Below are 123418 nucleotides of genomic sequence, written 5' to 3'. Positions count from 1 at the left end.
CAGGCACACACCAATCCTACCTGCCTGTATCCTCTGCGGCTCTTCTGCCCAATCCCGTCCCTTCCTATAGGGTGACATTGCTCTCGCTCAGGCACCTGGGGACAGCCAAGAAGTCAGGGGCTCTCCACTGTGGCCCCAGGAATCCTGAGAAGCTCCGGGCTCCACCCAGTCTCCCAGCCCCAGAACTTCCTGCTGGCAGCAGCAGGGCGGCACGGTGGCCCCCAGGGCTCCCATAGATTGAGCAAGAGGGCATAGGAATGGGCTGTTCCCAGAGTGCACCCAGAGGAAGGGCACTCAGGAGGCCAGAGAATGGTGACACCCTTGTTGCTGTGAGGTTGGTGAGGAGCGGGGGGCTTCAAGGGATGCAGGCTCCTCATTCAGCCTCAGTCAAGCTCTAGAAGGATCCACGATGGCCAGTATCTCCCCTCTACAGCTCCCCTTCACTTTCTAGACCTGTATCCTTGAGTCTTCACCTGTGCTACAGAGACAGGACATGGAGAAATAACTACCAACATTCCAATGCCTATTAGATGCCAGGCCCTGTGCTAAAACACTTTATACTCTTTCACTAGCTCATTTAATGTTCCTTCAACCCAACGAGGTAGGGATAATACCTTCCATTTTACAGATAAGAATATGGGTGCTGACCTGTCCAAGGTAGTAAGTGGTGAAGGGAAATTTGTCTTACTTCAAGTCTAGGCTCTTTTTAGGATATTATACCATCTTTTCAGCTAGTTCCAAGCTCCAGGATTTCTCCCCTCACAGGGATTGCAGGTTTGCTCCAGCCAGTCCCCTTGACCCATGGAGGCTTGACCAAGAGGCCACTCAGTATCTGGGAGGCCAGACAGGGACATTTCTCCCTGAATGGGATGCCCCTGACCAGATCTTCCAGGAAACCCAAGTGGCTGACAGAAGAAGTGTCAGCTCCGGGCCAAAGGAACCCCTAAGATGTCCTTGGCTTGGACAATTGCTGGGAACCACACAGCCAGCTGGACTCCGCAGCTCAGCCTTTGGGACCATAGGATCCTGTCACTGGGACCCCCAGCACCACCCCTCCCCAATACCTGAGCATTTGCTCAGGGCCCCAATTCAGCCTGAGCACTGGCTCTGGCTGAGCTCAGTGTGGCTGAGAACTGTCTCAGCAGGATCCTTCAGTCAGAGACCAAGACCAGATGCTGCTCTGAGCACCGCCACCTGGAGTGGTGCTGGGGAGGGAGACCCAGCCTGGAATAGCTGGAGGAGCCTGTCCCCCAAGCGTAGCTGACTGCAGCCCACCATGCGTGTGTGTGGGGCAGGGATGCAGGGTTTGGAGACGTGCTGAGAGCTCCCTGGAAGGCAAGGCTCAGCTCTCCTGCAACTCTGAGCGGCAGATGCAGGGAGAGGTCAGTGATTATTCTAACATCTGAGGGGACAGAGTTGCTGCCTTAACTTGTAGAGACCTCCCTCCACACACCATCCCTCATCCCCTCACTGGGAGGGGCCTTGCTCCCAATGGAAGGGCTGGCCTAGGCCCCACTGGTTTCACATTTAGTTCTGACTCCAAGCCCCTTTGACTGTCCATGTCCCCAAGAGCTGCAGCAGCAGGACTGAGATGGGAACACCAGAGATTGCCCTAGATTAGCAGTTCCCAAATGCTGGTTCACAGCTGACTGCATGAAATCTGTTGGCACTGTGTTAAAGTACAGATTCCTGGGGCACCAGCCTGGACATTCTTTTTTTTTTTTTTTTTTTTTTTTGGCTTTTAGTCCACACTTTTATCAGTTTAGAGAAAAAGGATGACAATAAATGAAGACATCTAACATCTTAAGAGTTAAACAGGGACTAAGCATTATGCTAGGTACTTTATATACATCATCTTGTATAATCTGACACCACTCCATCTACAGCCTGGATGTTCTGATCTATTAGATCTGGGGGCAAGCCCCAGGAATTTATTATTTTTAAAAAATATCCATACTTGATTCTGGTGTGCCTCCAGGTCTCTCTCTCTCTCTTTCTCTACCCCTCCCCCCCGCCCCACCAAGCCCCTGCCAGGCTTCCTGATAAACTCTAAGATCTGCAACCATCTTTCCTGAGCCATGCCTTCAAAATTAGTGATCTAGTTAACCATGGAATCATGGAATCCAGCCTGGTGAGGTGGATCCTTTCCCAGGATAAATGAAAGTGTTCCACTCATACCAAATGTCCTTGGGCTGTTCGTCTGACACTAGTAGGCAAGAGCCTCTTAACCATGAGAGGCAAGTGAAGAACTAATTCGGAGCATAAACAGCTCTACACTATGAGGACCACTCTGAACGCCAGATTGATAATTCAATAGAAATTGCATGTCTGCTGCACGCCCTCTGCTGGTAAAATTAGTGAAGGCTGGAAAGTGTTTACTGGTAGTTTTTCTAATGGGTGCTGACCATGTCCTGGCAAGGAAGCCCATACGAAGGAGCTAATTCTGGTCCCAGTTTGGGCACGTAGACACCTGGAACTAGAGAGGTTACTAATTAAAAAATATTGAGGTGTAATTGATATATAAAAGCCGAACATATTGACTTCATACAATTTGATGAGTTTGGACATATGCACACACTCCGTGAAACCATCATCACAGTCAAGGTAATAAATACATCTGGGGACTTCCCTGGTGGTCCAGCGGTAAAGAATTTGCCTTGCAGTGCAGGGGACACAGGTTCAGTCCCTGGTTGGGGAACTATGATCCCACATGCTGCAGGGCAATTAAGCCTGAGGGCCGCAACTACTGAACTCAGCTCCCGTGTGCCTCAACTAGAGAGCCTGCATGCTGCAAACTACACAGTCCACATTCCCTGAAGCCTGCGTGCCACAACTAGAGAAGAGAAACCCACGTGCCACAACTGGAGGGAGAAAACCCGCATGCCACAGCTAGAGAGACGCCTACGTGCCACAATGAAAGATCCCGCATGCCGCAACCAAGACCCGACACAGCAAAATAAATAAAATAAAATAAAATAAAATAAAAAATAAACATAACCATCCCCTCCAAACGTTTCTTTGTTCCCCCTGCTTTTTGTGTCAAGAACACTTAAAATTTGACCCACCATCAGTCCCTCCCATCAGGAAGCACGCATGAGCCTCCTAGATAGCTTCCTCCACAAGAGGGCAGACAGCAGTGTCAAGCAGTATCAGCAGTATTTAGTCTTGCGGAACTGAAAACCACAGCCACAGAAAGAGAGAGAAAATGAAAAAGCAGAGGACTTTGTACCACATGAAGGGACAGGATAAAACCCCAGAAAAACAGCTAAATGAGGAGGAGATAGGCACCTTTCCAGAAAAAGAATTCAGAATAACGATGGTGAAGATGATCCAGGACTTTGAAAAAAGACTGGATGCAAAGATCAAAAAGTTTACCAAAGACCTAGAAAAATTAAAGAGCAAACAAACAGAGATATGCAGCACAATAACTGAAATGAAAAATACACTAGAAGGAACCAAGAGCAGATTAACTGAGGCAGAAGGACGAATAAGTGACCTGGAAGACAGAATGGTGATCATCACTGATGCCAAAAAGAATAAGGAAAAAAGAATGAAAAGAACTGAAGACAGCCTAAGAGACCTCTGGGACAATTTTAAACGCACCAACATTCGCATTATAGGGGTCCCAGAAGGAGACGAGAGAGAGAAAGGACCTGAGAAAATATTGGAAGAGATTATAGTTGAAAACTTCCCTAACATGGGAAAGGAAATAGCTTCCTAAGTGCAGGAAGTGCAGAGAGTCCCAGGCACGATAAACCCAAGGAGAAACAAGCCAAGACATATAGCAGTCAAATTGACAAAAATTCAAGACAGAGAAATGTTATTAAAAGCAACAAGGGAAAAACGACAAATAACATACAAGGGAACTCCCATAAGGTTAACAGCTGATTTCTCAGCAGAAACTCTACAAGCCTGAAGGGAGTGGCACGATATATTTCAAGTGATGAAAGGGAAGAACCTACAACCAAGAATACTCTACCCAGCAAGGATCTCATTCAGATTGGATGGAGAAATCAAGAGCTTTACAGACAAGCAACAGCTAAGAGAATTCAGCACCACCAAACCAGCCCTACAACAAATGCTAAAGGAACTTCTCTAAGCGCGAAACATAAGAGGAGAAAAGCACCTACAGAAAGAAAAACAAAACAATTAAGAAAATGGTAATAGGAACATACATATCGACAATTACCTTGAATGTAAATGGACTAAATGCACCAACCAAAAGACACAGACTGGCTGAATGGATACAAAAACAAGACCCATATATATGCTGTCTACAAGAGACCCACTTCAGACCTAGGGACACATACAGACGGAAAGTGAGGGGATGGAAAAAGATATTCCATGCAAATGAAAATCAAAAGAAAGCGGGAGTAGCAATACTCATGTCAGATAAAATAGACTTTAAAATAAAAAATGTTACAAGAGACAAGAAGGGACCTTACATAAAGATCAAGGGATCCATCCAAGAAGAGGAGATAACAATTATAAATATATATGCACCCAATATAGGAGCACCTCAATACATAAGGCAAATGCTAACAACTATGAAAGAGGAAATGCAAGGCAGAAATAGAGACACAGATGTGGAGAACAAACACATGGACATCATGTGGGGAAAGCGGGGAGGGTTGGGGGGAATGAATTGGGATATTGGGATACCAAATTGTACACTCTAAATATATGCACCTCAATACATAAGGCAAATGCTAACAACTATGAAAGAGGAAATGCAAGGCAGAAATAGAGACACAGATGTAGAGAACAAACACATGGACATCAAGTGGGGAAAGCGGGGAGGGTTGGGGGGGGGTGAATTGGGAGATTGGGATACCAAATTGTACACTCTAAATTGCCTGTTAACTGTATCTCAATAAAAGTTCTTAAAAAAAAAAAGAACACTTAAAATTTGTTAAGACGGTGGATCTCATGTTAAGGGTTACTCTTTAGTGAAGCTACCTTCACTAAATCACTGGGGTTTAACTCTTCTAAGGGAAATCTGTGACCCCTGGTGAGAACGATGACCCTGACAGCAGGAAGGGAAGGGAGACACTGAGAAGCACTTCATCTGTCCAGGGAGACAGAGTTTGAAGCTGGGTAGGTTAGTAACCCTGGGAGCCTTAAAAGAGACCCCTGGGGTCACCGGGAGAGTCCCTTAATCCATGACACATTTGAAATAGTCAGAAATGGACTTCATTACCTGAGCTGACTCTGTGGTTGGTACTTAATCTCTTCTCCAGCAATAAAGGAAGTTTTGTGACCCACTGCATTTAATCTTTTTAAAAAAATTTTTAAAAATTTATTTGGCTGCATCAGGTCTTAGTTGTGGCACAAGGGCTCTAGAGTTTGTGGGCTTAGCTGCCCGGAGGCATGTGGGATCTTAGTTCCCTGATCAGGGATCAAACCCGCGTCCCCTGCATTGAAAGGTGGATTCTTAACCACTGGACCACCAGGGAAGTCCCAGTCACTGCATTCAATCTTATATTGGAGGACGCGTCAGGGAAAAGCACGGATAAGAAACCCGGCTTATCTGATTCTTACCCACCAATCCCAGGTGGAAACTATGATGCTTCAGATAAAGGGGGAGAAGCCAGGTATTGTGGTCCTGCCTATACTTCCAGGGAGATCATTACATGTGAAGGATGATATTAGATCTAGCCTAATTTTCAACTTCAACTCCAACTCAAATAATGACAATTATTAATGACAGCTAACTTTTATTGTCTACTCTGCACTGCTAAGTACTAGGTTAGGTTATGTGCTTAACATGGACTACCATGCTTGATCGTCACAGTAACCTCTGAGGCACAGAATGATCAAAGCAAAAAGCCCGGACTCACACCGCTGCCCAGTGTCAGAGCAGGGGCTAACCCAGGTCTGTCTAACTGCAGAACCAGACCACAACGTTAACTTCTTTATCTCTATTTCTTTCAAGCCTGGAAGGAAGCTGTGTTCTTGGGCCTGAGACTAATGGCTCCACTCTTGCTGCATTCAGGATGAAATAGTAGATTAGTTGGGAGTTGATCCCAGATACCAGGGCTTGATCTGGTGAGATCACTCTTAGCCCAGGGATAGGTCCAGAACCTGGGGGTAGGGACTGAGTAGGTACCTAAGGATTGAACTGTCCTCCTAGGAGGAGAGGGCAGTGCAGGGGCATAGAAAGTCTAGAATGGGTTGGCTCTAACAGTAGAGACTTTAAAAAAGAGATATTTTGGAAAAGCTTCTTGCACCATTTGAGAGACAGGACGAAATGACCTTTAAGAACCTTTCCAGGGACTTCCTTGGTGGCACAGTGGTTAAGAATCTGCCTGCCAATGCAGAGGACATGGGTTCGATCCCTGGTCCGGGAAGATTCCACATGCCACAGAGCTACTAAGCCCGTGTGCCACAACAACTGAGCCTGCACTCTAGAGCTAGTGAGCCACAATTACTGAAGCCCATGCCCCTAGAGCCCATGCTCCACAACAAGAGAAGCTACCGCAATGAGAAGCCTGCGCACTGCAATGATGAGTAGCCCCTGCTTGCCACAACTAGAGAAAGCCCACATATAGCAACACCCAATAAATAAATAAATAATTTTTTTTTAAAGGAATTGCCTGGTGGCATAGTGGTTAAGAATCCACCTGCCAATGCAGGGGACATGGGTTCAATCCCTGGTCTGGGAAGATCCCACATGCCGTGGAGCAACTAGGCCCATGCACCACAGCTACTGAGCCTGTGCTCTAGAGTCCGCAAGCCACAACTATTGAGCCACATGCTGCATCTACTGAGACCTGCGCACCTAAAGCCCACTTGCCGCAACTAGGGAAAACCCATGCACAGGCAACAAAGATCCAATGCAGCCAATACATAAATAAATTTAAAAAATCATGTCCATTCATATGAATAATACCGAGAATGGTGTGATTGTGCGCTTGCTTTTTTCTATGGCTGTATGCATTTTAAGTCAGTTATGAAGATAATGAAGTTTAGGCCTTTGGATAAGGGTTACTTCCCTGTCTGCAGATCAGAAGTCAGCTTTGAAATTGTGCAGATCTTCCATTAAAGAAAATGCTCAGATTTGACCAAAGCCAGGGCAGGGAGGATGGTGCTTCCATAATGTAAACAAGTCAGTACTTCCTGATACCATTTTATTTTCAGAATAAGAGACCTCAGTTTGTTCCTCTGTAAAATAGGACTGAAAATCATCTTTACAGGACTTTTTGAAGTTTTAAATAATATACGAAGTGTACTTTATGGGTAAACATTTGTATATTATACTTTATTCAGTTCCCCTAATATAAAGGGCATTAGGAAGAAACAAAAATGGAAGACTATTCAGGTTTTTCCAGATCATTCAGTTTTTAAAAAGTTTATTTATTTTTGGCTGCATCAGGTCTTAGTTGCGGCACGTGGGATCTTTTGTTGCAGTGTGTGGGCTTCTCTCTAGTTGTGGTGTGAAGGTTTTCTCTTCTCTAGTTGTGGCGCATAGGCTCCAGGGCACATGGGCTCTGTAGTTTGTGGCACGCAGACTCTCTAGTTCAGGCGTGCGAGCTCACTAGTTGTGGCATGCAGGCTTTGTTGCCCTGTGACATGCAGGATCTTAGTTCCCTGACGGAATCAAAGCCACATTCTTTACCACTGGACCACCAGGGAAGTGCCCAGATCAATTTTAAAAATAAAGCAGTGTTGAATATATTCTTCTTTTATTCAGAACTTTGAGGTAATTTGACCACACAGCCACTTGAAAGTTACTGAGATAACTAAATCAACTTTTAAAATCACTTCAAAGTGTGGTCTGTAGGACATTCGAGTCAATCAATAAATAGACAACTGGTTAAATAGCCTAATTTTCTAAGCTTGAGATATTTACTGATTTACCCAAGGATTCTTATGCTTTGAGGCTCTGAAGATTTGCTAGATAGAAATACCCCATTCTAAACATTTTATCAAGAAAGATAAACTTGCACAACTTCAAACATTCCTTCTGTTCTATGTTATAATCAACCTATTCAGGTGGATATACTGGAGAAAATGGAGGACAGAAAAGGAGATAAGGGGCACACAGAGCAATTTCCAGATTGAATGAAAATATCCCTAACTTCTGAGAAAGGCAGTTACTTTGTAAGGCCACTTTACTGCTGGTATTTAGAATTACACTTTTTCATAAAATTACTAGTATTAGATAAGATGCTGAGATTCCTGGAAATGAATTCCTGGTAATAATCATTAAAAAGTTTCCTGTAAAGATGGGATTCTTTCAGCACAAAAGGAATGTTTTCATCCAAAGCAGATTGGACTCTGTACTCATTTTTAACAAGGCAGTGTCTTTTCATTGTCTTGACAGGAAAAGCCAGAACTACCCTCATTTCCGACATTAGACAATTATACCACGTGTAACTGAAGCACTGTGATAAGCTGTCATCCACCCTGCAGTTTGGAGGAATGTATTGCAAGACCTGGGAACCATAAGCCAAAGTTACGGATAACCACAGTGCTGATGGATTGCCTCTAAAGCTGTCAATGAGAAGATTCCACTGATGTGTAGTTCCCAGGGTCTCCTTCCAGCGGTAGTAATAAGTAGTAACAGCAATGAGAGCAATCACGGCAGGAGCAGCAGCAGGAATAGTACTAACATTAGCAGTACTAGGGTAAGCAGCAGCATGTATCAAGCGCTTATTTTTGTCAGGCCAGTGCCAAATTTTATACACACACACACACTTTTCACTGATGAGGAAGCTGAGATGTGACAAGTTTAGGTAACTCACTCAAGGCTAGGTTCAAACCCAGAATTTAAACCTAGGACTCTCTAGAGAGGTGGGATGGGGGGGGGGGGGTGGCAGGGAGGCTCAAGAGGGAGGGGATATGGGGATATATGTATACATATAGCTGATTCACTTTGTTGTACAGCAGAAACTAACACAACACTGTAAAGCAATTATACTCCAATAAAAAGAAAAATAAACCTAGGACTATCTTATTTCAAGGCTGAACTCCATACCACCATACATCCCAGTGGTATGGATAGATATTTTTCTGTATGGAGGATTAAAAACAGTAGAAGAGGGGCACTGTAGCCTCTCCAAGTTGACTGATGACAGCAAAATTTTCCAGGTGGTTGAATACCAAAGAGAGGAGTGAGGCTGTAGAAGGATCCCAAAATCAGAGAATTGAGGTGTGTGAGTATGAGTATGAGGCAAACCATGATGTGATCAAGTACAAGGCAGTGTAATTTAGGGGAAATACCCTAATACTATTTATAAGAGACAGTTATGACTCAAATGAACCTAGGAGCATTCATACATGTTCCCTAAAAATAGAAGTCTGGTGGACTTGAAACACCAAAAGCTAATGGTATACCTACCTTTAGTACTCTGTGCTTCAACAATGATTCTCAAGAAAGACGTACTGGGTTAGGAAAAGAAAGTTAACAGAAAGTGGTGTGGAAGATGGGAATGAAAAATAGGGGGAAGATTAGGGCCATTCTATCTGAATAAAATGAAGGTAGAAATAAAATCAGGAAGGGTAGTAGTAGACTAACAATAATAGTAACAATGATGACTTACTTATACTCCTGGCTGCCAATCATCATTCTAAGTGCTATATACACGAATTAATTCGTTTAATTCACTCAACCCTATGTATAGGTGCTGTAATTTGCATTTGACAGATGAGGACATTGAAGCACAGAGCCCAAAGTAAAATATCTAGCTGTTGGCCGGGCAGGAACTCCAAACTAGATAGTCTGCTGCAGGCCCTGGGCTCTTAGCCACCCCGCCAAACCGCCTCTTTAAGGTACAAGGGATGCTTTACTGTGGACTTTGGGATCGAAGCTCATCATCTTACTATCAAGGAAAATCTCTTGAAGCTGTTTAAGCAGGAAGTAAACTTTACAGAGTAAGAAACTCCTTAATAGATAAAAATCGGCTGAAAATAGTAATAGTTTCAAGGAAAGTAGGCAAGTGGGTAGATTTGATAAGCTAAGGGTGAGTTACAGAGAGAAGTTAGATAATAATTACGTGTATAAGAGTGTGAAGCTTCTTGAGTTTGAAACAATGTAAAGTGACCATATCTTTCAACACAAATTATCGGTCTGTTCCAGTTAGGTATTTCTTATACTTTACGACCACAATCATGAGCACACAATTTTTTTTTTCCTGATATAATTTCCAAAACTATGAAAATGGATATTGCTAGTCTCCAGTTTCATACTCCATCTTTTTTTTTTCCTTTTTTTTTTTTGATTTTTTATTTATTTATTATTTTTTTGGGGGTACACCAAGTTCAATCATCTGTTTTTATACACATATCCCCGTATTCCCTCCCTTCCTTGACTCCCCCCGCCCCCGAGTCCCCCCCACCCTCCCCGACATACTCCATCTTACAAGTGATTCATGAACATGAATGAAATGTCTAGGAGTTCACCTTAGTCAACACTCTCACCCAACTATTTTTTATTTCCCAGTTCAGAAAATCTGACTAATGATTATTCTAGGTCAGCATTCTCCACACTATATCTTATGGAGATGAATGTTTAGAAGTTATTAATTATTGGAGGTGAAATTCCAGGGTCAAATTTTTTTTTAGAGAACCATAGACCACATGTAGCATGAAAAATCCCACAATAAAGAATCTATTTAACTGTAACCCAGCATCTCCTAAATTTGACCATGGCACTTTTATTCTGCAGGTCATTTACAAATTATGGGCAACAGCTCTAAACCTAGATTCCTTTTTTTACAGAAACAGAAGAGTATTAACCTTTTACAAGAGTACATGTAGAGAGTTAACTATGACTAAGGGTAAATGGGGGATTTCATTTTCTCAGTGTAGAAAAACTACCTGTTTCTGCTATTGGGGAGAGTGGATGTAGCATTCTGAATTCACTTTCTTCTAAGAACAAATTTTAAGGAGGTTTAAGTATAACAAAAATACAATAATAAAATCTAAGAACTCCAGAATAAGTTAGTACTCACATTTTACAGATAGGGCATCTGAGGTCAAGGATACTGCCACTTCTCTGGTGTTCTTCTCACATCACTAGCCATGCCTCAGTCTCCTCTGCTGAATCTTTCTCATCTCTCTAACTGCTTATTGTTGGAATGCCCCGGGGCTTTATCTGTGGACCTTGTCCATTCTCTACCTCTACTTTATCCCTTGGAAATCTCATACAGTCTTGTGACTTAAAAAAAAATTTCAATGTTATTGACAGCCTGGACATCTCCCTTAAATTCCGTGCTCACACATGAGAATGTTCATGACACCCCCACTTGGATATCTAATAGGCATCTCAAATTCAAACATGTCACAAATCAAAGTCCTCATCTTCCCTTCCACATCTGCTCCTCTTTTAGTTTTCTCCATCTCAGTTAGTATCAACATCATCTTCCCAGTTGCTAAGGTTAATGACCATGCTGTCTCCCACAACACTTTTTCTTTCACACCTCACATCCAAACTATCAACAAATTCTGTTGGCTCAACTTCCACGATATAGCCCCAATTGAACCACTTATAAACCTACACTCTTCCCATCCTAATCCAAACCCCTGTTATCACCCACCTGGATTATTACAATTAGCTTCCTAGCTGATCTCCCTGATTCTGCCCTTGGTCCCCTGCGTCTTATTCTCAAGTCAGCAGCTAGAGTGATCCTGTTGACTGTACTTAAGAATTTCTGTTTTTCACTGAGGTATAAAACACTCCTGTATTTATCTGGAGAGGGTATAGAGAAAAGGGAACCCTCCTACACTGTTGATGCAAATGTAAATTGGTGCAGCCAGTATGGAGGTTCCTTAAAAAACTAAAAATAGAGTAACCATATGATCCAGCAATCCCAAGACATGGAAGCAACCTAAGTGTTTACTGACACATGAATGGATAAAGAAGATGTGGGACACACACACACACAATGGGATACTACTCAGCCATAAAAAAGAATGAAATAATGTCATTTGCAGCAACATAGATGGACCCAGAGATTATCATACTAAGTGAAGCAAGCCAAAAAGAGAAAGACAAATATCATATAACATATGTGGAATCTAAAAAATGATACAAATGAACTTATTTATAAAACAGAAGTAGACTCACAGACATAGAAAACAAATTCTGGTTACCAAAAGGGAAAGGGGGGAGGGATGAGTTTGGAATTTGAGATTAACAGATACACACTACTATAAATAATATAAACAACAAGGATTTATTGTATAGCACAGGGAACTATATTCAATATCTTGTAATAACGTATAATGGAAAAGAATATGAAAAAGAATATATATGTATAACTGAATCACTTTGCTGCACACCCAAAACATTGTAAATCAACTATAGTTCAATAAAAAATAAAAATTGGAAAACAAAACAAAAACATTCCTTTGTTCAAAATCCACTAATGGCTTCCTTTCCCAGAATAAAAGTCAAATCTTCACAATTACCTGTAAGGCCCTATATTACATGGTCCACATCACCTCTCAGGCCCCATCTCCTAGTACTGACCCCCCTTCCCCCCAACTCTACTCCAGCCCCATTAGTCTTGTTACTGTTTCTTGAGCCAGGCATGATCCTACTTCAGGGCCCTTCTTTTTCTTCCTCTCATCATTATGCTAGCTGTAGATTTTTATTAGGTTTAGGTTAGGTTAAGGAGGTTTCATTCATATTCCTAGCTTGCTAATGTTTTTTTTTTAAAGAAGATTCACATACCATAGAATTAACCATTCTAAGGTGAACAATTCAGTGGCATTTAATACATTCACAATGTTGTGCAACCACCATCTCTATCTAGTTCCTAAACACTGTCATCACCCTGAAAAGAAAACTCTGTACCCATTAAGCAGTCGCTGCCCACTTCCTCCTCCCCATAGCCCCCGGCAAACACAATCTGCTTTCTGTCTCTATGGATTCGCCTCCTCTGTATAGTCCATATAAATGTAATTATACATTATGTGACCTTCTATGATTTTTTTTCACTTAGCACCATGTATTTGAGGTCCATCCACATTGCAGCATTATCATTACTTCACTCCTTTTGATGGCTAGATAGTAGTCCATTTTATGAATATACTACAACTTATTTATCTCTCCATTTGTGACTTTTGGCCTGTTTCCTTCTTTTGGCTATTGTGAATAGTGATATGAATATCCCTGTACAAGTATCTGAGTCGTGCTTTCAAATCTTTTGGATATATACCTAGGAGTGGAATTGCTGGGTCGTATGGTAATTTTGTTTAACTTTTTGAGCAACTCACGAACTGTTTTTCACGGTGGCTGAACCATTTTGCATTACCATCAGCAACGAATGAGGATTCCACTTTCTCCTTCAGGGCTTTCGCCTTTGCTATTCTCTTTGGAATGCTCTTCTGATAGATACCCAAGGGGCTCATTTCCTCACCTCCAGGTCTTTAACTCTATTGTCATCCTGTCATGGAGGCCTATTCGGACCACCAAATTTAAAGTTGCAACCTCCCAACTACTGATCAATACTCATCATCCTCCTTCCGTACTTAATTTTTCTCAAGAGTATTGATCATCATCTAACATACCATATACTTTTCTTACTTTCTATTGTCTGTCTTCCAACACTGAAAAATAAGCTCCACAGGGGCAGAGATTTCAGTCTGTTTTACCAGCACCTAGAATAGTGTCAGGAAAGAAAGTGCTCAATAAATATTTGCTAAACAAATAAATGAGGCCCAAAGAGGTGTTTTGGCAAAGTTTGACAAAACGGAGTAAGAAACTAAGTCTTTGTAGTTCAGAGGTTATTTTTCTAATAATGGTGATGGATTGAAACTGAGCCAATCACACCTTTTATTCAGCTGTAACTAAGAAGCATGCATGCATGAGATGGCTATTTCTTTTTTTTCTTCCTGGAACAGGGATCGAACCTGTGTCCCCTGCATTGGCAGGCAGATTCTTAACCACGGAGAGGGCTATTTCTGAATCAGGTGAAAGAACTATTTAGAATAGCCTGAAAATAAAGGGATCAGACTGTCAAGCTAAACCTCATTAGCACCAATTAAAACTCAACTAACTGCCTGTAATAAGCAAGCTTAGTACTGACTGAGATGTTTTATTTAAATGAAGTAAAAAAATGACACTGCAGGACACAGAACTTTAAGAGCATTATACTTTAAGAAAATGAACCTAATATATACTGTAAGAAATAGAATCCTACAGAAGAACCCAAAGGTGAACCCCTGCCTAAAATATTGCTATAGCAAGAATGTGGTTTATCATATTTGTGAACTATGACAGAGGCAGAGAAAATATCTGTATATAAAAAGAGAACCTATGTTAAAACCACAAATGAGTTATTTCTGGGCAAAAGTTTAAAACGGTGTAATTAATGTTGATGAATTATTCACTTGAAAGTGGTTAAAATGGTAAATTTTGTTATAGATTTTTACCACAGTTTTTGACAAGTAAAAAAAAAATGGGTAGAAAGATGGTAAATGAAAAAACATCTTAGAGACAGATATGGAAATATAGATGAGAATATCACCAAGTCCACTACTAAGAAACAAACAACTTTTGGAAATTTTGGAAAATCATTTACAGCAGAAATCAGTCTGGAAAATTAAAACTAATAAATTCAACTCTTTTGATTATAAGTTACAAGGAGTAGAGTACATAACAAGTGGTCGTTGGAATTGGCTTTCAATATGTCTCTGCTATAGGCTGAATATATTGTGTCCCCCTCCTCCCAGCCAAATCCATATGTGGAAACCTAATCCCCAATGTGATGGTATTTGGAGGTGGGGCATCATTAGGTGAGTAGGTCATGAGTGTGGAGCCCTCATGAATGAGATTAATGCCCTTGTAAAAGAGACCACAGAGAACTCTCTTGCCCTTTCCACCATGTGAGGACACAGCAAGAAGACGACGGTCTATGAACCAGGAAGTTGGCCCTCAACAGACACTGAATCTGCCAGCACCTTGATCATGGACTTCCAGCCTTCAGAACAATGAGAAATAAATTTCCATTGTTTATAAGCCACCCAGTCTATGGTATTCTGTTATAGAAGCCCAAACGGACTAAGTTTCAAAGTACAATTCAAGAAGTTCTAATGTTAAGAGGGAAACAAACCACTCATGATTGAGTCAAACAGCTTCTGAGCCTGCCCACCTTCATGGTTATTAAGATTACAAAGGGACTCTTGCCAGCCTTTAAATTTCTAAAAATTAGTAAAGTATACATAGTAAGCTTTTAACTGTGCTGAAGGAAAAACTACAAGATGGATTCAATAGATGAAGGTCTCAGTTTGTAGGCCAAGTAATCAGGCTTCCATGTAAGAAGCAAAGCAACGCTCCTACTTGTATGACAAAATCCACAGCTTTTATGCGAAGTTATTCATTAGAAAATAATTCTAGAGGCACTTTCACAATACAAATTTTATTAAAAAAATAAGTAATAACATCAAAACTGTTCAGCAAATCTATATTCAATATAACCAAAATAAACAAACACAAAATTAAAAAAAATATACATCTATATATATATGGGCAAGAAACAAGTGCATTTTTTGGTCCCAATATTTTCTGAATATATTATCTTTATCCAAAGGAATTACATTAATGGCTAAGAAGATATTATGTATTAGATGTACAGAAATGTAAGTTTAGAACTTGTTTTAAGGTCTGTAGGAAGTGTTTTTTGCCAATTCTTTATGTCTTTGAACTTACAATCACTAAGATAATGTTAATGATAGTCCCAAGATAGACAGAGGATGTAATAATGTCTAATGGTCTGAACAATTACCAAATTAAGAAGCTACCAATAGGTAGCTACATGAAATCTGTGGAGAATTCTAAAGATTTTTTTGGAGTTATTAACGAAAGAAAACAAACACAAAACAAGTTTTAAAGAGAAGAAATAAAAAGAGGACATAACAAAATGGACATTAATAAACTTGGTGAAGACAACATAAAAATAAGATAACAAAATTAAATAAGACTTAAAAAAATAAAAAATTGAATATTAGTATTGCTGAAAACTCCTAAGGTTTAATACTGGATAAAACTTTAAATGACAGTAAAAACAACTAATTTCGGAACTGTAATTTTAGAAATTTGTTTTCCAAGAACAAGAAAGTAAACTTGGTTCCCTACACAACCAGTTTTTATACTCCTTGGACTGCATGCATGCTAGAGGAAGATTAAAGGGCAGCAGCCAAAATGATTAAACTTCAACTTGGATGTTGAAGCATTGATCTGATGGGCTTTTCTTGGTCAGAATCGACCCATAAGCTTAAGATCAAGAACCAAAGCCCCCAGTGGGAAGTTGTGCTCAATTTGGTGGGCCTTGAGGTCATCTCTGGCCAAATTAGCATCAGTCTTATGGGAGGCCAGTCATGAAGGTAGGGACTCTCCCTAAGATCTGATTTGTTAAGGCCACAACCTAGAGGAGGTCTCACAGTCAAATAATTCACATTCCTTGGAAAGAGAGAACAGGCATCAGTTGTGTCCATCGAAGGGGGACACTGACCAGGAGTACCCTGGACTTTATTTGAAATTTCTGTGTTGCTTCTGCATCTGAAAAATATGAAAAATAGAACAATGACAGACAAGGAATGAGGAAGAAGACAGCTATCTGACCTAAAAATGTAAGACATAAGAAATTAACTAAGAAGTCAGACAAAACAGACAAAAAAAGATGAACAGTCACATCCTTTGGAATGCAATATTCTGAAAGCAAGTATAGCAGAGAAAAACACAAATTATTTTAAGCAAAGCAAGAAAAGACCATAGCAACAAAAGTTATTTTTGAAGAGAGCCAACTGGAGAAAAAAGCATATGTTAGGATATGTTAACCTGACACAAAGATAAGGTGGAATAAGACTCTAGTGCCATCTGAAAGCTGAAAAGAGCTGAATAATGAGAACTAGTGTCATGAACTTGGCTGTTTAACCGCCTTCGTATGAGAAAACACTTCAGAATTTTGAACTTAGGAAACTGCCTTTGTGTAAGAAAACACTTCAGAACTTTGAACTTAGGAAATTCCAACTTGTCTTGCACCAGGTTGCACGAGCTCCATAGAGCAGGAATCTATGTCAACAAGCCGCTTTAAAAACAAAAACAAAAACAAAATACTTTAATATTTTTCATTTCTATTAGTGATACATTTAAAAAATGCAACAGTGCTAAAATCCGTCAAAGAAAAATGCACAAAATGAATATTAAACTTACGCAGAAGTGGGTTCAGAAGCTGAGGTACTTTCAGGAACTGAAATTAGAAGAGTTTTACATTTAAAATAGAATATATGAGGAATGAAAAGGGGAAAGGGGGGAAAGGGATAAATTAGGAGTTTGGGATTAGCAGATACAAACTACTGTATATAAAATAGATAAACAAGGTCCTACTGTATAGCACAGGGAACTATATTCAACATGTAATAAACTATAATGGAAAAGAATCTAAAAAAGAATCTATATATATGTGTATAACTGAATCACTTTGCTGTACACCAGAGACTAACACAACATTGTAAATCAACTATAGTTTAATAAAAAAAATTTTTTAAAGACTACATGAGGAAAGAAACTATCATTTTAATACATAAGAGCTGTATTGTGGCTGATCAAAAATACTGGAATAAATATCAGAAATCCAAAGTAACACAATTATATATACATACCATTCTCTATTACAACTTGGCAAGTATGAGTTTTACGTTGACTTAAGTGTTTAGCCATACGATCTAAACCAGAAGAATCAGTTAGGAAATCACATTTAAGGCACACTAGAGTAATGCCCCTATGAAAAAAAAAGAAGACAGAAAGAAAAGGTTTTTATCTTTTATGAAAATCCATATACAAGTTCAATCCTTATTTTTTCATGTAATAACTTGATTTGTTTTTTATGTGTCATGACCAACACTTCCAAATTTTGTTATATAAGCCCGATATATATATGAAATGGTATAACCATGTCTCTAGAAAGTGGCATAGCCATGTCTAAATTATGCTAACATTTAGTGCTCTATAAGCTGCTCCCTCTCCTGCAGGTTTCTAAAAGATATGAGTGAAGATAACTAAAGCCCAGTTGTGACTCCACTAACAACCTGTATAACTTGTGCAAGGCACAATCTTTCCATGTCTTTGCCCATCTGCAAAGCAAGGCTACACTATTCATCCATTCAATATACATTTGCTGAGAACCTTCTTTACATACTCTGTACTACTAGGTCTTATGGATACAAGAGTGAACAGAAAAGGATACACTCTGTGAAGCCTACAATCCAATGTCCTATTTAAGTGAGGATAAAATCACAGAAGAAATGCGGTCTTAAAAATATATCATGTAAACATAAATAAATAATAAATAAATCATATAATGTAATTATTGTTATCAGCTTATTAACAAAGCATAAATATATCTTTGCAGTTCGTTTTAAATTTAAATACTTTAAAATTAAGTATTTCACTCTATAGGAATAAAAACCAGTAGCATATCTTACACTGACTTCTCCCCTGCAGCTTTACTCTTAACAGCCTGTTGTGTATTTACACCTACGTGTCACACTGGCACATCGAAAATGATCTTCATAAAACTAAAGTCATGTACTTTCCTCCCTATCCCTGAAAAATCACTCCTCCTGACTGGTCTCCCTTATGATGCCATGTCCCTGACACAAACGCTCAAAACTGTAGTTATTTCTGACTCTTTCTCCTTAAGACAGTGACTATTTGAAAAATTTTATAATATTAACAATTTACTGAGCACTTCCTCTGTGCAGGCTGAGGGTTTTAGACATATCATCTCATCTATATTGTATAACAACCCAAGGAGTTAGGTGCTATAATTATAACTTTTTTATACAGGACAGTTTCAGGTTTAGTAATTTACCAAGGTTAGGACCAGATCTGAAACTGAGCCTTTTGATTCCAGAGCCCATATTCTTAAACGTGACATGATACTACCTCACCACCTTAGCCCAGGTTATCTTATTAAATCAGTCTTAACTACTGCAATAGTCTTAACCAGTCTATGTGCCTCAGGTAGCTATAATTCACCTTCTATACCCCTCCAAATTTATCTTCCTTCGCTACCCTTGATTCTATACGAAACACCAATGGTTTTCCCAACATCCTTAAATTAAAATTAAGTCCAAATTCCCTAGCATTTTTCAAGGATTCCACAATCTGGATCTAAGCTCAAAACTATTCCCCTAGACTCCGAACTTAATACTATGTTATACGAAATTCATGCTCCATCCAAACCATACTACTTGTCATTCATGGTGTATGTCTTCTGCTTTTTTCCTTTCTGCATTTTTTACTCATGCTATTTTTTCCAGCTAAAATGCCCCTGTGCCTCTTATAAGTAGAAACCTCTCTTTCTTTTGAAATCAATAACTCTCACTGCATTTATTACGGACCTCCTTGTATTAATTTCTGTAGTTATTTATGTTCACACCTTCTCATAAATTGTACATGGGATATCAAGGAAAGCCTCACTCATTGTAGTAGAAACCTAAGAGAGGCCACAGAGCTAGCTACTCATGCAGCTATCTGGGGAAGAGGAAATGAGGCAGAAGGGATAATAAATACAAAGATTTTGAGACACAGCATCCCTTCTTCTACTTTTCCACTAACCCAAAGTATCAAAACAAGTATTGGCTAAACTTAAGTCTATGTCTTTGCCTGCTGCTACAAAGATATTTGAACTGGTATTTCAAATAGTAATGACAACATGAACAAAATAATTAAACAAAGGAAAATGGAGTGAAAAGGAATTAGAAGAATGTGAAAAAAATGGTGCTTGTGGATTCTGAGCTAAGTGTGTGTGGTATAACCAAAATTAATCATCAGTGCCTTTAGAAATGTTCACAATTCCTCTGAACAGTAAACAAGTTGCGTACTTCTATTTCAAAAATAAAAAATCCCAAGAATTATGAAGGCTATATATTGATCACAACCAAAGTAGTGTTAGTCACTTTACTAGGTATCTTAAGTCTTTTAAATATTCAAATATTGCTGGAGAGCCTTATTTTTTAATTTTATAATGCAAATTCATGAAAATTTCACCTTAATGCCTGACATCACTGAAACAAAGTTTAGCTATAGAGCATATAGGCAATCCCCTTTTTGATCTAAGGATATAATGAACAGAACTCTATTATGTCCAGTAGCAATCATTTCATTTTCCGAACTAGGCACTTCAGCATCAGGTTAAAAAATTACTATAATTTTTCAGCAGAGAGAATAAAAAAAGATCAATTAGTTACCTGAGAGTTCCAGAATGCTTCTTAAAAATACAAAATCGTTTAGCTGGCTGGTTGCTATGAGAGCTGGAGAGACAAGAGACAAATGAGATTTTTATTATACAATAAGTCATTAGTTACTTTTATGGCCATTTTTCAAACCTATGCTTAGTTTCTTAGTTTTGAATAAAAGACCATGATTTAAATTCTGAAATTCTATTAGCATCTCTGTTTAATTCAAAATTTTCATCTTATATTTCATTTTCCTGTGTATTTTCTAACATATTTCCCTGAGAATAATCTTAAAAGATCATACCTCACCATTATAAATAAAACTCTAGAGTTAAAAATGCAAAGAACATCATATTAATTTTTTTCAACTATTAAGAATTGAGAACAATTTAAAAGGTATTTGCTAATAATGTATTTTGCTATAATATAAATTGTTATGCATAATAATTATTTATTACTGTCTAATCTTAATATTTTCTAATCTTAATATATTTAGCATGGGGGAAGAATCTGAATGATCCTGGAAGTAAATGTTTCTTGGGCTAAATGACATTACTTAACATTAGTAAAATGAAACATTTAAAGAATCTTTTGCAATTACTAGGAGAGCTTTTAAAGAATGCAAATTAAAGAAAGCAGAGCTCATGAGTTAAAACAATACTTCCTCTATGCACAGAACAGAAAACCACTAACCAAATTCTGCAGCCAATGCTAATAGCTTTTATACCCCCCTTTAAACTGATAAGGAAAGCTTTCCTATATTAGAAAGTCAGGCAGAATTAGCCCGGATTAGCACAGCACAGTATTACTCAAAGTGTGGTCCACAGACCAGCAGCAGCTGCATCACCTGGGAGCTTATTAGGACTACAAAGTCTCAGCTCCCACTCCAGACTTACTGAATTAATCTCTAGTGGTGAAGCCCAGAAATCAGTTTCAACAAGTTTTTCAGATGATTCTTACACAAGCTAAAGTTTGAAAAGTACTAGCCCTAGCTTGCACTGACAGACCCAAACCAGACAACGCATCAAGCCAACGGTTACCCTTAGACACACGGTAACTATCAGCAGCATACCGTGTATACATGGGAAAAGAATGGCTACCTACAATCCCAAGAAAAATTCCTTAGAATAGGTGCCATGGTGAATACAAAGAACTGCTCTCTCAAATAGGTAAGACAGACACATATTTAATATGAGGCAGAATGGCCTAGCAAAGGATTCAAAGAAATGACTGATTCCTATGAGTGGCTGTGGTGATCAGATACTTCACAGAAGGTAAAATGAGAGAGCAGAAGAGAGGCATTCCAAAGATTAACAAAGAATAAGGAAAAATCACTTTAGATATTGAATATGGGACAAACTATACATTGGAGAAGATTAATTAATTTGGGGGGCTTCACTTTTGTATGGTTACAGAGTTGGTATGGGCTGAAAATAAGGGTACTCAACCTCTGAGAAAAATGAAGCTTCTGTATGTAGAGAGCTTAATCCTATGATAAAAGTCCACACTGGGTCAGAGTCAGGGTATCCAATTAAGGGGGAGGTACTTGAGGCAACCAGGGAAGCAAGGCATCAATGAACTAGGGGAAATACAAAGAGACTTACAAAGCCCTTAAAAGAGTAGAAGTGGGGCTTCCTAGGTGGCGCAGTGGTTAAGAATCTGCCTGCCTAATGCAGGGGACACAGGTTCGATCCCTGCTCCAGGAAGATCCCACATGCCACGGAGCAACTAAGCCCGTGTGCCAACAAAACAAAAAAACAGAATGCCAGCATAACTTATGAGGAATGAAATTGAGCCAGATAAATTAAAAAAAAAGAGTAGAAGTGGAAGATTTCAGTTCTAACAATTTCAGTTGCTAACAATGAGGAAGCAATCAGTGTGTGTGATGACTATGCAGTGCAGGGTTGGAGCTAACTGGAAATTAGAAAAAGGTTATGAAGGAAGCCTGGGTTCAATTGGGAATATTTTGGGATAGAATGGGGTTAGAGGTCTTACAAGATAGTTGAGGAGCCTATGGAAAATGGCAGAGGAGAAGACAGAACGATCCATGGGTTTAAGAAACACCAAAGATAATTTCCAATTTAATCTCCTGTAAATTAGGGGCAGAATTAAAGCCCTATTGTGGCAGCCATGTATTTGGCACAGAATAAGAGACCAGCATTCTCCCTAGCAGTATACTGACAGAAAGGTTGGAACAACCGAGGTATGGGTACAGAACCATTGCAGTAGCTGTGACGCAGAGTGGTAAATTTTAGAAGGTGGACTTTTAGGAAGCCATGATGAATGGTGGCAGATCAAGAGAACTCCACAGGTTTCAGAAACTTAAAGTGTATTATTTCCAGGTGATGCTCCACATTTATGCAAATAATGCATTGAGACAGACTGAGCTTAAACGGTACTGGGGTGATAACAGTTTGGATCCTAGACAGACAAAAATGTTTGACTTACTTGTGTCCTAATGCCAGTGAGTTAAAGGTGAAAATATCAAATAGAGATGAAGAGTTGGATCTCAGGAAAACTCGGCATTGAAATTGGGGGATTTACAGTTGAAAGGTAGAAGAGAAAACTCTGAGAGTGGTTAAAGTACCAAGAAAAGAAACGTAAAGAGGCAAGAAGAGCTGAAGAAAGAAAAGGTAATGAAATAGAGGAGTAGCAAAGAAGAAAAAAAATGGTGGCAATAGCTTAAGAGAAGTTGAGAAGAGTTTCAAAAGTGAGTCATCAAAAGTAACAAATATTCTAACGAAGTCATGGAGGAGTAAGAATGAAAAGCAGTGAGTACATTTAGTGATTAGGGCATGACTAATAACCTTTAAAGGGGTAGCATGAACTGATAGATGGGAGTGATGTTTAAATTACAAATGGTAAAGAAATGACAAATAAGATAGTAAAGAATACTCTTTACAAATGTTGACAGTAAAAGGAAGACAAGAAAATACGCAAAGTAAAGGCAAATCTTCCTCATCCTAAAAAAAAAAATACCTGAAAATACTTTAGGCAGAAGGAATATAGCAGAGATAAAAAGATGAAATGAGCGTGCATAAGATTATGGAGGAAATGGAGGAGATGAAGGCCAGGATTAACTTTATAAAAGTGGACATGTCTTTCTCTGAGATTAATGTCTGGATGAAGGGAAAAAAACCTTGAGGTAGAAAAAGGTCAACCTTGGGAAAAATGAAAAGGATGACCTCTGAAGTAATTAGTAGGCAAGGTTAACAACTGAGAGACTAGAATAAAATCTGAAGTTACTGAAAAGGATTTAAACAGATGTTGTAGATAAAAACAGAGGTATTTTTAAAAAGACAGGACCACATTAAAGTTAAAGATTGGGCTTCCTAGGTGGCGCAATGGTTGAGAATCCGCCTGCCAATGCAGGGGACACGGGTTTGATCCCTGCTCCAGGAAGACCCCACATGCCGCGGAGCAACTAAGCCCATGCGCCACAACTATTGAGCTGGCACTTTAGAGCCCGTGAGCCACAACTATTGAGCCCATGTGCTGCAACTACTGAAGCCCATTTGCCTAGAGCCCGTGCTCTGCAGCAAGAGAAGCCACAGCAATGAGGAGCCCACGCACCACAACGAAGAGTAGCCCCCACTCACTGCAACTAAAAAGAAAGCCCGCGCACAGCAAAAAAGACCCAACACAGCCAATAAAATAAATAAATAAAATTTATAAAAAAAATAATAAAGTTAAAGATCATGCACTCACAGCTGACTGAATCAAGCACAGTTTGGCAGTCTAGAATTGAACACAGAGAAAGATTAAAAAAAGGTAAGAGAGTCAAGGATAGCAAGGTTGAGCATGACTAAAGATGTAATGAATTCTAGAACAAAAACCAAAGCAACATTCAAAACAGATGACCTTGAGGGTGAAGTTGACTGTATGATTGGATTGGTGATGCTGGACTGGAAAGAGGGGTCAAGACTGAAAGTCCTGGGGTAATGAGATTTCAAAATGAATGAATATTATATATGATGAGGTAAAATTGGATGATGGTAAAGAAGTGGGTACAACACCTGAGAGGTGGATGTGAAGTGCTGGCATTAAAGAAGTCAAGGCAGCATGATGTCAGGCTGATCACCAGGCGGAAAAAAACTGAGAGCTAAGTGCTGAAGGCGTTAAAAAATGCGGGCAAAACCTTGAAAGTGATAGCTAACTATGACCATAAAGTAACATAGAGCTCTTGTTATAATTTGCAAGAAAACCATTTTTAGTGGTTATACCTTATTTGACTGAAAATAAATTTAAATAATCAACTTAGCATATTTATATCTGAATAATTTTTGTCTATTTAAAAAAATTCATCCTGGAGGGATAAAGTACTAACGAGGTTCAAATGAAAGTAATATGGGCTTTGAAGTCTTTCTCTAGCAATAGAGTACATGGTGGGTGCTCAAATAATGTAAATACAATTGATACATGAAAAGGAATTCCAACAGTAGCATCATGACTGGAATAGCCCTGTAGTCTCTCATTTCACATTCATCAAATGAATGCAAAGATGGATCGCTTGAAAGACAAATGGACAGACAGATGGATGAGAGAGAGGGAGAGGCAGAGGGGAGGATGAGAGAGAGAGCGAGAGCGTGAGAGAGTGAGCATGTGAGCACCGATGATGCTTTTAGCATCTTTGACAAAGCTGAAGTCTCTAAAAGTGACCGCTTTGAAGTGGATAACACTCACGTGGTTACATGTATTTATTTGATAAATATTTTGGAAACACTTAAAAATTTATGGGGACTTCCCTGGTGGCACAGTGGTTAAGAATCCGCCTGCAAGGGGACACAGGTTCAAGCCCTGGTCCAGGAAGATCCCACATGCTGCAGAGCAACTAAGCCTGTGTGCCACAACTACTGAGCCTGCACTCTAGAGCACATGAGCCACAACTACTGAAGCCCATGCGCCTAGAGCCTGCGCTCTGCAACAAGAGAAGCAACTGCAATGAGAAGCCTGCCCACCACAGCGAAGAGTAGCTCCCACTCACCGCAACTAGAGAAAGCCTGTACGCAGCAATGAAGACCCAACACAGCCAAAACAAAACAAAACAAAACAAAAAACAAAACAAAACAAGAAGCCAAGAAAAGAAAGAAAAAAAAAAGAAAAAAAAAATTATGGACTACGTTTTGAAAGGCTTAGAAAAATAACTTTCCTAACAAACCTATTTTAATTTCATTAGTCTAACTGTTCTTAAAATTTTTGTTCCACTAATTTCATGAGTTACTATGCTAGGAAACAGTTTTGGGTAATATCCTAGAAGTTCCCTGTTGCTAGATCTTTTTATATCCTTGATGTGACAAACTGGCTTTGTTTTAAAAAACCAAGTATGTTGAATGGCAGTTTTGACTGGCAGTATACATGTTTAACTCACCTCAGCATATGATTTACAAAGGCTCTGCTACAGTTAGTTTTGTATCTGCAAAAATTACAGTGGATAAATATCGAAAAGTGGCTTGCAAAATCTTTTATTCTGGAATGACATTCAATGCACTTGTGAACTCCCCGAGGACACCTTATGGAGACAGAAAAAAATGAGAAAAATATATTGTAAAACAAAAAAAATAAGGTAAAGCCTTATTAATGTTTTATTAATTGAAGCCAAGGTGTTTAAATTAAATCTTTAAATAGAGACTTATACTTTGAAAATTTGCTTTGAAACAATAAGCTAGAATAAGTTAAAAAGTCTAATACCAGTTAATGTTTCCTTGGAATAAAAAGGATCATGTTAACCAATTACACTATCACAAGATATAAGCACAAAATATAAGATTAGTGTAAAAGATGACAATTATACAATAAATACAGTAATTCAAGTTCAGCAGTTATAAAAAGTACCTTTTTATTGTCTTCTTGGCTTTTATGCCAGATAAGTGATTATCGTGTAAATGTACATATCTAGTGATATGGTAAGCTGTATTAAAATAACCTTTAGTATTTAATATTAAATTAGGACTGTAGGTCAGGAATAAAAGATATTACCTTAAGTTCTTCAAAGCTATGCTGATTCTACTCTTCCTGTTACGTCGTCTCCTTTGCTTGTAAGAGGTTCTTGCTCTGTATTTAGGTGCACTTCTGCCTTGGTTATAACTTGTACTAGGTTTACATGCAGTGGATGTAGTTGCATAAAGCATTCTTGTCTTAGATTTACTTGCATTATCTTTTACAGGCATTTTATAAGTTGTACTTTTAGAATCTGGAGGTGAGACCTGAAGAGAAGAAGTGCTTGGAGTACACCTGGAAGATGTAGCTAATGGTCTTAAATGAACAGGTCCAGGTGAAGCTCGAATAGTAATCTGTAAAAATGAAGGCAATATATATTTTTAGAAAATTAATCATCATGTTAATATTAAAAAGATCACACATTATGCAAGCCATAATTGGCTTTTGACAAGGGTGCCAAAACAATTCAGTGAGGGAAACAATAGTCTTATCAACAAATGATCCTACCTATGGGATGCAGCAAAAGCAGTTCTAAGGGGGAAGTTTATAGCAATACAGTCCTACCTTAAGAAACAAGAAAATGATCGAATAAACAACCTAACCTTACACCTAAAACAACCAGAGAAAGAAGAACAAAGAAACCCTAAAGTGAGCAGAAGAAAAGAAATCATAAAGATCAGAGCAGAAATAAATGAAAAAGAAAGGAAAGAAACCATAAGAAAAATAAATAAAACTAAAAGCTGGTTCTTTGAGAAGATTAACAAAATTGATAAACCATTAGCCAGACTCATCAAGAAAAAAAGGGAGAAGATGCAAATCAACAGAATTAGAAATGAAAAAGGAGAAGTAACAACAGACACCTCAGAAATACAAAACATCATGAGAGACTACTACAAGCAACTATATGCCAATCAATTGGATAACCTGGAAGAAATGGATACATTCTTAGAAAAATACAATCTTCCAAGACTGAACCAGGAAGAAATAGAAACCATGAACAGACCAATCACAAGTACGGAAATTGAGGCAGTGATTAAAAATCTCCCAACACACAAAAGCCCAGGACCAGATGGGTTCACAGGCGAATTCTATCAAACATTTCGAGAAGAGTTAACACCTATCCTTCTCAAACTCTTCCAAAATATTGCAGAAGGCGGAGCACTCCCAAACTCATTCTACGAGGCTACCATCACCTTGATACCAAAACCAGGCAAAGATGTCACAAAAAAAGAAAACTATAGACCAATATCACTGATGAATATAGATGCAAAAATCCTCAACAAAATACTAGCTAACAGACTGCAACAGCGCATTAAAAAAATCATACACCATGATCAAGTGGGGTTTATCCCTGAGATGCAAGGATTCTTCAATATACGCAAATCAATCAATGTGATACATCATATCAACAAATTGAAGGATAAAAACCATATGATCATTTCAATAGATGCAGAAAAAGCTTTTGACAAAGTTCAACATCCATTTATGATAAAAGCTCTCCAGAAAATGGGCATAGAAGGAAATTACCTCAACATCATAAAAGCCATATATGCAAAACCAAAAGCCAACATTGTTCTCAATGGAGAAAAACTGGAAGAATTCCCCCTAAAAACAGGAACAAGACAAGGGTGTCCACTCTCACCACTATTATTCAACATAGTTTTGGAAGTTTTAGCCACAGCAATCAGAGAAGAAAAAGAAATAAAAGGAATCCAAATTGGAAAAGAAGAAGTAAAATTGTCACTCTTTGCAGATGACATGATATTATATATAGAAAACCCTAAAGACTCTACCAGAAAACTGCTAGCACTCATTGATGAGTTTAGTAAAGTAGCAGGATACAAAATTAATGCACAGAAATCCCTTGCATTCCTATACACTAACAACGGAAGAGCAGAAAGAGAAATTAAGGAAACTCTCCCATTCACCATTGCAACCAAAAGAATAAAATACCTAGGAATAAACCTGCCTAAGGAGGCAAAAGATCTGTATGCAGAAAACTTTAAGACATTGATGAAAGAAATCAAAGACGACACAAACAGATGGAGGGACATACCATGTTCCTGGATTGAAAGAATCAACATCGTGAAAATGTCTGTACTACCCAAAGCAATTTACAGATTCAATGCAATCCCGATCAAATTACCAATGGCATTTTTCACAGAACTAGAGCAAGAAATCTTACGATTTGTATGGAAACGCAAAAGACCCCGAATAGCCAAAGCAATCTTGAGAAGGAAAAATGGAGTTGGTGGAATCAGGCTTCCTGACTTCAAACTATACTACAAGGCCATAGTGATCAAGACAGTATGGTACTGGCACAAAAATAGAAAGGAAGATCAATGGAATAGAATAGAGAACTCAGAAGTAAGCCCAAACACATATGGGCACCTTATCTTTGACAAAGGAGGCACGAATATACAATGGAAAAAAGACAGCCTCTTCCATAAGTGGTGCTGGGAGAACTGGGCAGCAACATGCAAAAGAATGAAATTAGAACACTTCCTAACACCATACACAAAAGTAAACTCCAAATGGATTAAAGACCTACATGTAAGGCCAGACACTATCAAACTCCTAGAGGAAAACATAGGCAGAACACTATATGACATCCATCAAAGCGCCATCCTTTTTGACCCACCTCCTAGAATAATGGAAATAAAATCAAGAATAAATGAATGGGACCTCATGAAACTTAAAAGCTTTTGCACAGCAAAAGAAACCATAAACAAGACTAAAAGGCAACCCTCAGAGTGGGAAAAAATAATTGCCTATGAAACAACGGACAAAGGATTAACCTCCAAAATATACAAGCAGCTCATGAAGCTTAATACCAAAAAAGCAAATAACCCAATCCACAAATGGGCAGAAGACCTAAACAGACATTTCTCCAAAGAAGACATACAGATGGCCAACAAACACATGAAAAGATGCTCCACATCACTAATCATCAGAGAAATGCAAGTCAAAGCCACAATGAGGTATCACCTCACACCAGTCAGAATGGCCATCATCACAAAGTCTGGAAACAACAAATGTTGGAGAGGGTGTGGAGAAAAAGGAACTCTCCTGCACTGTTGGTGGGACTGTAAATTGGTACAGCCACTATGGAAAACAATTTGGAGGTTCCTTAAAAAACTACAAATAGAACTACCATATGATCCAGTAATCCCACTACTGGGCATATACCCAAAGAAAACCATAATCCCAAAAGAAACTTGTACCATAATGTTTATTGCAGCACTATTTACAATAGCCAGGACATGGAAGCAACCGAAATGCCCATCAACAAATGAATGGATACAGAAGATGTGGCATATATATACAATGGAATATTACTCAGCTATAAAAAGGGATGAGATGGAGCTATATGTAATGAGGTGGATAGACCTGGAGTCTGTCATACAGAGTGAAGTAAGTCAGAAAGAGAAGGACAAATATTGTATGCTAACTCACATATACGGAATCTAAAAATGGTACTGTTGGACTCAGTGACCAGAACAAGGATGCAGATACAGAGAATGGACTGGAGAACTCGAGGTATGGGAGGGGGCGGGGGGTGAAGGGGAAACTGAGACGAAGCGAGAGAGTAACACAGACATATATATACTACCAACTGTAAAATAGTCAGTGGGAAGTTGTTGTATAACAAAGGGAGTCCAACTCGAGGATGGAAGATGCCTTTGAGGACTGGGGCGGGGAGGGTGGGGGGGGCTTGGGGGGGGGGGGCGTCAAGGAAGGGAGGGAAGATGGGGATATGTGTATAAAAACGGATGATTGAACCTGGTGTACCCCCCCAAAAAATAAATAAATAAATAAATAAATATCAAAAAAAAAAAAAAAACAAATGATCCTGGGACAACTGGATATCTACATGCAAAAGAATGAATTTGGACCCCTACCTCATACTACACACAAAAATTAACTCAAAATGTATCAAAGACCAGATTGTAAGAGCTAAAACTATAAAACTCTTAGAAAAAAACACAGGAGTAAACGTCATGACCTTGGGTTAGGCAATGATTTCTTAAATATGATACTGAAAGCACAAGCAATCAAAGAAAATAGATAAATGGACTTCATAAAAATTAAAACTTTTGTGCTTCAAAGTGGAAAGGTAACCACAGAATGAGAGAAAATATCTGCAAACCATATATCTAATAAGAGACTTGTATACAGAATATATAAAGAACTCCTACAACTCAAAAAAAGACAAATAACCTAATTAATAAATGGTCAAATGATCTAAGTAGGCATTTCTTCAAAGAAGATATACACATGAAATAAGCACATGAAAAGATGCTCAACGTCATTAGTCATTAAGAAAATGCAAATCAAAACTCCAGTAATGTATCATTTCAGACCAACTAAATGGTTATAATGAAAAAGGTAGCAACACGTGTTGACAGGATGTGGAGAAATTGCAGCCCTCATATATTGCTGGCGGGAATGTACAATGGTGCCGTAGCTTTGGAAAACAGTTTGGCAGTTCTTCAAAATGTTAAACATAAGAGTTATTATATATAATCTTAGGTGTTACACTCCTAGCAATTGCATTCAAGAGAAATGTACACACAATAACTTGTATGTGAATTTTCATGACAGCCTTATTCATAAAGCCACAAAGTGGAAACAACCCAAATGCTCATCAACTGATGAGCGAATAAATAAAATATGGTATATCCATACAATGGAATAATATTCAGCCATAAAAAAGAATAAAGTACAGATACACAAGTACTAATATAGCCTTAAAAAGGAATGAAGTACTGATACAAGCTACAGTATGGATGAACCTCAGAAACATTATGCTAAGCAAAAGAAACCAGTCATAAAAGACCACATATTGTATGATTCCATTTGTATGAAATGTCCAGAATAGGAAAACCCATAGGGATGGAAAATACATTAAAGTCTGTCTGTTGCTGGTGGAGGGGAAATTGGGAGTTACTGCTAATGGATATGGGGTCTCTTTAGAGGGTGATAAAATAAATCGTAAAATATTTTCAAATAAATTGTAGTGATGTTTTCACAACTCTGATGCTAAAAACCACTGAATTGTATACTTTAAATGGGTGAATCGTATGATATATGAATTATATGTCAATAAAGCTGTTAACAAAAAAAATCACTGCAATACAAAAAGTTAAACATCAAAGTATAAACTACAATCAGATAAGTCTTCCATTTAGTCTAAATGGTCATACCAATTAAATGAAATTTACCTCAATATTTATTTACTGTTGTAATACTAGTTTTGTATTGATAGCATTTATATGTTAACACAGATACTAATGGGTCAAAGGAGCACATTCCGTGGCTATTTTATGCTCTGATATAACTAAATAGCTTTTGTAAATATAGAGGTCAAAATTTAAATCTCAAATCCTGAAATAGCTCTGGAAAGGCCTGCATTATTCTTTGGTAACTATAAAACAGATTTCCAGAATCACTATGTTACACCTGAAACTTATATAATATTGTACATCAACTATACCACAATTAAACAACAACAATGCACCCCCCCCCCAATAAAAAACACCGGATCTCCAGTAAAAGTGACCTGCTCTCTCTGAGGGTTCACTGGGCAGGATTTATGGTTCCAAAGGTTATTGTGGAGGTTACATCAATTCATCATACAGCATGGAGAGTTTAATAATATTCAAAATTTTCTTGGCGCTAACAAAATTTATCATTTAGTATTCAGAAAAAGAAATGTTCAATTATACCCATCGGTTAATAATGAAAAACAGTCGCCTATATGTTTGGTATCATACAAAAAGAACTGAACTAGAAGTCAAAAGACCTGAGGTTAAATTTCAATACTACCTCTTACTAGCCATGTGATTTTGAGTAAGTAACTTACCCTCTCTAAGCCTCCTCATCTGTAATATGGGAATAATACCTGCCTTCTCTACCTCATTGGTTTGTTACAGGGATTAAATAATAGAATGTATGAAAAAGCACCCTGAAAGCTTGATCCTGAAGTGCTAACAAGACATTTAGTATCATTTATTAATATTATAATATAATATACTAATTATTACTATTATTATTAATAAGGGAAGATATGAGAGACGATTGCACTGCTTTTATTAGTATTCTGCGTGTCTTGTTCCAGCACAGAATGAATGGACTACACGGAAGGATACGGGATAGCTTCTCTCCCTCTAGAGCTTCAGAGCATTGCTTTACATTATTTTAATGAACTCAAATAGCAGACGTATTCACATTCAAAGGTTAGTACTCAAAGCCAAATATAAATGTTTGGGAATTATTTCACTTTGGATTATGCATCCTTCCATTGGAGCAAATAGTCAAAAGCTGACTTTACATAAAAGAAAACAGATGTACATAAGGTAAACAGGGAAAATGAAATGTGTAGTCAGATATGTGTTTGCTCACTCAATTTGCTTCTCTAAGAGTAGACTTAGTAGTACCAGCTTGAACAAACTATGGCATTCAAGGCATTATGACAGATGTCGGAGACACAAAGATAAATTAAACATGATTCCTCACCAGCTGAAGCTGACGTACATGCTGCCAACTAGAAAAGCTCAAAAACCGGCTATAGGATATTGAAATAACACAGTGACTCAGCCAACAGTTAATATAGTTGCACTCACTACAAAGGAACATGCTCCAACATAGCACATTTCAATCAACTCAAAAAACAATGGATAGAAAATTTTCTTTCCAAGCATAAGAATGATAAAACCTAAAATTAAAATTTTAATGGCAACCAGAAGTCAATTTTCAATATTATATTGAATAGATAAAAACAGGCAGGGGTTTATTTCTATTACCATACAATGCTAAAATACAACATATTTAAAACTCACTTTTGTACCAGGAGGCAATCCTTGTAGCTCTTTAGGCTTTATAAATGTCCGATGCTGGATCTTGTGATCCATTTTCTCCTTGCAGGTCAAAAACTGCAGTCTGCATTTTGTGCAACGATGAACTCCTTTCTTCTGTTTGCAATAAATATTAGAAATAATATTAGAAACAATAATATCTACCACCACAAATCCCGAGGCCTGAAATTGCTCTTAATTCTAATAGCTAAAGAATTTTAAAACCAGAATTTTACCACATCCTATCATAAATAATTCCAAAGTTTTTCATTTTTTAAAAGTACTTCTTGCATTAGTATTTGGGTTTCAAAACTATCTGTAATCATACAGGCAATCAATATGGTAATTATATCAATTAGATTATAATGGGACAAGTACTACACTATTTGTGGTGTGAGTCCATTTAATTATTAATTTGAAGTATAAACTAGTTGAACATATACCATGAAAATGAGCTATGTTATATTTTTATTCTTGGAAAGATCAAATAATTTTTGTTATTTCCATTTGTTTCACAAGTTGGTAAAATAAACTGAACTTTCTAAAACCAAACAAATTTAACCAGACACTCCCAGGAAAGTTATGTTATAGAAATGGTTGTGTAATTCAGTGTTTGTCCAACAGAACTTTAAACAGTGATGATAATGTTCTATCCTGCACTGTCTGATATGGTAACCACTGCCACATGTAGTTATTGAGCACTTGAAATGTGGCAAGTGCAACAGAGAAATTGATTTTTAAGTTTAATTTTAATTTTAAACTAATTTAAATGTAAATAGACACGTGGCTAGTGACTATTATATTAGATGGCATGGTTACAGAGGCATAAATCAGAACAACTGATCTGAATCTACTGTTTGAGAACCCCTTGACTATGTTCCTTCCCAGATCTGGTCATATTATTATTTTACCAACAGGAAACAGGACCCAAGAGAGATGTAAGGCACTTGCTCATAGCTAGTTAGTGTTCTTTCTACTATATATTAACAATCGCAATTTTTATGTATATGCTGTCATCAATTAAAAGATGTATTTTATATTTATCTGTAAATTTGGAATAACATACAAATATGAAAGAATGTTTTCTCTAAAGCTGTATCTCCACAGGTTCATCATTATTTCCATTTAAAACACAAATAAACATTTAGGAAAATCAAATGAGGTAACATGCATTAAAGTGTCTAGCCATTACTGGTGCACAGCAGGTATTTGATAAATAAAAATTCTTTACAAAGTTCAAAGCAATAGGTAAATATAATGTATCTGTATTACTATTTTAGTTTCATCTTAAGAAGCATGGTTAATTGGATCATAGGTACAGCCAACATAAACAGATTCACCTATATGTACTCAAGAGAGGGGAAATGGGGAAAAAAAAAACTTCAGTCAAGAAGCAGATAGCAAGGTAACATGACAGAAAGTTCCCCAGACATAGTTCGAAGAAATCTTTTGTCTACCTGTACCTGTATCTCATCCAGTTTCATGATTTTAAATAGCATTCATCCAATTGTCTACTCAACATCACTACTTGATATCTAACATGCATTTCAAATCAACATGGACAAAACTAAACTCTAGATTTTCCCCCATCTACCCTGAAAAAAAGAAATCTGTTCCTTCCCTAGTTTTCCCAATATCTCAATACATGGGAACATCATTCTTACAGCTGGTCAGGATGAAAGAACTTGGTCACTCTTAACTCTTTCTCTCACACCCCACACCCACCCCACTGATAAAACCTTTCAGCTCTACCTTCAAAAGCATAATCTTTCCACTTTTCATCACCTCAGACCACTGCCATCAGATCAGTTCAAGCCACTCACCTGCACTCTCACAATAGCCTTCTACCTTCTCCTTGTTTCCACTCTTTCCTCCCAACAGTCTATTCTCTCTATAGCTGCCAGAATAATCTCTCGCATGCTTAAACACTTCAACGGCTTCCCATAACACTCCAAAATCCTGACGCTGGCTTACAAGGCCCTACACTATTTTCCCCGCCTTCTGCTGCTACAACCTCATTTCCTACTACTCTTCCTCCCACTTGTTTAACATGCTCCAGCCACACTGGTCTCCTCGCAGCTCCTTTAACATCTAGATATATGCTCACCTCACGGCCTACTTACTGTTCCCTCTGCCTGGAATATTCGCTCCCAGATAGCCACATGGCTTAATCCCTTATTTCCTCTGGAGAGGCTTCTTTGACCACCCCATAAAAAAAGCAGAAACTACTCTTTCACCTCCTAAGCCCTGGCATTCCCTATCCTCCTGTATTTCCTTCCTATGGTCCTTATCACCAGCTGGCATACAGACACATTCAGACATAATATGCATTCTCACCCCCCCCCCACCACTATAATGCCAATACCAGGGGGCACAAATTTTGTTTTGCTCACTTCTGTAAAACAGTCCCTGGCCTATATTAGGCAGTAAATAAATATTTGTTAAATAAACAGTGAGGCAGGCAGCAAGAGACTGACAGAGAGCGCACATGAGAAGCAGGCAGAGTTAAACTAGTTTAAAATGTCTGCCATTCTGTTCAGTGAGCATCTGTCCAGAGCCCTGAGATGAGGACATTAACCTACTATTCCCTTAGACAAACTCAAGTCTTTCATATCTCTCTTATGCATGTATGCTTATGATGTGCTGAGAATGATAATACAGTACGTTTTAAAAATAATATGATGTTCAACCAAAAAGTGGTGACCTATTCCAAGGATACAGAAAAAATTGTGTTGAACTTTTTGACAAGGATACAACACTGTTTGGGTGATCTGAGGGTTTTCAAGGCTAATTTTGACTATCTGTAATATCTGCCTGTAGACCTAATGCCTGCAGAATGACTCTGTGGTAAAAGCTTGGGCCCTAGGTCAATTTTTGGCTCTGCCAATTATTAGAGAATGTGACATTGGGCAAGGTAACTGACTCTCTATAAAGCTTTGTTTCCTTATCTATGAAATGGAAATGATCACATACCTGCTTTGTAGAGTGGCTGTAAGGATTAAACAAGATAATGCAAGTAAAAGCACTAGTGACTGTCATACAGCAAGTGATTAGTGTATGTTAACTGCTTGTTATTACTATAAAGATCTAAATCCTTCATCCCTTCTTAAAAGTTGTACAAACTGTATTGTTAGCTCTGGAATCACTCAATACATAATAAGATATTCTTTTAAGGAAAAGGTTACAACCAAAGTCTTTAAAAAGAATAAAATGAGCCACAGATTCAATAATTCTTATTATCTAAAACTGCCCAAATATCATCTCAATTACAAACTTATAATTTTGCTCAGCTATGGTTTTTAGGTCTTTTGTGAACAATTATATACAAAATGCAAATACTTTGAAGGCTGCTTGATGATCCTTCGTATTTTTTTTTATATTTTATTTATTTATTTATTATTTTTTGGGGGGTACACCAAGTTCAATCATCTGTTTTTATACTCATATCCCCGTATTCCCTCCCTCCCTCGACTCCTCCCCCACCCTTCCTCAAGTCCTCCCCACCCTCCCCGTCCCAGTCCTCTAAGGCATCTTCCATCCTCGAGTTGCACTCCCTTTGTTATACAACTACTTCCCACTGGCTATTTTACAGTTGGTAGTATATATGTGTCTGTGCTACTCTCTTGCTTCGTCTCAGCTTCCCCTTCACCCCCCGATGATCCTTCTTATTAATAGACTCTTTCCTTGATTGCTGACTGCCTGCTCTTAGGTACTCCAAACTTACAAAAAAACTGGACACCCATGGTGTGTCAGTAATCCCAGGACTACTCCCCGGTTTGATGATTCAGTAGAAGAATTTACAGGGCTTAAAAGAAGCTATACTCACAGCTATGATTTATTACAGTGACAAGCTACAGAATGGGATTAATAAAGGAAAAAAGTGCATTGGGTGAAGTCTGAAGGATACTGGCACCAGTTTCCAAGTGCCCTCTCCCAATGGAGTTGCATAGGACATGCTCATCAATCCCCCAGCAACTAACTGCAGCAACAGGTATGAAGTTTTTTTGGGTTTTTTGTTTTGTTTTGTTTTCCAAGGAAGCTCTTGAGTCTAGAGCCCACATTTTTTATGGGGTTCAGTCACCAAATCTTCAGACTCCCAGAAGAAGAGCAGGTATTCACCATAATCATATTTTTGCACAAGATCTAGAAAAGCTGGTACACCATGGCTCAAGGTTCCAGGCATGTAAAACACTCATGAATTAATAACAAAGGCTCAGTTTCCAGGAGTTAGCCAAGGGTCAGTTATGCCCTTTCAGACCCTTCTGAAAATGTGCATGATTTGAGCAACTCAAACCTGCTGGGTTAACGCTTTCCTATACATGTGGCAAGTTAAGACATACAACTCACAGTATGAAGAGTGACCACAGATCAGGTTAAATCACTTAAGAGACAGCCTCACAGCAGGCCCATCTGTCTCTTTCTTACCTTTCTAAGTATCTATTACTCCCTCCACATCTACACCTCACTCTGGAGCTTAGTAAAGCACAAGAAAAAGAATTATGCTAAAAGCTTCATGATAAAATAGAGCTACTGCTTTATATCTCATCCTTTCTTTCAAAATCAAAGGTCAAAAGATGCAATATAGAGCACCAAGATCAGTGTTTCACAAACTTGATTCCTCAAGAAATCTTAATACGTGTCGTGCAAATAAAGGATTCAATAAGTTTTGGGAACAATATATACAACATCCTTTGCTTGGAGATTTATGATCTTTGAAGCATTTTTTAGCATGTTAAAAGCTCTGAAAAATCCTATTAAAAATAAACAAAAAACTATTCATTTTGTAAGTCCAGCCATTTACTGGATTTTTTTCCCAGGAACAATTTTAGAGTAGAACATCTATTTGACATCTGATGGAACACTGTTGGGAAAACTCCAGTATAGAAAGATTTTGCCAGAGGTTCTTAACACTGAGGTGACATACCAGGATAAAAAAATAAGCATGTTGCCACAACATATGTGATCCTGAATATATTTGGATATTGTATTTTTTTTATTTTTTCCAATTAACAACTATAAATTGATTTCATGATTATTTAATGACTGGAACTGAAAGCAATGTTAGCACAAGTGCTGAATAAAATGGCCATGATACTCCATTTAATAATCAGGAAATGTAATGAGCTGATCAGTGAGAAGACAAAACTTGTACATGATCAGATACAGTAAATTCACTGACTTCTGATTCTGGCAAATGTACGACTGCTCTTTCAAGCACTCAAGAATAGGCTCACTGTTTTATCAAAGTTCTCAGCACAAATAAATGATGTTTTAATTGTGTCAGGAAAAGAACCAGCAAGCATAAAATAAAAATTCAAGGGAAAGTTGCAAGTGCTAGTACTGATATTCCAGAAATCACACAGCAGAACTGGCAAAAGTCATTAAGAAACAAGTTAGAACCTAAACACAGTTCTTTGGCATAGTTCACATATCTAGAAATAAGTGTCACTGTTGTTTCCTTTCTCACTGGCTGCTACAAGAGATCATCCTGGATCACTGATGACAACCTCGTCTTCTCATAATAAGAAGTGGGCTAGGGAATTCCCTGGCAGGCCAGTGGTAAGGACTCCACACTTCCACTGCAGGGGGCCCTGGTTCCATCCCTGGTCAGGGAACTAGGAGCCCACAGGCCATGTGGCCAAAAAAAAAAAAAAAAAAAAAAAAGAAAAAAAGAAAAAGGAAAGGGGGCTAGAAAGTGGAAATAAACTTCGAAGAGAAAGAGGAAAACAGAAGATTGTGAATCCTCAGTCTTACCTTCTTTAGTTCAAACTTATACTTTTCCCTGCTCTTGATTAACTACCTTTAAAATCATTCCTATTCTCACCACTCTCAAACCCTTGAAATGTCCACTGTAAAATATTCCACTCATCTTTCCTCTTCTCCTCCACTCTAGGCTTCCTATTTCTACCTACTTTCCAGAATTTTCACTATTCACCAGCCTCGTCATCACCAGGAAGCAGACAAGGAAAAGAAGTGGAAGTTTCACAAGTATCAATATTTCGGCATAAATTATAAATTAATTGTGTCATTTGGAAAAACTCTGCTTTCCTTCTAGAACAAATTTAACCAATGTTCTAAGTTTATATATATAACCTTTTCACTAAGTCAAAATGAACAAATAACTGCTACATCTCACCTGATGCTTCATGTAATGATTCATGTAGGGGGTTGCCATTCTACTAACTTTGAGGCAAAATGGACACAGCAAGTTCTTAGTATTTTCATGGGATGCTCTAAAATGAGTTTCTACATCAGAAAATGTTGATGATCTGAACTGGCAAACCTAGAAACACAAAGAAGATTTAATTTAACTTGAAAATTTATAACTGATTGCAATTGTATCAAAGCAGCAATGATAAGTTGTTCAAAGCAGCAACAATAAGTCCTTTGTTTAGAGTAACATTATGTACTACTAATCTAGCTCTGCTGCCGGTACAACCAAGGATCCTGATATGGCATGTAATACAGATAATCTTCGAAACAGAAAAGTTGTCTTTCAAAGTTTAGGGATATATTCCTAAACATCAGTAGATTCCCTTCTTCTTTTCAGATCTACTATCCCCCATCCTGACTTGAATTTTCAAACTCTGACACCTCTTGACTTATAAAGTTTTTACTGCTACATCAAATGGAGGATACTCTTCTTTGGATTTTAAATAGCATCCAGGCTGTAACAGAGGCAATTTATCTTGCTATCTTATTGGGAATCACTTCAAATTCTGGAAAAATACTGGCCCCAAAGCCTTTAGTTGAGTTCCCCATAACTAACAGTATTTCCTATTTGTCTAGCAAGTCTATGTTCATCCCTACAGGGTAAGAAAGTGCATATGTTTGTCGTTCTCCAGCAGGGCTTTTTGTTTGTCTAGTACAGGGGTCAGCAAACTATGGCCCACAGGTCAAATCCAACCCACCACCCACACATACATGAGTTAAACCAAGAGTTTCAACTACTGAAGAGGGTCTTCATTTTAGTAACTCATTTTTATTTAAATGGTTAAAAAAAATCAAAAGAACAATATTTCATAGCATGTGAAAATTAAACACCTAAATACACAATAGAATATGTGTGTACCTGGCAAATATATGGCATTTCACCGGGTTTATGGGTGTCCTTCATATGTTGTAAAAGAATATGTTCTGTTTCAAATGATAATTCACAGATTTTACAAACAGCTGAAAGTGGAAAAAAACACATTACATCATTTTCAGGATGTAGAAATTAAAGATTCAGTTTGTACCTCCATAACAACAGCAACAACAAGTAATAATAATAGTGGTGATGGTGGTTTCAATGATTCTATAGGGGTTAACTTTGTAACGCTGTTCTAAGGACTTTACTTATTGGCTTGTTTCATTCTCATACCATCACTGAGAGTGGTACTGTTAATTTTATCCCCATTTTTTAGATGAGGAACCTGAGGCACAGAAAGATTAATTAACTTGCCTGACATCTCACAGCTGTATTAAGAGGCAGAGCTGGGATTTGAATCCAAGCTACCTAACTCCAGACTCCGTGATTTTAACTATCACTGCAGTTACTTAAGTTTCAATTTACAAGAGGGACTTCAATTTTAGCAAGTAATTTTATTGAAAAGTTTACACAAGTTACAGTATGTTTTCAACTTTGCCCCCAAATTACAAAGTCTATTTCTTATTCTTATTTTTCCATCAGAATTCTTAAGGATTCCTCATAGGTTAGATAATTAAAATCATTAATGTTCAGGACTTTAATAAAATTGTGACTTACTAGAAAACTCATGGGGAGTGTGTGTGCTCTCAATATGACACTGCAGCTGGAATGGTGTGGGATACTGACGGTAGCAGTGCTGGCAGGTGGTGTGGCTTTCCCAGCTCTCATTGTTCTGCTTCTCAAGTTCCAAGTGATGCTTCATGTGGTTCATAAACCTATAAATGATTGTCAACAGGTACAAATATTCAAATATATAACCAAAGACAAATCTCACAAATAAGTATCTGAACCTAAATGTTAAAAATACAGCTATATTACTCAAAATAACACCTCCAAAGTCATATAGTCCTCTACAAAAGTGTGCACTTCAAATAATCACTTTCATTAAGTGCATCAGTAAACATTTTTCTTTGCATCTTTGTTTTAAAATAATCCATTAATATAGTTAATACGAAATAGCACTAATTTGCTTCTTCCACATTATTTCAGATTTTTCTTCTGTAAAGAAAAACAGCAGGCTTCTTTTCCATACATGAAGTACTATTTACATTTTAAAATAAAATACTTAAAGGAAGGAAACTCTACCACCAAAAGCAGCTACAGAATCATGAGAAATCTCTTGATGGCCTTGTGATCTACAATAGCTTCAGCTGCTTGAAAGACAAATTGTTAGTATTTTTATTCGTGTCTTGGTTTCTAAATGCATGTAATGGCAATTTTGATACCTATAATTTCAAGAATCTTTTGTTTTATTAATGATACAGGTGTACTGTTAGCAAAAACAGTTTCATTTTATTTATTTATTTATTGGTTGTGTTGGGTCTTTGTTGCTGTGCACAGGCTTGCTCTAGTTGTTGTGAGTGGGGGCTATTCATTGCGGTGCGTGGGCTTCTCATTACGGTGGCTTCTCGTTGCAGAGCACAGACTCTAGGCATGCAGGCTTCAGTAGTTGTGGCGCATGGGCTTAGTTGCTCTGAGGCATGTGGGATCCTCCTGGACCAGGGCTCAAACCCATGTTCCCTGCACTGGCAGGCGGACTCTTAAGCACTGCGCCACCAGGGAAGTCCCCAACAGTTCATTTTAACTTGCAGACTGTGCCCTTTGTAGCACCGTCCATTTTTCAGTTCTACATTCTGCTATGACAGATTCCCTAAAAGGCTTCTTATGAGAAGGAACTATGACCTTCAATGGCAGAGAGTATAATATAAACAGGCATGCCTATTTCAAAGGGCTTACTGAAATGTTTTACTGAATCTTAAAGTTATTTAATCAAAATTACAATCTTAAGTCTGGGTCAAATATTAACAGCTAGTCACTATGAGTCCCTAAAGGAAATAATCTTGAAATGAAGTAATAATGTCAGCAACCTAGACAGCAATCATTACAGAGGTTTAAACATTTATCTCTTTACACCTCCAGAAAACACCACTTCTTTTTAGAGCTGCTTATGGTACACTGTGAAATATCTTTTTCCTCCTTTCATTTGAACATCATCTCTATTAAAATCTACTTAAAAATCCTAGTCTTGCCTAAATATTTACATATAAAGGTCATGAACCATTAAACTTTCAGCTCATAACTTTAGTAAAGTTTATTTGTATAAAATAATCTGTTAACCAACTAGCTATCTCTCAGTTATTACCCTGCCCCCATCGGCAGCTCACACTTCTTAAAACCAGCAGATGGAGATGTGGAAAAAAGAAAGCCCCTCACAAGGCTATTCTCAGAATGAAATAGCCCTAACTGGTTTTGGTAGCACTCAATGTTAGGAAAAATATCCTACAATATGTTTACAGGGCTAAGAGGAGAAATCTTGAGCTATTAGCGTCTACCATCCTTTAAAACCATCAATTTTCCATCCTAGTTTTTACCGTCAAGGTAAAATGTTATTTTACACATATAACATCTTTGGTTACCCAGTGTTTACTGTTCCAGTTTCACTTACTAAATAGTATGTCAAAAATGCCACAAAATTCCTAGGTATTACAAAATATGGTTAGTTTAAAGTTTCTAGGTATTCTGATAATCAAGAAATCTGTAGCCAGTCTTTTGAAATGAAAACAAAAAAAGAAAAAAAATTCATGTTTAATATTAAATGGGCTAATCTTAAAGAAAAGCCAAAAAGCTAATGCTGGAAGAACTTCTATAATATCCTACACATCATATTTAAGTATAACAAGGAACTTAACTAATGAACCACTATTCTATGCATTTTACCAAATTTACTGACATTATTTTCTGATGTATTTTACTATAAGAATGATAATATGGAAGGAGGTCACAGAGTTTTATCATAACATTGTTTCAGTGTTACATCTCAAAGCACAATTTCTCTTCTGTTAAGCTACTGGGACCATTAGCAATTGATGGCTGGTAGGGCTTGATAAAAGGAGGGAAAGAAGTGTGAAGACATGTATGAATAGTAAAAGTGAAAGGTCTCTGAAAACTATAAAGCACTACCATAAATGTAGCATTCGCAATTGTTTTAGGCTTATATTACAGTGTATTTCAGTGTTTTCCTACGTACTTCATTTTGGACCCACGAATTCACCAGAAAATAAAATAAATGCTGGGCTTAGAAATGACCTACCTATAGAATGTTTAAGAATGCCAGTTATGGGGACTTCCAAGGTTGTGCAGTGGTTCAAAATCCGCCTGCCAATGCAGTTGACCCGGGTTCAAGCCCTGCTCTGGGAAGATCCCACATGCCACGGAGCAACTAACCCCTTGAGCCACAACTATTGAGCCTGCTCTCTAGAGCCCATGAGCCACAACTATTGAGCCCACCTGCCTCAACTACTGAAGCCCACGTGCCTAGAGTCCGTGCTCTGCAACAAGAGAGGCCACCACAATAAGGAGCCTGTGCACCGCAATGAAGAGTAGCCCCCGCTCACCACAACCTGAGAAAGCCCGTGTGCAGCAACGAAGACCCAATGCAGCAAATAAACAAATTAAAAAAAAATGCTAGTTATATATGATGGTTTTCAAGAGTAAATATTTTAAAAAGCTTATAAGCATGTGTGTGTCACAATATAGGTGCAGACACACATATACATATATGTATCTCACCTAAGAAAAGTACACTGATGTCTGCAATTTGCTCTGAAAAGTATAAAAAAAAATCAGATGGGTCTATGGATAAATAGATATGTAGTAATGCAAGTATAGTAAAATGTTAATGGTAGAATTGAGGTGGCAAATATATAGATATGTTCACTGTAAAATTTTTTCAACTTTGCTGACTATTTGAAATTTTTTATAATAAAATATTGAAAAAACAATGTCAGGCTATATAGCCAATTAAAAAATACCAATCAATATATCTTGTTACTTTGTTCTTGTTACTATCCCACTTAGGATGATAGATATGTAATATGCCATATAATTCAAAGACTGCAAAGTATAAGTTACTAAAATTTGAAGCATACATGTATAACTCTTCAGAATTCCATTGAGAATTAAATCTCTACTTTGAAAATGTGTTAAATTATAAAATCAAAGCAGACATGTTGCATAGAACTGGTACTTCTCTAAAGATGATAAAAATCACTTTTTCTGCAAGGAAAATGTACTAAAAATTATAAATATGAATTGTAAAATTAGAACATTAAATAAGACAAACATGGAGGAGCTCAAATTGAATAAAGTGGTTCTTCTTGTGATAGGAAAAGTAAGATTCAATGATTTTCCCCTAGCTTAAAATAAATTTTGTTCTTTCTTAAGCTATCTGAAAGAAATACAACTAAAGTGGATTCAAGTGTCAAACTCCTTAAAAGATAAGAAACAATAAAAGCTTTTCAACATGAAAATCTGCCTTTATTCTTAGTAGAAAGCTAGAATCGCTTACCTAGGATGGCACAGAAAAAGAAATACAATATTTATATCTGCAGCATCCCAATCTTCAAATAAAAATAGAAATAAGTATTTACATACCTAATATTATTTTTAAGAACTTTCAAGCAACTGAAGCATTTAAAGGTTGTATAAGTCTTCTCTTCATCATCGACAGCTCCTTCATGTCTCCCGTAGTAAAAGTCACTAACTAACATAATCAATTTTCCTGTCTCTGTACCAGTCTTATTTTCAATACTGGAAAATTCTACTTTAATCATTTCCAAAACTGTATGTGCCATGTCTGGACAACAATGCTGAAAGAGAAAAAATATATAAGCCTTATTTATATTTCTTTTAAAATTCAGAAACCAAAAAATGATTGTGTTTATAACTAGGGCCAGCTCATGTGGAAATATAGTCTCCCATAGTTTTAATCACAAACAATAAATAAAAGCTACATTTTAGAGAATGTTTGCCACTTTCTCCAGATGCAGAAGTATATATATAATATGCTATGATTTGTGAATATTAATAGATGGAAAATAAGAGTGACCCTGTATATGCAGAAAGGAAATCAAAGAGGATACAAAACAAGTTAATAAAAAGTTATTCCTTTGTGAGTTGTATTGGGAACTAGGCAAATAGGAGTCGGGGTGAGATTTTTCATTGTATTCCTTCTTATACTTTTTGAATCATATTACCCCCAAATTAAATAAACTAAAGATAACTAACAAACTCATTCCTTTCTTTTCTCTCTCCATCTATGATGCAAAACATTAAGTATCTCTACACAATATTACATAAATAGGAAACCTGAAAGCATTATAGAAGTTCTTACTTTTAAAACTAAAGCCCAAAATCCAGTTAATAGAAGTCACTCTCAGGGAGATGGAAATAGTGATAGATCAAATAACAGTTGTATCCAAGAATAAAGAAACTGTATTTGGAATTCTAGGAGGCTCCTTTTCTTTCTACATTTTTTGTAAAATGCTGAATTTCAATGAAAAAATTGCTAATCTTTGAAATAGTAAGCAATAACTTTTCCTAATAGCTTCCTTTGCTTTGCATTCTTCTCATCCCTTCTTTCCTGCATATATTCTACACTGCTTTTTTTCTTGCCTCCTCTCCCCCTTCCTGCCATTTATACTGGGCATACAAAAAGAATATGGGCTATCTTTCCATAGACATATGGGACACTGTAGTATCTACTAAAATATTTTAAAATATTTTCATTAGTACTTTGAAAATTACCTAAAACCTAATTTTAAGAGCTTCTTACACCAATATACAGCTAGAATTAATTTATAACAACTATACAAACTATATTCTGGATTGAGTTAAAACTATCATTTCATATGAAATGCTCCACCATTAGGAGTTTATGTCTAAGTGCTAAAAATTAAAATGCAGGGCTAAGGTCTTCATTGAGTAATGTGACATGCATATATCACCATGGACAAAAAATAATGTAAAAAAAAAAGAATTAAGTTACATGAAACATTAAGCACCTAATAAAATGTCTGTTTTACAGGAAGTTTGAAGAATGGCATTACCTAGTCAATAAAATACTCTAATTAATATATATTATTTCATTAAAAATTAGAATATGTAGTGTATATAAACAATTTTTAAAATGTAATGATTGGGTAGGATTTTAAAATCTCTTTTAAAGTTAATCATTATGAATATCAATTTTTACTTAAGTTATATGAAAATCCCAATGAGAAGATTTCTTATCTAAATATCTGGACAAACTAGCATTTACTATATATCAATCCTTAATATTTTACTATTAGTATTTTCAGAAATTTGTAAATATTTTTAAAAATCAAATTTGGAAAAAGTTTTACCTTCATGTGATATTTCAAAGGATCCAAAAGATTGAACTGAACATTGCACTTTGGACAAGATCTTAGATAAGGTAGTCCAGTTATATGGGAAGCTGATGAGATATTTGTACCTAAAATAAATTAAGGAGCTTTATGACTCAAATTCTTCTTTTTTAACCTTAAACCCAACCAGTATCAACAGTTTTAAAATTCATCACAATTTCTGAAATTTATGTATAAATAATACAATTTCTTTTTTATACACCAGATTCATATTTACCTTTTGATAGCATAACATAGGGGGATGTCACTGAAGGAGAGTTAATTAAAGACAATGAAGCACAAGGATCTATTTTAGAATCACTTTCGCTGGTCTTTGGCTTTTTTGGATTAACATCGCTTACTTTAGAAATAGAAGAACGTTTTATTTTAGGCCGAGTTTCACCTAGACCAAAATAGTGGGAAAGATGTTGAAATTGCTTTAGTATAGAATATTGCTTACAAATGCTACTAAAATGGCCTTACATTTAAAATTAAGTAAAAATACTTTGGAGATAAAGGTAATATAACTGAATTATCATATCATACAACTGACAATAAAGAATGACCAAAATTTATATAGTCAATAGGTAGAAAGAAACTGCACAACAGCCATTATGGACTATACAGTTTGAACAATTCATGAAATAAACTTTTTATGCAAGAAAATTCTAAAGATGCTTTCAAATAAAGATATAAATAGGTATCATGAAAGAAGTCAGACCATAAAAACCCAAGCCAAAAAAAAAAAAAAAAAAAAAAAGCAGCACAGAGAATACTCTAAAAGCTCAGTTTCAAAAAATGAATTTCTCTTCAGATGCTTAAATGCATTTGACCTTGTAAACAAAACCAATTTATATCCTAATCTAAAAATTTAGAGAAACTCCTTAAGAAACTTAAGAAAAAAATCCTAAGATGTCTAATGGAAAACCAAGTTGTTTCTTTTCCCACTTAACAAACCTGAGGAGTAGTTTAAATTATCTATTTAATTCCTACCTGCAAAATGGAAACAACTAATCCTGAATATCTTAAATGACAATACCTCACTTATTCATATGAAAAGATTTGGATTTAGTATGATGGCTTTCAAACTACATTCCCCTGAGCCCAGTGGTTCTGTGGGCATGTCAGAAAGAGAAATTCTCATTTCACTTTTGTAAAAAAATTAGACTTTCACATAAAATTGTGTTTGAATAGAGATTTCATTGCTAAAAATAGTTTTGAGTTTGAAAACCACCACCTTAAAGGCTAAAGAATTACACAATTCAGGGTATCTGCAAGAGAAGTTGGGCTATTTAGGCTATAACCAGATCCAGAAAAAGTCCCTTTTGAAAATAATACGCAATTGTGTTAAAGATTTGTGATAAAGATTCTAAAACTGCACACGTTTTAATGCTCCCAACTGTATACTAGTAGGAGAAACAGGATAGATATATACCAGGAAAATAAGAGTATTACATTAGTGGGCTCCTCTGTCAAATTTGTGTTTCATTCTTTGAGATAACACAGAAATTATTTTTTTCTATCTTCAAGCACATGATTACTGACAGCTATATTGCAGGCACTTAGGACCGATTTCTGTGTAATCACACTAACGTTCCTCGCAGATGCTTAGGTTAACTGAACAAACCAAAGAGTGCTGGTATTTTGGACTAGGCAACTAGTTATCTAATAGGCTGTTTCATACATAATTTTTTAAGCATGCATAAAACTCCAAGTTAAATAAAATCACTCTGAGCTCAATAGTTTTAAATTCTGATTCTTTAACTTATTTATCTCTGTTGCCTTTGTCTTGTGCTGTACACTATCCTCAACAGGGCCAATAAAAATCCCATTCTCCTTCTTCAAAATCAAGTTCAAATCCAGTCTTCTCCAAGAGCCTATGATCATCCTAGACAGGAGTCCATCAATCATGCTTCTGAATACATAGTACATATTATCATTCATAATTATCATCCTAACAATGTTTATTCTCAAGTTTTTTAAAGCTTTAATACATTTTTCACTTCTCACTTATCTCATTTGAGCCTCAAAAAAGCCCTGAGATAAACAGAGCAAGAATCAAAATTATATAGCTAAATGGCTGATTTCAGGTTTGGAAAATGAATGCATTATGTGAGAAAAATAAAAATATCTATTTTAATAATATGAGAAAATTGAGGTGTAAAAAGGTTAAGTGACTTAATAAAAGCTACAAAAATATTTACAATAGAGGCTCAAGCCTATATCTTCCTAATCAACTATTACCCTATTTACCATCAGGGCAAAGTTCCACTCTTTGCAGTATAACAACTTAGAGAGAGAGAGAGAGTAGAAGCTTCAAGAATTCATATTTTTTCTATGAATAAAGACTGTGTGCTTTATAAAATCAAATACCAGACGTCTATTTCATCTCATTTACTTTGGTTCTTGGCTATTTTACTAACTAGATAAGTGGCACCTAGATAAGTGCATAGAAACCAAGTATTATCATGGGAAAATATTTTTGGCACACATATTACTATAAATTTCTTTCTATTTTGGTCTGGTAAATATATACTAATTTGTTAGTAAACAATTTAAACATTCACAAAAATCTTTGTGTACCTTTCTCCAGTCAGTGAAATACATCAAATTTGCTAATATAGAAACAATAATTGCTTTGATAACAGGGAATTTTTCAAATAGATAAAACTCCTTCATGGCATACTATTTCAGATTAATGAAGACCTTTGTTATGTATACAATCAAAGAACTGTAATTCTTCTTTAATTGGAAATTTTCATAATTCCTTCAATGGATATTTGCTGAGTACTTACTATGTGCAAATGACATTTCTTTAGTACTGCCATTTTATAACACTACTCTATAATCATATTTAATTATTCACATCTACAACATTAATTTTGATAGAAAGACTCTAGTCTATTAAGAAATAAACTATGTACCTTTTCTCATACTAATGGCCTATCAAGTAATTAATACTTTTTTTTAAGCCATAGTATTAGGGTGTCAGGTGACTTCCCTGACTCACAGAAATTACATTAAGATTTTTCAGTGCATGGCTGGCTCCAAGTGAGAATGAGCTCAAAGAATATATGTTAACCAACTTAATAAAAAGAAATAAAAATATTCTATCATTAAATACGATTTTATATAAAATCACCCAAGAAAGGCATTCAGGAACAATTAGCTTCCATTTTACAGTATATGAAAAACATAACATGAAGATACAGGCTTCAAAATAGCAATTCATTGTATATATATATATATTCATCGTCTCTTTTTATTATATTTATATAAAATGCCAAACCAAACCTTCTATATAAATTATTGATCCATCTTGGGACAGTGGCATCGTATTCTGGGTCAAGTCGAACAGTGAAGCTGAAGAATCATCCGAGTCATCTTGTGATAAATTCTTTGTAAAATCCTGTAGTTTAAGTTATAATTATTTTGTTTTACAAAGTTTTATAAAGGTACATTTAACCATATGTCAATACTATAAAGATAACCTTAATGATTTAATTACTAGTAAGTTATAAAACACAAAGATAATTATAACTTGCTGTCAAAATTAGCATCTACTGGGTAAAGGGTATGTGAGAACTCTCTGGATTATTTTTGGAATTTTTCTGAAAATCTTAAGTTAGTTTTAAATAAAGTTAAAATTTAAAAATAATGATAATATTGCTAGCAAAGTACAGGTTATATTTTGGTACAACTTTTCTGCAAGAAAATTTTGACAGTATCTATCAAGGGCTTTAAGAAGTTCATATCCTTCAATCCAATCATTCTAAATATTCCATTTCCAAGAATTTATGCTAAGGAAATGAAAATATTTAATGGAAAATTATTAATGATAGCAAAAATTAAAAACCTGTATGTCCAACAATTGCAGAAAGGTTAAATAAACAATAGACTATCACGCAACATTATATTTTTCAGAAATAGCCAATGACAACGAGAAATGTTTCCAATATAAAGTTCAGTGAAAAAAAGAGGAACAGATATCTGTGTATAAAATACAGTCCTGACTGATATACTCTATACACCACACTAATCATTGGCAGAAAACAAAATTCTCTTCCACTTCTTTTCAACCTCTGCCCCACCCCGCACCAAACCCCATACATATTACCTTTATCATGGGAATATAAGGATCTTGCTTGCGTGTTTTGTGCTTACAAGTTGAGAGACAATCATGTATTAAGAATTTTACTTTGCTACTAAGTTTTCTGTTGACATAGACTTATTAAGAAGTTATGGAGACATATATCGAAGTGACACAAACCACCCCATTCCTCGAATCTGAGGCCTAACAGGGCAGATTTCTGCATCTGAGCCTTAAATGTATTACATAAAATCAATAATAGCTATATGACTTAACTGTAACCAAGCACAATCTAACTACAAGGTAAATATTTTTCCAAATATTTGCACTGAAAAATGGATAATATTCACTAGCAATTCCCAAAATAGTTCTTTAACAGAAGTTCCTCCAAAGTTAATACTTTAAATCCTTTCCTATGATAACTCTGGTCAATTATGTACCACTATTTCAGAGAGCACATACATTAAACAAATAACTTGTTAAAATAATTCTCCAATTGGGATTTTTCAGTATCTCATAAAGTAGTTCAGAGAGATACCAAATACAATGGTAAGGTACAAAACGTGATAGACTGGGATTTGGAAGACTTGTCCATTTATTTAACTATGGAACCTTGGGCAAGTCACTTCTGAGATTCAAGTTATTCCTTTGTAAGTGAAATGATAGCCAACAATTATCGTCTATTTAAAATGTACTTGCCTCTTTTACAGTACAGACAGCCCCAGACTTATGATGTTCAACTTACGATTTTCCACATTACAATGTTGTGCAAGCAATACACATTCAGCAGAAACTGTACTTCGAATTTTGATCTTTTCTCAGGCTAGCGATATGTGGTTCGATACTGGGCAGTGGCAGCAAGCCACAGCTCCCAGTCAGCCACGTGATCAAAAGGGTAAACAACCAATCTACTTACAACCATTCTGTTTTTCACTTTCAGTACTCTATTCAATAAATTACATGAGATGTTCAATACATTATTATAGCATAGGCTTTGTGTTAGCTGATTTTGCCCAACTGTAGGCTAATGTAGTGTTCTGAGCATGTTTAACATAGGCTAGGCTAAGCTATGATGTTTGGTAGGTTGTGTATTAAATGCATTTTCAACCTATGATATTTTCAATTTACAATGGATTTATTAGGATGCAACCCCATTGTAAGTCAAGGAAGATCTGTACTATATATATTCTATTAAGTAGTTGTCACAGCGGTACTAATGAAGACCTAATATGATTTCCCATTTTATAAATAGGTAAATTAAAGTTAAATGTGGTTAAGTAAGGTTCCCAATACAACCCAGCTTGTTATTGAAGATGAAGCTGGAATTAGAACCCAGGTTGGCCTTATTACAAAGCCTGTGCTTTTTTTTTTTTTAATTAATTAATTAATTTATTTATTGGCTGTGGTGGGCCTTCACTGCTGCACACTAGTTGCTTTCTCTAGTTGCGGGGAGCAGGCCTACTCTTTATTTTGGTGCACGGGCTTCTCATTGCCGTGGCTTCTCTTACTGCGGAGCAAGGGCTCTAGGCACATGGGCCTCAGCAATTGCGGCACACGGACTCAACAGTTGCGGCTCATGGGCTCCAGAGAGCAGGCTCAATAGTTGTGGCGCACGGGCTTAGCTGCTCCGCGGCATGTGGAATCCTCCTGGGGCAGAGATTGAACCCGTGTACCCTGCATTGGCAGGCAGATTCCTAACCACTGCGCCACCTAGGAAGTCCCAAAGCCTGTGCCTTAAGGTGTATCACACTAACTTTAATAATCTTCCTGACTGCCCAAAAGAGTTATTAAGGTTAAAGAGAGTGAAAAAGTTTAAAAATTTCAGAGAAAATTCCCTTACCTAGGATTCTCAATTCATTTGAGAATATGTCATCTTCAACTGTGGCTGCATATTAGCATCACCTGAAGATTTTTTTTTAAATCTATTATGCCCAGGTCTCATCCAAGACCAACTGACAAAAATCTCTATTTTTAAAAGCTCCCTAGGATCGGGAACCTGATTGAGGAACTTTGATTCAACACCATGCCCACAGAAACAAAACATTCTGAGTTTGGATGAGCTCTAGTTTCTAACTTTTCTAAACAGGGAAGATACCCCCGCCCCCTTATTATTCTTCCTCCCTTCCTCCAATGTAGGAATGATTTTCATCTATCTGCACCTAAATAATGATGCTTCCTTTATTGTTTTTTTTTTTTTGGTTTGTTTTCCCTTTTTTGCCCCCCTTTTTTGGCCGTGCTGCGTGGCTTGTGGGATCGTCAATCCCTGACCAGGGATTGAACCTGTGCCCACGGCAGTGAAAGCGCTGAGTACTAACCACTGACCCCCAGGGAATTCCCTGGTTTGTTTTTCCTAAATGCCAAACAGCTTATTATAGTATGAGAAAACCATTGAGTTAATCTGATTCTAGCTAAAATCAAATAATTTTTGCATTTCTTGTAGCCTGCAGTCTTCAGGTGCACCTATTAAGTTTTTAAAAACATTAAGAACAGCCTGTGGATACTTAGAGAATCCAAGTTTGAGAGCCAATGGTCTGGATAAAAGTTCTCATTTTAGAAACTAAGAAAGTGAGGCCCACAGAGGTTGTGACAATGCTCTACTTAGGAACAAGGACAGAATCAGCATTCAAGTCTCATTTTCAATCCAGGTTTCTTGGACTATTAGCCCAGGGCTCATATTATTATTGATAATAGTTTCAGAATGCAGAAACAGGTTTTCCAAAATTGAATTTTTTGCTTGAAAGCTTAAATTTTATCATTGGCAAGAATAGTGTCAGTTTTCTTCCATGATAGGCACGCTTTGTATATTTCTCAGTGCTGAAAAACTGTGTGTGGCAGACAAACTCTAAAGGTGGCCCCCATGATTTCCTCCTGATATTTACACTTGTATAATCCCCCATTGAGTGTGGGCGGGACCTGTGATTGCTTCTAAGAGATATGGCAAAAGTGACATGATGTACATGATTATGTTACATAGGCCATCTTTCCCTTGCTGCGTTTGAGGAAACAACCAAGTCATGTTCGGAAGACCTACATGGCAAGGAACTGAGGACAGTCTCCAGCTGACAGCAGTAAACACTGACGCCTCCAGCCTGACAACCCACAAAGAAGTGGATACTGCCAACAACAATGTGAGCTTGGAAGCAGTATTAAATGATACTGCAGCTCTGCCCGACACCTTGATTGCAGCCTGGCTCAGCAGAGGACCCAGTTAAGCCATACCCTGACTCCTGACTCACAGAAACCATGAAATAATAAGCACATATTGCTTTAAGCGTCTAAGTTTGTGGTACTATTGTTAAGCAGCAATAAATAATTACTCCATGGTGCTTTGTCAGTCATCCTTTCAAGTAAAAGTGGCAATCTATTAAAAAAAAACCAGCTAGTTCAACTTGCAATTCAACCTCACAAGTGCTTTTCCTCAAGAAAACTTCATACTGCAGATACAGAAATGCTTTATGCATACTACCCAATTCATCATACAGAGTATTTAAAAAGAAGTGTATTCAACGGTTGAAAGTTAATAAAATTAGAAAACAATTTATTACTTCTTCAAGAATATTTTTAAGTGAAAGTGAAATTTTTTTACTGTGAGTGCCTGGTGGTCACCAATACAAAAACTACTAGTACAGTTGGGTGCCACCGCCTTGATTCATATTAAGGCACCAGCAGTTTCACCCTCCATTGCCTTTGCACCACTAGTGCAAATGTTAAAGTGAAAAGGGCAAACATCTTAGTGTTACTATGACAATGGTTTTGACCTCACAGACCCCTGAAAGAGTCTCAGGGAACCCCAGTGGTCTGCAAAGTACACCAATGCTCTAAGACAATGCTTCTATTTTTAAAAGCATATACTTAAATGTATGGATGGATGTGTGTATGTGCATATTTTAAAAACTCTGGGGTAACCTGGATTAAACTCCCAGATCCATCCATTACCAGTTGTGTGGCCTTGAGTGAATGAATCATTTAGACTCTCTGAGACTCAGTTTCCTCAACTATAAAATGGGGGAAATAATTGCGCTTACCTCACAGGGAAGTTATAAAAATTAGAAGAGATTAATTTATACAGAGAATTTAGAACTAAGACTTACCCATATTGACAGACTAACAAATGTTAAATATTACCATTATCTATTATTTCTGTTAAAAGTTTTAAAAACTAAACTATGAAAGTTATGTTTTCAAAATAAACAGCAATAATGACCTTGGAAAAATCTTCCCCATTAAGAATACCTGGTTCAGTTTACTATCTTAAGAATTTTGCCATTGTGCAATATTCATTACTGATTATACATTTTATTCACCTTTAGATAGCATAGTTTTCAATATTACACCTATTTAATTTAAGCATATTACCTGATTTATTGACAGGTTGGATAGTTAGTTCCTGCAGCTATTATTTTGGGTATTGGCTGAGCTATCATAAAGATGGTGACATTTTCTGATAGTGATTATGTTTCTACTAGGATGGTGACTAGCTATGATAGTCCACAATTCTAACTGGGTTTATAATATCCAATGTGTCCCTGATCTAAGTATGTAGTTTTAGAAACACTTACAGGTTTAGACACGTTCTGAACAATATCAGAGCTATGTGAAGGTTTAGATTCAGGATGAAATCCAGACATGGAAGGCACTGGACCTGCTGGACCTGATGTTGGGTCTTTGTAGTCTTCACTTGTAGGCTTGAAAGCATCAGTAGCACCTGTATTTTAAAATTACACAAACATTGACTATTTCTCTACACAACCAAGTTTGTCAAAATATTTCACTTTAAAATTAAAATAATACATACTATACCTTGACTGAGTGTCTCATTCTTTACTGCCTTTGAAGATGAGCTGCGATTACCTCTGTTCAAAATATCTATAAAATTATATTATTTAAATTTTTTTATTTGAATGAAATATATATCAAGATAAGAGAAAAAACTTTCCAAACATATATCCATATATAACCAACAATCACAGTATATTTCTTTCTCTTAATGGTGATAGGGTTGTATATAGACTTGAGTTTACTGTGACTGGAAATCAAGCCCTTCCCCAATCTCCATGCCACATTCACACCCCTAAAAGCCTGGAAGTTTCATTATGGGCAAGCTGATGGATTATCTGTACCATTGCTCTTGACTTCTGAAAGGGATACCATCAGAGACTGCAGACTGAATTGAATCTAGAGTTTACAAAAATATTTCATATCTACTTACTACACCAAAAGTCAATTTCAGACTGACATGACCTTCTGGATCAGTTTAAAACTGCTCACTCTTATATCCATGTGAACCCATAACTTCTAGGTTATTAAGGAATCAAATGAAAATTTGGAAAAATAGAGATTTACCTAAAATTGCTAATCAGGAGAAGGTACAAAGCAGATAAAAAATCCCATAAGACATCAAAAAATTTCCTTTTCCCCCTCCTAGTAGGAAAGAACCAGATCTCATAAAATAGTTATAAAGTAAAAGGTCACACAAAAGTAGGGTTTTTGACTAAGCACTACAGAAGTCTGCTAGGAGAAAAAATCTGCTTATTCAAACAACTTGGTATTGTTTTCATTCAGAAATTCAAGATAAGTATTTACCCAAGCCATTAAAGAGCTGTTCCTATAGTACTTTTTGGTGACTGCAGTGTATTAAACACAAGTTTTTATCCCCCCTCTTATAGTGGTTCTTTTAAAATATTTAGCTCATGTTCCATATGCTAAAATATTTTATGCCTCACACATCAAACATCAATAAAATCATTTAAATTCTGAGTTATTTAGAAAAGAAATTTCACTGGGGTCAATTTTCTTTTTGATAGAATCACTTAAAATACACATTCTAGTTGAGTACTAGTCATCTATAATTGATATAAATACAATGTGAACTGTCACGCTTTCAATAAGATGATTTGAATAATTCTGAAATATAGTAATATTTCAGCATAAAAATAATCACAGTGACTAGGAAACATTAAGAGACTATTATATTCTGTTCCTCTATCAGCAGCAAATATGCCTACATGCTTACTTCACTGAAGTGGTATTCCACTGAGCATCTCTTAATTTGCCACAGGAAGTGATACTGAAAATTAAACTAAATTAAATTATTCTACCTTTGATAAAACTGAATAGAAGTGCTATTCCAAGTTTAGAGTCAAGAGAAGCAAGAACTAGGCTTTCAGAAAATTACAAACTTTTCTCTAAACCACACTATTATGCACTGCCATAGTAAGTAAGAAAACACTGATATGCTGGCTACATTCTTTGGTAAATTCTCCTGGCTTAACAAACATATATATAATGAGAAAGAATCTGTTTCTTCATTCTCCACTGAAACTCAGTACGTTGTTCCTCTGCATTTTACACATTTCTGATTGGACATTTAACAAGTATCATTAATATCTTCACTTTAACATTATAACAATGTCAAGTCTAATTACTCTAACAGAAATCCACAAAGGTACTGGACATATTCTCCCAGAAAGCCATGAGGATTAAGTGTGCTGACTGCCTGCATCATCCTAGTACAGTAGCTGAACATCAGGCCACTGTATAATATACAGTAATCAGGAGTTGATGAAAGATGGGTGTGGCCAGAAACTACCCCCCATGTTGGTACACAGACCAGTGCCTTTTTATTTTTGTAGCCATGAATCAAGATGACACTGATGACGCAGTTGCCTGAGTGTAAGAAACTCCATCAAAGACTAACACAAACTTATTTAGTAGTCCGACATTTTAAGCAAAGCATTCCAAGACTTCCTTTTCTAGGTACATTTGGGTTTAAGGGAGAAAAAGAAAAGTTAACAAATAAACAGGTAAAGAGGCTACTTGGCTCCAATAAAATTATGATTTCTAATCTCAAAAGGCCTACAATGCTGTTAACCTTTAGTTAACTTAATTAACATTTTCCTTTTCTCTCATGTATTTTTATCTCTCACACCTCCTTATTCAAGTCCCCAACCACATCCTCCCTCTGATTCTCACAAATTCTTACTGACCTCTATGCTTTCTCTCTCTTTCACCTCCAGCTCCTTATAGAGTAACAAGGACATATAAGACAGCCCCAGGTTTTTCATTAGAAAACAACATCTTATAAAACTCTGCTTCACTGAAAGTAAATGCTTACTAGAAATGGCTGGTTTTGGACTTGATATCTCGCCAACAAAGATCAGATCATCGTCTTCATCCTGAATTTCCTCTGCTTTCCTCTGCCATGGTTCCAGCTCTTCTTCTTCACATTCCATCAACAGTTCTGCCATTTTAGAATTATCTCATTTTTGAAAAGAGAGAATCAAATTTTATTTTTTAATACTTTTTTCTGCAATACATAGTATGATATTTAAGATGTACTTTAATAATTCTAATAGCAATTCCTGAACTATTTGTCAGTAAATGGTAACAAAAGTATGAGACTCAGAACTCAATCTCTAATATCTAAACTAGCAAAATTAAGCTAGCCAGATAGATAATGGATGACAGTAGTTATTTACAGTGGCTAATAATTTAGGAACAATCAAATCCAATCAAAGTGAGTTTCAGTTCTATGACTAGAATATGATTATATCCATGAAAAGGACTGTACCTGTTATCTGAAAACCCCCCCCAAACTTCTTATCAACAAAAGGGAGATAAATTGAGAATAAGAAGCAACCAAAACTTCAAAGGTTTCATGCCAGCATAACAGACAGTACCCAAGAGACCAGGAGTGAAATTAGATTTTATTTTCAGGTATTCATCATCTTATATCATTATACTTCCCAACTGTACATATTGGCTTGTGGATTCACCTGTCTGGCAAAATGTATTCATATTTTTATTGAAGAACTTTTCATTAGATAGGTTCACAGTATTCAATGATTCAGAATTTTTGTATACATATTGGCTACTTTTATCATTACTCTCCACGGTTAATGTAAAACAACCCTGTAAGAATAATAAAAATCCCAGACTTAACAACAACAAAAAGAATAAGCAGCAACAGGTAGGAGATATACTAGAAAAACTGAACCAGATTCAGGGACGCTAGGCACAGGGCAAGGCACAGATGAGGTGCTGGAACAAAAATAGGATAACTAAGTGAGGCTTATTCCATCCCAGCACAGATTAAGCATTTCTCACCTGAAGAAACTAAGTAAAGAACATAATGTTGATACCACCAGCCTGCAAGCGCTGACCAATCACACAGTGCTACCAGGAAGCATTTTAGTGCCTCATTCTTAAATATGGATGGACACCCAATAAGCCCCAGAAACATGACTAAAATCTCCAATGTGAAAGACCAAAGCAATAAAACAGACCAAAAGATATTAAAGAAACCAGAGATAATACAGAGGACAAGAGAAAACATTAGAGAGACTGTAATTAGCATTTTAAAGAGATAAGACAGGAATGTTATAAAAAGTAATATTCACAAAGCAAAAAGACTAAAAATAAAGCAGCCAAAATTCAGGAAAGAAAAATAAAATGCCAAAGTTGAGTAAATATCCCATAAGTGGAACTAAAAGACAAAAGATATACTAAATAGAGAAGACAAGTTTATTATAAAATCATTTCAAAGGTACAACTCCTGTAATAAAAGTCCCAGAAAAGAATAGAGAAAAAAGACAGGGGATATAATCAAAGGAAAAATACAGGAAAAATTCCCAGTTCTAAAGGACATAAATGTCTGGATTGAAAGGGCCCACCAGCACCTGGCACAGTGATCAAGATAAAACCTACAGTAGATGGACAAATCATGAAACTTCAGAATGCTGGAGACAAAGAGAATATCCTAAAATCTGAGAGAGAGAGAGAGAGAAAGTTAGAATAATGATTTCAAAGTCTTAGCAAAAATAATTTTCAATTTAGAATTCTATACCCAGCCAAGATTTTCATCAAGCATGAAGTTACATATTCTTTCATCAAGAATAAAGACCAGCAACATCATACAAATTTACCTCCCATTCACCCTTTCTTTCTTAAAAAGACCCCATCAAAATATGAGACTTAAGGAGGAAGACACAGAATGCAGAAAACATGACATTCAACACAATACAAAGGCAAAGGGAAGTCCCAGGACAATACTGTTCAACAGATCTAGAGAGCAACCAGCCAGAGTAGAGCCAAACATTACTCCCAGGAGGAATGTCTCTAGGAGACCAAACACACACATACACACACACACACACAGATTAACAATCAAATTGTTGGATTACCTGACAAATTTTACCATATAGAAAATCAAGTTAAGAGGCTACAGAGGGTGTGAGAAGACTTGGCTATAGATTTTAATAAAATTTAGCAAATTTTAAAAAGCAAAAAATTTAAATTGCTGGATATACTAAAAATAAGAAAAAGGAAATGTATCCATAATATATTATTACCATCGTATCAATACTATGCTCATCAGCAAACAATATTTGTTATGGTCATCACAATAAAAACATCAGATATGATTTAACCAAAAATTGAGATATAACTACATTGGGAGATGCTTCGGGGTGGGGGCGGTTACATGTAAGAAAACTAAAATCCTCCTATGCCTTGACGGAAAAATTATTAGATGATGGCAAAAACTGATAATTCAAGAGATAGTAGTATGTATTTTAAAAATTTAGAAATGAAGTAATTATTTTAAAAAAATAGCTAAACTATTCAAAGTGGTTGCCTTGAAAAAACAGGGAGTACTTAGGCCCAAAAAACATGCACACATCTCTCTCTTGTTTGCTCTCTCACTCTTCAAGAATCTGTTGGTATGCAACCTATAAATTTCTGATTGTCTTTTTTAAACTATTTCTATTTTGTTTTAAAAAAAAGCACCCAAATTAAAATAATAGCAATGAGGATGGATATAACTGGCGCTAGATATGTGGAGTGAGATGTGGAGGGGGTAAGAACTTTGAAAAAATAAAAACAAAACAAAATAGTAACTCTAGGGCTCTGGCTTAGACAATGATATCCTTTTTTTTTTAAGTAGACAATGATATTTATTTATTTAGTTTTTTATTTTTTTCAGATCTTTATTGGAGTATAATTGCTTTACAATGTTGTATTAGTTTCTGCTGTACAACAAAGTGAATCAGCTATATGTATACATATATCACCATATCCCCTCCCTCTTGAGCCTCCTTCCCACCCTCCCTATCCCACCCCTTTAGGTGGTTGCAAAGCATCGAGTTGATCTCCCTGTCCTATGCAGCAGCCTTCCACTAGCCATCCATTTTACATTTGGTAGTGTATATATGTCAATGTTACTCTCTCGCTTCTGGTTCTGGCTAAGACTATGATATTTAAAATTTATCTTTCAAATTAACTAATTTCTAAAGGTAATTTTACTAGATTAAAACTGTCATTTCTACTTTTGACTCAAAATTAAAAGGTACTATGTGAAAACAATGATTTGGTGATGGCAGACAAAAGAAACACTTTAACAAATTGGTGCTATTTTCTAACAAATTTTTAAAATTTAGTTTCCCCTTCTATACAGGTATATCATTTCTGAGCATAATGTTTAATGCTTAGTAGTTCACCTACCATAAAACAAAATAAAAAACATTCTACCTTCCCAAATGTAACCAATTTTATGAACTGATCTTTCTTTTCTAAACCTTACTTAAAAAATATATACAGAATGCTCTAAGTGAAATAATTAAAAGAGTAATTCATAGTTTAGCATTTGCATATTCTTGAAAATGCCATCTTCACTGTGTCCCTCGGAGCCCTCATTTGTACTGTTTTTTCCATCTAAAATACCCTTCCTCCTTACCTTATACTGTCCATATTATTCAAGTAGAGTAGAAAGAGCATGGACTTGACATCAAATTGAATAGTTCAAACCTTCATTGCACCGCTTCTAATCATGTAACTCTGGATAAATTACTTGAATCTGTTTCCTCACCTATAATATGGGTATAATATCTACCTAATAGAAGTGGTAATGTAGATTTAGGGAAAAGCTATATGAAGTATCTAACTTCAAGCAACACTCAACAAAATATTAACTCCCTGCTCCTTCCCAATTCTTGGTTCATTTATAACTTCCTCAATAAACTATTAGATCCTGTTTTTCTTCCACCTCTTACTACACTGACAGCCTATGCCAGGCAACTCAAAATATACTATATATGATCTCAAACTGCTCACTATTCCTTAATGTGTCTTAACTTTACATGTCTAACTCCAAAGTAAGCTCCTTGAGAGTAAAGAACATATTTTCTTTTTCCTTTACATTTCCTCCTACATTTACAGCAGTCTACTGGATATGGTAACCCAAGGGCTAAGAAACCAGGCAAAGTCAGGCAATGCCAAATTTAAAAAAATTAGAGACCCATGTATACTGATAATAAAAAAATTTTGTATCTACATTAATACCATGGTCTTAATACCATGTCGACACATAGGTCTTCCTCATTTTTTTTTTTAACTGGTTACTGACACTGTGAATATATTCAAGATAGATTGTTGAGCAAAAAATTTTAAGGGCACATAGTAGCACATATAATATACTCTTATTTAGAAATAATTTATTTTTTTGTGTATGCATAGAAAAAAGTTTGTGATTCTGTATACCAAACCGATAATAATAATTATCTCTGGAGATGAGGAAGAAACACTTCATTTCTACTTTACTGACATTTTTATTCTATGTAGTTCTTTTTTTACTATGAGATTACTTTAATAAATTTAAGTATTTTTGTGTGTTTATTTTTAACGGGCCTACCTCTGTCTCTCTCACCTTTTCTCATGAAACAAGGTTATCAGTATAAGAGCCAAGTACACTAGTATCACTTGCAGCAGAAATACTTACTTTTTGGTTGACAAGGGTTGTCGTTGTCCATCAAGTTGCAGAGTCACCTAAGCACTAACACATGACATCAATCAATTTTATGAGTCACTTTAAGTAGCATCAAATATACTGAAACATGGTACTTGGGATTCAGAAATCTTTGGGTCTAATTTCAGTCTCCAGAAACTCACCATGTGACTCCAGACAAGGTAGCAAGTTAGGTCTCAGTTTTATGCCCTATAAAATAAAGATACTTACTATTAGGATGGTTTTGTTAAATTAAATGTACACAGATTAAATATTTTTCTCTACAAAAAGTTTACCTTCTGAGTTTGATATACATATGCTACTCACTTTCCATAATTGGTTCATTCCTGAATGAATGCAAATTTCATAAATAAAATGCTGAATGTAATAAGCATTTATTACTTGAAGAAATCTGACAAGTTATTAAATTACAAATAATTTTTGAAAAGCATCCTTCTGTAAATGAGTAATCACCCTGTAATACATGTTTTAGTAAATCTGAATTTTGAAATACTAAGTAACATTAATCTTTAACTACTCTTCACATTTCAGAAATAAATTAATATTATAAAAAAACATTCAAATTTTTAGGTTTTTTTGGATTCTCATAAATGCTAACTGAAAGGAACAGAAAACTAGTTGGATACATTTTATCATACATTAATTCATTAAAAAATAATTACTCATTGCCTTCTGTACTCAATGTAACATGCTCAGTTCTAGGGAAAAATTAAGGTGAATAAATCAGAGTCCTTGCCTTTGGAAGTTTACGATGTACTATCTATGTTTCTTTGGCTTTTTAAAAAGCTGTTACATTAAACATTTTAAAAAAACATTTAAATTGCATTCTTTAAAATAGGAATTTCTGTTCTGAATTCTCATGCACATACCGTATTTTTTACATGTAAGATAAACATGCTTAAAAAAAACTATTTCAGCTATTTAAAAAAGTTAAAACTTAAACATCAAAAATCTAATGTATTAAGATAAACAGAGTTAACTGAGACTCCACTTTTGTCTTTATCCTCAGAGTAGCAAAAACAAGCTTACTTGCTTTTTCCAATTCCAAATCATTTAGACTGAATTAATCTAAGGAAAAAACTACTTTAACTCCAGAAGAAGTTACTGGTATAAATGTTTGAATTACTATTACAAGAATCTCTAGTGAAATCTGTACTTAAGTAAATTCCCCTAGTTTTGAGGTTTGGCAATTGAAATCTCTGAACTCAATTTTTGAATAGTTATTGCTTGTCCCTAAACTAGAATTAAGGTAATGCATATGTCAGGTAGATAAATACATGACAATTCTTGCTCAGCATTAAGCACCTACTGCTATAAAGAATATAGAACATTTTTTAAGAGTTACAATTGTACAGCCTTTGAGACTCATATAGAACCTTTTATTAAATGATCATATACAATATCTATTGGTACAAATACCCTAAATTAGTACTAAATATACAAGTAGTCTATATAAACAAGTCATAGCCACTGCCTATGACTACAGAGACAGCTTTTGAGGCTGATAGCAGCCACAAAGGAGCCCCAATTGGTAGGAGCCTCATTCATACCACTCAGATGCCATTAGAACCATAACTTCAGTCTAAAGCTGTGCTATCCAATAAGGTAGTTGAGCCCCCCCCGCCCCAAACTATCACCACAAAAAACTCTCATCACTTCAGTGTTTTGGTGGCAAGGCAAGGAATTCCATGGGAAATTAAGTCATCTGTTAAAGAAATGGAGTATCTAGCAAAACATGCAATATCTTAGAATTTCAATAAGAGCAACTGCAAAGGGTCTCTAGATTCTGCAACTCAGAGTTGGCACCAAAATAAGCAGAAAAGAACTCGCCACTTCAACTATTGACACAGCTAGAGATACTATGCCCATATTTAATACACTGGTCTTATGGGGGGAAAATGAATTCCAAGTAACTGACTAACGAAAGACCTCTTGGAGCACAACCCATTGAGTTTTTGGAGACTGCATGTATAAATAATTATAATTACCATATATATGTATATTTGTTTCAGCTTTTATACATCTAAAATTCGACTGTCTTTTAAGAGTTAATTCTACAAAAATTTTTTTAAAACATTAATGGATTAAAAGAGTTACAATAGGGGTCTTCCCTGGTGGTGCAGTGGTTAAGAATCCGCCTGCCAATGCAGGCGACACACGTTCGAGGAGGATCCCACATGCTGCGGAGCAACTAAGCCCGTGCGCCACAACTACTGAGCCTGCACTCTAGAGCCCACAAACCACAACTACTGAACCCATGTGCCACAACTACTGAAGCCCACATGCCTAGAGCCTGTGCTCTGCAACAAGAGAAGCCACTGCAAAGAGAAGCCCACACACTGCAATGAAGAGTAGTCCCCACTTGCTGCAACTAGAGAAAGCCCATGCACAGCAATGAAGACCCAACACAGCCAATAAATAAATAAATAAATAAACATATTAAAAATAGTTACAATAGTAAATTGTATATTACGTGTACTTTACCACAAGATAAAATATTTTAAAAAATAATAGATACCATTTCATACCCACTAAGCTGGTTGTAACCAAAAAGACAGATCATAACAAGCTTTGGCAAGGATATGGAGAAATTGGAACCCTTATACACTGCTGGTAGGAATATAAAATGGTGTGAACACTGTGGAAAACACTTTGGCAGTTCCTCACAAACTTAGACATAAAGTTACCATATGACCCAGCAATTCCACTCCTTGCAAGAGAGAACTGAACACACATGTCCACACAAAAACTTATAGATAAAAGTTCATAGCAGTATTATTGATAATAGCAAAAAAAGTAACCCAAATTCCTGATTAATGGAGAAACAAAATGTGATATACCTATACAATGGAATAATATTGTCATAGAAAGGAATGAAGTACTGATATATACTGCAAAATGGATGGATGGACCTTGAAAACATTATACTAAGTGAAAGAAGCCAGTCAAAAAGACCACATATTGTATGATTTCATTTATATGAAATGTCCAGAAATGGCAAATCCATAAAGGCAGAAAGTAGAGTAGTGGTTGCCTAGGGCTGGAAGGGTTGGGGGAAAATGAGGAGTGACTTCTAAAGGGTATGGGATTTCTTTCAGGTGATGAAAATGTTTTGTGGTGATGGTTGCACAACACTGTGAATGTACTACAATCACTGAATTGTACACTTCAAATGGGTGAATTATGTGAATTGTAGCTCAATAAAGCTGTTAAGCATAAAATAAGCAGGTAGGATATAAGCCTGGTGGTGATGGAAGTCACTATGTGGAGAAGACTACCTATGAAAGACGCCAACAAAGAGAATAGCAAAGCCATAAGATTACGGTGTAGAGGAAAAGAGGGTAGGACAGGGAGACAATCAAGTTCTGATGCTACCATTTAAACACTTAAGCCATGCTTGAGGCAAATTAGCTACTAAAACTTTTCAGTTAAGAGAGGGAATAATTGTTCATTCTGGTCAAACTACTTTGAGCTAAGTTTCTGGTACTTACATTCAAGAGTAAGAATACACTTGCCAACAAATTACCCCAACATTTTCGAAACTTATAGCTCAAAATACTTATATTCCAGATGATACAAGAAATACTTATATTTCAGACGGTACAAGAAAGCTCTAAAACAATATACTGTTTTGCTGTCTATCTAAAAAATTAACATAAGCATACTCCAAGGATCATCTGAATGACTACCTTATAACTAAGCTCAGTCACATAGTTTCAGTACTCACATTTTTAAAAACTGAGATATAACTGACATATAACATTATATTAGTTTCAGGTGTACAACACAATGATTTGATATACGCATATATTACAAAATGATATCACAGTAAGTCTACTTAACATCTATCATCTCATATAGTTACAATTTTTTTTCTTGTGATGAGAACTTTTAAGATCTACTCTTTCAGCAACTTTCAAATATACAATAGTCTTACTAACTGTAATCACCACACTATATTACATCCCCAGGACTTATTTTATAGATGAAAATTTGTACCTTTTGACCACCTTCATTCAATTTTGTCCCCTCTCCCCCAACCACCAATCTGTTATCTGTATCTACGAGGTGTGTGTGTGTTTTAAAGATTCCACATACAAGTGAGGTCATACGTTATGTGTCTTTCTGTCTGACTTAGCATAATGCCCTAAAGGTCCATCCCTGTTGTTGCAAATGGCAGGATTTCCTTCTTTTTTTATGGCTGAACAATGCTCCACATTTTCTTTATTTGTTCATCCAAAGATGGACAGTTAGGTTTTTCCATGTCTTGGCTATTACAATAATATTATAACATTATGATATTATAATAATGCTGCAACGAACATGGGGGTGCAGATATCTTTTTGAGTTTTAGTGTTTTTGTTTCCTCTGGATAAATACTCAGAAGTGGAACTGTTGGATCATATCAGTACTCCTGTTTTTGTCTGTATTTACTATTGTATTGTCATCAAGTACTATCATTTTTACTGCTGCTGGCTAATAAAAGATCAGAGGGAGAGAATATCTAAATGATGCATTTGTACTGAATGAAGGGAAAATGACAGTATGTATGGTTAGCTAAAGAAATGAAGGTATTGAAAAAGTTTAAATAGAAAAACCTTGCTACTGTTTCGATAGATATGAATCATGGGTATGAAAAACTCAATAAAAGTAGTCAGTGACTTTGTTTCACCAAAATATATTATTCAATGTATTAAAGTTGATTTGAATGGCATTGATTTTGCAGTTTTGATTATTTTGTTTTATGATTGTACAAGAACTCTAAGAATATTTAAACATTTTAAGAGGGTGTCTGTGAAAATGTTTTCCTTATAATAGGAATTAATTGGTACTGTACTCAAATCCAAGAAACACTGGATTATACCTTGGTTTCTTAGTCAATTTCACTGGCACCTAAACAAACTCTCAAACCAGGTTTTGGGAACAAATCATATATAATTTAGAAGAAAAACATAAACTCATCATCTTTTCTTTGTCCAAGAAGTTTTTGTATTGTGGAAATTTATTATTTTGAAAGCTTGAAAACATGAAGTCCAGGTACATTTTTAGCAGATTTTTGATAACCTTACTATATCCTCCCTAATTTAAGTTTTCAACTTTTGTCTCTGTTGACCTTCATACTTCATCTATATGTAGAAAGTAGCTAATTGATACCAAGATTTAAAATTCATTAGCATAATACTTGGCAAAGATTGTCTATATTTTAAAACATTTTAATATTAGCTTTTGGGATGGACCACCACCCTAATAAAATCTACTTTCTGCAAAGTAATTTTTATATCATATTCAGGATAAAGATTTTATCTATAAGAAGATGCTTTTATTGTAATTCATATGTAAAAGATATAATCTGGAGAAAAGACTAATGCATAATTGGCCTTTCAAAGACAAATTATAAAACAAATATTTTATATGTTTCATAAGATAGTCTATAATCACTAATTCCTAAAGTAACCTCAAGAAATATATATTATTAATTACTTAACATTATGTAGGAATAATACTAATCCACCAGGGAAAATATCAGTAAAAATATGGAGCACAATTATGGGAACACTGGACATAGGGGCTGAATAACTGAGTGGGTATTTGAAGTCTACCACTTTCTGGTTGCCAAACCTATAGGATACTTAACTGGCCTCTTTGAACTTAGTTTTTCTATCTGTAAAATGAAAACAGTAATACCTTCCTTGCAGCACTACTGGAAGATTAAATAAAACACATGAAAAGTTATTGTACTTTGCACTATTTTGCTCAACTTTTCCTTCTTTACTGAAAATCATACAAGTTGATGAATATAAGCACTAAAAAGAAACAAAAGTCTAGTTCATGTACAGAACTGTTAAAATATTGTCACAAATAAAGAACACCAGATTAGTAGTTCTCAAACTTTTTTGGTCTCAGGTCCACTCTTCATTCTTAAAACTTACTGAGGACCCAAATGAGCTTTTTGTTTATGTAGAGTATATCTATTGATACTCACCACATTAGACATTGAAACTGAGAAAAAATTAAATATATATTAATTTATTTAAAGTAATAATAAGCTCATTACATGTCTATATAACTATTTTTAATTAAAACAACCATTTTGTAGCACAGACTATATACTACCAACTGTAAAATAGTCAGTGGGAAGTTGTTGTATAACAAACGGAGTCCAACTGGAGGATGGAAGATGCCTTAGAGGACTGGGGCAGGGAGGGTGGGGGGGGACTCAAGGGGGGGGAGTCAAGGAAGGGAGGGAATACGGGGATATGTGTATAAAAACAGATGATTGAACCTGGTGTACCCCCAAAAAAATAAAAAATAAAAAAATTAAAAAAAATAAAAAATAAAATAAATAAATAAATAAAAAAATAAAAATAAAAAATAAAACAACCATTTTCAAAAACAATTTAATGAGAATGACACTGATTTACATGTTTGCAAATGTCTTTAATATTTGTCTTAATAAAAGATAAGAGGATTCTTTTATCAGCTTCTGAAATGTATTTTTTGTTTTGCTAAGTACATACAAAGAAGTACACCATGACTAAATACTTATTAAATATCTAATAAAATTGGCTTCACTATTTCTTTATTCTTATGCAAATTATTTCTAAAAGGACTTAAAATATAAAAGATGAAATAAAAATGGTCCATGGGAACCAGATGGTACATAGGGATGACTACTTTTCTTGATATACCGAGTGTTATTAAAAACACTCCTTAAAAGAAAACTGTTTTGCAAGGAATGAATTTAAAAAGTCTAGACACATTTTTGATACAAATTACTGAGTAAACCAAGTCTTCCGGAGTCATTATTTAAAACAACCTGACTGAAAATCATATATATTTTAAGTCCTTCTCTGAAGCAAGAAGAAAAAATATTCAGGGTTACATATTCAATTAGTGAATAGTCAGATATTTCTGATCTCTGAAAAGTCACTTTTGAAATAAAACACATTTTCAATATAAATTTCCAATATCCTATCTGTCACTAAAACTACGGGTTACTTTCTATTTACAAAAATTGCTATTCATTTAGGTATTGCCCCTGTCCAATTGGTATAACAAGAACAACAGAAAAATTTGGGTATGGTTCTAAAAGTCCTCTTGAATAAAGAAAACAAACTGGATAGAAGAGGAGGTACAGAATTACATATCCTTTCCTCTTACTCTCTTCTTCCACTAAAAAAGCTGATGCTGAGGAGTAAAACCCTGGGTTGAAAAAAATCAGACTGGACTAGAAAACTTAACTGGGGAAAAGGGGTTGAAGAGAAGAAGCTGAAATTTGGATCCCTTCAACACAGAACTTTTTTCAACTTTTCAACATGCTTAGAAATAATAACAATACTATTTAAATACTAAAAAGTTGAAAAAATATGTCTTAAAAATTTTTACTGAAGTATAGTTGATTTACAATGTTTTGTTGATATGAAGTCTTAAATATTTTAAATATAAAGGAAAAGAAAATTGAAAATGTTACTTATATATTTTAGTTGAGTCTCCTTGCTTATTCTCCTTGACCACCTCACTCTCATAAAAAATGGATCATAATATAGTGAACTGAGCACTGGGTGAGGAGTCAAAAGACCTAGGTTCGAGAATTGGTTCTATCACTCCTAGCCACATGGACCTCAGTAAAGTCTCCTTGAGGCTGTTTCCTCACTTCTAAACAGTTCTATCAACATCTCACAGCCCACCTCAAAAGAGGTGATAGCAATGAAATATACAAATGCAAGATACAACTGTGGTGGGATTTATACCAATATTAAAACATCAAGGGCACACAGCCTTAATTTTATAAGCAAACCGGTGTCTTCATAGGCTTAGTAAAGTTTCTGCGTAAGGAGCCGGTTTGAGTTTTCACTGTAAACTCCCCCGCCCCCCGGCACCAAAGCAGGACACATCACAAATGTTTAGACGAGATTTTTGTAGTTAAAACTCTACTTCTTGGTTTTAATTTTATGTTTAATGGCACTAAAATCACTAATGGCATTAAAAAAATCACAGTTCAAACCTAAAAATAATAACAGCAAAATTTAAGTTCACAGATTTAAAAAACCCCAAAACTAAAAAATCTTTGCAAACAAAGAGAACTCCTTGGATGTAGACCTCCTGTGCTTGCAGAAGCTGGTTCACTTGACATTTTCTTCTCTGATTTCTCCTTTTAAAAAAGCCTTAAAACTTTAGATAAGTTAAGGAGAGCTCCCTCCGTGTCTAGAGGAGAATAAAACCTCAGAATGAGATAATTTTTTCCGTCTCATTAAGTAAAACCTGCAAAGATCACTGTTAAAAAACTGTCTAACTCCACGTTTCTCCTCAGGGCTCTTCTCCTCTAGACAATAACGGAACGGAGCACGATTTCTATGACGGAGGAGTGAAGTCCCTTTGGCAAGAACAACGGTATGAGCACCGAATGACCAGTAACCTGGGTGGGGGGAATCAGGACAGAAAGGAGGGCCCTAAGAGGCCCTGAGGCCAGAAAGTTCGGAACCCTTTCTGGTCTCTATTCCCATGACTGAAGAGCCTTGGGGATGAGCGGGTCTCGCCAAACATCGGCATCATATTTACAAAAGACCGAAGGGAGTTGCCGCCAGAAAAAAAAGCCAAAACTGGGACAGACCGACACATAGGCCCCGGAAGGTGAGGCGGCGGCAGCCGCAACCCGCACGGAACCGGCCCGAACGGCCCAAACGAAGCCGCCAAGCAGCCACCTTTCGGAGCCGGACCCCCGGGCCGGGCTGGCGCAAAATGGTGGCCCACCCGCCGCCGCGCCAAGTCCGTCCCCTCCCCCGCGCCCTGGGCCATCCTGGCGACCCACGCCAGCATCCAGACCCTCGACCTGCCGTTCCTCAAGGCTGGGCCACCTCAGCTGCCCTCAGAGCAAGGTGGTCACAGCCTCTCGGGCGAGCCTCTGCCTGCTTCCGCGCGGCACAGGCAGGGGCGGGGGACACTTACCGCGAGCGGAGCAGGTCGGCCTGACTCGGGAGGAGGAGAAAGAGGAGGAGGAAAGGGAGGAGCGCGAAAGCATTAGGCGGCGGCCACCGCCGCAGCGGTTGCCGGCGGCGACTCTCAGCGCGGAACGAACGCTCCACAAGAGGGCAGAAGTATATAACTACGCGCGCTGCCTCATGGGTAAACGCCAGTTTCTCCCAACCGTCGCCAAACATCCGGGTTCTTTTCTAACCGTCGGAGGCGAGGTGGGGCGTGGCGGGGGGCGTGGCGGGCGTGGCGGGGCGTGGCGGGCACGTGGCGGGCGTTGCGAGCGGGCGGGGCGGGGCGGGGCGTGCGGGGCGTGCGGGCCGGGGCGGGGCGGGGCGGGGGGAGTTGCGGGCGTTGCGAGCGTGCGGGGCGGGGCGGGGCGTGCGGGGCGGGGCGGGGCGTGCGGGGCGGGGCGGGGCGGGGCGGGCGGGCTGGGGCGGGGCGGGCGCGGGCATGTGCGTGGCTTTACACGTTCTGGAAGGTAAGGGTCCTATGCTTGTGGGGGGTGGGTTGTGCGCCACGTGCCACGGGTCGCAGTGAGGGCGTGGCGCTGATGCCGATCTCCTCTGCCAGCCCACTATCGAACCCACGTTGCAATCCCGAAATCGGGGCTACACATCAAATCTGAGCACATGGAAACGTGAATTCTGGGTCCTCTCAGTGTGTAAGGGCTGGAAGCACCAATTAAACAAAATACGGTACTGAAGAGGTTGAAGACATAAACCAAATGAGTAAAAGGAATAAAAGTCAGGTTATTTAAATAATTGGTTAATTTTACTAGATCTGTTTTAAAAATATGATTTTGGTTGCACCTCTTTGTCATTCCTAACTCGGTCATATAGATGTTTATAATAGTTAATAAAATGTAAGAAAAAGTATACTTACAAGAAAAACACTTGCCAAGATACTGCTTGCAGAAACATATTCTGAACAACGTGCACTAAACAGTATAGAAAATTTCCTCTCCCGCTTTTCCTCACAAGGTCTACGCCGCTAGCGGTCCTCCTCTCAATAGTTACAAAGACTTAAAACCTTACCTTAGCAGTTCTCTGACACACGTGTAAGTAAGTTCAATTAGCCACTGAACTGTACCAATTCTTCTGTTTGAGCTAGTTTTGCTTTCTCATCTAACTGCTCTTTGCTATTGGCCCTGATAATAAGCTTTACAAGAAAAGACAGTGAATAATCAAAATAACAAGCATGGAAAGTTTAAAGTTGCAAAATCCTAAAATACTCATATATTGCTCCCCACTTCTGCACAGGCTGATAAGAAGGCTCAGCGCCCTCTTCCATGTTGTCAGTACGAAATTTAAAACTAACAAATTTGCAGTCCTGGCACCTTCACCCTCCGCGCATGTGGGAAATTTCAAACTCGCAACTCTCCAGCCCCGCTACTCCTTTGGCGCAGGCGAGAAATTTAAAACTTGCTAACCTACAGCTAATGAGGGGGTGCTTTTCCCCAGCCCCCTGCCTAAAGACTCCCTCTGCTTCTCTCTCTCAAGACTGTTCTGACCATTTTAGCCCCCCTGCTTTCCGTGGGGGTCCCTTGAGTAATAAAATTTCTCTCAGATTCTCTGTATAGTGTCATGAGCCTGCACATCTGAACTAAAATTAGGAGGAGCAAGAGTCAATCTGCCTCAGAGGGATGGCCGGAAATTGTTTATAAACCAAACCAAAATCCCAATCCAGTTTATTCTTTTTTCAGGAAAAATATAATAGCCAAGAAGGCTGGAAATCTCTGGTCAGCAAATTTTCTTTCAAAAGGAAATGTGCATGAGAAGCCAAATTATAATAAAAAGGAAGTCTGGTGAGAATGGAATCAGCACATAGGAAATTGTTTGGATGATTTTGACTATGCTATCCTTAAAACTCCTCCGCAACCTTCTAGAAAACCACTCTTTTGGTTCCCTTGACTAACTGTCCATGAGTTCCTTTTTTTTTCCAGGACTACCATTAATCAGGATTTACTCCTGTATAGCCTTTTTTGGGCAATTTTTTAATTGAGATAAGTTAACATAAAAATACACCATTTTAAAGTGTACAATACAGTGATTTCCAATATACTCACAATATTGTGTAACCATCTTCACTGTTTAATCAGAACATTTCCATCACCCCCAAAAGAAACCCCATACTTGTTAATAGCCACTCCCAATTCCCTCCTACCCACATCCCCTGGCAACCTTTAATCAATTTTGTGTCTCTACAGATCTGCTTATTCTGGACATTGCAAATAAATGGAATCACAGTATATAGCTTTTGTGTTTAGCTTCTTTCACTTACCGTGTTTTTGAGATAGGTTCATCTATGTAGTAGCATGTATCAGCAATTCATTCCATTTTTATGGCTGCATAATATTTTATTGTACAGATATACCAATTTTTGTTTATCCATTCTTCAGCTGATGGATATTTGGGTTGTTTCCACTTTTTGGCTATTATAAATAACACAGCTGTGAACACTGGTGTACAAGACTTTAAAAAAAACAGCTTTATTGAGATATAGTTCATATACCATAGAATTCATCCATTTAAAGTGTAAAATTCAGTTTTTTTAGTATAATCACAGATATGCGTGACCATCACCACAGTCAATTTTAGAACATTTTCATCACCCCTAAAAGAAACACCCTACATATTAACTACCATGCACAGACAGAAAGTAGACTAGTGGTAGCCTAGGACTGTGGGGGGGGGGGTGCGTAGCTGGAGAGTCGGTGGGTAGGGGCATAGTAGTTAATATGTATATGTAATATGTAATTACTCTCTCATATTAGAGGGTAATTTGAGTTTGAATAAAGTCATTGATTGTAGTAAATAAATTAAAATAGAGCATTAACACTTAAGCATTGCCCCATTTACCTCATTTCTCTATTCCCATACTCTCAATGTCCTGATATCAATGATTTTATTGAGCAACTACTGCCTCAGTATAAGAAGACTACTGATAGTTTATACCTAAATCACCCAATCCACAACCTCATGGCTATCTTTACACCTTGCAGTGAGTGTCTACAGAGACATCCTTTCAAACTCAAATTACCCTCTTTTCTATGCTAAGAAGAGCCAAGTGAGCAGTTGAGGTTCCATTTCTCTATAGGAGAGGCTTACCCAACACTATTAGTTGGAAGTAGGTTTTAGATGTTGCACTGTATGTAAGGATGAGAAACAGTCAGTTGTTAATACCAATGGAGAAGTGGCTGCTAATAGGCAGGCTGATGGAGATTATGGAAAAATTAAATATCACCCCACCCTAAGCTACCTTTTGGGAACTGAAATTGTGAGGGAAGCCCATATATCCTACTGAGAAAAAATGGTTGATAACAGTAAGCAGGCTTGCAGCAAGTAGTTGAATAGAAAAAGCAGGGTAAGAAAACTAGTTTCTCAACTTCTCCTAAGTCATGTCATATTTACTTTGAAGAGAACTCCTGCAGATACATATTCAAATGAAAATAAAAAATTCTTCCAAACTCAAGTAGAAAAACATGTGAGTGTTGCATCTTTTGTGGCATATCCTTGATTCCATTTCCCTCCACTGGTTATAAAAGGCCATTTCCAAGCAAAATGATGACATTGTGAAAGAAGCTTGTCTGCTACTCCTTTTCCTTCTTCCCTTTCCATGTTTCTTCCCCTATTGCCAATGCACTCTTGTACCCTGGGAATTCATGATGCCTTTGTGTGTTTATAACACCTAACTGAGCTTGCCTTCTCCAGAGTGTCCTTTCTATGTCTTCTTATTCTTACCTCTTGCCCTCATTTTTCTGTGACACCTTGCTTACCTCTAACATAACCTCATAGCAAACTTGCTCTTTGCTAGGTAGCTACTGTAACTAACTGACCTGGGCTAATGGACTGGTTTTGCTCCTAAAGAGTGGTTGCACACAGGAAAGTATGGCAATTTCTATTTCTTGAAAGTTGGTCATGGTAGGAAAATTACTAATCAGGGCTTATGTGTTCTAGGAGAACTGACTTACCAACACAACACTGATTAAATTCTGTAGTTTTAATGCCTGTGGCTCAATGCTTAACTAAGGTGCCTCAGGAAGCTCCTCATCTTCTTTTTAATCAAAGCAGCAAATCCATGTTTATATTTTGAACTCCTACCTAATATTTATGTGAAGAAAAGTTTCCACTCCTATAAAATAAATAATAAACATTTGAAAACTATTGTTCTAGGCCAACCGACTAGTTTTGAAGATAAGTCAATGGAAAATTAGAAAGGTTAAAAAGAGTTGTCTAATATCACGCAAGGGGCAAGAGAAGAATGGCAGGGCAAGTACTAGAACCTAGGTTTCCTTATTCCCAGTCTAATGCTCTTCCTATTTGTACTCAATGGTCCCACATTAAAATTTTCCTGTTCTGTTTTTCATCCCATGAAAAAAACAAAGATGTCAACCAGTGCATCTGATAGAGTAACCAAATTTCCTAGTAATGTATGCTGATTATGAGTGGGACCTTCTTGAGAAAATGCCCCCTCAGAACATTTTAGTGAGTGGAAGAAATTGAATGCAAGAAAGAAAGAAGTAGCAGTAGAGGCAGTGGGTATATAGTAATTATTACAATTGTAGCTAAAAAATTATGTAGCACTTATTGTGTGCCAAGCACAGTTCTCAGTACTCTATAGTATTAATTATTCAATAGAATACTTCTATCAGGAAAGTACTATTTTTATCATCTCCATTTGCAGATGGCACAAAGATGGTAAGTACTTTGTTTGTAGTCATACAACTAGAAAGTGATAAAGCCAGGATTTGAGCCCAGGCATTGTGGTTCTAACATCTGGAATCTTAGCCATTAGACTGACCTATCTCTTCAGATGTTCAATAAATATATGTTGAATGAATGAATGACTGAATATATGGTAGATACTGAGACCAGAGATTCTCGGGGACATATTAGATAACAGGGGAATACCAAACAACGCTGCCTTCATGTAGAATAAGTGCAATAGAGTAAACAGAATGAATCTCTCATTAAGAAAAAGTCACTTTTGTCATACATTTTGGTGGGAAAAAACATGTTCAATCACCTAGACCTCTAAGATTCCAGTTAAGCCTTTCTATGTCCTTCACATTTCTGATTGAAAAACTTAGCAGCAGAGGGCTCTTGAACAAGATTGAAGGATGATCAGCCCACTTATAAAATTTCAAGGAAAAGAAGGTTTTTACACTTCTCTGGTAACTGTATGCAGAGATTGACTTAGCCCTTCAAAGTTGAAAGGTTTAAAATTTTGTAATCAGTACTTTGCATTATGCTGTATATTAAAGGCAGGGGATAAAGAAGTATACAACATAGACCCTTCTCTTATGGCATTACCATCTAATTGGCAAGATAGGCTCAACACCCCAGAAATGATTAGTGAGCAATGCAAGAACACTTATAATCAAGTGTGTGGTTCAGACTGTCGAGTACAATAAGGATTCATAGAAATGGGAAATTAGAGCAGATGGAAATAGATGTGGAGGTCCTGGTCTGAAGCTGAGTTTGAATTAATCAGGGTCTTGCAGGACGAACAAAACTTGATAAGGCAATGAAGAGCATTTTAGATAAGAGGAGAGACATGAAGGAAACAAGGAGACATAAATAAAAATAATGCTTCTATGACTCAATAAAATAGACCAGTTTGATTACAGCAGATATTGTGCATCAGGGGTAAGGGAATTGAGGTTGGGTATTTATTCATTTACTCATTCATTCATGGAGCAAATGCTAAGTGAGCACAATGTCATGTGTTGGGAACATTGTGATAAATGGGACCCAATCCTGGCCTTCAAGTTGCTTACATTCAATTAGTAAAAACAGATTCATATGCATAATAGTGCTATGATAGAAGTATGCTCCAAGTGGGCTCCTGACTCAGCTTGGGTGTATCAGGGAAGGCTTCATGGAGGAAGTGATGGCTGAGCTTAAATTACTGGTAGGATTCAACCAATCAAAAGTGGGGAGGACAGTTAGAGTGATAGAGAGAAACATGAGCAAATCCTATAGGAGTAGGCTCGTGTAGCAGCCATGGCAATAGTCCACTCAGGTGTTCTTATGAGAGAGAAACTGCTTGGAGATCATTGATGACTGACAGACTCCAGGTACAACACCTTTGAATCCATTGCAATGTTCCCACCAGGCCGTGCATTCTCTTGGGGAATTCTGACTATGACTAGACATAGCAGGATTACTAGTACCAGTCCATTCTTGCCCATTGTGGGATTCTTTTAACGGGCAACTTTTGCTTGGGTACACCCCATCAAACTTATCCAAGACGTTCTTAGAACTGGATTGCAGTACGAGGCTCTTCCTACTCAATCCTCCTTTCCTCTCTTCTTTCACAAGTGTCGGATCCGCATTATGGTTTCTAAGCTCTTCGTACCTATTCCTGCTCCTTCCCTTTTTATCCTTTACAAATTGTTCTTCCAATAAATACTTTGCATGTCCATTCCCATCTTGACATGTCCTTTACTGAGGAATTAAACTGATGCAAAGCAGAAAAATATATGCAGAAGAACAAGAAATCATGCAGTATTGCTTGTGGGTAAGGGCCAGTGGAGGGAAATCAGATGGAGAGGTAGATAGGGGTGGGGGTGGAGCAGACGACTGAGAGCATTGAAGACCTTGCACAGGAACTTGGACTTTAAGCCTGTGGACATAGGGAGCCATTGAAATTTTTATGGAAGAATGAAGTGCAGATTTGTGATTTAGTGATCTCCAGAGAGACTTGAAGGAATTAAGGCTAGATGCATGAACTAGAGACCTGATTTTAAATCCGACCTCTCCTGCTTATTACCCATATTTGTAATATTTGTAAGTAATTTACTCTGAGCCTTTGTTTTCTCATCTTTAAAATGAGGAAAAGATCTACTCTATAGGATCATTTTAAAATAAAATATGATAACATATTTAATACGTGCCTAGCATAGTACCTGATACAGAGTGGAAACAATAACTATCTTTTTCCCCTTTTATTATCATTTTACACTTGTAACTTAAAAAAAATTAAAGTATTGGTTAAGGATAGCAGAAAAAAAGCCTATATGCAGAGACTAAGATGCCTTTGTGGTGGCTTAGAAAGAAATAAAAAAGGACAGTGACAATAGGAAGGAAGAAGAGAAGAATTTAATTAATATTTAGGTAGAAAAACTTAGGGGACTTGGTGATTGCCTCATTGTGGGGATTAAGTGTGAAGCTGGAACACAGGATGAGGCCCAGTTCTGTAGTGTGGGCTTCTGGGTGGAGAATATGAGAGGAATCATCAGCTTCAAGTTCCATTTAGGACATGTTTGGGTTGTTGCTCTATGGATCATGTATGGGACATTGAGATGTGCAGAAATTTGTCATATATAGAAGTTTAAAACTCAAGAGGTAATTCTGAGTTGGAGGTAAAGATTTGGGATAAGTTAGTGGGTATGTGAACTCACCCAGGGGAATGTGTCAAGCAAGATGAGGAATGAGCTGAAGATGAATTTAAAAGTGGCACCCTTTGTATAAAAATATATGTTACAGAATACTCTTGGAAATATACTCAGTGGAATCTGATTTCAACAGGGTTTTATATTCATCACCATCCATTTAAAAAATACCAGGAGACCCAGCCATTCCATTTCTAGATATCTAAGAGAAATGAATACATATATCCACGATGAGATATGTACAAAAATATCCATAGTATTTTATTTGTAATAACCAAAACCTAGAGAAAAACCAATTGTCCATCATCAGTAGAATAAATAAATAATGGCACATACATACACTGGAATATTATACAGCACTGGTTCTCAGAAACCCTTTATACTCTCAAAATTTATTGAAGATTTTATTTATGCAAGTTACTTATAATAATTTTCTTCAAATTAAAAATTAATACTGAAAACTTTCAAAATATTTATATTTTAATTTTAACAATAATAAATCTATCACATGTTAACATACATTATATAATGCATATATAGTAATGATAATTATGGCTAAAGATTGTCACCACAGATTCTACAGACGTTAAAGGATAATAGAAAGCACTGTGAATGACGTTATGGCAACATTTTCAACAACATGGCTGAAAAGGACAAATTTATGGAAAAATACAACTTGCCAAAATAGACACAAGTAGCAGAAAGTCTGAATATCCCTCTATCTATTAAACAAATTGAATTCATTAAAAAATCTTTTCCAAAAGAAAATTGCAGGGCTTCACCACTGAATAGCACCAATATTACAAACACATTTCAGAAAACAGAGGAAGACGGGCCACTGTCTAGCTCATTTTATGTCTAGCATAGCCTTAATACCAAAGCAGAGGAAAGATATTATAAAAAAGAAAATCACAGATCAATATCCTTTATAAATATAGAGGCAAAAATCCTTAAAGAAACATTACCAAATAAAACAGTATATAAAAAGAGTCGTACTTCAAGACTACGTAGGGTTTATTCCAGAATGCAAGGTTAATTTAACATCCAACAATCAATGTAATTCACCTTACTAACAGGATAAAGGAGAAAATCCATACAATCATTTAAATAGATGTAGAAAGAGCATGTGACAAAATCCAATGTCCATTCATGATTAAAATTTTCAGAAAATTAGAAATAGTAAAGAACTTCCTCAAATGAATAAAGGCCATCTATAGAACACCTATGGATAGCATCACAACTAACAGTGAAAGACTGAATTGTTCTTTCCTAAGATGGGAACAAGGCAAGGGTGCCACTATCATCACTTGTATTCAACATGGTTCTGGAGGTCCTAGCCACTGCAAAAAGAAAGAAAAAGGAATTGAAGGCATTAAGATAAAAAAAAAATCCCTATTTGTAGATGATACGATTATTAATGTAGAAAATCCCAGAGAACCTAGAAAAAAAATATTAGAACCAATAAGTGAATTTAGCAAGGTCACAGGATACAGGGTTAACGTAGGAAATCAATTGCATCCTTATATGACAACAGCAAACAACTGGAAGTGAAACAAACAAACAAACAAAAACAAGTCTATTGACAATAGCACTAAAATATAAAATATTTATAAATAAATCTAATTAAATTCCTCTATGTGGAAATTACAAAACAAAGCTGAGAGAAATTGAATACCTAATACAGAAATATACCAAGATTCAATATTGTTAATGTGATAATTCTCCCCAAATCTATAGATATAACACAAACACAAACAAAACTCCAGCAAGTTTTTTTTAATGCGTAATACACCATTGATTAGAAATGAAAAAGAAGTAACAATGGACACCACAGAAATACAAAAGATTATGAGAGACTACCACAAGCAACTATATGCCAATAAATTGGATAAACTAGAAGAAATGGATAAATTCTTAGAAAAATACAATCTTCCAAGACTGAACCAGGAAGAAATAGAAACTATGAAGAGACCAATCACAAGTATGGAAATTGAGGCTGTGATTAAAAATCTCCCAACACACAAAAGCCCAGGGCCAGATGGAGTCAAGGTGAATTCTATCAAACATTTTGAGAAGAGCTAACACCTATCCTTCTCAAAATGTTCCAAAATATAGCAGAAGGAGGAACACTCCCAAACTCATTCTATGAGGCCACCATCACCCTGATACCAAAACCAGGCAAAGATGTCACAGAAAAAGAAAATGACAGGCCAATATCACTGATGAATACACATGCAAAAATCCTCAACAAAATACTAGCTCACAGAATCCAACAGCACACTAAAAAGATCATACACCATGATCAAGTGGGGTTTATCCCTGGGATGCAAGGATTCTTCAATATATGCAAATCAATCAACATGATACATCATGTTAACAAATTGAAGGATAAAAACCATATGATAATCTTAATAGATGCAGAAAAAGCTTTTGACAAAATTCAACATCCATTTATGATTAAAAACTCTCCAGAAAATGGGCATAGAAGGAAATTACCTCAACATAATAAAAGCCATATATGAGAAACCAACAGCCAACATCGTTCTAAATGGTGAGAAACTGAAAGCATTCCCTCTAAGAACAGGAACAAGACAAGGGTGCCCACTCTCAGCATTATTATTCAACATAGTTTTGGAAGTTTTAGCCACAGCAATCAGAGGAGAAAATGAATTAAAAGGAATCCAAATTGGAAAAGAAGTAAAATTGTCACTCTTTGCAGATGACGTGATATTATACATAGAAAACCCTAAAGACTACCAGAAAACTGCTAGCACTAATTGATGAATTCAGTAAAGTAGCAGGATACAAAATTAATGCGCAGAAATCTCTTGCATTCCTATACACTAACAACGAAAGAGCAGAAAGAGAAATTAAGGAGACTCTCCCATTTACCATTGCAACAAAAAGAATAAAATACCTAGGAATAAACATGCCTAAGGAGGCAAAAGATCTGTATGCAGAAAACTTTAAGACACTGATGAAAGAAGTCAAAGACGATACAAACAGATGGAGGGACATACCATGTCCTTGGATTGGAAGAATCAACATTGTGAAAATGCCTATCTTACCCAAAGCAATTTACAGATTCAACGCAATCCCTGTCAAATTTCCAACGGCATATTTCACTGAATAAGAATAAGAAATCTTACGATTTGTATGGAAACGCAGAAGACTCCGTATAGCCAAAGCGATCTTAAGAAGGAAAGATGGAGTTGGTGGAATTAGGCTTCCTGACTTCAAACTATACTACAAGGCCATAGTGATCAAGACAGTATGGTACTGGCACAAAAATAGAAAGGAAGATCAATGGAACAGAATAGAGAACTCAGAGGTAAGGCCAAGCACACATGGGCACCTTATCTCTGACAAAGGAGGCAAGAATGTAAAATGGAAAAAAGACAGCCTCTTCAATAAGCGGTGCTGGGAACATTGGACAGCTACATGGGAAAGAATGAAATTAGAACACTTCCTAACACCATACACAAAAATAAACTCAAAATGGATTAAAGTCCTGAATGTAAGGCCAGACACTGTAAAACTCCTAGAGGAAAACATAGGCAGAACACTCTATGGCATACATCAAACAAGATCCTTTTGGACCCACCCCCTAGAATAATGGAAATAACATCAAGAATAAACAAATGGGACCTAATGAAACTTAAAAGCTTTTGCACAGCAAAAGAAACCATAAACAAGACTAGAAGGCAACCCTCAGAATGGGAGAAAATACTTGCCAACGAAGCAATGGACAAAGGATTCATCTCCAAAATATACAAGCAGCTCATGCAGCTTCATACCAAAAAAGCAAATAACCCAATCCACAAATGGGCGGAAGACCTAAATAGACAGTTCTCCAAAGAAGGCATGCAGATGGCTAACAAACACATGAAAAGATGCTCCACATCACTAATTATAAGAGAAATGCAAGTCAAAGCCACAATGAGGTATCACCTCACACCAGTCAGAATGGCCATCATCAAAAAATCTAGAAACAATAAATGTTGGAGAGGGTGTGGAGAAAAGGGAACTCTCCCGCACTGTTGGTGCGAATGTAAGTTGGTACAGCCACTATGGAGAACAGTTTGGAGGTTGCTTAAGAAACTAAAAATAGAACTACCATATGATCCAGTAATCCCACTCCTGGGCATATACCCAGAGAAAACCATAATCCAAAAAGAAACATGTACCATAATGTTCATTGCAGCACTATTTACAATAGCCAGGACATGGAAGCAACCTAAATGCCCATCAACACATGAATGGATAAAGAATATGTGGCACATATATACAATGGAATATTACTCAGCCAAAAAAAGGAATGAGATGGAGTTTAATGTAATGAGGTGGATAGACCTAGAGTCTGTCATACAGAGTGAAGTAAGCCAGAAAAAGAAAAACAAATATTGTATGCTAACTCATATATACGGAATCTAAAAAAAAAAATGGTACTGATGAACCCAGTGACAAGAATAAAAATGCAGATGCAGAGAATGTACTGGAGGACCCGAGGTTGGGGTGGGGGGCAGGGGTTGAAAGGGAAGCTGGGACGAAGTGAGAGAGTAGCCTAGACATATATATACTACCAACTGTAAAATAGATAGCTAGTGGGAAGTTGCTGTATAACAAAGGGAGATCAACTCGATGATGGATGATGCCTTAGAGGGCTGGGACGGGGAGGGCCAGGGGGAGTCGAGGGAGGGAATATGGGGATATGTGTATAAATACAGCAGATTCACTTTGGTGTACCTCAAAAGCTGGTACAAGAGTGTAAAGCAATTATATTCCAATTAGAAAAAATAAAATACACCATTGAGAAAAAGAAAAGGCAAGCCAGATACTGGGAAAAAATATTCACAATACACACATCAAACAAAGGACTTGTATCCAGAATATACACACAGACACACACACACACACACACACACTCTCAATAAAAAGACAAAACAATAATGGGCAAAAGATTTGAATGTACACTTGAGAAAAAGAAGATTATATATATATGGCCAATAAGGTCATGAAAAAAATATTTGATGTTATTAGTCATTAGGGAAAGAAATTAAAAATCATACTGAGATACCACCAAATACCCATTAGAATAGATAACAATTTAAAAACTGACCATATCAAGTGTTAGCAAGGATGTGGAGCCACTGGAAATCTTATACTCTGCTGATGGGAGTGTAATATGGTACAAACACTTTGGAAAGCAATTTGACAGTTTCTGAAAATTTTAAACATAAATGTACCATATGACCCAGCAATTCCACTTCTAGGTATTCACCTGTGAGAAATGAAGACATATGTTCATATTAAGACTTGCATACAAATGTTCATAGCAATTCTATTTGTATTAGCCAAGACTGGGAACAACCCAAATGTCTATCAACAGATGAATGGATAAACAAATTGTGGTATACAATGGAAATTGGGGTATATCTGTAAAATGGAATACAGCAATAAAAAAGAACAATTATTAATACATGGAACAATATAGATGCATCTTAAAATCACCACGCTGAGTGAAAAAAGCCATTAAAAAAGTGCATAGTGTGCGATTCCATTTGTTTAAAATCCTAGAAATGCAAACTAATCTATAATGACAGAATGCACAGAATCGGTGAGTACTTGCGTTGGGGATGGAAGGAGAGATTCACAAGGTTGAGGCATGAGAAAACTTTTGGGATTTTTGTTTTTATATTTTTCTTTTTTCCCTTTGAACTTACATTTCCATTCCACTTCTCTACAAAATTTTATCCTATTAAAATATATTTCTATTTTTGAAAATCTTTAAACATCCTCAAATACTTCTATGCAATAAAATCATAGGCATATTTTTTTTCCCATCTGAATTGGAATTCTTTTTACTGCAGCCTCCTGTGCTCCCAACTCAAAAGGACACTTAGCCTCAACATTCCTGCTCCAGCCTCTCCTGTACCCCCAAAGCTCCTTCCCTCCTGATGGAGACACAACAGAATCTTTTCAGATAGGGAGGCTATTCTAGATGGGGATGACAGCAGCACTTGGCAAAGGTGAGGAAAACCTCAGCATTGAGGGTCCCTGGAAGGGCCTGAGGGCTCCCTCCACCACAGAAAGCCTCCCACCGGTCAGTGATTCTCAGGGAGGTGCCTGGGAGGGACAGGGATGGGAAAGAAGGGGGCAAACTCTGCTAAAAGCAAAGATCCACAGGAATCCCACCCTGCCACCTCTCAGCACCCTCCTTCCTCTCACGCAGACTCCCCCCCCACCCCCCTTTGCCCCTTGCAGGCTTCCTCTGCAGCCTCCAACTGGCCTCACATTGCCTTCCCATCCCACGTGCATCTGCACCCCGCCCCCCCCCCACACACACAGGAACACTGGCTCTATGAGCAAAGGACAGGCACATTGCAGGGTGAAGGCAGTGGAAGGGGAGTAAATGACCCTGAACATAAGGGCAAGGATGCTGGGGCACTGATGTGAGATGTCAGCACCCAGGAGAAGCCCACAGTTGATACCCTTCCCTCGAGGGAACTTGGGATGAAGTTTATTCCCTCCTGCTTGGGTTCCTCTCACTTGGTACTCCCAGGGCAATGGTGGGACCTGGAATTACAGAATCTCCCTCCTCTGCCCACCCCCGGGCACTAGAGGCCACACCCCAGCACCCACCGACAGGCATGGGAGGGCACCCTGGGAACCCCAGACCAAAGTTGACACGTCCTCCACCCCCATGCCCCCTTCTACTCCGGAACTCCAGACCCAACGGCTATGGAGGGAACACTTCCTGGCCCACAATCACCTCTGGGCTGGACAAGAGCCTACCTGGCTACTACAGCCTCAGGCCATCCTTACACTCTTAGGTTCTCTCAGGGTGGCGATGAGAGAGAAGGCACTAGGCCAGTCCGTGACAAGAGAGGAGACTTCTGAACACATGGGACACACCCAGCCCAAGGGATGGCCTCTTTCACCTCACCCCAGACCTTTGCTTAGCCTGGGGTCTTCAGAACAGTCTAGAAAAACTACAGCAGCCACATCCAACTCTTCCAACAGGTGCCTTTCCGAAACATGCCTCCGATGTCTGTTTAGATCTGAACACAAATATTACAGCAGCCCAGCATCTCTTGTCCTCCTGGCCTCACTGAGCTGGTGATGAGAGAAAGGATACGGCTACTCCTTGCCGACACTGCTTCTCCCTCCCCTCCACAACCAAAGTCCTCCAGGCCCTCAGGGGGGCGGCGGCAGCTTTAAGTCCAGCAGGGTGTAGGCAAAGATGTTCCAGAAGACGGCAAACAGCACAAAGACGGTGTACATGGCCACAAAAATCCACTACAGCGACTGGTCCTGCAGCCTCTGCTCGTAGTTCCTCAGGACCACCACGCCCAGGGTGATGCCCACGGCCACGCCACCCAAGTGCACCACGAAGCTCGGGTGAGGGCACGGCAGGTAGGCTGAGGGGTGGAACCGCAGAGAGGCATATTTTTAATCTGATAAACTTTAGGGAAGATTTCAAAATGAAGCACAAAATCTAAAAATTCTAGTTTGAAGATGAGGGACTATAACATTCATTTGGCATTTACTACATTAAATTGCTAAATAACTTATTATCTATATGCCTTATTTGACGAGATAAGTTCTAGTTGAAGGCAGGGATGCATCTCAGATCTTCCATAGCACAAGACCTGGCATACAGTAGATAGCTTACTGATTTATTTTCTCATTCATGCAACAAAGATTTCTTAAGCATTTATATATAAGTTACTTACCAGGCCTTGGGCGTATAATGAAGGGCACGTGCAGGGCTCAGTAAATTCCTCTTGATAATTGATTGATAATTATCAGGTACATTTCAGAAAGGGTGTAATTCTCTTTTCTCCTGTAAGTGCAGGTGCATTACAGGTCCTATTAACCCTGTTGTAAAATCAAGGACACTAAGACACAGAGATTAAGTGACTCACTTGGGGTCATGCACTTTGCTGTGAGTGAAGCAAAGATTAAGACCCTTACAGATTCTTTCCTGAAGCAAGGTGCTAGAGGAATTTATTCAGATTGACTGGGGTTCATATTTCATTTAAACATTCTCATTTAGCTTCTGTTACATCCAGCTTCTCAAACTCATATTTCTGAATCGCTTTACTTCTACTTTAGACACTGTTAGGATAAATTAGACACCAAGGGTCCATGAAATCATCTGAAGCAGAACTACTATAAGTAGAAAATATAACAAAGCAGTTTCATATTTCTATATAGTGTAGCACTTTTTTTGAGATTTTTTCCTAAAAGCAAAAATGGAAATAAATTGGGTGAATTTTGAAGCATAAAAAAATAAAATTTTATTTTACTATATATTTTCTTGCAAGTGTAGCCAAAGGAGGATAGGTAATAGTAAATATTTTGTCGCCTGACTATGCATCTGCAAATCGTTCTTCTGAATAATCCTAGATTCCTGATGAAGAGCAGAGAAAGGGTAACAACTACGATGATACATAAACTTGGATCAGATACAGGCTCCATTTTTGCTGGAATCATCCATCCATGGCCTAGCCCACTCAGTTGACATGGCGTATTGTTAATAAGGCATGAGTTCTGTAAGTACATTGCCTTACACTGTGTTTATCTTGTTGGAAACTGTAATTGTCTGAAACAATGCCTTCAGTGAAAAATGTGATGTTATGAATTATATAAAAATAAAAATAACTTAGACTAATAATAGCAGTTGTTTGTGAAGGAATAAACCATGGGTAATACTGTAAAGAGTTTATAACTCAGCATTGCTGTTAGGTTTTGCTACCATTCTGGTCCCTGTGAGAGAGCCATGAATTTCAAGCCAAGCCTTGCGGGAGAAACAAAGTTCCCTCACCAGAATGTGAGCTCCATGAAAGTGGGGAACCGGATTTATTTAGCAATTCCTTTCTAGCACATTGTTCTTAGAACAGAGTTTACTATTTGTTGAATGAATCAATGCATCAATGGGAGTGTAAAAAGAAGAACAAGTTTCAGTTTCAAGCGGTCATTCTCAGATTTCCTCCAGTATGAGACACAGAAAATTAGAGTGGAATCCGATCTCCAGGGGACTGTGGCTGGTAGGAGTACAAGGGGGCTGGAAGCAGACCACAGCCAAGAGGCTGAAGATACCACATGGCCCTCCTACATCCCAGAGTGGGACAGAGAATCCTTGGGTGTAGAATCTTGGCAGGAAACAAGGAAGCATGCTCTTGGTCCTTGCCTCCCTGCCCCGACTCCTGCCCCACCTCATAGAATTTGAAAGAGTTCTTGTGTGGGAAGACATTTAGGAGTCTTTCAGATCAATAACTATTAAAGGCCAATTAGTAGGGATCATATTAGGTGATGGGAGGCCTGGTGGTAAGGCCCCCATTGGTTGTATAACTGCATTGACTGCCCTGAGATCTGTTAATAAACTGCCATTTACCAGTTTTTTTCTTTATTGGAAATACTGGAGAGTTCCATGGGCTAAAAGATTCTTCAATATGTCCTTTTTCTAACTGTTCAGTCACTAATTCTGTTAGAGCTTCTAACTCTTCTATGGTTAAAGGCCACTGCTCAACCCATACAGGTGTATCGGTTTTCGAGGTCAATGGGATTGGTGCTGGGGGAAGCAGTAAGCTTTTACGAACAGTGGCTACTAGTGAAAAGACTGATATCCAAGACCTTCTCTATTTACATCACCTTCAGCTGGAATGGGAAATAGTTTCCCTTGATGATATTTACCAAAACCTAACCCTGGCTGATATCCTTGATTTACTAGCATTTCTAGACTTTGCATACTATAAGTATCTAAGGTTGGAATGTGGATTTCAGCCTTCCATTGTTGCAATAAATCCCTTCCCCATAAATTAATTGGAAGGTCTGCTATATAGGGTTGTAAGTGGGCTGGCTGTCCATCTGGGCCAATACAAGGCAATATTTTAGCACTTTGCTGCAAGCCATGAGCTCTACCTAAACCTACTACTGTAATGTCTGCAGGACAAGTAGGCCAGCGAGAAGGCCAATGATTACTGCTTATAATTGAAACATCAGCACCTGTATCTATTAATCCTCTAAAATCTTTTCCATTTATAGTTACTGAGCACGTCGGGCGTGTTTCTAAAATTTTTTCAGAGAGGAAAACTCCGGCCTATCCTGTGCTTCCAAAGTCTTTCATTCCCCTTACTTTTGTACTATTGCCAATCTTATAATATGGCAGAATAAGCAACTGTGCTATTCTATCACCTGGATGGGCTTTCCATGGAACCGAAGTTGATATCATCACTTTAATTTCTCCAGTATAATCATTATCAATCACTCCAGTATGAATTATAATTCCTTTTGATGTTAAACCAGACCTTCCTAGTATTAAGCCAATGGTTTCTTTTGGCAAAGGTCCAGTAATTCCTGTTCTGACCAATGTTGGAGTTTCTCCAGGCAGTATAATAATAGATTCTGCACAAGGAAGGTCTAAGGCTGCGCTGCCTGCTGTGGCTGGTGATAATTCCATGGCACTGCAGAGTATTGGGCCACTTCCGCCTGTTTCTAGATCTGATAGGCTCCCTTTGGTTGCGGGGCTAGGAGCGAGCCCCGTTGATAGTTTCCCAACAAGGGGGTTCCATCCTTACGGAAGTTAGATTTACACTGGCTTGACCAGTGAAATCCTTTTCCACATCTTGGACAAAGTCCAGGCTGTTTTTGCCCTTTGATTACATTATCTTGAAAATTAACAGCCCTTCTATTTGCTCCCTTTCTACATTGTTTCTTTGTATGTCCTTGTTTACCACAGTTAAAGCATTTTCCTGGAAATTTGTTACTTATTTTCAGTCCAGCCATAGCTTGTGCCATCATTGTTGCTTTAAAGCTCTCAGTTCCTACTCCCTGACACACTCTAATATAATCATTTAATGTTCCCTTTCCTTTCATAGGTCCAATGGCCTTCTTACAATCTGTATTTGCATTTTCAAAAGCCATTAATTGCAAAATAGTATCAGCAGCCTCAGCATTAGTGATCTGCGGCTTGATAGCCTCCTGTAATCTGTCAATAAATTCAGTATAGGGCTCTCTTGCCCCCTGCATGATCTTTTGAAAAGAGACAGGAGCTTGCCCTTTAGCGTCTATTTTCTCCCAGGCTCTTAAGCAACAACGTTTCACCTGTTCTATAGCCTGATCTTCCATCAGAATCTGATCTTGAACTCTGCCCCAATTTCCACTACCTATCAATTGATCCAAGGAGATAGGAATCTGCCTTGCTTGGTTCTGGTTTGCCATAGATTCAGCATGATCACACCACCAGGTTTTGAATTGTAAAAATTCTCCTGGGGCTCGTACTGCACGAGCCAACGTTGCCCAATCAGCTGGAATCAAACGAGAGCCTTCGGCTACTCCCTGTATGATACCTATGGTGAATGGAGAATTTACTCCATAATTTTGTACTGCTTGCTTTAATTCTTTCAATAGTTTGAAGGGTATCGGCTCATGGACTGCCTCATAAATTCCATTAGGATTATTAGGATCCACTCCAGACGCCACCCTTTCATGAATAGTTACTGGAAATGCCATTTGCATAGCTTCCAGATCTCCCTCTTGTCTAGCCTGCAAAATGCCCTTCTGTAAGGGTGATAAAACTGAGTGTCCTTTAGACACAGGAAAGGCATAAGCTCCCCCAGGCGGCGTTAAAGAGGGTGGAGGAGGGGGCAGTATAGGAAGTTCGCCCTCCTCCACAAGTGAGGGAGCCGAGGGTCTTAATCCCTCAGCCATTTGCATTCCCTTTTGTTTTCCAGTTTCCTCCGGCACCGCACATGCCCATCGGTCCTCTGACGGACCGGCTTCTTCATCGCAGCTATCATCTGAGCCTTCAGGAGTTTGTAGAGGCTCCAGTACTGACTTAATTAGAGACCACATTGACCAAACAGAAGCAGGCATGGGAGTCTCTTTAGAATGCAGTTTTTTAAGTTCGCTCCCAACCTTATCCCAAGTACATAAACCCAGTGTTCCTGAAGAAGGAAACCACGTACAATATTTCTCAATTATTTGCAGAAGTTCTAACAATCGACCTTCACTTGCTTTTGCTCCACCTGCCCTTAGGAGCTGCCGTAACAGGCATACATATGGTCAATATTGATCTGAACTTTCTTTATTTCCCATATTTTACCCCGAAAACAAAATACCCAAGAGATTTACTTACTGGCAGGATTTTTTCAGAGGCCTCTCACTCTCCTCTTGGGGCTTCACGGCACTTCCCAATTCTTTATTTTTATCAACTTCACTTTTCGTGAGCCTTCGTCACTCAAGCCTTTCGTTCCCCACGTTGGGCGCCACTTGCCAAGACCAGCTCGGCGACTCGAGGTAAGTGACGGGTGCCGCAAGCTTAAAGAAAACACAGATACAGATTGAAGAGAAAGATGGGACCGGGGGACTCAAGACCTCTAGGATCAAGAGCCTTGTTGATTGATCCCACGTTGCTTTTATTGAGTTCTTGGCATAGCCTAAGGGTCTAACACTCCCAGGTTAATCCCATAAACAGTCAAAGGCCTCACATGATTGGGGCAATGATCTTTCTTTGCCTCCTGGGTCCAATTTGAGCAGGGTGTGGATCTGAGCAGGGTGCAGATTTGAGCTGGGCGTGGAGAGCAAAGCAGCCCTGGGGGCAGGAGACCTCTCTCAGAAGGATTAAGGGTCTGTGCCTCACCCCTGTTGGTCCCTCTGCGACTGTGCCTGTCTTAGGTTGTTCCTCCCCTGAGGAATCTTACCCGTCTCTGGCTAACCAGCCATCCTCCAGCGCCAAACAGGGTGATATGAGGAATGCAGTGAGAAAGGGGCTGCGCCCCCAGAGAGGGTCAATTTTCTGCCTATGCCCCCATAGTCTCCATGCCCAGCACCCTTAGCTCCTCCACTGCTCAAGCAGGACATTCTGCATCCAGTCGCTCGGCCCACATACTTTAATTACTTTTAGTAACATTTTCAAGGTTTCAGAAAGACTCCTGAATGTCTTCCCACATTCTTGCATCTTTAAATTTGGATTCCTCTGGACAAAGAAAAGGGCTTCAGATCTCGTCTGATTCTCACTAATACAGTGCCAGATGGAACAGCCTGCAGGTGTGGTTCAGGGATCACTCTAAGGGGCTAGAGTAAGAGCAAGGTCAAGGATCTATTAGGTAGACAGATAGAGGGTCAGGTTTTGAAATGGAGGGGGAATTACTTCTGTGATTGAGATAGTACAGAATCTGGGTGAAGATAGAACAATTCAGAGGTGATTAAAAGGGGGTAGATACAGAAACATTTTGCAGTAGAAGGGTGAATGTACAAACATTTTGAAGCAGAGGAGACCCAAGGTGAAGCAACTTGTGGGCCTAAGCCACAGACACCTTTCCTTATTTCTGGCAAAATTTCATGTTTGAGCCTACTCTATCACATGTTCTGGGAAGGTGGTTTACCTCCTCAGCATGAGGGATGGATTATGAATAGTCTCATTAGCTTCACAAGGAATTAGTTTAGGATGGGTGTATGACACAATTTTGCCCAGTGGAACCCAGAGGCAATGCTGCTAAAGGCCTCCTGAAAGGCTTTTTCTTCCTTTGGAGGGGGAAGGGAGAGAGAGAGAGAGAGAGAGAGAGAGAGAGAGAGTGGGAGGGAGAGAGAATGAATTAGAAGTATGAAAGGCAATATCCCTGTTCTTTGCTGACATTTGCATCTGACATAAAGGAATGCTAAAGCCATGGTGTAGCCTTGCCAAGAGGTGACAGGAAATATATCATCATGCTGAGGATGGCAGAACAGGAAAAAGAAATCCACTTGGGTCTTCAATGACATACTTGAGCTACTCAATTAACCAATCTTGGAACCATCTTCCTCCAAACTTATTTTATGAGCTAATGCATTTCTTTAGTTTTAAAGAGTCAATTCTAGTCAGATATTTTGTTGCACTTGTATTGATGCCTTGATCTCTTGGAGTAAAGTAAGAAGTAAGAGCATGTGTGATAAATATGTGGTGTAGGATTTGAAAAGTTTCAAACAGATGTTTCAGCTTCCACTTTGGCCCTGCCCCTCCCTCACATCATCCCTACTCTACTTTCTACTGGACTCAGGGCCAGGAGAAACAGGACTGGACTCAGAGGATGTCTCTCTTCTGATGACTTGGGCTTTGTTTTTGGTTCAAGCTTATTGTGTTTGGCTCCTTCTTCCTTGAGGACATGTTGTATCCCAGGAGGCTCCTCAGTCAGTGAAGTAATCGGACATGTCTGAACCCCAAGTCACAGCTTAGGTTCAAGTAGGGGACCCCAATTTCAGCACAATTCTGTGCATTGTCTAGAATGCTCTGCTACCTTTGAGCATGAATAGAGTGAATGACAATGGCCCAGACTCAGGGTTGGGAACTGGCACATGCTTGGGAGAAGGTCAGAGTACACAGAAATTAGTGTGGCTCCACTAGATAATACATTCTATGAAGGCCACATAGCTCATAGCCCAGAATGCTGAATATACAGAGTTAGTGCTCAACAGATGTGCGTTGAATTTACTTGAAGTTGATTGGCTTCTAAAGTGAAGGTCAAATGGCTTCCTTCTACTGAATCTTCATTCAGAGAGTGCCTTTCACCTGCCACTTCTTTCCTGCTCTAATTTAATTTAATATACCAGGAAGAAGCAAAGACACAGAGTTGATCTAACTTGGCCAAGGTCCCAGAGGGTGTCTGTGGCCAAGCTGGGATGGTCCACTAAAAGTCCTCGGGCTCTCAAGGCATTTTCCTGATGTCCCTGTATGTACTTTAAAAAAATTGATTGGAATATAGTTGATTTACAATGTTGTGTTAGTTTCAGGTGCATAGCAAAGAGATTCAGTTACACATATGCATATATTCATTTTTTTCAGATTCTTTTCCCATATAGGTTATTACAGAATATTGAGTAGAGTTCCCTGTGCTATACAGTACATCCTTGTTGGTTATCTATTTTATATATAATAGTGTGTGTGTTAATACCAAGCTCCTAATTTATCCCTCCCACCCACATTTGCCCTTTGGTAACCATAAGTTTCTTTTTGAAATCTGTGAGTCTATTTCTGTTTTGTAAATAAGTACATTTATAACTTTTTTTAAGTTAGATTCCTTATCTAAGTGATATATGATATTTGTCTTTCTGTCTGACGTCACTTAGTATATTTTCTGTGTCCATCCGTGTTGCTGCAAATGGAATTATTTCATTTTTTTTCTTTTAAGCTCTTTATTGGAATATAATTCCTTTACAATCGTGTACCAGTTTTTGAGGTATACCAAAGTGAATCAGCGGTATTTATACATATATTCCCACATCCCCTCCCTCCCGCGACTCCCTCCCGATCTCCCTGTCCTGGCCCTCTAATGCATCACCCACCCATCATCAAGTTGATCTCCCCTTCTTATACAGCAACTACTCACTAGCTATTTTACATTTGGTAGTGTATCTATGTCTATGCTACTCTCTCACTTTATCCCAGCTTCCCCTTCGCCCCCCACCCCAGCCCCGTGTCCTCAAGTCCATGCTCTACATCTGCATCTCCACTCTTGCCCTGTCACTGGGTTCAATAGTACCATTACTTCAGATGCCATATATATGAGTAAGCATACGGTATTTGTTTTACTCTTTCTGGCTTACTTCGCTCTGTATGACAATCTCTAGGTCTATCTGCCTCATTACATATAATTCAATTTCGTTCCTTTTTATGGCTGAGTAATATTCCATTGTATATATGTGCCACATATTCTTTATCCATTCATGTGTTGATGGGCATTTAGGTTGCTTCCATGTCCTGGCTATTGTAAATAGTGCTGCAATGAACATTATGGTACATGTTTCTTTTTGGATTATGGTTTTCTCTGGGTATATGCCCAGGAGTGGGATTACTGGATCATATGGTAGTTCTATTTTTAGTTTCTTAAGCAACCTCCAAACTGTTCTCCATAGTGGCTGTACCAACTTACATTCGCACCAACAGTGCGGGAGAGTTCCCTTTTCTCCACACCCTCTCCAACATTTATTGTTTCTAGATTTTTTGATGATGGCCATTCTGACTGGTGTGAGGTGATACCTCATTGTGGCTTTGACTTGCATTTCTCTTATAATTAGTGATGTGGAGCATCTTTTCATGTGTTTGTTAGCCATCTGCATGCCTTCTTTGGAGAACTGTCTATTTAGGTCTTCCGCCCATTTGTGGATTGGGTTATTTGCTTTTTTGGTATGAAGCTGCATGAGCTGCTTGTATATTTTGGAGATGAATCCTTTGTCCATTGCTTCGTTGGCAAGTATTTTCTCCCATTCTGAGGGTTGCCTTCTAGTCTTGTTTATGGTTTCTTTTGCTGTGCAAAAGCTTTTAAGTTTCATTAGGTCCCATTTGTTTATTCTTGATGTTATTTCCATTATTCTAGGGGGTGGGTCCAAAAGGATCTTGTTTGATGTATGCCATAGAGTGTTCTGCCTATGTTTTCCTCTAGGAGTTTTACAGTGTCTGGCCTTACATTCAGGACTTTAATCCATTTTGAGTTTATTTTTGTGTATGGTGTTAGGAAGTGTTCTAATTTCATTCTTTCCCATGTAGCTGTCCAATGTTCCCAGCACCGCTTATTGAAGAGGCTGTCTTTTTTCCATTTTACATTCTTGCCTCCTTTGTCAGAGATAAGGTGCCCATGTGTGCTTGGCCTTACCTCTGAGTTCTCTATTCTGTTCCATTGATCTTCCTTTCTATTTTTGTGCCAGTACCATACTGTCTTGATCACTATGGCCTTGTAGTATAGTTTGAAGTCAGGAAGCCTAATTCCACCAACTCCATCTTTCCTTCTTAAGATCGCTTTGGCTATACGGAGTCTTCTGCGTTTCCATACAAATCGTAAGATTTCTTATTCTTATTCAGTGAAATATGCCGTTGGAAATTTGACAGGGATTGCGTTGAATCTGTAAATTGCTTTGGGTAAGATAGGCATTTTCACAATGTTGATTCTTCCAATCCAAGGACATGGTATGTCCCTCCATCTGTTTGTATCGTCTTTGACTTCTTTCATCAGTGTCTTAAAGTTTTCTGCATACAGATCTTTTGCCTCCTTAGGCATGTTTATTCCTAGGTATTTTATTCTTTTTGTTGCAATGGTAAATGGGAGAGTCTCCTTAATTTCTCTTTCTGCTCTTTCGTTGTTAGTGTATAGGAATGCAAGAGATTTCTGCGCATTAATTTTGTATCCTGCTACTTTACTGAATTCATCAATTAGTGCTAGCAGTTTTCTGGTAGTCTTTAGGGTTTTCTATGTATAATATCACGTCATCTGCAAAGAGTGACAATTTTACTTCTTTTCCAATTTGGATTCCTTTTAATTCATTTTCTCCTCTGATTGCTGTGGCTAAAACTTCCAAAACTATGTTGAATAATAATGCTGAGAGTGGGCACCCTTGTCTTGTTCCTGTTCTTAGAGGGAATGCTTTCAGTTTCTCACCATTTAGAACGATGTTGGCTGTTGGTTTCTCATATATGGCTTTTATTATGTTGAGGTAATTTCCTTCTATGCCCATTTTCTGGAGAGTTTTTAATCATAAATGGATGTTGAATTTTGTCAAAAGCTTTTTCTGCATCTATTAAGATTATCATATGGTTTTTATCCTTCAATTTGTTAACATGATGTATCATGTTGATTGATTTGCATATATTGAAGAATCCTTGCATCCCAGGGATAAACCCCACTTGATCATGGTGTATGATCTTTTTAGTGTGCTGTTGGATTCTGTGAGCTAGTATTTTGTTGAGGATTTTTGCATGTGTATTCATCAGTGATACTGGCCTGTCATTTTCTTTTTCTGTGACATCTTTGCCTGGTTTTGGTATCAGGGTGATGGTGGCCTCATAGAATGAGTTTGGGAGTGTTCCTCCTTCTGCTATATTTTGGAACATTTTGAGAAGGATAGGTGTTAGCTCTTCTCAAAATGTTTGATAGAATTCACCTTGACTCCATCTGGCCCTGGGCTTTTGTGTGTTGGGAGATTTTTTAAAAATTTTTTTATTTTTTATTTATACAATAAACTGCATATATTTAGAGTGTTCAATTTGGTATCCCAGTCTCCCAATTCATTCCCCCCCAACCCTCCCCGCTTTCCCCGCTTGGTGTCCATATGTTTGTTTTCTACATCTGTGTCTCTATTTCTGCCTTGCAAACCGCTTGATTTATACCATTTTTCTATATTCCACATATATGTGTTAATATATGATATTTGTTTTTCTCTTTCTGACTCACTTCACTCTGTATGACAGTGTCTAGGTTCATCCATGTCTCTAAAAATGTCCCAGGGGCGGTTTCCGCGCCCCCGCCCTCCCGGCCCGGCCCCGCCGGCCGGCCGCGCGCCCCCCACCCCCCGCCCCGCCGTTGGCGCCGCATGTCGGGCCCCGGGAGCCGCCGCAGGCGGGCGGGCCGGCGGGCCCCGAGGGCGTGGACGCGGCGCTGGGCGCGGCGGGGCTGAGCTTCACGATGGCCGAACCTGAGCCTGGTGGAGATGACGGAGGTGGAGTACACGCAGCTGCAGCACATCCTCTACTCGCACACGGAGGCGGCGGCGGCCGACGGCGAGCTCCAGACGCGCCTCAGCTCGGCCTTCCTGGCGGCGGCGGCGCCGGGGGGGCTTCGCGGCGGCGGGGGGCGCGGCGGCGGCGGGGTCGCGCCGCCCGTGTACCCGGTGCTGTGCCCCCCCGCGCTGGCCGACGGTGGCTTCGCGGGCGCCAGCCCGTGCCTGGGCGCAGTCGACGTGCAGGAGCTGCGCAGCATGCTGCTGAGCGAGGCGGGCGCGGCTCCCGCCGCCGAGCGGACGCCGGGCGCCGACGGCCAGGGCCCCGGCGCGCCCCGGCCCCGGGCGCCCGAGGGCGCCGGCAAGGAGAACGCGGAGGGCGCGTCCGAGGCGCGGGCCAAGCCGGCCGTGCGCGTCCGCCTGGAGGACCGCTTCAATAGCATCCCCGCCGAGCCCCCGCCCGGCCCGCGCGGCGCGGAGCCCCCGGAGCCCGGCGTGGCGCTCAGCAATTTGGTAACTCTTATTCGCCATCCATCCGAGTTAATGAATGTGCCTCTTCATCAGCAGCAAAACAAATGTACAACATTAGTGAAAAACAAAACTGCTGCTGCAACGACCGCTTTGCAGTTTACATACCTTCTGTTCACTACCAGTGCTTGCTCTACTAGTGGAAGTTCTAATCTTTCCCAAACACAGAGTTCTAGTAACTCATGTTCTATACTCGAAGCTGCCAAGCATCAGGATATTGGATTGCCGAGAGCATTTTCTTTCTGTTATCAGCAAGAAATTGAATCCACTAAACAGACTTTGGGTGGTAGAAACAAAGCTTTGCCGGAGCAGGTTTGGATTAAAGTCGGAGAAGAAGCGCTATGTAAACAAGCAATAAATAAGAGGAATCGGAGTAGGATACGCCAGTTGGACACGCACATAGAGCGAAGAGCCCTTGGAGGGATTCAGAACGTGGGCGAAGCCTCCACAGCGGCGCAGGGTGCTTGGCTGTCGGCGGAGCCGTCCCAGGCCACCCTCGGGGAGCAGACGCAGAGCGGGCCCCAGGGAGGCAGGTCCCAGCGCAGGGAGAGGCACAACTGCATGGAGAGAGATAGAAGGCGCAGAATCCGCATCTGTTGTGATGAGTTGAATCTTTTAGTCCCGTTCTGCAACGCCGAGACCGATAAGGCAACGACCCTGCAGTGGACCACGGCCTTCCTGAAGTATATTCAGGAGAGACATGGAGATTCTCTTAAAAAGGTTTTCAGTGCCCAGGAGGCGTCAGGTGGAGGAGCTGAGAAGATAGACGAGTCTGCGCGTAGGTGGCTCCCTTTGTTTTATTTCTCTGATGAACACAGAGTCCGGTGAACAGCTGCCCACCCCTCACCTGGTCTGAGCCGTCAGCACTTACCATGTTCAGCACACACGCATGCACGCATGGCACGATTTCAGAGGCCGCGACAGACGCCATGACCCTCCACCTCCAGATAGTTTCGCCTGCGTCTCCCACGTGGCCCGCCGCCACTTTCCTGCTTCACAGGAATTCGAGAGTGTATTTTGCGGTAAAACTGGCAGAAGGCTAAAGCTGACCAGACCAGACTCCTTGGTGACGTGTCCCACAGAGGAGAGTCTACAGAGTAGCCCGGCTATGGAGATCAAGTGACTGAACGTGAACACGGATTCCTGGGAAGTAAACGGCCGCTCCTTCGTGACCCGTGAACATTTCCTAGGACCCTGGGACTCTGCTCTGATAGTCTAATTCTGAAGGGACATGACTTAGCTGATGGGACTCTGGTGGGGACTTTGAAAGCACGTTTTGTAAAAATATTTATCTGAAACAAAATACTTACCCATTAATGTCCTCTTAGACCATTTGGGGATGAAGACATCTTGACAATTGTAAGTACTTTTTCAATTATCTGTCTGATTCCATCATGTTTTCTTAACATGATAACTTAAAAAGAATTAACATCCTTTGTAATCTCTTTAGTCTTAAAAGGTACATTGCTTTTTACTTATTTTATTTACATTTTAAATATGCCCCCTTAGCGACTAGAACAAGTTAAATTGTTCTTAACTATAAGTAGTTTGGAAATTTTCTTTCATTTGTTTATCGCTTCGCCTTGTGACGACTTCTAGCTGCATAGAACTGTATTGCAGGATGCAGTCCTGTTTTCAACCTTTTTGATAGAGGTTTTCCAGAGATCGCCTTTAAAGGTGCTTTTGTCCACAACTGAAATACTGTCACAGTGGATTGCTTCAATGCCCTCATTTTCATATTGAGAGTCATTACTTTCTGTGTAATAAACTGTAGTGTTTGGAACTGAAAAAAAAATGTCCCAGTTTCATTGCTTTTTATAGCTGAGTAATATTCCATTGTATACATGTACCACATCTTCTTTATCCATTCATCTGTTGATGGACATTTAGGTTGCTTCCATGTCCTGGCTATTGTAAATAGTGCTGCACTGAACATTGGAGTGCATGTGTCTTTTTGAATGATGGTGTTCTCTGGGTATATGCCCAGCAGTGGGGTTGCTGGGTCATATGGTAGTTCTATTTTTAGTTTTTTAAAGAACCTCCATCCTGTTCTCCATAGTGGCTGTATCAATTTACATTCCCACCAGCAGTGCAAGAGGGTTCCCTTTTCTCCACACTCTCTCCAGCATTTACTGTTTGTAGATTTTCTGATGATGCCCATTCTCACCGGTGTGAGGTGATACCTCATTGTAGTTTTGATTTGCATTTCTCTAATAATTAGTGATGTTGAGCAGCTTTTCATGTGCCTCTTGGCCATCCATATGTCTTCTTTGGAGAAATGCCTATTTAGTTCTTCTGCCCATTTTTTGATTGGGTTGTTTGTTTTTTTGATATTGAGCTGGATAAACTGTTTATATATTTTGGAGATTAATCCTTTGTCTGTTTCGTTTGGAAATATTTTCTCCCATTCTGAGGGTTGTCTTTTCATCTTGCTTATAGTTTCCTTTGCTGTGCAGAAGCTTTGAAGTTTCATTGGGTCCCACTTATTTATTTTTGTTTTTATGTCCATTACTCTAGGGGGTGGATCAGAAAAGATCTTGCTGTTATGTACGTCGAAGTGTTCTTCCTGTTTTCCTCTAGGAGTTTTATAGCGTCTGGCCTTACATTTAGGTCTTTAATCCATTTTGAGTTTATTTTTGTGTATGGTGTTAGGAAGTGTTCTAATTTCATTCTTTTCCATGTAGCTGTCCATTTTTCCCAGCACCATTTATTGAAGCGGCTGCCTTTTCTTCATTGTATATCCTTGCTTCTTTGTCATAGATTAGTTGACCGTAGTTTATCTCTGGGCTTTCTATCCTGTTCCATTGATCTATATTTCTGTTTTTCTGCCAGTACCATACTGTCTTGATCACTGTAGCCTTGTAGTATAGCTTGAAGTCAGGAAGCCTGATTCCACCAACTCCATCTTTCCTTCTCAAGATTGCTTTGGCTATTCGGGGTCTTTTGCGTTTCCATACTAATCGTAAAATTTCTTGTTCTAGTTCTGTGAAAAATGCCATTAGTAATTTGATTGGAATTGCATTGAATCTGTAAATTGCTTTCGGTAGTATAGTCATTTTCTCAATGTTGATTCTTCCAATCCAAGGACATTGTATGTCCCTCCATCTGTGTCATCTCTGATTTCTTTCATTAGTGTCTTATATTTTTCTGAGTACAGGTCTTTTACCTCCTTTGTTAGATTTATTCCTAGGTATTTTATTCTTTTTGTTGCATTGGTAAATGGGATTGTTTCCTTAATTTCTCTTTCTGCTCTTTCATTGTTAATGTATAGGAATGCAAGAGATTTCTGTGTGTTAATTTTGTATCCTGCAACTTTACCAAATTCATTGATGAGCTCAAGTAGTTTTCTGGTGGCATCTTTAGGATTTTCTGTGTATAGTATCATGTCATCTGCAAACAGTGACACTTTTACTTCTTTTCCAATTTGGATTCCTTTTATTTCTTTTACTTCTCTGATTGCTGTGGCAAGGACTTCCAAAACTATGTTGAATACCTTTCAGTTATCATATTCACACCAAGTATTAATATTATCCTCTTGGTTGGTGATGAAATGTCCGGGGACTGTCAAAGGGATTATAGTTCGAGGAAGCAGAATATCCTTGGGGCTAATGAGTATTAGGAACTAAAATGTACATACTTTTCCCTCCAGAGGTTTTATTTCATGTTTGCTGCCACTTTTATTTTCCTAATTTTTCTTGCTGCCACCTTTTAATTCATTGTTTGCAAGCCCCACTCTGGTAGCAGAATGATGCACACTAGTTTATGGGTCAGGCCCCAAATGGGTCAATTGACTAGGCTTTTAAAAAATATCAAATAATAGAGAAAACAATTATAAGGTCATCATCAGTCACTTATATACACTCTGTATAAAATGTCTCAGTATTTAATTTATAATACAGAATAGTTACAGAAAGTATCTAAAGCTCTTTCCCTCCAAATAATGGGCTGGTTAAATATGAAATTGTACATCCATAAGATGCAGCCATTAAAAATCATCTTTTCCAGAGATAGGATCAAGATGGTGGAGTAGGAGGACGTGTGCTCACTCCCTCTCGCAAGAGCACTGGAATTACAACTAACTGCTGAACAATCATAGAAAGAAAGACACTGGAACTCACCAAAAAAGACACCCCACATCCAGAGACAAAGGAGAAGCCACAATGAGATGGTAGGAGGGGCACAATCGCGTTAAAATCAAATCCCATAAATGCTGGGTGGGTGACTCACAAACTGGAGAACAGTTATACCGTAGAAGTCCACCCAATAAATTGAGGGTTCTGAGCCCCACGTCAGGCTTCCTAACCTGGGGGTCTAGCAACGGGAGGAGGAATCCCCAGAGAATCAGACTTTGAAAGCCAGTGGGATTTGATTGCAGGACCTCCACAGGACTGGGGGAAACAGAGACTCCACTCTTGGAGGGCACACAAAAAAGTGTGCTCACCAGGACCCAGGGGGAAGGAGCAGGGACCCCATAGGAGACTGAACCAGACCTACCTGCTGGTGTTGGGGGGTTGCCTGCAGAGGTGGGGGGGCAGCTGTGTCTCACCGAGGAGATGGGGGTACTGGCAGCAGGGGTTCTGGGAAGTGCTCATTGGTGTGAGCCTTCCCAGAGTCCACCATTAGCCCCACCAAAGAGCCTGTGGGCTCCAGTGCTGGGTCACCTCAGGCCAAACGACCACCAGGGTGGGAACACAGCCCCACCCATTGGCAGACAAGCAGATTAAAGAGTCACTGAGCTCCACCCACCAAATCGGATTAAAGTTTTACGGAGCTCTGCCCACCCAGCCCAACCCACCATCAGTCCCTCCCATCAGGAAGCACCCACGAGCCTCCTAGACAGCTTCCTCCACAAGAGAGCAGACAGCAGAATCAAGCAGTATCAGCAGTATTTCATCTTGTGGAACTGAAAATCACAGCCACAGAAAGACAGAGAAAATGAAAAGGCATAAGACTTTGTACCAGATGAAGGGACAGGATAAAACCCCAGAAAAACAATTAAATGAAGAGGAGTTAGGCACCCTTCCAGAAAAAGAATTCCCAATAATGACGGTGAAGATGATCCAGGACTTTGAAAAAAAGACTGCATGCAAGGATCGAAAAATTTACCAAAGATCTAGAAGAATTAAAGAGCAAACAAACAGAGATATGCAACACAATAACGGAAATGAAAAATACACTAGAAGGAACCAAGAGCAGATTAACTGAGGCAGAAGGGCGAATAAGTGACCTGGAAGACTGAATGGTGATAATCACCGATGCTGAAAAGAATAAAGAAAAAAGAATGAAAAGAGCAGAAGACAGCCTAAGAGACCTCTGGGACAATGATAAACACACCAACAATCACATTATAGGGGTCCCAGAAGGAGAAGAGAGAGAGAAAGGACCCGAGAAAATACTGGAAGAGATTATAGTTGAAAACTTCCCTAACATGGGAAAAGAAACAGCTACCCAAGTGCAGGAAGTGCAGAGTGTCCCAGGCAGGATAAACCCACGGAGAAACACGCCAAGACACATAGTATTCAAATTCACAAAAATTAAAGACAGAGAAAAGTTATTAAAAGCAACAAGGGAAACACGACAAATAACATAAAAGGGAACTCCCATAAGGGTAACAGCTGATTTCTCAGCAGAAACTCTGCAAGCCAGAAGAGAGTGGTGTGATATATTTCATGTGATGGAAGGGAAGAACCTGCAACCAAGAATACTCTACCCAGCAAGGATCTCATTCAGATTTGATGGAGAAATCAAAAGCTTTACAGACAAGCAACAGCTAAGAGAATTCAGCACCACCAAACCAGCCCTACAACAAAGGCTAAAGGAACTTCTCTAAGCAGGAAACTTAAGAGAAGAAAAGGACCTACAAAAACAAAAACAAAACAATTAAGAAAATGGTAATAGGAACATACATGTCGATAATTACCTTGAATGTAAATGGACTACATGCACCAACCACAAGACACAGACTGGCTGAATGGATACAAAAACAAGACCCATATACATGCTGTCTACAAGAGACCCACTTCAGACCTAGGGACACATACAGACGGAAAGTGAGGGGATGGAAAAAGATATTCCATGTAAATGGAAATCAAAAGAAAGCTGGAGTAGTGATACTCATGTCAGATAAAATAGACTTTAAAATAAAAAATGTTACAAGAGACAAGGAAGGACACTACATAAAGACTGAGGGATCTATCCAAGCAGAGGAGATAACAATTATAAACATATACGCACCCAATATAGGAGCACCTCAATACATAAGGCAAATGCTAACAACTATGGAAGAGGAAATCGACAGTAACACAATCATAGTGGGGGACTTTAACATCCCACTTACACCAATGGACAGATCATCCACACAGAAAATTACTAAGGAAACACAAGCTTTAAATGACACAATAAATCAGCTTGATTTAACAGATATCTATAGGACATTACATCCAAAAACAGCAGGTTACACATTCTTCTCAAGTGCACATGGGGCATTCTCCAGCATAGACCACATTTTGGGTCATAAATCAAGCCTTGGTAAATTCAAGAAAATTGAAATCATGTCAAGCATCTTTCCCGACAACAACACTATGAGATTAGAAATCAATTACAGGAAGAGCACTGTGAAAAACACAAACACATGGAGGCTAAACAATACTCTACTTAATAACCAAGAGATTACTGAAGAAATCAAAGAGGAAATCAAAAAATACCTAGAGAGAAATGACAATGAAAACATAATGATCCAAAACCTATGGGATGCCACAAAGGCAGTTCTAAGAGGGAAGTTTATAGCGATACAATCCTACCTCAAGAAACAAGAAAAATCCCAAATAAACAATCTAACCTTACACCTAAAGAAACTAGAGATCAGCTCGAGGATGGATGATGCCTTAGAGGACTGGGACGGGGAGGGTGGGCGGGGGAAGTCGAGGGAGGGAGGGAATACAGGGATATATGTATAAATACAGATGATTGATCTTGGTGTACCTCAAATAAATAAATAAATAAATAAAATGAAAAAAAAAAGAAACTAGAGAAAGAAGAGCAAACAAAATCCAAAGTTAGTAGACAAGCTGGGACATTTGTAGAGACATGGGTGGACTTAGAGACTGTCATACAGAGTGAAATGAGTCAGAAAGAGAAAAAGAAATATTGTATATTAACACATATATGTGGAATATAGAAAAATGGTACAAATCAACCGGTTTGCAAGGCAGAAATAGAGACTCAGATGTAGAGAACAAACATATGGACATCAAGTGGGGAAAGCGGGGAGGGTTGGAGGGGAATGAACTGGGAGATTGGGATACCAAATTGTACACTCTAAATATATGCTGTTTGTTGTCTGTTGATTGTATCTCTATAAAAATTCTTAAAAAGCAAAAAAAAATCATCTTTTCCAGGTCTCCTTGGAGATATAGCTGACTCTAGGATTGGAGCAGGAAATTACAATATGGTCCTGGAACATCTTATCATATCAGAAGTTAAATATCAAAGATCACTGGATCATGCTGAAAAGGACTCAGGAGTAGCTTGAAGATCCTTCTGTGCTCAAGGAGGGGACAATTTGAATATCAATGAGAACAATAACTAATGGGTTGAAACATCAAATCTATTTCAAAGCATTAGGTCAGATTGATATTCTAAAACAACGCTAGGGAAGCAACTCATTTTAAAAACTAGAAAATAAAAGAGAATGAAGGACGTACTTATCCCACCTTTCATAGGCATATTGTACCTGAGAATAACCAGAGTTAATCAGAGAATGTTTCTCTTTATAAAAGTATTCCAACTGATAAGTGGAGAAGAAATGATAGAATGTACCTTAATGAAGTCGTGCAGCTAGGAAAGGATCTTCAGCATCTGTTAACAAAAACAGAGACAAGTAGACATTATTTGCCTCCTGATGGCATGTATACAGCACCACATATGAAGTATTCTTGTGAAAAATCAAACTAAAATCTGATTAAGCTTCTAAATCTAAATAATAATTTACAGAAAGTACAGAAGATAAATAACATACTAAATGGCACAATCAGAAAACCCAGACTATGGAAAACTTCTGTAAGACAGACAACCCAGTACTGCTTCAAGAAATACATTAAAAGAGAAGGAGGGAGATGCTCTAGATTAAAAGACATTTAAGACATATCAAACAATTTTAGGGACTTCCCTGGTGGTCCAGTGGCTGAGACTCCACGTGTCCACTGCAGGGGATGCAGATTCAGTCCCTGGTTGGGGGAAGTAAGATCCTGCTTGCCTTGCAGCGCGGCAAAAAATAAATAAATACATAAGTAACAGGAAAAAACAAAACAACAACAAAAAAAACCAATTGTAGTGTGTGGAACTTATTTGGTTCCCAGTTTGAACAAAAGAACTGTAACAAAAACATTCATGATACATTTGGGAGAAATCCTAATGCTGGTTGAAAGGTTGATGCTATGAAAAATTATAAAAGTTGTAAAAAAATTGCAAGTATAATATTGATATTATGGTTGTGTTTTTAAGAAGTATTCTTATCTTTTAGAAACATGTTGAAATATTTATGGATAAAATGAATCAATATCTGAAATTTGCTTCAATTAATCAGGAAGTAAGGATGAAGCAAAATTGGCCATGAGTTGAATATTTGTTGATTCAGATGGTAAATTCATGGAAGTTAATTATACTATTCTATCCATATTATAAGGGTATGAATTTTTCATAAAATATAATTAGGTTATAAAGTTGTATTTAGAATAAGATCTTACTTTTAATTTTGAAATGTATGTTATATATATATACACACATAGCAAAACATACCAAAAAGTTCCTATTGGCTATCTGTTTGGTGGAATTAGAAGTGAAATATAATTTTTTATTTGTTTCTGTATTGTTCATTTATAGAAAATATACTTTTAATTGAGTTGTAGTTCATATACCATAAAATTAACCATTTTAAAGTGTACAGTTCAGTGGTTTTTTAATATATTCAAAATATTATGCAACTATCACCAGTCTAATGCCAGAACATTTCATCGCTCTGTAAAGAAAATCCGTATTCATTAAGCAGACGCTCACTAACCTCCTTTTCTACCTCAACCATAAGCAACCTCCATTCTCCCTGATGTCTCTATAGATTTGCCTATTCTGGATGTTTTGTATAAATGGAATCATACAATACGTGGTCTTTTGTGTCTGGTTTCACTCACATAGCATAATGTTTTCAAGGTTCATGCATGTCGTGGCATATAGTGGTACTTCATTCTTTTTTATGGCTGTATAATATTCTATTGTATGGGTATACCTTCTTTTGTTTATCCATTTTTCATCTGATGAACATTTGGGTTGTTTCCACCTTTTGGCTATCATGAATAAGGCTTCTATGTATGTTGGTATACAGGTTATTGTGTGAATATATGTTTTGCTTTTCCTGGGGTACATATCCAAGAATAGAATTGCTAGGTCATCAAAGTTTTTCCCACAGTGACTGTAGCATTTTACATTCCCACCATCAATTCATGAAGGTTCTAATTTCTCCACATCCTTGCCAAAACTTATTTCCCTTTAAAAAAAAAAATTATGGCCATCCTAGTGAGTGTGAAGTAGTATCACATTGTGGTTGTGATGTGTATTTCCCTAATGACTAATGATGTACAGCACCTTTTCATGTGCTTATTGGCCATTTGCATGTCTTCTTTACCATAGTTGATTATAATACATTTTTATCTCTTCAGAACGAAACTCCCTATACTTTAACTATCATCACCTTCACCCCTTGTTCTCCCAGCCCTAATTAAGCACAATCTACTTGTTTCTATTCTGGATGTTTCATATAAATGTATTCATACGTTATGTGGCTTTTCGTGTCTGACTTCTTTCCTTTAGCAAAATGTATCCAGGGTTCCTCCATATGGTAGCACGTAGCAGTACTTCATTCCCTTTCATGGCCGTATACTGTTTTATTGTATGGGTTTACCTCATTTGTTTATTCATTCATCAGTTGATGGATATCTGGGTTGCGTCTGCTTTTTCTCTGTTAAGAATAATTTTCTCTATAAGAATAATTATTAAGAATAATAATATTTTCAATTCTTTTGGGTACGTACCTAGAAGTGGGTTATTTGGTCATATGGTAACTCTATGCATAACTTTGTGAGGAATTGCCAAACTGTCATCCACAGGGACGGTTCCATTTTATATCCCCATCCACAGTACATGATGGTTCCAATTTCTCCACATTTTTTGCCAACACTTGTTTTTTAACCTTTCAAACATTGTAGCTGTATAGTGGATGTGAAGTGATATCTCATTGTGATTTAGATGCATTTCCCTAATGACTAAAGATTTGAGGATCTTTTCATGTGTTTATTGACTTTATATATCTTATTTGGAGAAATTCCTGTTCAAGTCCTTTGCCTATTTTTTTAACTGGGTTGTTTATCTTTTTGTTCTAAGTGAGAGAGTTCTTTATATATTCTTGATACTACCTTCTTATGAGATACATTTGCAAATAATTTCTCCCATTTGTAGGTTGTCTCGTTACTTTTTTTAAAAAAATATACAGCATTTCTTTATTAAAAAATTATAACACACAAATCAGGTTACTTTTTCTATCTGATTACAGAGTTAACAGAACTTGCATCCACATTGAGAGCAGCAACATAAAATTTTACTAGGAAGAAATTCTGTATCTGGACCCAAGGACTCTAACGCTGACTAAGAAGGTAAAACTGGCAACTACGATGCAACTACTGTAAGAAGATTCAGGTTTGTGTTTTTCACATTTTTAACTCTCCAAAAGGGATAGTACATTAAGAGGATAATGCAGCCAAAGAAGGGATGATGCAGAAAATCACATGAAATTAAATGAGTACAAAAGGAGCCCAGGGATCATGAGAACTTGAGAAAGTGTGAAAAAACACAGTGACAAGTCAGCTCCCTGGAGTTGCACCAACCCAGAATGTTCCCTATCCTAACAAACTGGTGGACTCTTCACCTGGGCACTTTAGTTTGAGAAATCTTAGATTAATCATTTTTAACAAAGGTTTATTTTTAAAGTAGGTACAGCTTAAAGAGAGAAACTAAACATTAGAGAAGTATTAACTCCTTGAGAACTCAAAATTTTGCAGCCAAATGAAAACAAAGTATATAAAATGTGTATTAAAATGTTTCTCTAAGAGTAAAACTCAGTTTTCTGAGAGATTTAAAATCAAACACATAGTAAAAGAGTGTTTTTCAAAGTGGGTTTCAGGCCCACCCTCTCCTCTTCAAACCTTTCTTATATTCAAACATTTCTAATTCTGTTTTGTCTTTTGTGGTTTCAGGAAAGATTTCCTTAAAAAAAAAAAAAAGGGAAAAGGAAAACCGATGCCATTCCCACCCCTTTGCTATTGTTTGTTCTTTAAGTCTGAAAATCATTGCTATGAGAAAAATGAGATCTAAAACATATTTTCTTTGTTACTAAGCTGAAAAGTTTCAACACAGCTTTGTATGTTATCCTATAAAATAAATGAGCAAAAAAAAGTTCTTAGGAAGAAATTAAACTTTGCTATTTCCACCACCCCTAAATCTGTTCTTCTATTGCCTCCAAGCTCTCAATATTTCTGGACAGTGTGAACAAAATTCTAACAAACATTCCAGCCTACACCTTAATCCAAAAAATATTTCATTCAACGGCTGCAGAGAATTTCTTTTTTTTTGAGACAGTAAGCCCCCAATTTATAGAAATCTCTAGAATGAGAATGTCATTACTTTCTTGATAGTGTCATTTGAGGCACAAACATTGTTAATTTTGATGAAGCCCAAGTCATTTCTTTTCATGCTTGTACTTTTGGTATCATAATTAAGAAACCATTTCCCAATCCAAGGTTGCAAAGATTTAACCTGTTTCCTTCTAAATTTTTATAGTTTTAAGTTACATTTCAGTTCTTTATCCATTTTGAGTGAATTTTATATATGGTTTGAAGTAGGGGCCAAATACATTCTTCTGTATATAAATATCTAATTGTCACAGAATGATTTGCTGAAAATCCTATTTTTTCCCCATTTAATCAGTGTCTCACCCTTGCTGAAAATCAATTGCCCATAAAGATATAGCTTACCTCTGGATTCTCAGTGCTATATATTTTCCTTCTTTATAGAGAAACAACATTGTTTTGGTTACTGCAGCTTTATAGTAAGTTGTGTAGTTGGGTAGTGTGAATCCTTTTTGTTCTTCTTTTTCAAAATTGTTTTGGCTATTCAAGATCTTTTGGAATTCCATGTGAAATTTAGGATAAGCTCATCTATTTCTATAAAAAAGGTATTTTGATAGTTCTTTCGTCAAACCGCAGTTCCATTTGGGGAGAATTGCCATCTTAACCATATTACCTCTCTAGTCTATCAAATCGGGCTGGCTTTCCACTTATAGGTCTTTGTTAATTTCTTTAAGAATAGTTTGTATTTTCCAGTGTACAAGTCTTGCGTTTCTTTGGTTAAATATATTCCTAAATATTTTTGTCCTTCTTAATGATACCTTTTTTGGGGGGTGATAATGGATTTTCAAAACAGCATTATTGAGATATAATTCATATATAATGGATTTGCTCCCTTGAAGTGTACAATGCAATGGTTTTTGGTGTATTACTCTATTTTTTTAGTTGTGGAAAAATATGTATAACAGAAAAATTGCCATTTTAACCATTTTCAAGTTCATGATAGAGTGGCATTAAATGTATTCACACTGTTGTGTAACCATCACCACTCTCTATTTCATAACTTTTCCACCACCCCAAACAGAAAGAAAGACTGTAACCATTAAGCAATAACTACCCATTTCCCTTGTCTCCCAGTGCCTGGTAACTTCTATCCTGCTTTCTTTCTCTATAAATTTGTGTAAAGTAGATACCTCATATAAGTGGAATCATACACTATGTGTCCTTTTATGTCTAGCTATTATGAATAATGCTGTTATGACCATTGGTGTATAGGTTTCTGTGTAAACATATAATTTTTAATTTTCTTGGGTATTACTTAGGAATGGGATGGCTAGATCATATATTTATGTATATATTTAACTTTGTGAGGTATGGCAAAGTGTTTTCCACATTGGCTATAACATATTACATTCTTACCAGCATTCTATAGGGGTTTGGCAATTGTTTATTAGATTGATGCCAAAAATACACGCAATTGAAGAATTAGTAAATCTGACTCCATGAAAATTAAAAACTTTTGTTTCTCTAAGTTCATAATCAAGAATATGAAAAGACAAGTTATAAATTGTAGAAAATATTGGCAAATCATATTTCTGATAAGCGTTTAATATCCAGAATATATAAATAACCCTTACAACTCAACAACAGAAAGACAAACAATCCAATTTAAAATCAGCAAAGAACTTGAATAAACATTTCTCCAAAGAATTCATACAAAAGGCCAACAAACACATGAAAAGATGTCCTTAAGGAAATGCAAATGAATGTGGTACCACTTCATACACACTAGGGTGGGTATAATAAAAAAAATGGATATTAAAAGTCCTGGTGAGGATGTATATATATAGGAACCCTCATACATTCCTGGAGGAAATGTAAAATGTTGTCCCTGCTGTGGAAAACAGTTTGGTGGTTCCTCAAATAGATAAACATAGAATTACCATATGATCTAGAAATTCTACTCCAAGATATATTCCCAAGAGAAAGGAAAGCATATCCAAACAAAAACTTGTATGTGAATGTTTGTAGCAGCAATATTCATATTAGCTAAAAGGTAGAAACAACACAAATGTCCATCGATGGATGAAAAAATAAACAAAATATGGTCTAATCATAAAATGGAATATTATTCAGCCCTAAAAAGGAATGGAATACTGATACATGCTATAACATCAATGAACCTTGAAAACATAAGAAGCCAGGCACAAAGGTTATATATTGTATGATTTTTTTTTTAACATGAAATATCCAGAATAGCCAAATGTATAAAAATAGCAGATTAGGGGTTGCCAGGGCATGGGCGGAGGGGCGAGTGGGGAGTGTGTACTTACTAGATATGGAGTGTTCTTCTGGAATAATGAAAAGATTCGAAACTGAATGGGGGTGATGGTTGCACAGTATTGTGAATGTATCAGATGTCACTGAATTGAACACTTTAAAATGGTTCATTGTATGTGATGTGAATTTTACCTTAATAAAAGTAAACAAGAATACCAGCAAGATTTAAAGAAATCTTTGTATCTACCAATGTTCAGAGAGTAAGTGTAAATACATTTTCTACCAGGGAATCCCAGAGTGTGATATTCTTGCTGGCTGATAGAGAAGAGCGGGAGTAAACTGTTGGAAAATGCTGAAACCTGGCTTATGATGAAGTAGGTTTAAATCTTGGTATCATGCCGTGAACTGAAGGGTTTGATTGTTATTAAACTAATTTTTTTAATCATATTGTTCCCTGTAGTCCCAAGTGGACAGAGCTATTATAGGAAATCCCCTGGTGAGAATAATAAAATGTCATTTAAAATCATTAAAAATGACACATGCAAAGACTGCATTATAGCATACAATTTTTTTGTTATAATGTCAAATGATTGATAGATTTCATTCCAGCTCCTATTTTTTGAGTGTCTACTTTGTTGTGTGTTGTATTAAGATACCTGGCAGCCCCAACTCTCATGGAATTTGCAGCATAGTGAGGAAAAGAAAGTATAAAATAAAACATTGTGGGCCATAATAGCTATGAAAATTTCTACCAGTCAGTCCCCCACAGGAGTCGCCATGACTGAGGATTTGGGCAGATGGCTATTCCTCCCTCTGAATCAGTTGTTATGCAAAGGGTGAAAAGTTGGCTCTTCATTACTCTTGAAAACAGACATGAATCCCTCAGATCAGGTTACATGCTTCCTCCTTCTCCAGGATTTCCTTTTAGCTTTACCCCTGGAATGAGGTAGACTCTTATCACTGGAATGGGGCCTTAAAAGTTATTTAATCCATCTGCCCATTTGATGCTTGGGTCTTTGCTACCAAAAATGGCCATTGGGTCTGTATTAGTTAAAAACACTAGATTACAAGTAACAGAAAACTCAAATCTCACTGGCCTAATCAATAAAGTGGACCTAGACTCAAAAGCTGCTTGATTCAGAGGCTCAAAAATGGCACCAAAGTCAGATTTCTTTCTGCCTATGCTTCTTGATGTCTGCCTTATTTTAACTTGGCTCTTTCTTATTGTTAATGTATGGCTGCCCGCAGTATCAGGGGCTATTTGTTTCTCTGAGCACATGCAGAGAAGGGGATTGCTTCTGAAACTCCTCCAGAATATGAAAGAAAAACTTCCTTCAAAGCCCCAGGAAATTGCTACCCTCATTGGCCCCAAATAGGTTATGCCCGTAGCCAACCAATGGCAGGGAATGGGACAATGCTGATTAATTTGGATGTGAATTGTGCTAATTTGCTAAGATTGGAATCATATGTTAGAGCAGGAAGTTAGAGCAGGGAGTTAGGGCAGGGATGTTACATTAAAGAAGAGGAGATGGCCACCAAGGTACGGAGTGGATATTGGGGAAGTTACCACAGGGTCTGTCTGGCACAGGGTCTTGGTTTAGCCATTGACAACATCATGAAGACCCCCACCCCAAGCTACAATTACCTTCCCCGCTGTACAACTCGCATTTTAAGAAAGAATATTTTCCATTAAATCAGCCTCCCTGTTTCCATCCAACTCAGAGTACCAGTGGCTCCTTCTTGCCATGCTGTTTCCTTGAATTTATTACTCTGGATGTGTCTTCTTTCTCAGCAGTGTCTCTTGTGCCTGGGCCTTACCATTCTTTACTGAATTTACTGACCCCAAAAGTGAGTAGCTGTCACTGGAATTTGTTCCTGAATCATGAATTGAACTGATTGAAGGTTTAGTTTTCTTTCTACTCCTTTTGAGGGTTCTTCCTCAAGCCAAGTTCAGAACTTGTGTCAAATAGTGACAGAAACTATCTGGTTCTCCTTGGTAAAATGAAAAGGACTGTCCTGATCCATTTCCAGGGACTGGTCCCACAGCAATTTTGTGACCATGATTGATATGAAAAATTCTGCCAGTCAGTATCCACACAAAAGTTGCCGTGACTGAGGATTTGGGCAGATGGCTGTTTCTCCCTCTGAATCAGTTGTCATTCGAAAGATGAAAAGTTGGATTCTGATGGGATGAAATGATCGTCAACGTGAGGGTCTCAGTGAATGTTGTGTTTGGAAACCTGAAGCCCACACTGCTTTGTAGAGTTTGAGGGAGGTTTTACCCTTTATTCTGCATTGGGCTCCACATCAGAATTTTTTTTTAAGCTCTTTAGTGGAGTATAATTGCTTTACACTGTTGTGCCAGTTTCTGTTGTACAACAAAGTGAATCAGCTGTATTTGTGCATATATCCCCATATCCCCTCCCTCCTGCGACTCCTTTGCATTCTCCCTGTCTCATCCCTCTAAGTCATCACCAATCATCGAGTTGATCTCCCTGTGTTATGCAGCAACTTCCCACTAGCTATCTATTTTACATTTGGTGGTGTATATATTTGTAGTGGTCTGAGCACGGGTTGGAAAAGAATTTCCAGACACAAGGCAGAATGCAAGAAGATAGTGTTTATTAGAGAGAAGGGTCGCTGCAAGAACAGCGGGCCAACTTCCTGGTAGCCAGGGAGCATTGACCATGAGCATGGGTTGCTTGCCTATTTTTGTAGCCAGGGGACCTGAGGTTATCTGCTGACTGGGCAGAGTATGTATACTTTTGTGTGCTGAGCAGAAGAAAAATGGGGCAAAGATCTTTCCTTTTATGGGATGGGCAAGGGACATGGCATGCTGCTTGGGAAGATTTGGGGACATTGCAATTGTTGCATTGTACAGAGTGATAGGAGTCCTGTAACTCTTTGTTCTGGCAGTACTGGCCTTTTGAGTTTATCTTGTTCTTTGTCCTCGGAGCACACCACATATATGTCAATGCTACTCTCTCACTTTGTCCCAGCTTCCCCTTCACCCTCCACCCCGTGTCCTCAAGTCCATTCTCTGCATCTGCATCTTTATTCTTGCCCTGTCACTGGGTTCATTGGTAGCATTTTTTTTAGATTCCATACATATGAGTTAGCATATGGTATTTGTTTTTCTCTTTCTGGCTTACTTCACTCTGTATGACAGACTCTAGGTCCATCCACCTCACTACAAATATCTCAATTTCATTCCTCTTTATGGCTGAGGAATATTCCATTGTATATATGTGCCACATCTTCTTTATCCATTCATCTGTTGATGGGCATTTATGTGGCTTCCAGGCCCTGGCTATTGTAAATAGTGCTGCAATGAATATGTTTCTTTTTGGATTATGGTTTTCTCTGCGTATATGCCCAGCAGTGGGATAGCTGGGTTATATGGTAGTTCTATTTTTAGTTTTTTAAGGAACCTCCATACTGTTCTCCATAGTGGCTGTACCAACTTACATTCCCACCTACAGTGCAGAAGAGTTCCCTTTTCTCCACACCCTCTTCAGCATGTATTGTTCCTAGATATTTTAATGATGGCCATTCTGACCGGTGTGAGGTGATACCTAATTGTGGCTTTGACTTGCATTTCTCTAATAAATTTGAGCAACCTAAACCTACTCTAAGAGCGGGCGCAGGTAGCCTGGCCTCCCTTCCCTCACCCCCGCATCTTCAGCGCCAACCGCGGCTGTAGCCCCCCAGGGCCTGAGTCTCCAGAATCCAGAGCCGCTAGCTCCCAAAGGCAGCGGATCCAGATGCTTTCGCAGCTGCATCTCCTTCTGGCTCCGCTTGGGGCGGAAGAAGGAGCGGGAAGAGCTGAAGGCAGGAGGCGCCGGGATGCCAGTTGCCCCGCACTCCCCAGGGGGCCTGAATGCCTCTCCGCCAGCCCCGCCTTCCCCCACAGAGGGCTGTGTCCTCCCGCTGTGCAGTGTCCACTCCCCACCTTCGGATTCCCGCCGGCTCTTCTGCGCCCCCAGCCCCTCAGTCACCCGCGGACCCCTACTTTCTCCGCGCAGGTGGCGCCAGCGAGCCGGGGGCTAAGGGGTTAACTAGGGACCCTTCGAGGCCTAGGAGGCGCGCCGAAGCGGGCGCCGTGGCCAAGCCTGTGCTGAGACCACCCCAGCGAAAAAAATGCCCGCCTGAGGCGACCCGCTAGCTCTAGTCCGGGGGACGGCCACCTCGTTCCGGGAGGAAGGGGCGGCCACGGTCGAGAGCCGCATCCCCCACCCGGACCCAGAGCTCCTGCGGAGCAAAGTGCACCGAGCTGCTCTCCCCGGCAAAAGAGCTGGAATCCCGGTGGTTGGATACGGCCGGCCGTGGGGCGGCGGGCAGTTTCAGGCTGGCGGCGGGGAGAGGAGTGCCCCTGGCCCGCGCCCGCACTCCCGCGCTCCCCGCTAGCGCGCCGAACCCTTAGCCCGCTCTACACTGGGGAGGGGTCGAGGGGGTGCAAGTCCGGAATCACGGGGCGCGCTGGACTGGGGCTGCGCCCGGGCTCCGGGGCACGTGGAACAGAGCGCGGCTTGCGAGCCCAGCGAGCCTCTTGCTCTCTGCAGGTCCGGGGCCGGCCGCTCGGCCGTGGGCGGGACAGCAAAATTGGGAGGCGGCCAAGCCAAGGCAGGAGGATGCCAGGCGACAGCGAGAGGTTGTCTTCTTTTTAACAACGCTCCTTGGACCTGCTTTCCGACCCCAGGACCCCGTTGGGGACATCCGGCGACCGCTTGGACCCCGCGCTGCCAGAGGCGCGTTCCCTGCAACTTGGCAATTCTACCCTTGCGGGGAGAGCGGGTCACTTCACGTCTCTCCCCGCCGCCACTGCAGCCCAGCTGGCGGGATGCCTAATTGGCCTCTTACCCGGCCTAGGCTCTCCCACCTCCCGCCTGCACTGCTTTGAGAACTAGTAGGGGACATTGGAAGTCAGCCCGGCCCCCACAACCGTCTTCCTCTTTCCCGACTCCCCACTCTGGCTTTGGTGGTCGCCCACTGAGCCCCTTTCTCCAGCCTTAGAACCTTCCAGAAGTGGTCCTAAGATGAAACCCAGCAGTAGCACATGGCCACTATAGGAACCTAGGAGCTCATCGACCTGCTTGACTTCAGTGCAGTATGAGAACTTTCCACTGCATCTTAGAGTACTGCCTAGGTTTACAACAACAGCAGCAGCAGCAGCAGCAGCAACGACAACAACAACAACAACAACAAAAAGGCGATGTGGAGATTAGGCAGCTTGAACTCCAGCTGCTTTGAGCAGTAGTTCTTTGGGCTGGAGTCCAGCTTCCCCGACTTGGACATCTGAATTTTGATGTAATGTCTAGACTTGCATATTTAAAACTTGACTGCCAGAGGGGTCATTTGATTTAATCAGCCAAGAACAGTGAAATCATAAGTCACTCTCTGATCCCGATGTTTATTAGGAATTTAGGTATTTGGGGTCTTATATGAAGAAAGAACGTTGTTTTCTTCAACATCCCTTTCAGTTCTCCTCTCCAAGAGCAGATTAATATAGTTTATAATACCTGAAAGATGTCAGTTACAGGAAAAATCAGTACAGGGCTAGAATTTCCAGTTGGTTTATCTGGGCGCTTTTAAGACTATTTCGGCTTTTTTTTTCCTGACATGGGGAATCATTTAATAACAAAAATATATCAGCTGAAACCAAAGGGCCGCTGCCCTTTTAATGGGTTGAATTTTGTTGTTGTTGTTTTTTAAATTGTCAGGAGCCGTCTCGACAAGCCAATGCTGTGACAAGGTCACCAGGCTCCAAGGAGGACCGCAAGGCGAGAACTCCTTGGAAGGGCATTTCGGAGCAGGAGGATCGCAAGGCCACTGCTCCGGAAGGACAGGCCCCAGACCATCTCCACACATTTTACATTCTGTTCTTTGTTTCTTTGTAATACTATGCTTACCACCCACTTCCCCTCCCTGTTTCTATGTCCCCAGGAAAGAACCAGGGTTTGACACATTCTTTCTTCCTGTCTGCCCCACCAAGTCCCCTCCCACCACTCCCTGGTGGAAAAGGCGGGCACCTCAGGCTACCAAATGCTGGAGAACAGGGAGGGGTGGCTCTTTTTGTAATGCTCATGATTGCAGCAGGTGTAAGTATAGACATAGACATTAGGCATAGGTATGGGTGCTAAGGGCTATAATTTGCTTAGATATAAGATTAAGAAGTTATTTACATATGCTTACCTCAGAGTCACAAGGTTTGCAAGCCAAACCTGACGAAAGAAAGAAACTGGTAGATGCTGAGGGAAGATATGCTCTGTCATAAAAGATTTTTTTTCTGAGATATGCTTACTATATAGACATACAAGGCTCTGACAATAAAAAAAAGATCCTGCATAGCTGACACAGGCCTCCTTGTCTCTTCCTTGCGCCTGACGCCGCTCATCCCTTGGGTACTCCTGGACCCGCCAGAGCTGGACTTCGGCATTAAATAAATTTATTTATTGGCTGCATTGGGTCTTCGTTGCTGTGCGTGGGCTTTCTCTAGTTGCAGGGAGTGGGGGCTACTCTTCATTGTGGTGCTCGGCCTTCTCATTGCGATGGCTTCTCATTGCGGAGGCTTCTCATTGTGGAGCTCGGGCTCTAGGCGCGTGGGCTTCAGTAGTTGTGGCACCTGGGCTCGGTAGTTGTGGTGCACGGGCTTAGTTGCTCCACAGCATGTGGGATCTCCCCGGACCAGGGATCAAACCCATGTACCCTGCATTGGCAGGCAGATCCTTAACCACTGCGCCACCAGGGAAGTCCCTGAATTTTGTTGTTAACTGCTGGGTAGGAGGCAAGGCCAACACCTGTTCTATAGAATTGTGATATCATGAATCTTTACTGTGTGTGGTAGTGTCACTGGACACAATTTTGGCTGCATGTGTGTAAATGTAGAGTAAATCTAGTGAGATTCACTTCGTTCCAAAATGAAGACAGAGGCAAACATTTACAATTTAAACTTTAAAATCTTTCACATAAGTGACTGGTTTTTCCAAACAGAACATAACCAATATTTTCAATTTTTGTTGGGAAATAGTATTACTCAGTGAATTTGCCTTATATTTGTGGATCACTATTTAAAATATTAATGAAATAAATGGTACAAATGAATAGAAATTTAAAGTTAAATGAGACTCTTATTCCTAGAGTAGTGCTGTCTTTAAGTTTACTTTCTGTGTATTTATGACTAATCTCCATTATTAGACATTTATCCCATTTATGTACTTTGTTTTTCAAACTTTTAAACTCATAATTTTTTTATAAACATTCCAGAAGCAAGGTCTACCTTATCTCATAAGAAGGGTGTGAGAATTACACAGAGGAAGCTTTATAAATTGTTTAGCACAATATCTGGAATTTATTAAGCACTCTATAAGCATTCATTCCTGTTTTTACACCCGTTCCCATGAAAAGTTACAAATTGATTTTGATACAAACCATATTAGGAACTCTTACAAGTCTTGGACGCTCCTTAGAGAGGCAGCTGTTTTGAATTCCTACAGTTTGTCCTGAGCGAGATGATGACCTGCTATTATTTTTTAAGTGCTCAAGCAAAGGTTCTGTAAGTCAGGATAACTAAACTCTTGTTTGTAAAATTGGAATCACTGGAGAAGTTCACTACTTTTTTTTTTTTTTGGTTTTGGAAATTATTGGGAAAAAAACTGGGGCAACCTAGATTCTTATGACAGAATGCAGATTCTTAAAAGAGAGGATGCTTCAGTTTCTCAAATCTTTTTAAAAGGGACAGGGAGATATTTACCTCACAGGGTAGTTATGAGACCTAAATGGGGTATGTATGTCAAGAGCTTGTCATGCTCAATAAATATTAGTTTCTTTTGTGATGTATTTTTGTTTTTCTTATATTCTAATATTTTTATTTTGAGAATAACAAGCTTGAAATGATTTCCCTCAACATATCGAACCGATACTTATTTATGATATATATCCAATGCTATCCAACTGAAATAATTATTTTAATGTTATGTTATAATGTGCTTTTTTTTGCGTGAAGCAGAGCATTTTCTTGGCCTTTAGCATAGCTAATTATTTAGAGATTATGCAATAACGTACCAGCTGTCCTGAATCAAATATCTTCTCTGCATTGATGATACCACTATATCTCATTGGGTCTTCTTTCCTGATTCCTTGCTGTGTGAATACTGTTCTTAATTTCCCACTAATCCTGTCTCCCTCCCTTAGATCACTTTTCCTCAGTATCTTTCTTCCCAACTTGGAGTCTTGTACTCTTCTCTCGGACGTCTGTACTCTTGTTCTTGGACTGTTCACATGGAACCCCCCCCCCCCCATTACTTTCGTTTATGAAACATTTGTTAAGATTCTGCTGTAGTCTAGTCACTGGAACTAACTGGGCAAAACAAAAATAATCAGTCCACATTCCCTGGGCAGAAGGAGTGCTCAATCTCATGGGGAAGACAGGTGATCATACTTTATGATGATAAGTGCTATAATACAGACAGCCCATGGGGTAGTAGAAACACAGAAATAGAAGCAGCACTTGCTTATGAAACCTTCAAGGCATATACCACACCAAATGAAAATGATAATCTGTTGTGTAATACAAGGAGCAGAAGATTTAGGCCTGGAAACGTCTTCCGTTATTCAAGTGGTCTTGGTCAAGTGAATTATTCTCTCTGGACATCACATTTCTCACATGTAAAGCAAAAGTTTTGATTTCCAAAAGCATGGTTTCCAAAGCATGTTTCATAGAATATTACTAATGTGCAGATAAAGCACTCCATGGTCATTTACATTTGTGTATGGGTTAAATAAAATTAAACAGATTTGTTTATTGTTGGCTTTCTCAGTTTTTAATTGGATATTATAAATTACAAATCTTTAAAAAAGGAATGCAATTCTTCACATTTTTTTTACACCATAGAATCCCTCTGTATCAGTTAGAAATTAACTGCTACATAACAGTTTCAAGAAATATTCAACCTTTAGGTCTATGATTCATTGACAGTTTATTTTTATATAGGAAATGAAATGAGTGAAACAATTTTTGTGTAAGGTTATCCAATTTTGACAGCATCATTTGTTGAAAATATTATCCTTGTTACATGGGTCGAAAATCAGTTGACCATATATGTATGGATCAACTTCTGCACCCTCTATTCTGTTCCATTGATCGATGTGTCTGTCTTTCTGCCAATACTATTGTGTCTTGATTACTGAACCTTTATGATAAATCTTTTTCTTCATTTCATTTATCTATTTATTTGTTGGCTGCATTGAGTCTTCGTTGCTGTGCACGGGTTTTTCTAGTTGCGGTGAGCGGTGGCTACTCTTCATTGTGGTGTGTGTGCTTCTCATTGCGGTGGCTTCTCTTGTTGCAGAGCACAGGCTCTAGGCATGCGGGCTTCAGTAGTTATGGCACATGGGCTCTATAGTTGTGGCTCGTGGGCTCTAGAGCGCAGGCTCAGTAGTTGTGGCACACAGGCTTAGTTGCTCTGCTGCATGTGGGATCTTCCCAGATCAGGGCTTGAACCAGTGTCCCCTGCATTGCAGGTGGATTCTTAACCACTGCGCCACCAGGGAAGCCCTATGATAAATCTTGAAATCAGGTAGTGTAAGTCTTTCAACTTTGCCATTCTTTTTCAAAATTGTTTTGTCTATTCTAGGTTATTTGCATATCAATGATGAATTTTGAATCAGCTTGTCAATTTTTACAGGAAAGCCTCCTAAGATTTTGGTTGGTACTGTGTTGAATCTGTTACTCAACTTGAGGAAAATTGACATCTTATTAATATTGAGTCTTCCAACTCATAAGTATAGTATCTCTTTCTATTTAACCCTTCTTTAATTTCGCTTAGTAATCTCTTGTAGTCTTGTAGTTTTCAATGCCTAGGTCTTGCACATTTTTCATCCAATTTATCCCTAAGTATTTCATATTTTTCATGCTGTTTTAAATGATTTTAAAAAATCTAAATGTCCAATTATTTCTGACTAGTATATGAAAATACAATTGACTTTTGTATATTGACTTTATATCTTCCAGCCTTTCTAGGCTCACTTGTTAGTTGTTGTAACTTTCTTGTACATTCTGGAAGATTTTCAGTTTGGACAATTTATTATCCATGAATAACAAGAGCTTAACAATTTCCTTTCCATTCTAGATGCATTTTTTTCTTGCCTTACTGCACTGACTAGAATTTCCAGTATAATATTGAATAGAAATAGTAAAAATGAATAACTTTGCCTTTTTCCTGGTGTTAGGGGGAAATCATTCAGTCTCTCATTAAATATGATGTTAGCTATAGGTTTTTCTTCAGACGGAGGAAGATCCCTTCTATTCCTAGCTTGCTAAGAGATTTTATGCTTTTGTCAAATGCTTTCTGTGTCTAATGAGATGATTATATGTTTCTTCTTTATTCTTTTATTAGTATGGTGAATTACAGTGATTGATTTTTTCTTTTTTGATTGAAGTATAGTTAATTTACAATGTTGTGTTAGTTTCAAGTGTACAGCAAAGAGATTCAGTTATACATATATATATATTCTTGAATTTTTTTGTTTTTAATTAATTAATTTTTATTGAGGTATAGTTGATTTACAGGGTTGTGCTAGTTTCAGGTGTACAGCAAAGTGATTCAGTTATATATATATATATGTGTATATATATATATATTCTTCCTCAGATTTTTTCCCATATATGTGATTACAAAATATTGAGTTCCCTGTGCTACGCAGTAGGTCCTTGTTGTTTATCTATTTTATATACAGTAGTATGTGTCTGTTAATCCCAAACTCCTAATTTATCCCCCCTCCCCCACTATCCCTTTTGGTAAAAGTTTGTTTTCTATGTCTGTGAGTCTATTTCTGTTTTGTAAATAAGTTCATTTGTATCATTTTTTTTTAGATTCCACATAGAAGTGATATTATATGATATTTGTCTTTCTCTGTCTTACTTGCTTCACTTAATATGATAATCTCTAGGTCCATCCATGTTGCTGCAAATGGCATTATTTCATTCATTTTTATGGCTGAGTAATATTCCATTTTATATATACCACATCTTCTTTATCCATTTGTCTGTCAATGGGCATTTAGGTTGTGTGCATGTCTTGGCTATTGTAAATAGTGCTGCTGTGAACACTAGGGTACTTCTATCTTTTTGAACTAGAGTTTTCTCCAGATATATGCCCAAGAATGGGATTGCAGGATCATATGGTAACTCTATGTTTAGTTTTCTAAGGAACCTCCATACTGTTCTCCATAGTGGCTGCACCAGTTTACATTTCCACCAACAGTGTAGGAGGGTTCCTTTTTCTCCACACCCTCTCCAGCATTTATTATTTGTAGACATTTTTTTAAAGCATCTGAAATCATGGGTTCCACCATTTATTACAACATTGAGCCAGTTACACAGTTTTTCTGAATCTGGTTTTTGTTTTTTTTTCTTTGGGGGCGGGGATGTAAAATTTCAAAATGTGGCAAGAAAAATCTGAGCAAACTATATGAAGAATTTACTTCTCTAGTGATAAACTTATAGAATCAGAAGTTGAAAACTGAATCCCAATTATTTTATAACAATTTATCTTTTTTTCTTTTTCGATCTTTATTGGAGTATAATAGCCATACACTGTTGTGCCAGTTTCTGTTGTACAACAAAGCGAATCAGCTGTATTTATATATATATATATATATATATATATATATATATATATATATATATCCCCATATTCCCCTCCCTCTTGAGCCTCCCTCCCGAGCCTCCCTCCCACCCCTCTAGGTCATCAGCAATCATTGAGTTGATCTCCCTGTGTTAGGTAGTTGCTTCCCACTAGCTATCTATTTTACATTTGGTAGTATATAAATGTCAAT

At 38.1% G+C, this 123418-nt stretch overlaps 1 protein-coding gene and 1 pseudogene across 2 annotated transcripts; one reads left to right on the top strand and one right to left on the bottom strand.

The window, feature by feature from the left end:
- Nucleotides 1-15409: 15409 nt before the first annotated feature.
- On the bottom strand, nucleotides 15410-71327 carry ZNF280C (zinc finger protein 280C). Of its 2 annotated transcripts, none has more exons than XM_057719218.1 (20): nucleotides 71216-71327; nucleotides 62413-62458; nucleotides 62243-62296; nucleotides 57584-57727; nucleotides 55270-55335; nucleotides 55029-55174; nucleotides 49674-49788; nucleotides 46618-46782; nucleotides 46359-46468; nucleotides 44608-44822; nucleotides 40732-40889; nucleotides 40057-40157; nucleotides 39121-39267; nucleotides 32970-33101; nucleotides 26167-26480; nucleotides 25559-25699; nucleotides 20203-20265; nucleotides 17611-17729; nucleotides 17162-17198; nucleotides 15410-17036 (listed from the first exon to the last, which is right to left on the bottom strand). In XM_057719218.1, the coding sequence occupies exons 3-20, from the start codon at nucleotides 62271-62273 to the stop codon at nucleotides 17021-17023; spliced, it is 2220 nt and encodes a 739-aa protein (XP_057575201.1). In that variant the 5' UTR covers nucleotides 62274-62296; nucleotides 62413-62458; nucleotides 71216-71327; the 3' UTR covers nucleotides 15410-17020. The 2 variants fall into 2 exon arrangements, with proteins under 2 accessions (XP_057575201.1, XP_057575202.1); XM_057719219.1 differs by having other exon boundaries at nucleotides 62243-62289.
- Nucleotides 71328-97042: 25715 nt separating this feature from the next.
- Nucleotides 97043-98774, top strand: LOC130841994 (transcription factor-like 5 protein; annotated as a pseudogene).
- Nucleotides 98775-123418: the final 24644 nt, after the last annotated feature.

This window comes from Hippopotamus amphibius, chromosome X (assembly GCF_030028045.1).
Source record: "Hippopotamus amphibius kiboko isolate mHipAmp2 chromosome X, mHipAmp2.hap2, whole genome shotgun sequence".
Taxonomy (NCBI): domain Eukaryota; kingdom Metazoa; phylum Chordata; class Mammalia; order Artiodactyla; family Hippopotamidae; genus Hippopotamus; species Hippopotamus amphibius.
Note: the sequence above shows the minus strand (reverse complement) of the source record. Positions and strands in the feature narration are given on the sequence as shown.

Excerpts from the sequence above, each read along its gene's own strand:
- ZNF280C (XM_057719218.1), bottom strand. The coding sequence starts at position 62,273 with ATGGACAACGACAACCCTTGTCAACCAAAAA. Across the intron at positions 49,789-55,028 it reads TTCAGAACGTGTCTAAACCT|GATTTTACAAAGAATTTATC; the intron begins GTAAGTGTTTCT and ends CTTAAACTACAG. Across the intron at positions 44,823-46,358 it reads CTTTGAAATATCACATGAAG|CATTGTTGTCCAGACATGGC; the intron begins GTAAAACTTTTT and ends TTTCTCTTTCAG.